This window comes from Vigna unguiculata, chromosome 5 (assembly GCF_037176805.1).
Source record: "Vigna unguiculata cultivar grain cowpea cultivar isolate G323 ecotype 2 chromosome 5, ASM3717680v1, whole genome shotgun sequence".
NCBI classification, from domain to species: domain Eukaryota; kingdom Viridiplantae; phylum Streptophyta; class Magnoliopsida; order Fabales; family Fabaceae; genus Vigna; species Vigna unguiculata.
Window position 1 is genome coordinate 39,981,435 of NC_140796.1, and position 144,179 is coordinate 40,125,613.

General features: G+C 36.1%; 4 protein-coding genes, 1 long non-coding RNA gene and 1 pseudogene across 9 annotated transcripts; 1 reads left to right on the forward strand and 5 right to left on the reverse strand.

The window, feature by feature from the left end:
• Window positions 1-63,271: 63,271 nt before the first annotated feature.
• Window positions 63,272-66,465, forward strand: LOC114186126 (uncharacterized). Of its 4 annotated transcripts, none has more exons than XR_014994892.1 (3): window positions 63,272-63,339; window positions 63,457-63,555; window positions 63,628-66,465. It is a non-coding gene; the product is annotated as an uncharacterized LOC114186126 (long non-coding RNA). The 4 variants fall into 4 exon arrangements; XR_014994893.1 differs by lacking the exon at window positions 63,272-63,339 and having other exon boundaries at window positions 63,353-63,555; window positions 63,628-63,786; window positions 64,669-66,465; XR_003604971.2 differs by lacking the exon at window positions 63,272-63,339 and having other exon boundaries at window positions 63,357-63,555; window positions 63,628-66,032; window positions 66,219-66,465.
• Window positions 66,466-75,786: 9,321 nt separating this feature from the next.
• On the reverse strand, window positions 75,787-76,623 carry LOC146886428 (uncharacterized; annotated as a pseudogene).
• Window positions 76,624-85,661: 9,038 nt separating this feature from the next.
• Window positions 85,662-89,668, reverse strand: LOC114183483 (protein SRG1-like). The gene is made up of 4 exons (XM_028070512.2): window positions 89,284-89,668; window positions 88,708-88,955; window positions 88,165-88,489; window positions 85,662-86,001 (listed from the first exon to the last, which is right to left on the reverse strand). The coding sequence occupies exons 1-4, from the start codon at window positions 89,542-89,544 to the stop codon at window positions 85,759-85,761; spliced, it is 1,077 nt and encodes a 358-aa protein (XP_027926313.1). The 5' UTR covers window positions 89,545-89,668; the 3' UTR covers window positions 85,662-85,758.
• Window positions 89,669-104,825: 15,157 nt separating this feature from the next.
• LOC114183736 (Nucleoporin autopeptidase) lies at window positions 104,826-113,866 on the reverse strand. Of its 2 annotated transcripts, none has more exons than XM_028070859.2 (13): window positions 113,710-113,866; window positions 113,431-113,602; window positions 112,863-113,162; window positions 111,935-112,618; window positions 111,592-111,819; window positions 110,905-111,497; window positions 110,487-110,574; window positions 110,333-110,393; window positions 106,881-107,019; window positions 106,617-106,733; window positions 106,331-106,505; window positions 105,861-105,926; window positions 104,826-105,750 (listed from the first exon to the last, which is right to left on the reverse strand). In XM_028070859.2, exons 2-13 carry the CDS (start codon window positions 113,444-113,446, stop codon window positions 105,062-105,064), a joined length of 3,156 nt encoding a protein of 1,051 aa, XP_027926660.2. In that variant the 5' UTR covers window positions 113,447-113,602; window positions 113,710-113,866; the 3' UTR covers window positions 104,826-105,061. The 2 variants fall into 2 exon arrangements, with proteins under 2 accessions (XP_027926660.2, XP_027926659.2); XM_028070858.2 differs by having other exon boundaries at window positions 110,487-110,577.
• Window positions 113,867-133,343: 19,477 nt separating this feature from the next.
• LOC146886429 (uncharacterized) lies at window positions 133,344-136,037 on the reverse strand. Its single transcript, XM_085673443.1, has one exon. The coding sequence runs from the start codon at window positions 136,035-136,037 to the stop codon at window positions 133,344-133,346; it is 2,694 nt and encodes an 897-aa protein (XP_085529569.1).
• Window positions 136,038-140,786: 4,749 nt separating this feature from the next.
• LOC146886430 (uncharacterized) lies at window positions 140,787-143,480 on the reverse strand. The gene has a single exon (XM_085673444.1). The coding sequence runs from the start codon at window positions 143,478-143,480 to the stop codon at window positions 140,787-140,789; it is 2,694 nt and encodes an 897-aa protein (XP_085529570.1).
• Between the last annotated feature and the right edge of the window lie 699 nt (window positions 143,481-144,179).

The window sequence follows — 144,179 nt, forward strand, 5'->3', positions numbered from 1 at the left end:
TGCTTGTGTTTTCTTAAATTTTTGTTGTTTGAGATTTTGTGTTTTTACATGTTGAAACCATTAAAAAGCTGTCAGTTTAGCTTAAGCGAGGGATTTTAGCTTAAGCGCGATCAGTCTCGCTTAAGCGAGAATTTCTAGCTTAAGCGAGACCAGTCTAGCTTAAGCGAGAATTTCTAGCTTAAGCAAGACTAGTCTAGCTTAAGCGAGATCAGTCTAGCTTAAGCGAGAATTGCTACAGAACTTTAATTCCTTACTTTAACTTGAACTTGTGGATTGATTCAATTACTTTTAAAAGCATGAATTGGGCGAATGGGTTTGAGTAGAATGGTTTATGGTCTGTGATTGATAAGTTTAACATGACCTTGGCATGTGACTTGTCTGAGATTGTTGGTAATCAAAGTGGCATGGTGTCGGTATGAATTACACTTCTATATTCATGAATTGGGAAGGATGATTTGGAATGGATTCAACATGGAACATGTATGAGGATGGATTATAAAGGTTGGCATGAGATTTATAAGCATGATAAATATTACTATTTGTTTGAATATGTATAGTATGTGGTCGGTACGTAATTTCTTGGAATCTCTAGGTGAGATTTTAGGGTCGTGCTTAAGTGGTCGGGACGTAATTCCATGGCCCCTGTTAGTGGGTGTCCATGGTGGTGCCCCATCTATATAATTTGGTAAGGATTCAAGGTAAGGATTGCATCCTGAGACTCTAAGGAGTCAGTTAGTCTCACTTAGAGCGGACTGACTCTTGTGGTGAGAGTAGCAGGAGACCTGAAACTCATTAAGGGCTAACCTTGTGTGTGGGGGATTGATTCATTGTAACACTTGTAACACATAGCTCGGGGGTGAGCAGAGGTATCGACCACAAGTGCAAGCATCCGCTGAATCCGACCAGGTTATATATATCCGGATGAGTTGAGTCGAGTCTTAGTGTATTGATTGGAAGGTCATAACATGCTTGGATGATGTATACATATTGGACTGTGAAAGTATATCTGATTGCATGATAAAATCTTTTTGGCTCTAGCTTACCCTTGCTTGTTTGATTGCCTTGTATGTTGTTCTTCTACCTTTCCGATGATCATCAATTTATTGATGGGAGCAGATGCGAGAGGTACTCGAGGTCAACAGGGAAGAGATGATTCCGCTGCATAGTCTACCTGGGCTGGACTTCATGTTTTATTTGGGCTTTTCTTTAGGGCTAAGGCACGTGTATTGTATTACCTCTAGGGCTTTATTTCGAATACCGGCTATCTCTTACTCCTTTTGGGTTGTAGGCTTTGTAGTGAGCTTTAGTATTTCCTTTTAAGTACCTTGGATAACTGTAAGGAGTGACTTTATACTCCGCAACTTGGCTCTTTATATTATACGGTGTAAGATTTCATTTAATTATGTTATTACTTAAATGGGATGTTACATTAATGGTATCAGAGCAGTTCGTCCTTAGGATGACCTGAGGTTGTGGGTTTGTCATGCCTCGCGGGCGTGAGTAGTCATGTCTAGTCGAGTGTGTTAGTAAAACCAAAAGCTTTAAGAACAGAAAAACGCCTTGATAAATTAATGAGGGTGCACACTCACGACTAGATTAAGGGTTGTTTTTCCTTTCTTAATTCTATTGGTTAGGGAAAGAAGGGTGACAGACAAAAGGGTTTGGTTATTTGTAGATGATGGAGTGTTGCTTCGTATGTTCTAGTTTGTTTTGTTATGCCTCTGTACTCTGTGTCTGGTGTCTATAGAAATGAGGGAATGCAGATCCAATGTCAACTTGGCCTGCTTTCCTTTACAAGTGTTGGATGAGGTCTCTAAGACACTTCTTGCCTCAAAGATAGGAAGTTGATGTGTGATGTATACCGTTGAGCAAGGAAAGCTAAGTTTGGTTAATAGTTTGAGAAAAGATGTTGGAGTTTAGCAACGATTGGACTAAGGGAGCTTCAAGGACAAGTTTGAGATCAAATACCGCAAGTTTTCCAAAATGAGTTGAATCTAGAGGTTAAAACATATGGGAGATATCAGTGCATGCAAGTGTAACAACATTTGAGGAAAATCAACCTGGTTCTACATTCTGGCAATACCAGAATTCAGAGTTCTACAGATACATATGATGTTAAGAGAAGTGTCATTAGATATGGTCATATGGCCATATCTAGTGTTTTCTTGGATTGGTGGAAGAGAAGCAATTGGCAATATCCTGGGTTGTAGAAAATAATGAAATTGCTTGGTATCGAGCAAATTGAGAAAGATAAAGACCATGGTGGTGTAAAAAGACAACAAATCTCTAGTTGGAGGCTAAGATGGAGTAGAGCTTATGGATCAGTCAAGTGAGATGATGTTTCCTAAGTATAGGGAAAAATAATATGTGGATAAAAATGAAGTGGCATAAAGGTTTCGTACTAGGTTGGATAGTCAGAAGGAGATAATTTGGTCTTTGGAGTTGATAGAAGGATGTTTCAAGAAAAAGTAATTCACATGAGCAGAATAATTGACCTTGGGCTGAGACCAAGAAACCTAAGTGTTGGATCTTGTAGGAATGGCAAGAACTAGTGGGGGCAAATTACAACTACCACATTATGCTTGATCATTTGCATTTTAATAGGAACAAAAGAGAAGGAAACTTAAAGAAATCAAAAGAAGATTATGAAACTCAAGGAAACACAATGGAAATTAACTTTAAAGAACTTGCCAAGAACTAATTAACAAGTATGAACTCAAATGCGAAAATTAAAAGCACACAAAACACACTAGAAACGAAAATGAAACTTAGGTGATTAAGCAAGCACAAGGAAAATTCCCACTAGACATTAAGATAACAAATGTTATCTAGATGTGAAGGTTCATTTTCAAGGCTCTAAGGGAGAAGAGAAGGTGTATTTATGAACCAAAAATAGCAGCAAAATAGCAGCAAAACACACACTGTAAACACACAAAATAGAAAGCTAAACAAAGGAATTTAAGACATAATTGAACTACACATTACTCTAGAAAAAACATATGGATGAGAAAATTAAAATGACTCAAATAGATGAAATAGAAAATGAACAAGACTCAAACGAAAATGTAAAAGGCACACAAATTCACCAAGGCACAATGGCCGAATGGTTCCAAAGGAACAATGATAAGAACCATATAACCAATGAGGTGAAAAGAAGGAAAACAACAAGATAATCAAATGAAGTAATGAACAACACAGAAATTGAAAGAAAAACCACAAGGAAGATGAACTTATCTCTTGACATCAAGCTTGATCAACCAAGGATCTAGATACCACATGATGAGTCCATCTTCAAGAGTAAGGAAGCCAAGGAGAAGCCATGTGGAATTGATGAGGTTTCCATGGAGAAGGATGAAGGTGCGGAAGCTAGAAGATGAGAGGAGAAGTGATGCGAAAATGGTGTTTGGAGAAGCTCTCAAGTGAGGTTGGGCCAACACTCAAGGAAAGGGGCTAGAGGAAACCAAGAAGGAGAACTCTAGCCTAACTTGATTCACAAAAAGAAAGGAGTGTGGAGTCATCTCAACAGAGTTTCTCTACTATATTCATGAATGAAAATACAAGGGTCCTAAGCTCTTTATTTATAGTAGAAAAGGAGAGCCAAGTGGTCTAGAAAAATGGAGGAAAAAAGGATCTATAAATGTGGTATTTAGAGCCAAAAAGAGAGCATGAGGCAAGTGTGACTTGCCACCTAAGCAAGTCACAAGGAACTTGCTTCTAGGCGCATAAGAGAAGCTTGGTGACCCAGCTTTGAGCACGAAGGATCGAGATCCTCTTGAAATGCGCTCTCCCTCTTGTTGGGCCAATTTCAAGCCCAACTCTTCTTTGGTACAATTCTCTTTAAGGCCCAAAAACCCTCCAAGGCCCAATACATGGCCCAAAAAAAACCTTATTCTACAAAGCCCAAAATACAAGGCCAAAAATAAACCCTATTCTAATATTTACAAACAAAGAGTCTAGGCTAGGTCTTCACATCTTCACTGGCCCATGTAAAGTTCATCTTGGGCATTGTGTGTGCATTGGATGCCCATTCCTCTTGTATCCTCCTAGCCATTCCTCTTGTTGTAGTTCCCTTGGTTAGTGGCATTTCATCAACAATCAAGTAGTTAGATATAGTTTCTTAATAAACCTTATGATGACTTGGGAAACAACTATAGAAGGAAAAAACCTGCACATGATATTGTCCCTACCACACATCACACTCAAGTATGTGGCCACCAGCAATCCTCTGGGCCGCATACTCTGTGTTGGATATTGTCCCAACCACACCCAGGTGTGAAACCACCAGCAATCCTCTAGGCCGCATACTCTGTACTAGATACTCTCCTCCTCCAGTATGCGACCACCAGCAATCCTCTGGGCCGCATACCCTTTGCTAGATATTCTCTCCTCTAGTATGTGGCCACCAACAATTCTCTAGGCCGCATACCATATGCTAGATACCCCTTTTTCCAGTGTGTGACCACCAGCAATCCTCTTGGCCGCATACTCAGGGCTGAACACTATCCTCTACAGTACACAACCATCAACAATCCCCCTTAGACTACCTACCTTGCACTAAAGAGCCCAAAATGCAAGCAACCTAAATCCAACTAACTACTTAGATGGTCAAGACAATCGAGAAGTGCCCAACCATTGAGATCCTCATGACCGTATACTGAATAACGCCCACTCAGAATCCCCCCTCATGAGTATGCGGTACCCAGCAATAGTAGCCCACCAACGCCTACCGTTAACTCTTAAATGACCTCTTGGTAATTTCTCCCTTTACCACTGGACCCAAATGTAGCTAGAAAAAGGAATATTGGGCCAGAAATTCCATTTCAGGTAGGACCCACAAGTAAAAAGGTATAAATAGCACATTGTTCTATGCATTGATTACGCATTAAAATATTCTCTGAAACCCTGACACCATCAGTGCTGACTTAGGCATCAAAGTGTCTTTTGCAGGTCGCCCTGCACCGTCCTCAAAATCCCATCAAAGTAAGAGAAGATTCGCCAGCGATCAGATACTAAAGCTCTCCAGTAGATTTATGGATTACAGTTCGGTCCCGTAAGAAAAAATATGAACAAAAGTCATGCAAAATAGGGCAAGGTAAAAAAGTCATGCAAACTAAATTATTTTTTAAGATGGTAGAATGTATTATTACCCTTTCTCATAACGTTCAATCATCGGTCGTTCATGGAGAGGAGGGTCAAAATTAGCCTCTGCATCAGTAGGATTTGAAGTGCCAACAATATTTGGAGAGGAGACTCATGATGGAAAACGTATGGCAGTAGTAGATGGTGAGGAAGAAGGTTGTGTTACCACAACATGGGTGGTGTGGGTACCATAACAGGATGTGTTGTGGGTACTAAAGTTGGGCGTGGTGTGGGTACCATAATAGGGGGTGGCGTGGGTAACATAACAGGAGATGGTGTTGGCTCTATAATAGGTACGGATGGGGATGGTAATGGCGTGGGTACAAGAGCTGGGGAGGGGGACTGTAAGGGTGCGCTATATGTGTCAGGAAAAGTGGGTGGAGTGGATGTGGATGGTTTTGCAGGAGGAACTTTTATTAGATAGCGTGGTCTTTTTGGTGCCCTTTTTGGTTTAGGTTTTGCCATCTCTTTCCCCTTACTAGGATTAGGTGGACCATTAAATCACATTGTAAACTACGTCAAAGCATATATATTAGAATAATTAAATGATGAAACTTACTTATAAATATTAATGTCAAATTAAAAGTACAAATATTAAAAATTTAAAGGTCAAATTACAAGTACACAACAATGATAAGTGTGAAGTACAAATATTTAAAATTAATCATCATCACTGCCATCATTCATGTCATCATAATTGTTATCATCATCATCATTATCTTCTTCTTCTTCTTTTTCTCATCCTCCTCCTCCTCCTCCTCTTCCTCCTCGTCTTTCTTCTTCTTCTTCTTCTTCTTTTTTTATTTCTTATTTTTCTTCATCTTGTCCTTTTAATTCTTCAGGATCACCACCAAGGTCATGCAATGTAGATACACCTTCAACTTCAATTATTTCATGGTCATGTGACATTTCATCTTTTGTTATGGTGTAATTTGCATTTGGCTTCTGCAACTTCCCATTGCCTTGTGACTTCAAATACAAGTCTTTGTGCCAACAATATAAAGTTATATCTCTTCTTGCTTTGTCATTATCTTTTGTCCTTCCACTAACATTCATCACCGTGTTGAAGATGTTGTCAAAGAAATTTTTTTCTATATGCATGGCATCAAGATTATGTCTTAGCAAGTTATCTTTCCAATATGGAAGATCCCAACAGATGCTTATTTTAGTCCAATTATGTCACTCTCCTTACCCATCCATCCTTGTGACAGCACTTTCAGTCTGTTTGGAAAATATTTTTACTCTTCTCCAAAGTTGTGATGGAGTTAACCTTGGAGGTGGCCCATCCATTTCAACTTCCCCTTTGCGAAATGCCCTAGTGTTTCTCCTAAATGGATGGTCACTGGGCAAGAATCGACGGTGACGGTCAAACCAACAACTTTTCCGACCATAATTCAATGTGAATGACTTAGTGTGCTCCATGCAATGTGAACAGGCTAATCTACCATGTGTGCTCCAACCGGATAATATTCATGTGTAGGGAAGTCATTAATAGTCCACATCAAAGTTGCCCTCATTAGGAAATTTTGCTTCCTTGAAACATCATACGTCCAAATTCCACTCCATAGCTTATTCAAATCATCAATCAAAAGGCTCTAGATAAACATCTATAGATGCCTTTGGATTAGATGGACATGGTATTAGACATATCAAAAACATATAAGGCTTAGTCATACACATCTCTGGTGGAAGATTGTAAAGAGTAAGAATCATAGGCCATTAAGAATAGGGTGATGACGATGCCTGAATGTATGGATTAAATCCATCTGAACATAGACCAAGTTTAACATTATGTGGATCACTGGTGAAGGATGGATGCTTTCAATCAAAGTGCTTCCAAGCTTGCCCATCAGATGGATGACATAGCATGCCTTGTGTTTTGTTTTCATCATGTCATGTCATATGTTGTGTTGTTTACGTTAAAGCAAACATTCTTTGTAGTCTTGGAGTTATAGGCAAGTAGAACATGAATTTCAATGGAATTGGTTTTTTTTGCCTCTGTCCTGGATGGATTGTGCGGTATTGAGGTTGCCCACAAAATTTGCATTGGAGCAAAAATGCATCATTGTTTCCACTATCATTGTCATAGAAAAACATACAATCATTCACACAACAATCAGTCTTTTTAAACTTCAATCCGAACTTTGAAACTAATCTCTTTGGTTCATAATAATTGTTGGGCAAAGAATTATTTGGTGGTGTTAGATCTAAAATGAGTTTTGCAATGTTGTCCAATGCTTGGTTGGGATATTGCAGTTAGATTTGAAGGACAAAAGTCTAATGCATACTAACAATTTTGACCCTATTACCCCTTTAAATACAGGTTCATTTGCCTATGCTAATAAATTGTAAAACCTCTAAGTTAACTCATTTGGAGACTCTTCTTGTAACACCTCATTTAAATAATGACGTTAATTGAATGAAATGCCATACATATAATATGAGGAGCAAAGTCATGGAATATAAACCCTACTCCTTACAGTTGGCCAAAAGGAAAACAAGAAATGAACTAAGGCACACCACGATACTAGTAACAAAGTATAATAATAGATTGACAGTATTTCAAAAGCCCAATGACAAGACGATACATGGGTCGTAGCCTTAAAAGAAACTCCGATGAACGGAATCCAAGAGCATTACTCAACATCCCTTGCATATACATAGCTTGATTCATGTTAGAGGTATGATCAACCGTTCTTGAACTAGGAAAACATCTTTCATGTTCACCTGAAAGAATAGAGGCCATTTTTTCACCGTGAAATGTCCAAATCCAGTAATCTAGCATGAATCCTTTTTTGTATAGATGAACTTTAACTTCCTCATTTTTCAAAATATGAGTACATTCGCACTTGATGGAGGGACATCTAATCCCTCTCTCAAGAGTATAATATTTATATTGTCGAGCAGTCTGGATAAACTGTTCAACACCTATTACAAAAGTTTCCTTCAACATTCTCCTACCATTGTAACAATGATCATAAACCCAATGACGGTCGTTGGGATCTTTAGCCATGTTTTGTGGCAATGCAAACAAGTACAATGTTACTTTTGTGAAGAGTGACCAAATTCCTCAATATCCTAATTGGAAGAACCTAAGTCAAACTATGATTAGAAATTTCCATTTCGTATCTTACAAAGCTTAAATGGTAAGATGTGAACAATTCACTGAAATTTTTAGTAAGTTACTATCACATGCCAAGTACAAGATGTGACAAATGCACAAAATTTATGAGCAACATGAATTCTACCTATACCTCTTGATGTTTAACCACACCAAATCACACCACATCCAATCTTAGATGAACTTGCAAAAGGGGCACCTGAAACATGTTTGATGTGAATCATTACCTAGTAATATTCAATGACCATATTATAACTTTCATCTAAATAGATTAATGGATATATCCCCTACTAACTGTATACTGAAATAGAAAATATGAAAGAAAATAGCAAAAGGAATCATAAAAATAGGTTTCAGAGTTATATCAGATTTATAATACAATCAGATTCTTAATCATCTAAGTTAATGAAAAACTATAAAAGCAACCAATTATATTGAAGTAATTCTGTTGTGATATAGTAATTTAATGAAGTTCATTTCTTAGGTGCTAAACATAATATAGTTAGATATAGTGCCTAATGAATCGGTGAAATTTTTTGTCTGGTTGACTAAGACCTAGAGAATAGTTTGTGTAGGTTAAGTTATGCTATTCTCTTTTCTTTTATGGAAAATCAATGTTCAACTCTAAAAGTGAAAAAATATGGGTGTAATGTGGAAGCAAAGCGAAAGCTCCTCTACTTTTTGCCATATAAAGTTGTTGTTGTGACAACTAAAAAAGCAATAAATATTTAACATTTGGCCAACTTCTTCTTCTCCTGTATAAGGTGAAGAAAAACTAAAATAAAAAACTTAGGGTTTTACCTTGTGTATACATAATACTATGCTACTAACACATGTTTTATTTAAAACACTATGTGGACATTAATTTGAATAAATGCACATGCTACCAAATGTACAATTATGGGGGAAACACTTTCTATAGCCTACACCTTATATACCCTATGTATTCTATTAGTTCATATCCCCTATACAAATGTTTCTCGCCCACCATTGAGACATTAAAAAAGAATCTTTATGCAAAATACTTGCAAATTGGCTTAGGCTACAACTGATTATTATATATATTAGAGATTTTATGCTTAGTTCATAAATATTTTTGCAAGAAATAGTTTCAGTGTATTTGTTAGTAAGAAAACCTTTTCAATGAAATGCTTTGTTTGGATAGAGAAATTAAAAAGCATTTAAAATGCATGCACTTTTATGAAGTATTTCAATTAGCTAAATTAGAAGAAATTCAAATACCTTAAAAAAATGGTGGAATTTGAAATTCTTCTCACTCAATCTCACACTCTAGACTTAACCCCAAACGAACACGTCAAATCCAACAACCATGACAGGTTAGGCTGGCCAAACGACCCAGACGGATCAAATTGCCCTACACAAACAGGTTGAGTAAGCTTGACGACCAAGACGGGTCGAGCGTGCCCGATGACCCAAACGGGTCAAGCAGGACTGATGACCCAAACGGGTAAAGCGGGCCTGACGACCTAGATGGCCCAAATGGATTAGGTGGGCCCAACGACCCAGAAGGGTTAGGCAGGCCTAACGATCCAGACAAGTCGGTTGGGCCCGACGACCTAGACAGACGGGGGTGACTTGATGATACATATGGGTCAGGCAAGCTTGACAATTCAAACAGGTCGGTCAAGCCTGATAACCCACACAACCCAAGTAGGCCCGACGACCACAATGTGTCGGGTTAGCCCAACGGCCTAAACGAACCAAACTGACCCTACGACATAAACAGGTCAGCAGGTCCGATGGCCCAAGCAAGACGGGCGAGCCCGGTGACTCACATGTGTTTGGCGGGCCAGACGAGCTAGAGGTGTCGGGCGGGCCTGACGACCTAGACGTATTGGGCTGAGAGAATGTAGATGTTATCATAGGTTGTTATTGTTGTAGGGCTGATATGGAGCAATGTGTCAAGTTCATATGCTATTATAACAATAAATATCTCACCACCTAAAACTCAATATACATGCTAATGTAAGGTGCCATGCAAGAACCGTACCAATCCTAAGAATCAAATTACTAATTTATTGAAGTAATTTTGTTGTCCTACAGTAATTTAATGAAGTTCATTGTTTTAGGTGGAAAAGCTTGTTTTGAGGAACACACAAGCTAGTACATGATAAAAAAGAGAGTTTAAATGTAATAAACTCAACAATATTTTGATCAAGAACATGAAAATTGCTAAATGTGACTACATGAACCTAAGAAAAAACCCAAAACTTAGTAGAAACAGGACATAAAGCTAGCAAATCATAAAATAGCAACTAAAAACCAATTAAACTGATTCCTACAAGTTTTAAACAACTAACTAAGACTAGCAAAAGAGAAAAGTAACAAAAACTATACAAATTTCAAATTTTCACCTAAACAAACCTAAGAATCTATCCTACACTACCTTAAGAAATGAAAATTGTATTGATCACTTTTATGTACAAGTATAGAGGCTATCCAAATAGATTTAAAGAGATTAAAACAAACTAAGAAAGTACACAAGTTCATATTCTATCACAACTAAAAATCTTACCACTTAAAGCCCAATATACATGCTCATCTAAGGTGAAATGCAAGAACTGCACCAATAATAATCAAAATGCTAATTTATTCAAGTAATTTTGTTCTGATATAGTAAATAAGTAATGAAATGAAAAATTAGATTTAAGTTGATAGATTCTGGTCTCCCTAATGTAAACAATAAAGCTCAAGGAGGAACACTCCTTCTAGAAATTAGGTTTTAGTTGAAAGACATGAAGCATAATGAATGTAAATAAGCAAGGAAATGAAAAATTAGATTTAAATTGATAGATTCTGGCTTCCCTAGTTTAAACAACTCTCTCTAGCTTGTATCAAATTTGAATGGTTAGTCTATGTGGTCAAGTCTATTATGTGGCTTTGAGAGCAATGATCCTTACCACATTGAACCAACAACTATATATGGGGTCAAGTCAAACTTAGGAAGTGTTGACAACATCAACAATCATTATCTTTTTTCTGACTTGGGAGTAAGCATTGCTTTTATATTATTGTACTACTCTTAGTAAGTGGTCTTGTTTTATTATGAGGCATATTCTGTGCTAGTCTTTGTGCACCTGTAATTCTTTCAAATAGAATTATTTAGAGCTATCATGTTTTAGTTTCAACTAGAGCTTCAAGTAAAGGGTTCAAAATTCCTTATTAGGTTGTAACCCACTTTGTTTGCCTCTTTGTTCATCTCTCTATCATTTCATCTAATCTCTACTAAAATAATGTATTAACGTATGCAAGTAGTCTAACATGATTGACCAATATAGGATTTTTAGTTCTATTTTTTTTTCTATTTTTTAAGTTCTTTGTGGTGGGAGTGATATAGATATGAGAGTCTAATATTGAAGAACTGTAGAATGTTTTAATGGATACCACTTTTGTAGTGGGTTTTTGATTTGGTTATCTTTTTTTGCCAAAATTAAGGGAAAATGAAAGTTCATGTCACATATGGTCCCCATAAATAAGACGTGATTCTGGTCCCTGTTTCAATTTGCATTGTTTATCAAGCCAATTTCACCACTCCTTTTAGTAATTGGTAGTGCTCAGATTTTGTACCAATTCTTATTGTGTCCTACAACTAACTTAGTTTCACCACTCCTTTAACTCAATTATCAACACTATTAGACCCCATTTAGCCACCAGGTTTCAATAAACTCAGTTTTAAATTGTTAATAAATGAATTTTAGATTTACCTTGGTGAATGAGAAGCAAATCCACAAGTGTGATTGCTACATTTTTAATATTTTGATTAATTTGTAAACACTAGCAACTTTGTACTTTATGCATGTGAGGACCGAGCCTAATCAGCAACCACAATCATGATGATGGATACGCATTTGTTTCCCATATAATCTAACTTTGGCATTTAGAAAATATTCAACCACAATCATGTAAATTTTGGCCTAACTAGTTAATTAGCATAACTTAATAGAGAGATTCAATCTACGGACGATATCCTTTGGTAAATCACAAATATATATACCGATGGTATTACAGACGACCTTCCGACGACCATACAATCACAACTTCAGTGAATGACGTTATCGACAAAAATGTCTGTTGGTAATTTTGACCAAAACAATCCGTTGGTAAGTTCGTCAAAAACTAAAGTATTATCGACAAAAAAATATCTGTCAGTTTATATTTGTCGGGAAATACTGTATTTCCTGTAGTGCTTGGATTAGAATTTTGGTTCTTATCAAATATTGAATTATTTATGGTGAATCTTCCTTAACCTATCAATTTGTTAGATTGTGGCGTCTCCAACTCTAGTTTTTATCAAAGATGACAACTCTAGTTCTCCTTCTTTGTCCTATTCCACGTTCAAATTCAGAAGTAATCCTCCATTTTGTTGGATAGGATCGTATCATCTAGCTCTCGTATGAATTTCCTCTTCTATCTTATTTTTTCTACCATATAAAAAGAACCCAATTTTTTTAATGTTTGTATTATGTGCTTTGTTTTGAAATTTTGTTTGTGATGAGATGCCTCTAGCTAGGGACCTACAACAAAAGCAATGGATAGGAAAATACAAGATAAATGAGCCTCAAGGGCATATGTAAGGCTTAAGATCAACTTCACATAGGCCAAGTAAGATGTGAAGACATAGTCTAGGACTTTTTGTTTGTAAATATTATAATAGGGTTTAATTTGGCCCTTGTATTTTGGGCCTAGTAGAATAGGGTTTTCTTTGGCCTATGTATTGGGCCTTGGACGATTTTTAGGCCTTAAAGGTGAATTGGACCAAAGGAGAGTTAGGCTTAGATTTGGGCAACAAAAAGGAGAGCGCATTTCTAAAGGATCTAGATCCTTCTTGCATAAAGCTTGGTCACCAAGCTTCTCCTAGGCACCTTGTTGTATGCTCCATGTGACTTGCTTACGTGGCAAGTCACACTTTGCTCATGCTCCCTTTTTGGCTCCAAAAACCATATTCTAGATCCTTTTTTCCCTCAATTTTTTCTAGATCACATAACTCTCGTTTTCTCCTATAAATAAAGAGCTTAAGACCCTTGTAAATTCATTCATGAATATAGTAGAGAAACTCTGTTGAGATGACTTCAGACTCCTCTTTTTCTGAATCAACTTAGACTAGAGTTTCCCTTAGTAGCTTCCTCTGGCCTCCTTCCTTGAGTGTTGTTATGTTCTTCGTTTATAATTGTGCATTTCTGCATTTGATCCGTGGAAATAATCTTTTTTTTGTTTTTTTGTTAAGTATATTTCCAACTAACTTTTTACTTTGATTTTGCATGAGTTTTTAGTTTAAAGGGCAATTTGTTTAGTTTTATTTGATTGTGTGTTGAATTACAAAATTTAAATGAAAATAAAAAATAGTGGATCTAAGTCAAAAGGAAACAAATATATATATTGAAAGAAAGGAGAAATAAGAAGTAAGGATCTAAGTGAAAAAAAAATTGAAGAGTTCAACACAAATTTTTGCTGCATTTTTTTTTTGTTTATTGATATATTGAATTGTAATTAGTGTTTTTCTTAGACTATATGCATTGTCTCATTTAAATCTTTTTGGTAGTCCTATTATTTTGTAATTTTGGTGTTTTGTGTCTTTAAAAATTCCTTGAAATTTTGTCTACAGTTTTTGTATTTTCATTGACCTGTTAAGTTAAGATTTAGATCTCACTACATTTTTCACATTATTTTTTCACTCTTTGCTTAAGCTACTAGGGTCTTTGCCATGTCCTAAAGGAAATTTGAGTGGTAAAAGGGAAGATAGTAAATTCGAGAAAAAGCCTATAAGTGTGACACACAAGTGAGATTTGAGTGAAACACTTAGAAAAGTTGTGAGGTCCTAAAATTATTTATTGTTTGATGTGACCCCAATAAGACTTATAGCATTGGGCCAACGCTTATGCCCATTCTTTTTAATTTCTTTTATTTTTCTTTATTTTTAATTAAATAAATTTGTTCTAATTGGTTTGTTTTTGTAAATACAGCCAATGACATAGTTGGCATTGGGCTTGCAGCCCAATTTGTATCCATGCTTCCAGCACACCAATTTTTGCTACAGTGACATCATGCCTAGTTGGCCCATTCTACTCACGCATGATCTGATGTCCATCCGCACACCTCCTGGAAGCCAACACTTGATCTTCTTCGTAGCATCATCTTTATTGGGCCGAGTCCAATTCTTCAACACGCATCCAATTTCTTCCACAATTATGCGTCTTTCATTTCTCTCTAAATCACGCTGCCCGCACCAAATGCTTTCAGCAACCCCCTCTGTCTTGCAGCCAAGTTACCAGCTGTTATGCAACTCATAATTCTTCAAACAACATACTTGGGCCTGAAATGTGAAGCCCAGTTCATTCACGCAAACGTGCAAGCCATGTGAAGCCCGCGTTCCACCTCTCCTCTGCAAGCTGTCCAAAACACGCATCTCACACCTTCAGCTAGAGTTCTAAATCACCATCAATAACTGAATCTTAGCCTAGGGTGTTTCATTCTTCTCTCTCGCCGTTAGGAACTTGTTAGATGACGTTCCTTTCTTTTATGTTTTCTCCGGTTGTCTCTCTTCTATAAAGAGGCAAGCCATTGTTTGTAAACATTTAGCTTTGATGAATGAGAATATTTGGTAGAGATCACTCTCGTCGTTCATCAGCTCACCATAAACCCTAGGTTAGGTCGTTATCTACTCGGGTTGTCCCAAACCAGTGATAAACCAGATCTAACCGAGCATCATCTTCTTTTCGCTGCGTTTCCCTTGCTCTCTGCGAGATTCAATCGGTGGAACGCCGATTGTGAGAGCTTTTCCGGTGAACACCGCGACGGAGGAGCCTCATCAAGTGGTACTCAGAGCCACTCCTGCTGGACCGCGATGAGATAAGCTTCTTCTTTATCTCTGTAATTTTTTTTTATCTGTTTGTTCCGTCTTGTTAACAATATGCTTGAGTTTCGAGTTTGATTTTGTTTGCTTATCTGTGTTGCATCTGTGCTGGAATTATTTGTCACTGAAATTGATTCAAATATGGTTGTTCTGAATATTCTTGAATCAATATTGCTGATCTTATGTACTAAGCTTCCTAACCTGTCGTTCAAATGCATGTCTGAAGTTTCATTTTGTTTTCTTACTTAGCTTTAATTGTTTTCAAATATCAGTTTTGTTTTAGGTTTTTGTGTAGTTATTTTACATGTTCATTGATTCCATAGAGTTGTCCCTAAATTTTTGTGTGTGTTGTTAATTGTTTTTGCATCAGTTGTGCTGAGTATGTTTAGTTTCCAATGTTTTGTGGAGTTCTTTAATTGCTAATAGATCAATAGCAATTTTCTGCAGTGTATTTTTCACTGTTTTAGTTTAATTCGTGTTGCTGATGTCTTCTTGTTGCTTTCCAATGTTGTTCATGATTTAACTGTTGTTGTTCTTTCCTGTTGAGTTTTTGTTTTTTTGAATTATCATTGTTCGATGTTTTGTATTCCTTTTTGCTGTCCAATTGCATCAGTGCTTTGCGATTCACTTTGCATATGTTGATGTTCTACACTTTGAGTTTTGCTGGCCAAGGATTGTTGTGACCAAAGCCTTTTATGCATATTCCATCACAACGAAATTTGATTCATATCAACATTTATGTGTGGAGCTGTAGGCTTGGTCACGTGAATGCATAGGCTAAATCTTGTTGATGCTCTTTTAAACTATCACATTATTTGTGTCCAACTGGTGTAATATCATTGTGTTGCAATTTGAATTGAAGAATCCATGTGATATAACTGAACCTGCAGTATTCTAAGTTGTCTTTTAGTTGAAAACAAAAATTGAATCTGTTGTTGTGTTCCTTTGTTCTGTGACAGAACCATTTATGTTCGTGCTCCATATGTTGCTTTGGCCATAACTGGTTTATGAATCAGCCTCTCTGTACTTGCATCAGTTGCATTTTTGTGTGCATCAGTACCTTGTTTCATTCCAGTGTTGATCAGTGATTTTATGATGCATTGTCTGAGGTTTTACTTGCAGATTATCCATATTTGTGTGCAGTTCAATGCATGTTTTGATTCCAATTGTCTGTCTGGTATCCTTACTTGTTGTCTTGATGCAGTGCTCATTTTGGCCATATTAATTGTCTTCAGTCAGCGTCAACTTGTACCTGTTCTACTAAATTGTTCTTTGAGCATGGTGTTTTCCTTGTTTGCATAAAGCTGGGTTGGTTGATAACTGATTTATGGTCCTGGTTCTGCATTGTCCGAGTGTTGCTGTCTTATGTGTTTTTCATCATTTTTTTCTTTTTTGAGCTCATTTGAACTCTGTCATGTTCACTTGCTCACTGATTTGGTATTGGCAATTGATACTGTTGTGTGCTGTTGGTTAAGTACTTTGCGAGCTGACACGAAAAGAGAAAGAAACCAGTGAAAGGAAAACGAAATAGGATAAAAAAAACAAAAAAAATTACATGATAAGTAATTTTGGTTTGCAAAGTGATGTTTTGCTAAAGTGCTTTGAGTAAACAGCGTGCAACACCATCACATTTTTTTGCTACTTTCTTTTTCAATGTCATTTGCACATGCTCTTGATTCAACTTATTTTGAGTCTTTGTTTGATTTTCGTTTTGTTCATCTTGTTCTAGACATCTTCTTTAGGTTCCTTTTGTGTGCCTTCTTTATTGCTTAGTTTGTTTTCTTGCTTGTCTTTATTGGCTATCCTTGAGTTTGTCTATTAAATCTTTCAATTGATGTTGTCCCATTCTTTGATTTGAGCCTTTTATTGTTTTTTTGAATTTTTTTCCTCTCACGCATCTTGATTTGCTCTTGATTTTATGTTGGATCCTGCATACTCACTATTTTTGGTAGCCTTGTAGGTGATACCTTTTCTGCAAGGTGCAACTATGGTGAGGAAAACCAAATTGAGTGGCCACCGAGAGGAAAAAGGAGTGAGTTGGGACCTTCAAGGAGGAGTGCACACACTTGAGGGTGACACATTTTGAAGGCTGGACGAGAGAGAGAGACACATAGATTAGTATAGCTTTCTTTTATTTTGTGTTTTGTTGTTTTCATATCACGGCATTTGTGTATTATTTCTTTTTCAGTTTGCTGTTTTCCTTTCATTTGGCTTAGGTGGGAAAATGCTTTAGAGCAATCCCATCCTTAGCAAGTTTGTAATAGTTTAAGCGTTTAGTGTGAGGTTCAAGGGGTTCCAAAGGCCACTTATATCTTAACTTAGGTTTTTCGTCTAGTTTATGTTTTCAGTTTTTACTATTTCAGTCTTTATGTTTTCAGCTTTTATTCTCTGTGTTTTAATGTCCAGGTTCTGTTTTGCGTGCTTTGTATGCTTGTATTTCTGTTTTAGGTCCCGTGATATCTAGGTGCCATCTATTTAACACCTAGTTGACCTTCTTTTGGTCTTTAAGTTTTCACTCTCTTCACACACTTTGTCAAATTGTTTTTCACACAATCTGTTTTCATTTGAATTTTTCTTGAGAATTTTTGTAAAAGAATTTTAGAGATCTCTGGCTAGGAAAGGCTTGGTTCCTAAGCTTGTCCATGTGACTCACCTCCCTTTCTTGGGAGTATCTCTAGAACTCTTTTCCACTATCTCTTTAGAAATTCATCAACTTTGTGAACAATTGTTTTGTCAAAAGTGTTCTAAAATGAGTCTTTCTTCTTCTAGCTTTATGCATGTAGTTAGGCATAATAGTGTGCATTTAGGTAGGCATGATAGTAGTCATGAGTTGCATCAAACTATTCATAGTGACATTCCATTCTTTAAGGAATATAGGACCAATATCATTTAAAGATTGGATGTGGGATACTGAGAAGTTGGTGCAACTTTTGTTTAGTAAATATAGTCATATAGATATTCTTAGGCATGTTACATCTAGGTTTGTAGGACGTGCATTTAATTGGTGGCAGAGAGGCAATATCTAGTGAAAAAGGGAAGAACATAATGCATCAATACATTTTATGAATTAAAAACATGCATGTGGAAACATTTCATACCCCATTCATTTAGGATCACTAAAGCACAACAAGCTAGGATAAAAGACTTCATTGAAATTGGGGATGCATTCATCCAAAACATTGCTAATCTAGACTAGAAAAAGATTTTAAGCACAATTTAGACTTGCTCTTGAATGAACAAAGAAAGAGAGAAAAATACAAGAGAGAGCAAGCTAAACATCAAAAGCTTCGAGAGTTTGAAAAGAAGAGTGAAAAACAAACGTTTGAGAAGCTTTGTGCTAAAAGAGAACAAGAGGAGAAAGAGATAAAAGAGATAAAAGAGAAGAAACAAAGAGAGGAAGAAGAAAAGGTTAAAAGAGGAGATTCTAAGAAAAGTCAAAGAAGAGAATGAGAGAAAAGAGTTTGAAGAAAGAGAGAAAATAAAAAAAGAGAGTAATCTTGAAATACAATTACAAGTGGTAGAGTTAAATATCATTTCAAATGCCAAAAGAGAACTCATTGTTAAGGATTTGGTGTTCAATCTTTCACTAATCCCTTCAATTAAGTTCCAATTTTCAAAGGAAGTTCTTACATCTTTAAACTCTATTCACTTTGTCATTAAATCTTTTGTTTTGTTTTCCTCTCAAACATTTTGTTCTCAATATCATTCCCTTATTTCATCCTCCTCAACATCTTGTGTAAAAACCCACTTTGACTCTAAAATTCTTTTCAAAAATCATCTTAGTCAAAGTGTAAAACATTCTTTTTGTGAACTGGGCCTAATACCAACTTTTTCAAAATTTATAAGCCCATTTTCACATAGTCCCAACTCAATTTTACTGCATTATGATTTTAATTCACTTTTATTTGATGACTATTGCAGATTTGTTTTTGATCCTAGTGGTACTATAATTTTGGTTGTTGTAGGCCTTTAATTACCCTCTAGATCTGATGACAGATCATCTTCAAGAGGGAGGGGATGATGTGATCCCAATAAGGCTTATAGCATTGGGCCAACGCTCATGCGTATTCTTTTTAATTCCTTTTATTTTTCTTTATTTTTAATTAAATAAATTTGTTCTAATTGGTTTGTTTTTCTAAATGCAGCCAATGACATATTTGGCATTCGGCCTGCGGCCCAATTTGTATCCATGCTTCCAGCACACCAATTTTTGCTACTGTTACATCATGCCTAGTTGGCCCATTCTACTCACGCATGATCTGATGTCCATCCGCACACCTCCTGGAAGCCAACACTTGATCTTCTTCGTAGCATCATCTTTATTGGGCCGAGCCCAATTCTTCAACACGCATCCAATTTCTTCCACAATTATGCGTCTTTCATTTCTCTCTAAATCACGCTGCCCGCACCAAATGCTTTCAGCAACCCCCTCTGTCTTGCAGCCAAGTTATCAGCTGTCACGCAACTCATCATTCTTCAAACAACATACTTGGGCCTGAAATGTGAAGCCCAGTTCATTCACGCAAACGTGCAGGCCATTTTCTCTCCTCATACATTGATAGGGTTTCTTCGTCTCGTGCGTGCCAACCTTCAACATCCTAATAGGGTTTTCTTTGTGTCAACCCGCGTTCCACCTCTCCTCTGCTAGCTGTCCAAAACACGCATCTCATACCTTCAGCTAGAGTTCTAAATCACCGTCAATAACTGAATCTTAGCCTAGGGTGTTTCATTCTTCTCTCTCGCCGTTAGGAAATTGTTAGACGGCGTTCCTTTCTTTTATGTTTTCTCTAGTTGTCTCTCTTCTCTAAAGAGGTAAGCCATTGTTTGTAAACATTTAGCTTTGATGAATGAGAATATTCAGTAGAGATCACTCCCGCCGTTCATCAGCTCACGATAAACCCTAGGTTAGGTCGTTATCTACTCGGGTTGTCCCAAACCAGTGATAAACCGGATCTAACCGAGCATCATCTTCATTCCGCTGCGTTTCCCTCGCTCTCTGCGAGATTCAATCGATGGAACGCCGATTGGGAGAGCTTTTTCGGCGAACACCGCGACGGAGGAGCCTCATCATTGTTACTAATATTTTCTTGTAGGACATGGCTTCTTCATCGAATAGTGATCATGCATCACCTAAGACTCCAACAATCTTGGTTGGACATGCACTACAAAAAGTCATGTAAGTTGTGACATTTATTTTTTTATATAACGTCGTTTTTAAATGTTGTTAATTATTTACGCTGTGACATTTTTTGAAATTCTCGTAATTCCTAACACCACAATACATAAAGTGATGTTTGAAAGAGGTAATAAATGGAAGTTAAATATGACGTTATTTACCTACTAGAAAACAAATTCAATGAAAACAATGACACTTAAAAATGTCATAATTCACATTATATTATAACATTTATAAATGCCATTATTAGAAATAATTCTTTAATAAAATACTTTTTTATTTATTATTATCCACCTATATTTATAATTTCATAATTCAATAATATTTTTTTTATTATCCATGTATATTTATAATTCCATAATTCAATATAGTTTTTCCTTAATAATGACAGTTAAATTATATAAAAAAATTATAAAACTCTAAATATAAAAGATGACCATATACAAATAAAAAGGAACAAAAGAACAAATCTCATTGATTGTTCAACAATTTCAAAGTGCCCAAATATTCAAATATCCAAACAAAAATAAAACAATATTTAAATTCATTATCAAATTATAATACAATTCTACATTTAAATTGATTCTAAATTGTTTTCCTTCCACCATTTAATCGTTCTACATAATCTGGAGACCTTCTACATAATTTGGAGACATTCAACTTACAAATGACTGAAATGCAACAACACACTCAATTGCAGTTTGAAAGGCTCCTAAAGTGTAATGAAGATGTGAGAGGTCTATAGAAGAAGAACTTGAAAAAAAGTCATTGCAATTCAAAGGAGCTATGACAAGGTCAAATAGCAAACCCTTAGAAGAACAAATCCTCTCGAGGCTAATGACACTCCATGAAGATTGGGATTCAAAGGACATGAAGATCATCTTTTGGAGCACAATTACACAATAATTTTAGGCAATTAAAAGTATTTATAATTTTATTTTATTTTGTAAAATAGTTTGTAACTATCGCTAGGCGAGATGATTCACTAGGTGAATAGTCTAAGTCTACTTTTAAAATTTCAAGTTATTTTTGGGCTCAAAGTCTTTAGGCTTTCTTTTAGGGTTTCTTGGATGTCTTAAACATTTGTGGCTATATATAGGGGCACCAAATACATATATAGACACCTTGGATGGTCATTATATGAAATCTATTTTTTAGAGGATTATCTTAGTTTATGGATTAGAACTCTAGTTCTTATTAAAGATTGAATTATTTATGGTGAATCTTCCTTGGTTTATTAATCTATTAGATTGTGGTATCTCCAACTCTAGTTCTTCTCAAAGACGACAATCTTTACAAGGAATCTTCATTTACTTATCAATCTACTAGATTGAGGCGACCACATCTCTGTCTTATTTCGCGTTCTTCTCTAATATATTTTCTTTGTGTCTCGTGAGAGTTCAAATTTTGAAACGATCATACTTTTTCCTAAATATGATCATATTAGTTTAGGGTGTAAAGGATTTAAGCAATAAAAAAACTTAATTAATATATTTGAAAATAAATGTATATTTCCTTAAACTATGAGAAATATATTTTTTTTCTTTATATAAATAAATTAATGATAAAATAAGATAATCTCATTTTCATAATTGATATAGTCTTATAAAATTTTTATATAAATATTTAGTATATATAGGTTTAATTACTCTTTTGGTCTTTTTTTTGTCCAAAAAAGTCAAGTTGGTCCTCCAATTTTTTTAGTCTCAATTTGGTCCTGATTTTTGAAAAAAATGATGTAATTTGGTCCTAATTTCAATTTTGATGAAAAATTCTTGATCCTTTTTATGAAATTTAACAAAATGGACCAAATTGTCTAAATTTTTCAAAAATTAGGACCAAATTAATACTAAAAGAAATTGAATGACCGACTTGATATTTTTTTACAAAAACAAAGATCAAATGAGAAATTAAACATAATATATAATATGTATTAAACTATAAATTCTAGTGTACAATTAAAAAAATAAAATTTTCTTTTCGAAATACTCTTTTTCTTGACCTCCCTTGATTCAAATTTATGGCTCCACATTTAAATTTTAGCATGGGTGATTATTGGAATTATTTTATCTCATTAGCTTGTATCTTATTCTAGCTAATTTGTTTTAGAACAATTAATTTTATATTTTAAGATTTTGTGGGAAGGATAACATTTGAGTTAAAAAGACAACGAAAATGTAATTATTTATTTTTAATAAAAGAATTGAAATATTTTATAGTAAAAGATCTTATTTGTATAAGGTTATTTTACTAATGTTATGAGCCAGAAGTTGACTGTGATTATTTTGTGATTATCGTAACTAAAGTTTTTTTTATTAATATAGACTGATATTATTTTTCAATTAACATAGTGAGTATTTTCTTGGTAGTGGTTTTTTTAATTACTTTTGAGCACATTTTTTTCTCAATTGATGTTAACTAAGATTATTTTAAGTTGATATTAGTCACATTTATTCTAACTCTTTGTTAACGTAAGCTTTGATTCTTATTAATTAAAGTAAATTAGAGATGTTTCAACTAATGACAATACTATTTTCAAATTAATGTTTATGACTAGAGATGACCACGAGACAGGTAGGGTACGGGTACCTTACTTGCTGGATAAATATTTGTCCCGTATCTGTGTTCATATCCGTACGGGTATTCATTATGTGGGTACCCACATATTTTTTTTAATATCCACAGATATTCACGGGTATCCGCGAGTATTTACAAAAGAAAATTTTAATATTTAATAAAAAAATTTAACCATAAATTCAAATAAAAATACAATGCATAACCTTTATCAATTTCAAAGAAAGTGAAAATAACTCATTTAAATAGTGTTGAATGACAATTTACAAATAAAGGAAGATTTTTTAAAACCAATTGATGAAAAATAACTCATTCAAAATCAATATGTTAATGTTTTAATAATTTTTTTAATTTATATTAGAATATAGCGGGTACGAGTATCCATGGGTACAAATAATATGATACCCGTACCCGTCCTGTTAACATGTGGATATAAAAAATACCCATACTCCTTACCTACGGATATTCATTTTTAATATCCATTTCCTACACGTTGCGAGTTTTATCCGCGGATACAAATTTTTTTGTCGTTCTTACTACCAACATTAGTAAGATTGTTTTTGTCTATGTAAGTTAAAAAAGATTTAATCGATATGAATAGTCGACATTACCAAGATTATCTATTCAATTATTAGCACTAAAAAGATTTTTAAATTAATGTTACTCGGTTTTCCTATCAATAATGATAGAGTTATTTCATTTTAGACATTACCTATATTTTTTTTATTGAATTTTGTCGTAGTAATTTTTTGATAGACTTTTATAAAGATTTGTTCCTATACTACACCTAGGCGACCTAACAAAACCGTTCAAACTTTTCATCCTTTGCCGTTATGTTCCCATCGGTAAAGGCTGGGGGACTGGTGTACTACACCTAGGCGGCCTAACACAACTATACGGTAAAATCAGCCTACATAAAGCCCTACAAGCATGCAAGTAGTTATCAAATGAATCAAGCGGACAAGCATAAGCGGCCCAAGCCGCCTACTTTAGAAGATGAAACGAGACCTGTCGACCCTTACAGACTCAAAGCATTATAAGATAGGCCTCTAAGGCTAACAATGATCGAACTAAGGGGCCTGGGCTAGGCCCATGCCCACCTATGGCCCAAACAAGGGCCTAACCCATGACGTGGCCATACATAATTAATAAACTATAAATACGCGTGGACCCCAGCAATTAAAGGTACGCATTCATTAATCCCTTAATCATGAGATTTGACTTTCTGAGAATCGTTTGGCTTACTTAATCGTCAAAGTCCTCTCCGCAGGTATCCCCTCATAGGTCAAAGTCGTGATACCAACAAATGACTTACACAAGCCGAGGAGAAGCCAACTAGAGAGGTTGCGGATTGAGGTAAGGTGATATTTGTGTCTAACTTCTCTTACTTGTTCTCCGTAGGAACAATTGGCGCCCATCGTGGGGCATGAAGTAACACCTTACGATTCAACCCGCACACTGTCAACGATGGTTTCTACTCATAGCAGAGCTAGAGTCGTGAAGCAACCTGAAACAGGTCCTACAGCGCCTGCTAGCATCGCCCCATACTTGGCCGCCATCCTTGAAGGCCAAGCCATGATGCAATAAGAGCTCGCTGATTTGAGAAAGCACAGTGCCGATGAGATTGAGGCACTCAGGAAAGAAAACTCACGGGTGAGGAGGAAGATCGAGGCTGACCCCACTTAGAAGGGGAAAGTCAAGGAACCGTCAGAAGCCCCCAAGTCTCCAGCTTACCAGCCTAGTGAGGAAGAAAGCGAGTACAATTTTACACCACTCAGCAGACACCCATCATCTCTACCTATCACACACACTTCCATCCCATCCTCTTGGGACACACCACAACACCTACCACCGTTGCCCCCCTTCCCACTACCCATATCCCACCTCACAACTTCACCACTACTTTTCCTACCCTCGTCCACCACCCCATTCCTTTCATTGATTCCATCACCAACATCCGCATGGAAGAGATGTAGAACCTTCACACAAAGTTCTGCAATGATTACACTCCCTCCACTGCTGCCTTCGATAAACCACCCTCACGGCCTGACTCCAGACCTAAAGAACCCAGACAACCACGCTTCACCAGGTACGTGTCGCTAAGTGTCCCCAGATCTCGCCTTCTTGACGAAGCCCTCCATGCTGACCTCATCCCACCACCTCGTAAAACATCGAACCCTCCCAATGCGGACATGACCAAGTACTACCGCTACCACAGAAACAATGGCCATACCACAAACGAATGCAAGGCACTCCAAGAAAAAATAGAAGAATTTGTTCGTGTCGGCCATTTCCGTTGCTTCATCCACAGAGACGAACGCCCACATCCATCATGATTCGATCACATATATCCCCCCCGTAGTTCTTATCACGACCGCCGCCTCACCCAACCAACTAGCCATGACCCACAACCTACCCGCACTAATGTCACCTCATCTGATCCCCCACTACGCGACACGATTAACACCATCTCTGGAGGCATTGCTAGCGGCGGATCCACCTCTTCAGCTAGAAAGAAACATCTTCGCCAACTCCATTCCATTAACCACATAACCCACTCTCACCACAAACGCCGAATACCTCCCATTATCTTTACAGACGGTGATTTCCATGGCGTCGACCACGAGCAGGACAACCCCATGGTCATTGTAGTCGAACTCGAGAACTACGCGGTCAAAAAGGTCATCATCGACCAAGGCAGCTCGGTTGACATCCTATACTGGACAACATACCAGAAACTCCAGCTTCCTACCAATGCCATTATCCCCTATGATGAGCCTATCTACGGCTTCTCCGGGGAGAAGGTCTCCACTTGTGGGTACATAGACCTCCACACTATTTTTCGCGATGGCATACAAACAAAAAGAATCCTCACTTGTTTCCTTGTCGTCGACGCGCCTACATCATACAATGTTCTCCTCGGTCAACCATCCCTCAACACTCTTAGCGATGTCGTCTCTACGCCACACTTAGCCATGAAATTCTCCTTTCTGTCTAGTGACATCGTTACAATCCATGGCGATCAACGGCTCGCACAAGAATGTTACATGGCTAGCCGACATCCACAACTACCCATCCTGCAAACAAACAACATTGAACGCCCACTCGACTCTGACATAACCTTATCTGGCGATGACTTGGACCCTAAAGTAGGACGCGACACACGTCTCGAACCAGTCGATGACATTGTACCCTTGGAATTCCTTAATGGTCGCACCTCAAGATGGGCACCGGCCTCCAACAAGAATAGAGTGATATCCTGACACCCACCCTCATAAACAACACCGACTTCTTTGACTAGTCAGCCGCCAACTTACCCAGTGTTGGCCCTTTAGTCGCGGTCCACAAGCTCTCCATTTATAAGGAAGCTAGATATGTCTCGCAGAAGAAACGAAAGGTCGGAGAAGAACGTCGGCTGGCAACAAAAGTCGAAGCTGACAAATTACTTAACGTAGGCTTCATCGAAGAGGCCCAGTACACTACCTGACTTTCTAACGTGGTTTTGGTCAAAAAAGCAAATGGCAAATGACGAACGTGTGTCGATTATACGAACCTCAATAAAGCCTGCCCCAGAGACGCTTATCCCCTACCCAACATTGACTGGCTAGTTGACGTTGTAGTCGGTAACAAGGTCCTCAGTTTTTTAGATGCATACTCCAGATACAACCAGCAAGAGCAACTACTTTTTCATCATCGATGATGCTAACTACTTTTTCAAGGTCTTGCCTTTCGGCCTGAAAAACGCAAGAGCAACTTATCAACGATTGATGGAGAAAGTCTTCAGCCATATAATGGGCAAGTGTGTCGAAGTATACGTCGACAACATGGTTATCAAATCCCTAAGTCATCACTAGCATGCGTAGCACTTATGCACAGTATTCTCTGTACTACGACAGTACAACCTCAGACTCAACCCTAAAAAGTGCATTTTCAAGGTCGATCGTGGTAAATTCCTTGGCTTCATGCTAATAAAACACGACATCAAAGCAAACCCCGAAAAGTGTAATGCCATCACTAAGATGCAAAGCCCCAACAATATCAAAGAAGTACAACGCCTCATTGGTCGCTTAACCGCCATCTCCCGCTTCCTACCCAAATTAGCCGACCAAACCCAGCCCATCATTCAACTCCTCAAGAAATCTACGAAGTTCTCCTCGAATGACGAATGTGAGCAAGTCTTCCAAAACATCAAAACCTCTCTTACATCTCCACCTATCCTCCATTAGTCGGATACTCGTCACCCCCTCCTCATCTACATTACTGCAACAGATCATATTGTAAGCGCCACGTTAGTTCAGGACATCACTTACAAGATCCAGAAACTAGATACCAAATGGTGGAAAAGCTGGAACTTTCCCTAGTACATGCAACACGACGCCTGTGCCCCTACATCCAAAACCACAACATCATCGTCAAAACCGATTATCCCACTTAGAGTATACTCCAGAAGTCGGACCTCGCTGGCCGCATGACGTCTTGGGTCGTGGAACTATCTGAGTTTAACATTCATTACGAACCACACGATCCCATCAAAGCTCAATGCCTTCTCGACTTCGTCAACGACCTATAACACACCTAGAAGAAGACCAGTGGACACTTTATGTAGCTGGTTCTTCAAACCCAAAGGGTGCATGAGCCGGTATTGTCCTTGAAGGCCCCAACGACATCCTCATCGAAAGATCTCTCCACTTCGCCTTTAAAACCTCCAACAATCAAGCTGAATACAAAGCCATCCTAGCCGGATTATCCCTCGCACGCAAAGTTGGCGTGAAAACACTCATGTGCAAGATCGATTCCAAACTCACTATAGGCCATCTAAACGAAGAATTCCAAATCAAGGACCCTACCCTCCCGTAATGTCATCTAATATGCTTTTGATCGTCTATGCGTCGAACACATCCCAAAAGTTAAAATGTCAGGGTCGACATCCTATCTAAGCTAGCCAATACTAAGATAAAAAGTCGGCATAGATCCCTCTTACGACAGACATTATACGCACCACCTACGATAAACATTTGCCTAAACCTGGACCCGAACCACACTGAAAACTAGACAACTCCCTACATCCAATATCTCAAAATCGGTAACCCCCCACCTGATGCTGACAAGAGCTGGTTGGCTAAAGCCGCAAGGTATACGATGATAAGGGACGACTTATACAAGCGTGGATATGGTCAGCCACTCCTCAAATGCGTCACAACCGAGAAAGCTCAGTATGTAATTAGAGAACTGCATGAAGGCATATGCGGATATCACTTTGGCGTGCGAACCATTACCACCAGAATACTCAAAGCTGGCTAATTTCGGCCAACCATGGAGGCGGATTGCCACACCTTTGTCAAAAAATGCATACCATGCTAGAAGCATTGCAACCTCATCCATCAAAAGACAGAACAACTCCACTCCATACTTTCCCCATGGCCCTTTGCAAAGTGGGGAATGGACATCCTCGGCCCTTTTCCCCGGGAAAAGGCCAAGTGAAATTTTTAATAATCACCATCGTTTACTTCACCAAATGAATACAAGCCAAATCGTTAGCCACCATCACAACTCAACAAGTCCAGCAGTTTGTCTAGAAAGATATCATATGCCGCTATGGCGTGCCATATACGATCATAACCGATAATGGCCGAATATTCATAGACAAAGAGCTCGCTAAGTTTTTTACACCGGCCTCGGCATCAAACATGTAACTAGCTCTGTAGAACATCCACAGACCAATGGCCAAGCTGAAGCTGCCAACAAAGTTATACTAGTGGAATTGCGAAAAAGATTGGATAGCGCCAAGGACTGGTGGGCGGAAGATTTATTGGAAGTGTTGTGGGCCTACAGATGTACCCCCCAATCCGCAACAAACGATTTCTTTTTATCTGATCAATATTAGTCAAAAACTCTCTAGTGGTTGTGAAAGGCGGTTCAGAGGAAGTTGAAACCATTAGGGAGTTGAAACCATCAGAAGAATTGTTTCCCATGCTTAAAACTTTTTTTTTTTTAATTTTTAATTTTTAATTTTTAATATTTGAATTTAACTAAAAAACATATAATTAATTTTTTAATAATATTTTTTTACTCTAAAATACAAAATCCTTATTTTACTTAACTTTTAAAAACATAAATTAAAGAAACATTTCTTAATCTATTTATTGTTTAAGACAATTTATTTTTATCCTTTTTAATTAACACTTATTTTTTGAATTTTTATTTTTATTTTTATTTTTGGAAACAATTTTATTTATCTGGACAAAATTGAGTGTTGGCAGCAGTTATAACACCGCAACCCTGGGGATGATGTTTGTGGTTGACTATACGACGTCTTCTTCTGTCTATCCACAAAAGTAGTCTTCTGCGTCCTCACGACCCAACTAGCATGCTCTACTCGAATTGGAAATTTTATGATCCACAACGGCATTAGAAACCTGCGCAGCTCGTGCTTCAGACCCCCCTCCCCCCTTACACTTTTTGCAATGCCACTCCTCCATAATAGCTTGCGAGTAAAATCTTGCCAAGTACTCAAAGCGATCCACACAAGCCTGCACGGATCAATTACCCTACTATAAGGTGAGGAACTCAGCTTCCAAGGCATGCTTGGCTGAATCTGGAAAATACTTTTCTAGAAATCTGGTTTTGAAAGTAGTCCAACTCACCTCCTCTTGTCGGGTTTGCATCTGTTGCTGCATCCCTGTCCACCAATACTCTGCGTCGCCAACCAACAAAAAGGTGGTGACAGTAAACTATTGTGCCTCTATGCAACCTAACACTCTGAATATCTTCTTACATTCCTTAAGCCAGGCATCGACTTCATCAGGAGTAGCTTTGTCGTTGAACTTCGATAGCTTATGCTTTAGGACATCTTCCATCGTCACCAGTCTAGTTGGTGGAACCATGGTTCTTGATTTCACTACAACAAGCTGCATAACGTCAACCATTTTTACAACAACTTAAGTTACTACTAACAACACAATAGAAGCATAGAATAACAACAATCCTCAGTCACTATGCGATAAGCTCACTCCCCACAATCTTAAAAATCATTGAAAAAACAGCTCTGATACCAATTGTAATGTCCTAGCTGGAAATTACTTATTTAAAATTAAAAATAATAAAAATAATAATAAATTTGATTAATTATTAAAGTACTTTCCCAAAACGTGGGAAAGTTAAAACTTTATTTCAACGTGCCAATTATAAAAATCCATACGGCGTTTAATTATTACAAATATAAACTATTTATAATATCCATTACAAAATAGTCCATAAACATCAATAGGTAAAACTCCCACTCTGAGTCTAAGCATCCACGTGCTCACCTGTATCAACATCTACTTTCATCTAACAAGTTACATTATCATTGCTAAACACACACATATAAGTTGAGCTCTAAAAAAATAAAAATTACGACACAAACTGATATAGCATTTCAAAACCATGACCCATGTTAACACCTAAACCTAAATCCTTAACTTTCGATCTTTGCTGCCACGAGTGTCTACTCACCCCTCCGACTACAGGCAACCACCTAATAGTCCACATGTGGAAATGATCTTGTCATGGCCACAATCTGCAACACCAAGTGGAGTTCCCCAATACTACCTAATTGTTCGTATTTGTCCCAAGACTACCAAACTCATAGAATAACACCGAGGAGGGCAATCTTCCGGAACTTATCCATACGAGCCACGATCTTGCATAGTCCACTGGACTTCCAAAACCATACCAGTAGCGCAATACTATTGGATTTTGGCACTTTGGAATAGGTTCTAATGAATTTCAAACATGCATCACACAATTCGTATTATCAAACAACTCATCCAGTCATAATCATATGATTGAATCACAATTCATACATCAAATTACCATCATTTCGCAATTAGAACGTGCATTTTCTCAATATGTATTCACCATAAATTGGTTCTCTTACCAAAATAAAGCATACTTCACAAAAATTTGCTACAAACATTCACAACAGGCACTACATGACAGTAAATAACAAGCAATAAACCACCTCACAGCTATGGCAAAACATGACATTTACATTCATATAATTCCAGTTTCTAACACTCCACCTCTTTCCTCAATTATCTTACCTTTTCATATGTTATGCTCATTTACTCAATTAAATCGTATTTTTATGCATGTAAGATTACATACAACCCCCGGAACACTCCACTCGAATAGAAACTAAGAGCCTCTCAACATTGATATGTCGCTTGGCAACATATACCGTACCGTCAGGCGGTTCATACAGATTTTGGGTTCTTCCCAGATTTTCCAGCACCCATTATCACTCTGAATCCCCTACTTCCAAATGTAGGCAAGTGTTTTGACATATTTTTAAAAATTATCAACTTATTCATTTTGATTTTAATAAAATTAGTATTCTTTGTGTACCACAGAACACAAAGCATATATCAGATTCATATCACATCATCCCCAATCCCAACATCAAACATAATCCCCAATCGTACAAAGCTTCATGCAATTTCCACCAAATAACAATTATAGATAATAATTCATCATGCCAATCATATACATACATATAGAAATCCAATCCAAGCATCACCATGCCACTTGAACAAAAAAAACCAGAAGAAATTGGGCAAGCCAGTTCTTGTCGCCTAGTGGTCAGCACGTAGCCGCCAGACAGTGCATAGAAAAACCTAGAAAAAATGGTTTCTAGAGTATGAATCGCCTGGCGGGCCTTAACTGCCGCCACGCGGTTTTTGGAAAATTCCAGAACCGGGAAGAACTTCAGACGAAAAATAGTAGGAAATTGCACCCCAATCATCAAGCTTCACACGCAATCATATAGTTCAAAAAGAAAGCACAAAGTGGAACTCTGCTAACTTGGTATTGTGCTCCAATTGCCAAAACTTCTGCTCTCTTTTCTCTCTCTCTCTCTCTCTGTCTCCCAACAAACACGAAATTGCTTTTTAACAAATTAGTTTTTATAAAAACTATACAAAAGATTTAGTGAAATAAAATAAAAAATATGAGAGATAAAGATAAAAATATAAATGAGTTCTTATAAAAACTATACAAAAGATTTAGTCAAATAAAATAAAAATATGAGAGATAAAGATAAAAAGATACATTAGTTCTTATAAAAACTATACAAAAGATTTAGTCAAATAAAATAAAAAATAGGTTAATTCCACGATTATTCCAAAATAGGATTCATCATTGGTTTCCTAAAGATTATTGTTATTGATTTCTTGTTTAAGACTTCAAATTAATCAATGTAACTTCTCAATTAAATTGTTGGCGTTCTTACTTTTAACCAAAGTAACTTCTCAATCAAAAGCAATAACTTTGTAGATTAATCATAGTAAATTTAACCAAAGTAAACTTCTCAATTAAATATTACTAATCCTAATCATGTCCATTCTTTTACCTCTTATATCTAGGAAAAAGCTAATTAAGCAAAGTAACTTCTTGATTAATTCTAATCTAAGTTTTCACCTTTAATCAAAGCAACTTCTCAATTATTAGAAAAAAATCATGCAATCATATGAAAGTTTCTAAAATTAATCAAAGTAACATCTCAATTAAAATTTAAAAACCCTTGGACTCATATGATTGTTATGTTATGTAGATTTAACACCGTGCTAACTTGCTACAATGTAAAAATCATTACTTTTACTAAATTAAGAACCAAACGACATAGATGAAAATAAATCTCAACAAGAATTAAAAGAACAAACAAATTTATTCAAACCTCATAATCCAATTAAGAATTTACAATCGAACTAACCCTTGAAGCTTAGCCTTCCATGGAATGCAAAATAAAATAAAAATAAAAGAAGAATAGAGAGATGAAAAGCGAAATTAGGTCACCTTAAGGGTTCCTAAACTCCACAGTCCCGAGCTTGTTTCTTTTTACTTCCCCCTTGGACTCTTTATATAGGCTTTCATTGGGCTTGGACTTTATCTTTTCTATTGCTGAAATATTTTATCTTTTGATTGGACTTTGGAAGATTTTCTCTATTGATATTTTGAGATATATGAAAGATAATTAATTAAAAATCTTTTAATTAATTATTTAGCAACTTAATTTCTATCTAATTTCCAACTCCGCCCTTGTAGTTTGACTATTTAACCAGCATTGACCAGAATTTGAAATGTTTGACAAGATTTGACTAGTTTGACTCGTTGACTATGCAATGGCAAACTGACACGTGGCAGATCTTCTCTTTCTCTCTCCAGAATTAGGGTTTCTTCTCCTACCTCCATTAGGGTTTCGTCCTTCACCATGGTTTCAACCGCATGGACATTTTCTGCTTCGTTTCTAGTTCAAATGCGTGACTCTTGGAACAATGCAGAAACACTGTTCTAGTGGTCGTCATCAATGGCTGACAATGGTTTGAATGTGGCTATCTTAAACTGGTGCATGATTCACATTCCTGGCGTAGAGATCTATGTTGCAATAACTGGTTCACATGTTGCTTTGTTCCCACGAGGAAATGTGGCGCAACATGTGTGTGATGAGCTCTCGTTTGTAAACGTCAATGGTACAGGTGGTTCCGTTAGTTGAACGTTATTGATGACACTATAGTGGAGGTTTTGGTTCGTTCACGCTGCTGTGGAAATGATGGTGTCGCGAGCGCGTAGTGGCTATGGCAGCGGTGATTTTAATCCCCTTTCCGACGAGGCATAGATGTTATGATGGTAACATCCAACGGAGAATATCTGCACTGGCTGGCATCGCGATTGACTGTTGGCTCCTTGTAGGTGTGTGATGGTTGCAAGGATTTTAGGTTGAACGCTGTTATGGTGGCTGACATCAATGACTGACGGTGGTGGGCTACACACCAGCGAGAATCTGATTGTGTCACAATCTGCTAGGGTTTGTGAGGTGAAGATTAGATGACGTGGCAATATGTTATTGGCTCATATTCTTTAGTGGAGCTTAAGCCCACATGGCTTGTGCTGGTTGGCCAATATTAAAAGTTGAGGATTGCCACATGGTAGCATATGAGTGCATTTAGTTTATGAGAGAAAAAAAAGGGGTCAAAATAAACAAAGGTAGGGGTGTAGAAGTAGGTTTTGTGAGACCCATTTGGAAAGAAGGGAGTGTATAAGTAATGTATGGGGTGCAAAAGTGATTTCCCACCTTGAATAAGCTCAATTTTAACTTCTGCTACATAAAAAAACATTAAAATATTCAAGAAATAATTTATGCAACTAAAAGTAACTTTTTAAGACATTTTTATCACAAGCTCAAACAACCTAATTATCAGAATTATCATTTAAACCACTCTTTAAGCACACAAGTCCAATTAAATACCCAAAATTAAATATTAAATGAGGGTAAAAATACGCACTCATTATACCCCACACTTATCCTTTTGCACTCCTGGGCAAAATTTATCAATTTCAAAACTTTATTTTGAGGTATTTTACTTCATATTTACACTGTATGAAAGGAATGAACATCATTGGAAACAAATCAATCTTCTCGAAATCAAGTTGTTATGCACATACAACCGAAAGGATTCAATTTTTCACACATGAGTTAATCTTTTGAGTTCACAAGATAATCAAACATGAAAGAGAGAACTCAAGTTAAATGTATATATTCTCACCGAAATTCGCTCAAGTGTTTTGGCTTGTGTTTTCACTCAAAATATCCATGCAAGTAAGCACTCCTAATACTTAACAAGACTCTATTATTCACAGCTTTTAGAAAACATGCAATCAAAGATCATGAGAACTTTTTACAGGTTATAATGGGGCCAAGGCAAAGGTAGGAATAAATTTAGGATTCTTGGGTTTTTGAAATAGTAATGTATAAAGAATAATGGAGCATAATTTCAAAAACAACTCTTTTCATTTATTGCTTTGTTGCTCTCTCTTTTAAGAAAGCAATTATTTTTTTCATTTCAACACTTTTTCATCAACATTTTTTCCTTTTGCCATTTTTATTAATTAGTGGATGAGGTACATACCCACACACTTTATTCCTCAATCAATCCTAGCTTAATCCACTAGCTCCTTCTTTCTATGTGAGGTAAAATATGGTCTTTTTCTTTTCAAGGTTATGTAATAGGCTTAAAACAAGAAAAAGAGATTTAAAAGCTCAAAGGGGCTACGAATGGATTAATATCAAGGTGAGTTTATTTGGCCAAGTAGCTAAAAAAAGAAATGCCTCAATCATATCAAATCATGCATATTCACCTTATATGCACAACAAAAGAATCAAGCTAAACATTTGAGTATAAACAAAACATGAGCAAGTCACTCAAGAAAAATAGGAATTGCACATGGCAGTCCACCCTTTACATTAAGGCTCAAGACTCACAAGGTCAAACTCTTTCACAAAAGATTTGATCAAGCAATTCTCAAATCAACTCAATTAGCAAATCATAAAAATAAACCACTCATATCAATATGACTTTTAATTTTCCAGAATTATGATCATCTCAATTACTCCATCAAATCCTCAAAATTCAATGTTAGTATGTTTTATTGAAAGCATGGAAATATTTTTGGTTCATTTCTTGATAGACCTATTGTTTAAAAGTTTGACTTAGTAAAAATTTAATACTTTCACAATTTTCTCAAAAATAAATCACATTTTTTTTTAAATGAAAAAAATAAAAAATAGAAAGAAAAGAAAAAAAATCATATTTACAGTTTGATGTAATAAGTCTAACTATTATACAATTATTTCTTTAATAAACTAGTTTACCCTCTTTTATTTGTTGTTTATATGTGTTGTGTTCTTCTTTTGGAATGATCACCTTATTGGTGTGAGCACATTGAGATACAAGTTTAGAGGAACCTCTTGATGTTGAGGACCTAGTTGTTTGGGCGAAAAGCGACTTTAGATCATTTTAGGTATAGTACTGTAATAGGATCCTAATATAGTAGCTTAGGAATGTATATAAGTGATATTACTATAGTCTTTTCTTGTAAGATACTACTAATTTACGATATACATTGGTTTATCTATCTTCTGAATATTCTTAATGAAAGGTTTTATTTTAGTAGTATTAAGCTATTAAAATGAGATGTTACATTTACAGTATCAAAACAATTTGTCCTTAAGATGGTTTGAAGGTTATGGGTTTGTCATGTCTTGCATGTATTAGAGTTCAAGTTTAGTAGGGGGTTTTTACGAAAATGGAAGTATTAAGAACAAAAAATATCTGCATAGAGTGATGAGGGTGTACACTATATCAACTATATCAAAGAGTTAGGTTTATTGTAGGGTGAGTTAGAGTTGTAGATTGAGTTTTGTCTTCTATACTATTTCTTGTTAGGTTTGTGTCTTTGTGGTTTGTGTTTAGTGTTTATAGTGGTAGAGGAATACATATTCTAGGTCAACTTAACATGTTCACCTTTACAAGGGTTGGGTAAGGCCTTTGACACAATCTCTTGCCTCGAAGATATGAAGTTATAATAGATTGTATATCGATGGATGAGGAAAACTATGTTTTGGTTTAGTTGGTTGTGAATTGATGTTGGAAGTTTAGAAGCAACGCTTTGTACTAAGGGAGTTGCAATCAAGTTCTGAGATTGTATACCAGAAGTTTACAAGAGGATTTAAGTCCATATGTTATAATAAGAGGTGATATCATTGTGTGCTCGTGTAGCAAGGTTTGAGAAATCAACTTGGTTCTACATCTTGACAATGTTTGAGTTCTTAGGTAGAAAGTTATGGAAGGTTTGCGGTTAAAGGTAACAACAGAAGGGACCATGAAGTGTATAAGAAATACAAATTTCTAGTAGGAGGTTAATATGAAGTAAAGCTTTGAAGATTAGTCAAGCAGGGTGATGTTTTCTCAGTAAAGGGGAAAAAAAGTCATGTGATGAAAAGGAAGAATATTAGGGTTTTATACCAGATCAATATCAGTAAAATGTAGTTAGATATTTTCTTCCAATAACATCAATCCCAGTTAAGAGTAGAAGGGATGTTTTAAGAAAGATGGCTCACACGAAAGAAAGGTTTGACCTTAGACATGAGGTAGAGGGTTTCAAATACTAGAAGGAGAGGCACATCTTTAAAGTTTTTTCTTGTGGGGAAAGGCAAGTTAGTAATGCTAGAGCACAATCAAAGACAAAAGGAAAGAAAAGTCTTGAGTAACTAAAAGGGTGTCTACGATAGATGGTGTTGAGGTGGTTACCACAGATTATCTAACCCAAATATATAGGTTACAAAGGTGGTGCTTGGATTAAGGGTTTTGGTTTCGCTTGGGGTCGTATATCCTTGGTGTCGCTAATATGGTATATGACTCATGATTTCCTGCAAGAGGGAATTGGTATTGAGATGGTGGTTTTGCTACGGATGCGGCTAAGTGACGATTGCTTGGGTGTGTGGTAGGTATCTTAGTGATCAAAGGATTCAAATTTAAAGTCAATTTGAATTGTTCTTTTCAAGGTTAGAAAATAATATCAAGGGTAAATTAGTGGCTTTCCCAATCTCATTCCCATGGGATGTGATGCCCAATGAAGTATATTCTTTGATTCGGAAAGATAAGTCAATGGTTACATATCAAGTGTGGATCAAGTTGAAAGGTGACAGAAAAGTCTCATGTGAACCAAAGTTGTTTGACAAAGGAGAGTGAATAATAGATGCAAAGGATCTTAGTTGTTGAAGAGTTTCTAGAAGTGTTTTGAAGTAGGTACTAGAATTTCCACCTAGGAGTTTTGGGGTTCACTATTGCATTGGTGTCTAAATCAGAACCAGTGCCAATAGTTCCTAATTGGATGGTTCCTGCTAAAGTTTTAAAGTAAAAGAAGCAGGTGAAAGATTTTTTAAAGATGTAGTGGTTTAGACTTAGTGTAATCGCCAAAATCATTGTAAGTTTTATGGATCTTGAAGGAGAGGTAGTAGTATGTCCAACCGTTCAAGAATAAGTGTGGGCTAAGGGAAGAATGACTATTAGGTTATATGACTTTTAAGAGTGGAGGCAATATTGACGAAATTGAATGTGAATGCTATAAAAAGGGAAGTATAAAGGATTTTCCAGGTTTTATAGAATTTTTGAGGGAGATTTCGTAAAAGTGATTATTTCCTTGTCACAACAGACACGAAAAGATAATCCTTTTGAGTAAACAAATAAGTGAGTTTGTGTATGGATCAGAGTAGCGCAACGAAATGGTGGTAAGTAATGCTTATCAATGGTAGTAGGTACATGAGAAAATGTATCTTTCTCATAACCTGATGGTTGATGCAGTAGAAAGTTCTTTAAAACAACAAAGGTGTTGTCTTTATAACGATTAGTTAAAAGTGTTCACTGAGCATCCAAAGTTGGAAGTGTGGAGTTACACAGAGGAAGTTGGACAAGAGAAATAAGAGATGAATGAAGTATGGTTTCAAGTTGGAGTGTCAACCTAGAAGTGAGAAAGTGAGAGTAGATGCTTAACCTGATAAGGTAATTCAAATCCTTGGTTTGACGAGGTAAGAGTAAAAGTGTGTGGAGAAGTATAAGTGTCTGAGTTGGGAAGAGAAGGTATAAGGAGATTTCATTAGTTTAGTCATCTAACTAGACCTAGTGAGTTTCTCAAAATGGTTAAGAAAAAGGAAAAAAATTAGACAATCACTAGTACAGGAAGGGCTTTTGGCCCCGGTTGTTTTTGATATTCTGCCTCGGTTCCAGAACCGAGGCATATTAGGGTGAGGCCAAAAGGGATGGCTTTTGGCCTCGGGTGTGAACCGAAGCCATAAAGTTACTCTTTTGCCTCGGTTCTAATGTGAACTGAAGCCATTGTATCAAAAAAATTTTAATTAATTAAAAGCTCGCGACGACACATATGGAGCTCTTGAAGCAACAGTGGTCGTGGTAGCGTCCACAGTGGAGGCGTTCTCGTCGTGGTAGCGCGTTCGTGGTGGGGCTCGTGGCTCATGCACAACAGTAGTTATCAGTGGTGGTTTGTGGATCTACAGGGGTCGCGACAATGTATGCAGATCTAGTTTTTTGATTTGTAGGTTTCGCTATCGTCGATCTGGTTTGCGCAACCACTGATGGTGTTGTGTGAATGCGGGAGAGCTCACGATGGTAATGGCACTTCTTCTCTTGCGATGTCTCTTTGTTACAGTGCAATGGTGTGTTTTGAACCCTAAATTTGTGAACCCCAAAGCAACATAAACATACCAAAACGCAAAATAAAAAAATGCAAAAGGAAACCCATTTTTTGACTCACCGGCAACGAGAGGCGACAATGCAATCGGCGACAGTGGATGGCACGACGGAGGCGGCGATGCGCGACGGCAGCTAGTCGGCGATGGAGCTAGACAGTGGTGGTGGCAAAGAGTGCAAAGGGTTCGCGCAAAGAGAATTGTGAGAGATGATGAATAGTGGAAAGGGTTCACGAATTGGAAATTATAACAGGCTTTATGGCCTCGGTTCAATTAATAACCGAGGCCTAAAGTACTTACTGCCTCGGTCCAATAATAACCGAGGCCAAAACATCTTACGTTGGTGGCATTTTTGAAATTTGGTTACTGGGTTGCCTAATAGGCTTCAGTTCATTTGTAACCGAGGCATAAAACTACTTACTGCACCGGTTCTTAGGAGACTCGAGGCAAAAAAGTTCGACAAAATTGCAAAAATGCCACCGCCTCCTTATAGGCTTCGGTTCCGCTATAACCGAAGCCTATAAGGCGAGTTAAAAACTCAAATCTGCACTAGTGAATCCTAGTTTGAGATGTATCATAGAGTTGTTAGGAATCAAACCAATGATTTCAAGTTGAGAAAATATGTGATTTTAAGGTTTTGTGGAAGGATGGTTACAAGTTAGCGGATTAGAAATGAAGCTAGAATGCCAGGATAAGTTTGGTTGTTGCAATAGTTGGAAGTTATAGTTTGGAAGTGGGTTAAAATTGTTATGAACTTTGTTACCAATTGGCCAAAGTCAATAAATCAAGTAAGATGTTATAAGGGTAGTTATGATTAAGGGTGATTAAGAATGTTAACGTGTGGCAATACGTCAAAAGTCGTGTGTGATCAAGTCAGTGGAGTAATGCATCAAGGATAGAATCTGATGGTGTGAGGTGATAAATAACATGGTTTAGATTGAGACCTGACACTATCTTCAGATTTTAGTAAAAACCTATAAGAGGTAGTGGAAAGCATAAAGAAGGTGAATCGGTATATTAGATACAAACTGGTTGGGCAAGCCTAAATGATCATTCAAATTTTAATTTGAGGATGAGAAATTGTTTTTGGAATAATGGTTAGACCAATCTACACTATTAAACACGATATCACTTAGCGTGGAGACAAGGTTTCCATTTAGTTAAGGTATTGGAGTCGTTAAGTCAAACCAATCTAGGTGGTTGTTGTAATAGAAAATGAAGAAGCATAGTTTTCTTTTTACCTAATGATCGAATTTTCGAGGACAAAATTTTTTCTTGTAGGGGAGAAAGTTAAACCTAAAAAATGGTTTTTAGAAGTGATATTGGTTTAGAAAAAGTGAGACTCAATTATATTAATATTAACAGGTTAGGCTAAATATGTTTTTGATCCCTTAAGTTTCAGTTAAAATTTGAATTGGTTCCTCTTAGAAACTTTGGACCAATTTAGTCCCCTGACTTTAGAAATGCATGAATTTAATTTTTTTAATCACATTTTATTAATTTTATTTTACATTTCAAATGCGTGTCATGATAGCATTTTAACTAACTATGAACTGAAAATGTGTTAAACGATGTAAGCATCTCAAATGTTATGATGAAATGTATTTAGAACGTCAAATAAATTTAACAAAATTTCGTTAAAATGACTAAACTCATGCATTTCTAAAGATAGAGGACTAAATTGGGTCCGAGTTTCAAAAAGTGACTAATCTCAATTTTCACTGAAAGTTGAGGGACCAAAAACATATTTAACCCTAAAAAGTTTTAGGATAAATAGAATTGTTATAAACAAGTTTCATTATTTTAAAACACATTATCTCTTTAGAAACCACTTTTCTAGAGTTCGCTGACTTCTTTCTAAGGGTTCTCCTCCTCCGTTCACCTTATTCATGTTTGATCTTGAATTGGAAAAAGTTTGGATCTATGTTTTGAGTGATTGAGTATCAGTTTTGAACTCCCTAAAACCATTTGGAATCAAAAACTAAAAGGAAAGTTGCCAAATTAGTCAAGTACACAAGATCAATTTCCCCAAAATTATCGTTTTCGATACACTGTGGGACGCCATAACATTGTTGTCGAGCGCTAGGCCACTAACTTGGTGTTGTCAGCTGTCACTTTTGGTGCCCAATTACAAGTCAATTAGAGCATCAAACACTAATCTAAAATCAACCTTTTAAGTTTGTGAATTAAAGTTTGTTCACAAGAAAACATACTTAAAAAATATGCCGGTGACATTTTTGTAAATAAAGCCAATTGTTTAAGTTTGTTAAATAAATCAACATTTCATTGCAGCCTCATCTCTAGCATCCAACTACTATATATCTCACTCCATAGCTCATCTCCAACATCTAACTTGTAACATCCTTACCAGATATTACGGATTTAAATAATAAAATAAAATAAGAAATTAAAATCTCATTAATTATAAATCCATTTCCCAAATCGCAGGAAATTTCAAACAATTTATTTCATAATAAAGATAACTCTAAATTCAAATTTCTCAAAATTCAATAAAATATCAAAACAATCTCAATAGTTTACAACTTTATTCCCAAACCATAAATGATGAAAACTCAATAAAATTGTTCCTATGAGTTTTCCCCGCTCCGCTGCTAAGCCTCACCAGATCCACCTCCAACATCATTAGCCTCCGTGTACTGCATACACGATCATTGCCAAACACAAGCAGATAGGGTGACCTAACAAAACAAACATATATATATATATATATATATATATATATATATATCACGCAATCACACCAAAAGAATTCCTTCCTTTGATTTCATACCACATGACCACAACCAGGTTAATCGTGTTCTACGTCTTCTAGTGAGTACCTCAAGATGTCTTGCTGCCATACCTATCAACCACAACCGATAGAGCACATGCGGGAAACCATGCTACGGATCACACACTGTAACGCCAGGTGTAGTTCCCAAATACGAGCATAGTTTGCACGTCCCAAGACTACCAAACTCGTCAGCTAACTACTGAGGAGGGCAATCTATCTGGACCCATTCGTACTGGCCACAACCAGCACACTCACACTGGCCACACTCGCCAACCCGAGCTCAACTCAAGAGTTCCTCGTTTTCATCCGCCATCCCCAACTCAACTCGAGGGATGCCATTCCAAGCCACAACTCAAGGAATGTCACATGCTTAACCCCTATCCCGAGCTCAACTCAAGGGATACGTTCTGAGCCAGAACTCAAGGAACACCAGCAAGCCAACCTTTAAGATATCCTAGAAGCATTGTAGACCACGCACATCAACGTAAGCACAACCAAAATCTATTGCGGCAAAATTGCCTAGCGTTGCTCACAAGGCGCCAAGCACTGCCCGCTTCCAGACTGCCTGGCGGGGGACACGTACTACCAGGCGCAAAGCGCCTCTGTGCCTACTGATTTGCAGCTCTCGCCTAGCGAAACCACCTTCATCGCTAGGCGTGACTCACACCAGACCCCACTGTTTCGTGGCTATCGCCTGGCGATCCAAACACCACCGTCAGGCGCCACACCAGTAACACCACTCTTACTGATTTTGCACACTTTTATCCAAGTTCCACCACTTTAGTCTTGTGCTATCAAGAATCAAAATTGTTGAATCCTCTTAAACATATATGTACACCCTTATACATTAACCACCATCATTTGAAACCTACAAAAATAGGATATCACTCAATTCCCTTTTTGAATCGCCAATCTAGTTTATCAATATAGGATTGCTTAGGTTCGACTTTTCCAAGACTCAACATGTCACTATAGTCTCATACCTTTTATGCTCTGCTGTTTACCCAATTAGTAACTCAGTTTCCATCAATTTGCATATGACTTAAGAATTGCACCTAACCATGTTTATACCATTCTTCCAAATTGGCAAATCCAATTAACCTCACAATCTCAACTTTGCTCTAGCAACACCTTATTATGACTAATACCACAGTGGGTTAGATCATTGATTCACTACTCATTCAGCAAAAATCCTAATCTACTGTAATGACATTCCCTTCCCATTCAAATAATAGAATTCACCTCTAGTTTCTACATATCATCATCCATTCTTTCATCAAATTACTAATGCCAACTCGACATATAGCACGAACTTGCTCCCTCAAAGTCTAGAACCATTAGTAACCGTCGCAACCTCGTGAAGATCCAGCCCTCTGAGATGGCGCCTGGCGGCAAGTAGTTCTAGGAAATTCCTAGAATTTCAGCAGCTGTAAGGACCCTCTTTCATTTCCCCAAGACTTTTCTCTATATTCCTTAGCTGTTTCGCACTCGAACACAATAACTGTGACACAATATTCAACTTTAACTATCTCCACCAACAATTCAAGTGCAACTAACAACCCTTAGTCTCAATTTATCAAAAACCCTCAAATTTCAACCCTAAAAGAGTGTTCATGTCAATTTTTATCGAATTTAAATTCCAATTACAAGTGATACATCAATGTAACACTTCTAATCACTTATAATCACTTGGAACTTCTCTTTTTCCCAATCAGAATGAACCCAGAAATCCCAAAACACCAAAACTGAGCCAATTCGACTCGCGTCGCTTGGCGGATACTCATCATCGCTAGGTAGTTCATTAAGAAAAATCCAGAACTGGGTTACAGGCTTGTGTCGCCTAGCGGTACAAGGCTTCACTGGCGGTTCCTCGTGGAACCCAAAAAATACACCAGAAAAGCATGAGTTGCCTGGCGGCTATGAATAGCCCGCCAGGCGGTTTTTGGGAATTTCCCAGAAATAAGAAATTCAACATACAGTAGGGTTCATGGATAATTATCATACATTTTATCATGCAATTCATGCTTACACATACAAATTAACGCGTAAAATTCCCCTAACTTGGAACTCCTTGCTTAAACTTGATTAATCTTTGCTTCTCCCTTGCTTCCAATAGCTTGCTTTAATTCTCTCCAATTGTGTCTTTATACTTCACTCACAACCCAATCTCGCTCTGAATTCTCTCTCAAATTGTTGCAGAATAATGGCAGGCTCAAAAGTCTCTCCTTCTCTCTCTCAAAAAGTCACCTAATGGTGTGTTAATTAAGCTTAATTACTCTAAAACGAAATTGACATTAAGAAGGAGGTGTAATTGCTATTCAAGGTCACTTATGGGTTGTTTTTCCAACCTCCCTTAGCTGCCCATTCAGCAAGGGTTTTCTCAACCCTTTCATTGTCATGCCAAAAAAACAAAATTGACAAAAAGAAATCCTAATTTGGTTCTACCAAGGCCAAACCCATAACCATGCCAATGCCAAATCAATGTACCACTATTCAACCAATTCATGTTTCATGATAATTCTTATAATTCTATAATTATATTACCACTCAACATGATCAAGCATAATTATAAAAAAATAATTATAAATTAAATAGATCATAAATGGCATACATAAGACTTAAATCCAAGTCCTCTCACACAATAAAGTACTCTCAACCATTTAAGCTACTACTTTTCCACATCACATCAATCAATATTAAATGTCATAAAGGCTCCCACTACCCGTATTTATTAATTAAAAATTTATTTAATTAATTAAATTCCACGGGTCTTACACAACTTGTCCTCCAACGTTCTAGTTGAAACGACCTCTTCCCTCGAGGACATGTAGTGGTGGCCTGGTCCATCAGTGGTGTCTTTTAGTGAATAAGTGTTCCAATGTCCTTCCATCATTCTAGTGGCGTTCTAGAGTTCTTCTAACGGCATTCTGATGGCAACAACAATGTTCCTATGTGGTGGTTGAAGAAGGAGGCGCGTCCAAGAATTTGTGGCATTAGGCTTATTCTCACAACAAAATAAAAGAGAGGAGAAACGCCATTGCTATTAGCAATGACATTGGTGGTGATCGTCATGACCGATGTCAGATATGACCTAAGGAGGTTGCGAAACAGTGGCGCCGACATGGAAGGGCAAATGACCTTCGAATGTGCAATTGAGACAAACTCTAGACCAAAGCAAATGTATCCACTACATCAAGAAAAAACTTTGTGTTCAATGAAGAAGAAGAATAATAAAAAAGAGGAAAGAGGAAGGAAAGAGTAACATAAATCTAGGATTTATTTCATTTAAAGATTTAAAATTTAGTTTTCTTCGTAAATAACATACTTAAATATGTTGGTTAATAACTAGGGATGACAAATAAACCCATCCCTGTCGGATTTGTCTGAACCCGTCCCTGTTTTGACAAAGAATCCTTGCATTGACTGGGTATAAGTATGGGTATGGGGAATCCTCAACTTTTTCAAGTGGGTGTGAGGATGGATATAGGTATGTACATATTCGCCCCATCCCCGTCCCTATACCCGCCATAATATCCGTCTCCGCCATATCCCATCCCCATTTAAATTATTAAAATGTTCACAATTAATTAAGTAACTTTATATATATATATATATATATATATATATATATATATATATATTACTACACACTTTCTATTTTTTATTTCTTCTAATTGTTTGGTTTGTCATTAAATTCATTCTCACATCTTCAATATATTTTTAAGACTCTCAATTTAAGTGTTTAATAACATACACATTTCATTTACTAGGTAATATAAAAATTTATCTTTTATTCTCTATTATTATTAATTTTTGTTTCATTTGAAGAACTCTTTTGTTTCATTAAAATAATTTTCGTCATTTCTCAATCATTGACTATGTTGATATTTGAAAAGCTTTCTTAGACTACTAAGGTATTTTTTATCTTATCATACCCTTAATTATACATTTGTTTTCCTTTGTGCAATTTAATTGAATAGTCTCTCAAATTGTTTCTAAGACACACATTTGATCATTTTTTAATATTTTTTTATGTTTTGTTTATTTTTATCATGTAGAATACTATTTTGATATATTTTATACAATTATTTCTTTTTTTAGCTCATTATCAATCATACTCTGTAATTTTGTCATTATAATTGTATAAATAAATTTTATTTGCTATAATATAAAAATTCAATGTAATTGTCATGAATTTGTTTTATCACCATCAAACATATATTGAAGTTCAAAAAATACAAGATCTATGTAATATTTTATTATTATTAGTTTAATATTTGTTCTTTGCGTGATGTTGATCAAGTTATGTATTATAACTTTTAATAGTGTATATAAAACATATTCATTAGAATTTACAAAATGGAAGTAAATAGAAATTTAAAATATATTTTAATTTGAATATTTGTTTTCTTTTTAAATTTTTTTTAAAATATTTTTAAATTTTATCAACTAGGTTTCATTAATGTTTGCAAATTTCATAAATTTTTTGGTTATGATGAAATTTTATTTTGGTATTCTAACATGAAATGTATGCAATTATAATTTGTTTCTAAATTTGATATCGAAGAAACAACCCTCTTCATTTACCGTAAATTTGTATTATTTAATAAAAAATAATTAATTAATATTGAAATAGTAAGAAAATGGGTAAGGGTATGGATACAAGAATATAGTCGTTAGCCGATGGGAATGAGGATGAGACAAAAGTATGATACCCATTGAGTTTGAATATGAGAATGAGGATGATTTTTTTTATAAGGATGGGTATGTGATAGCGAAATTCGTCCCCACCCCGTCCCTTTACCATCCTTATTAATAACAAACTTAAATTTTGACTCTATTGAGTCTAAGTTTGTTCTAAAACAAACTTAAAAGATCCAAAATAACAAACATAAAAAAGTCTATTTTGTAGTAGTGAAATTGTACTGTACCTAGGCGGCCAAAATCATTCACACTTTTCATCCTTTGTCGCTATGTCTCCACCGACAAAGGCTGGAGGACTAGTGTACTGCACCTAGGCGCCAAAACCATTCACATTTTTCATCCTTTGCCGCTATGTCTCCACCGACAAAGGCTGGAGGATTGGTGTACTGCACCTAGACAACTTAACACAACTATACGGTAAAACCTGCCTACATAAAACCCCACAAGCACGTAAGCATTTATCAAATGCATCAAGCGGACAACCATAAGCGGCCCAAGCCGCCTACTTCAGAAGACAAACCAAAACTTGTCGACCCTTACAAACTTAAAGCATTACAAGCAAGGCCCCTAAGGCTAACAATGATCGAACTAAGGGGCATGGGCTAGGCCTAGGCCCACCTGCGGCCCACCTACGACCCAACCAAGGGCCTAGCCCATGACGTGACCATACATAATTAATAAACTACAAATACGCGTAGACCCCAACAATTAAAGGTACGCATTCATTAACCCCGACAATTAAAGGTACACATTCATTAATCCCTTAATCACAAGATTTGACTTTTTGAGAATTGTTTGGCTGACTTGAGCGTTGGAGTCTTCTCCGCAGGTAACCCCTCTTGGATCTAAACCAGTCCAAGTCGTGATACCAGCAGATGGCATGCGCGAGCCGTGGAGAAACCAACTAGAGAGATTGTAGATTAAGGTAAGGTGATGTTTGTGTTTGACTTCTCTTATTTATTCTCCGCAGGAACATAAATAAGCTCACAAACTAAAATGTGAATCTAATTAAGAAGCACATTCATTTGGTTTCACAAATGTTGTAGTATAATTTTTTTGTTAGTTAATATATTAGAGAAGCAAAAGCAAGGTGAGTTAATTTTATTCCATCATTTACTTCTCAATTTGTTCCATGCTAAGCGAATAGTAAAAGCATAATTGAACCAATAATTTATCCTATATAATCATAAAATCCATTAATAGCCAACACCATCACCAAGTTGCAACATGATTGTCATGAGAGGATTTTGAATTCTCAATCATTTCTTTTTTAACTTTATCTACGGATTTAACATTGTTATACATGTTCTTTTTTTTCCCAGTGGCCTCTATATGTGGATAAGTCTTCTTTATCATCACATTTTTCCACGTTATCCTTTTATGTTAAACAAGTTTTGGCACGGGTGGTTTTGTGTGTGTGTTTTTTTTATTATTTGAATTAAAAAATTAATATAAGTAAAGGATAGTTAAAATAATATATTTAAATAATTATTTAAAAATATTATAATTAAAATATAATATTAAATAAACAATTTAACAATATACAAAATATTAAATAATTAATTACATTTCTTTGTAATAAAATAATTAAAAATAAATAATATTATTTTAATATTCATTTCTTTATGTTAAATAATGAATTATAAAAGTAGAATTAATAATATTAATACAATAACAATAACGAATTATACTAAGAATAATGTTATTATTATTAATAATAATACAAATACTACATATTATAACAATAATAATAATTAATATTATATTTAAGTAAATAATTTATACACATTACAGAAAAAAGTATTTATTTCTGACGATTAAAATTATAAGTTTTAACGTTCAAAAATCATTATAAATGAATTTTCTGACAATTTAAAAAACCGTGAAAATTAGTCAAAAATAGTTTTTGACAACAAAAAAATTCATCCGCTAGTATTGGTATCAAAAAAGAAAAAAAAAATTATTGACGGTTAAAAATCGCTACAAAATTTACTTTTATTTTATGATATTTTATTATATTTTGACGGTTAAAAATCGCTAGAAAATATATTCTATTTTGACGGTTAAAAACCGTCACAAAATATATAATATTTTGGCGATTAAAAAGCGTTACAAAATATTTCATAATTTGACGATTAAAAACTATCAAAAAATATATCATATTTTCACAATTAAAAACAAAAAAAATGATTAAAATATTTTTTAAATGTTTGAATATTCTAAAAGTATTTAGTAATTGTTTTTCATTCATATGTTAACCAATATTTCAATTATTTATTTTATTCAAAATTGTTTTTTATTTACTTATGTATTACATAAAATATTCAACTTATTATTTTTTATTTACTTATTTATTAAATTATTAAATATATGTGAAAGTCTTTCCACATGGTTAAGGTCAATGGAAGAAGTTTGGATATCATACTTTTTAGAAATATTCACATGCCTAATCAAAAGGATTATTTTCTCTTTTCTCCATAAAAAAAGCAATCAAGATTTTTCTTTAACTCTATCCGTAACTACACCAAATAGCATTACAAAATTCCATATACTTTTAGTTAGTAAGCAATGAAATAGTATGTTGCAATACCGATTACAAAGTATAAAGTGCAGAATGAAGGATTGAGAAGATCCTAACATATATAAGATGTATGTCAAATTAATCTAATTAAGTCTTGCAATATCATAACATATACATCAAACTCCTCGCAGTGTTGGCACTTCTTAGCCACTCTCTTCATCTTATGAAATTTAAAATTAAAATCATATCATGTTAGCTTTAAAAAATATACACAAGATATTAAATTATACACAAAATATAAAGCACTTACAATTACATTACTCGCATTACCAAACATGACACCTAACTCATGAGGAATATGCCCTTCCTTCATTTGGATGTATGCAACCATAAAACTTTTTAATGTCTTCAAATTTTCTTCAGAAGTTGTTAACTTTTCCCTTAGACTAATAACTTCTTCTTTCAATTGAGAACTTTCAGCTGAACCAGAATTTGAGAAAGTGTGCCATTCATTACTAAATCTGGTTGTGGATTGAAATGCAACACTATGAAGATCTCATAGTCCTAAGCTATGAAAAAAGATGTAACAATCACGCAAAAATCACTCACTCTGAATGCATTTCTCAACTTTATAGCTTACCATCACAATATTATAATAGAAATAAATTTAATTGAAGAACTTGATTTTAATGTAAAAATGCAATGTATATTATAGAGTATGATATATAGCAACAAATATTAGATTATAGAAATAGTTGGGCTAGAGATTGGAATATTACTCTAATGAGATTGTAATCTAGCCCATACTCTCTAACATGTCTTCTAAACACTTCGTTTGGACCATATAAATGCACATCAATGTGTTTACTATGTTTATGTTTTCACTGCTCAAGTTAAACATGGAATATTAAAGGATACACTAAGAGAAAGACACAACAACTTGGGGACCGTTTCATGACAAACTTTTCTATTGTTACTCCTTTATTGTTCACACAACTTCATTGTTAATTTATTATCATTTTAGCTAGCTCCTAGCTTCTCTACTATCACCCATCCAACAACAAAATCTTCAAAAACCAATTATATAAAAGGACATGTATACAATATAGGGAGGATTTGTTATTGTACAAGTGGTGAATTAGTGTATAAGTTATTGTTTTGATTTACTTAGCAGGTTATTACTCAAAAATTCAAATCCTTTTGTATCATTAAGTTGATATTGTTGATTAATGTATAATGTTTTCCTTTGTATTACTTCTAATGTTCATTTTCTAAATTCATTCAAAATCTTCACCCCAAAACTAAGTGCAACAAAGGAACTTAGATTTTCCTTAATGTCATAGTATAATTCTATTATTCTAAGGTTGTTTTTCTACGCTCTAGTTAACTACACTAACTAATGTTTTTTTGACAACAACCTTATTGCTGCAGAATGCTTGTTTTGGAGTGACAGAATTACCCAAAGTTTATATCTTAATCGTAAATAATTCCCAATCATAGAATACATATGAAAAATCAGAATATTGTTGTAAAAGTATATAAAAATCAAAGTGAAAACATATTGCAAAAATATACGAATTTATAAATATTTTAATTATACTTACCGCAATAGACCTTGCCTCTTCATTGACATAAGACCCATATCTTTTCTTATGAGCCCCAATATACGACTCTCCTCTACCCACAACACGTCCAAGGTTTACTTCCTAATGCATATGAGCATATAACAAGAACAATAAAACATTTCATGAATTTTAATTAAAATCAACAATGAAAAAATTATTACCATCTCATGTTGTTTTGAATACAAAAAAGCTTTGCGCCACCAATATGAGGAATTTTTTGTGCTTTTCTAACTTCAAGATTTCTGTTACATAATTTTTGAGACAAGTTATTAATTAAAAGAAAAGACAAAAAAATAGTTATTCATAACAATCATTTGTGAAAACTACCAGTCACAACCAAAATCGTGACGAGATGACGAACCAAAAAATAAAATATTAAAAAAAATATGTTTGGAGTCTCCACCGTAGTTATTATAGGAAACTATGGAAAACCATTAAAAAAGGATCAAGGTCTACGAAAACAGAGTTTGGTACGGGAGTTGCTTACGCGTAGGGAAGGTGCTAGCACCCTACAACGTCTGTCTTAAGACGGTACCTTTAATTAAAATACAAATATGGATGTGGCTTTTTTAAAAGTTTATTTTTCCAAAATAATAAAAAGATACAATTCAAAGGAAACAAAAAAGATTTTTTTCTTTTGGCCCGACAAGGATTGATACTTGCTCTTGCGTATCTCCATTCATAATGAAGAATCAGGGTGTCGCAACCAAGATCGCATCGGGACGACGAAAATAATTTAAAAAATATAACGGAGTCGTCACCATAGTTTATTATGGAAAACTATAGAGAAGCGTTAAAAAAGAATAGTCTTTGAAACCAAATTTGAGTTCAGGAGTCGGTTACACGTGGGGAAGGTATTAGTACCCCCACAACGCCCGTATTAAGTCGTTTCCCTCTTTAATTAAGTATGCAAGATAAAATTGATGTTTAAAATATTTGTTTTTCCCCAAAAATCAAACAAAATAAAAACACATACAAAATAATAAAGATTAAAAACAAAATTATTTTTTTATTTTTTGGGCCCGACGAGGATTCTACCTCGCTCCTACATATTTCCATTTGGAAAATCAGGGATAACGTAGTTCTTTATAAAAAAAGGGTTATTTGATATTATTATTATTTTCTAAATTTTAGATTTTTTTATATTAAGAAAATTCGAGATTACACATGATAAAAGATTTAGTTATCAAACAAAGATGAGACTTGACATGATATTCAAAAAATAATTTTTATAATTCTTATTTATTATTATTATTATTTAAAATAAAATTAAAAGCCTATGAATGAGTGTTTTGATTATCAACCAAGTCCGAGATTTGATATGGTATTCAATATTTATATAAAAGAAATAATAATTTTTAATTTTTTTTATTTATTATTATTTTTTAAAAGAGAATTAAAGCCTACGAAAAAAACCAAAAAACTTTTCTAATTACCAAGATAATGACATCCCAAATGAAAGGAAAGAGAAGGGTTGAGCATATCAATGATGAACCCAAACCCAAGATCACCTAACGTTCGAACCCCAAACACATTTAGTCATACAACAGGTCAATCGATCATACATTTGATATTATGAGAGAGTCTAAGCAGTATATGAATAACATTAGGAGTAAAGAGAATTTACCTTTCAAGGTCACGAATAGAGCAAAACTGACTTAAAGGATAGTAAGATGACCCCGTTTTGCATTGTGTGCTCTAGTAATAAAAAGAGAGGTTTTTCGAATTTTTTTTTGTCTGTTGCATTAGAGAGGTTTTGTGCTTATATAGACATCTTAGGATACCACTGAAATCCTAGTCTTTAATTATAATGAAATATATGAGGAAGAGATTGGTCCCGATGAAACATATTATAGAAATTATAGAAATTAAATGGTTGCATAATATCTAGTGTATTGATTATAATTATTAACAAAATATTGTGTGTATTACTAATATAATATATTTTCCGGAACATGAAGATCCTGATCAAATTATAATTGATTCTAATTATTACCAGGAATATTTTCTTCCAATTATTAAAATCGTACCATTCTCTAAAAAGTATCATTATTGTGAATATTTGCTTTTAATTATTAAAATAATATCTTTTCTCACTAAAAAAAAATCAATGAGACACATCTCATAAGCATAAATTCAAGATATTTATTCTAATTATTATAAAGCATATTGCTCATTTTCTAGTAGGAGTGCAAATAGCAAACAATCGGAGAGAAAGTATGTACAAAACATACTTTTTATTTTATTTTATTTTATTATATATATTTTATTTTTTATTTTTTATTTTTTTAACAAAACAAATACATTTATCTGGACGAAATTGGGTGTTGACACAGGGTCACGTAGTTCTTATGAAAAAACTTTGAGGAAAAATATTTTAAAATAACTTGATTGTTTTTTTAGTGAAAACGTTGATATTTTAAATTTTCAAAAATATATTGAATAAAACAAAAAAAAAACATTAAATACGAGACTGATGCAAATGATCACTTAAAAAAAATCTTATTATTATTATTTTTGTTTAAAAACAAAACAATATATACTAAGTTAATGCGAACGATCATTATAGTATTTCTTTTTAAAAGCAAATTTTAATTATCTACTTAGAAACGAAAGTGATTATAAAAATTAGTTATAATATGGACCATTTTAAAAGCTATTAATATGATAAGGAAAAACATGGAAAAGCTAACGTTCAACACCAAAATCCACATCAATGTATGATTATTTTTTTCAAATATATGAACGATATGCAAATATACTTAAAAACGGGACCCACCTATTTATCATTATTTTTATTGAATTAGTAAGTACAACTAAACCTACGCCACTTTTTCGAAACTGCCATTAGGCTTTGAATCCCATCAAGCTTTTAGATTTAAAGGGTTTTAAATAATAAAACAAATGATTAAATGATTATAGGCTTGGAAAAACCATGTATGCACTAACAGCTGCTGTAAAAACATCAAAGACCAAAATCAATCATTCTCAACGCAGATAAATTTTAATACAATTTGACCGATACTCTTCCCGGAAGGATCGTACCAAACCATATTTGCCACAAAAACCAATGTCTCGGTGAAGCTGGCAGCAAGTTGGGGTGGTTGAATGAGTAATTTCGGAAGTGAGGGAGTGGATTTTTGGTGCTTAAGATTATGGAAAAGAACTCAAGAGAAAGATGAACTGTGTGTTTTGGGTTTTTTAAGAGAGGTATCTCAAGGTAAGAATTTTTTTTTATTCTTTTTACTTGATGGGTTTATATACACAACCATTTAAATCTAAAGTAATCTGATAAAAAGGTTCGTCTTAATTACAACGAATTATTAAAGGCAAGAATTGGTCTTAATATTATCACATTATGGGAATCAACTCACATAAAAATCAAAGCACAAAATCAAACATGATCAGGAAAAATTAATTATAATTAGAAAAAAAAAGATATTCTTGAGAAACATATTACTATTTTCCTCATCTGGAAAAAAGGTGTCACAAAATCAGAGCACAAAATCAATTATCCTTAGGAAAAATGATTATAAATATTAGAACAGACTATGCTTCTAAACATTGGAATTTCATCATTAACTTCTTGATTTGCAGTAGAAATGACAAAGCATAGAGTGAAGGTGAGAATATTAAATTTTGGACTACTATTAGTTGCAAGAAAAAGCGATGTGGGTGTATAGAATATTTTGGGCTAAAATAGAAACAAAGCCTCAAAAAGAAAATACATAAAAGATTAAAATAGACTTTTTTTTTCTTTTTATTTAATTATTATTATTTTAAAAAAACAAATTATTATTATTTATTTAGCTAGATGAAATTGGGTGTTGACACTACATTAGACTTTGTACTTAGATGATATTCAACAAATGAAGACCACTAATCTTTTTGAATACCATCAGGTACATTGGCAATTAATTATTCTCTTGATAATGAACTATCATAAACATAGTTCCACAAATTCATCTTTTCATTTCTATACTTATTTGACATGCAAAGGAAAAAACAACATTCAACAGACCTTTCTGATGCTTGGAAATGAAATAAATTCTAAGAAAGAAAAAAAGTTAGTATATAATATTGTACAAAAAAGAAGAAATGATGGATCTACACACATGATAAGCAATAACAACTAAAATGAAAAAAGAACAAATGTCAATCTCCATTCTAATCGGTGCAAATTGTTTCAAGGAAATTCTAATTGGTAAAATGCATAGAAGAACTAAAATCAATTTAAAGAATATGTACCTTTAAAATGTTAAAACAATCATCCTTGTATGACTTTGGAACCTTTGGCCAATTATCAAAGTTAATGGGAACATTGTTTGAATCTGTAGAAATACGACTTTTGTAACCTTGGTCAACTATCAAAGTTAATGGGAACATTGTTTGAATCTGTAGCAATACAACTTTTGTAACCTTTGCCTAACTATCAAAGTTAATGGCATGATATTGTTTAAAACATGCCATCTCATGGAGTTTACTATTTTTGGAGACATGAATAATCTTTTTAACCTTGGTTTCAAGGGAAAGTAACATAATACCTTTACTGGTAGTTTCTTTTTTCCACAATTATCCAAATTTTCATCTTTTCCACAGTACAACATGCATTTTTTTGGGCAAACATCTATCTTGGTATAATTGAGACCAAGTTTGTAAATCACCTTCTTTGCCTCATAAAATGAAGTACGAAATTTTCCATTTTCAAATGCGTCTGTTAATAACTCTAAAATCATCGTCATAGCCTTGTTAGTCATACCACACAAACATTTTATATGATACAACCTTAATAGAAAAAACAACTTTGAGTACTTTTGACATCTTCATACAACTCTTGGTTACAATCTCTAAGCAACTCAACATATTCTTCATTTGGCATGGTTTCTAAATATTCAAAAGGTCCTTCATATGCATCCTAATCCAAAGCATCATTTTTATTCATCCTAAATACTTCATTTATCATATCTATCATTGGATATTCATTTTGTGATGGCATATTTACTACATTTGATTGCATTGTGTCATATGTTTCTCCATGCCAAATCCAAACTTTGTAATTTTTTGGAAACTGTTTGCAAATTAGTGGTCATTTATTATGGTGACATCTAAGGTAGGGACACATTCTTGTACCATTGACAGATCGATATTCAAATGCAAAGTCTAGAAACTTATTTAACCCGTCTAGATATTCAGTTTTATTTCGTGGCATATCAATCCATGACTTATCCATTAGTAAATCTGTCTAGCCGAGTTCAAGGAGAAAAAACTAGTTGTAAACAATTGGATATAAATGAGGGACTCAATGAGATTGAAAGTTGCAAAGATACTACTATTATCGAATGAACTAGATACTTATAAATAGAGAAAGCTAAGAAAAAATATATACAGTGTAAGGTCGTGGAAGAGAAAGCTGGAGCTTGGTTTGTCTCAAAATTTATCATTAAATAAGAAGGTACTAAATGATACCAAAAACTTTTAGTAAAATAAGTTAGGAATATAAAAAATAGTGTGTTTTGTTTGTTTTACCTAAGTTGTTCTGTAGTAAAAAAGTGTATAATAAATAAATATGTGTTATTAAGTAGCTATACTATTCTCTGATTTGATGAAAACAAATTTGGACTACTATAGAAAAGGCTCGGTAGTAGAGATAATGTTATAAGCATCATACATTTTGCGGACTGTTCTAAACTTCTAAAAGGGTAAAACCAAGATATATTACAAATGACATTTCATCTAAAATTTCTCGTACTAAATCTACTTTTTGATCAGTGCAACTATTCACAAATAGACCGATAAATTAGGATGCAAGAAAAGAAAGACACTATACACTTACCCACAAGTGACAACAGTATTAGGAAGCATGCACCCAATTGAACTACTCTGCGGCTTCCCATTTTAGTGACGACAATGGTATGAACAATTTTTTTTAAGGTGGTAGACCCTGTTCCAGTTCCCCAAAGACCAGCTAAGACACTAGAAAGACCCTCCAGTCCAATTACTCGACTAAGAATTCTAGGAGTTGGAGGACGAGATGCTACCAATAAAGAAGATGCATGATATGAACCCGATATAGAATTTAAAACAAAATGAATATCATCAACAACACGCACCAGTGCAGTAAGGGCTTTTTGCCCCGGTTATTTTCCTCATTTTGTCTCAGGTCTGGAACCGAGACATATTGGGGTGAGGCCAAAAGGTACCCTTTTGGCCTCAGTTGTTACCCGAAGCCATAGAGTCCCTTTTATGCCTCGGTTCTAAATGAACCGGAGCCATAGGGTTCCTTTTCTGCCTCAGGTCCACGAGAATCGAAGCCATATGGTAAAACTATTTTTTTTTAATTAAATTTTTCGCGGCACAACACGCTCCTCTATTCATCATCATCAATCATTTTCTCTTTGTTCATCATCATCAATCGTTTTCTCTTTGTCCTCCCTTCTCACAACATAATCAGGATGATTACCATTCATTTCTTCAGCTGCCGCAAACCAATTCCTCTAGTTATCACCACCTTCCCGCAACACTCTCATTCATAGAACCACCACCTCAACATCACAACACCATTCCAACCTACAAACAGAACATACAAGCAAAACACCAGAATCACAACTCCATCCCTGCAATACAACATCACACCGGATCAGAACCCCCGTCCCTACACAAAGATCTCGCGTTTCATCTTTCCCAATCGTTCACACCCAAGAACAAATCAGAAATAGAGAAATAGAGAAGAAAGAAAATCGCCGGAGACGAAGCCATCGACGAACCACCACTGGCGCTGCGATCAACGAAGCACTATCACAGCGATGAATGCGAACCATTGTCGTAGTGATGAACGCGAACCACCACTTCAAGCCATCATCGGAGCCGCTGCGACGAACGACGAGAAGACAGGAAGAGCTCACCAGGAACCACGAACGCGAGAACAATTTCTTCGTCTCAGCGATGACGATCTAGATTCGCGATTGGGGCTCGCGATTTGGGTCCTCAGGTTCAATCAGGTCCAATGACAGTGCAGTCGCACGACCTCTGTTGCGGTGACGGTGGCTTTCTACAGCGGCGGAGATCTCGACGGTGGTTCCTCTAGTGGAGCGCGATGGCGATCTCGCGAAAGGTGCTGCCATGGTGGATCACGTCACCGCGTTGCAGATCTGGTGTCCTGTTTTCGAGTCGTAGTGGTGGCCGGTGTTGTCGCTAGGGTTCATCACCGGTCAGAATGGGTGCGGCATAGATGGGTGATGATGTTTGCTTTGTTCATGCGTGAGGTGAAAGGGAGAGGGGATCCAGCAGACTAGCAAGACGCGGAGAGAGATGGAGAAGATGCAACGGCGTGCGAGGAAGAAGTATAAGGGTTCGCGTTTTTGTGCCCTAATTAAACTATATGGCCTCGGTTCAATTAATAACCGAGGCATATAGTCCTATTTGGCTCCGGTTCAATGCCACCCGAGGCCAAAGACGTAATGGCTAGTGGCATTTGAAATTTCTAACCACATTTTTTGCTTCGGGTCTATTCAACCGAAACATATAAGCACCTTTTGGCATCAGGTTTTTTTTGAACCGAAGTCTATAACCCCTTTTGGCTTCGGATTTTTCTTGAACCGAGGCATAAAAGTTGTCTGGAATTGCAAAAATGTCACCGTGCCGTTATATGCTTCGGTTCCTTGCCAACCAAGACCTATAAGACAAGGTAAAAATGCAATTTTGCACTAATGTCGAGGTGATTATGCAATCTTGCATAAAGAAAAAAAATCATGAATCCAATTTTGATATATTAGATTGATAAATACTATTTTTACTTATCCTGGAAGCATCTTCAAAATAAATAAAATCCCATAATGGCATTTGTAGTGTTGAAATTTTACTTTAGTGATTATACAATTAGTGACATCAATGCTTTGATTTCCTAAACTGAGGCAGAATCCGTGCGGCATTACCCATACAAATGGTATCTACTTAAACATTTGTTAGGGAAAAAAGTTACAAATGTCACCAGTTGAAAACAACATACAAGATGGTAACCCTTGGTTTTAACTTTAGTGATCATATAAACTCTATGACAACCTTCAGTCTCTTGAGTACCTTTTGATGTCAAGGGTTAAAATAAAAATTAAATGATACAACTAATGAATTGGATATTATATTCAAGTTTCCTACATCAGCACAATCAAGCCGTCATATATTGAACACATAGCTTGGTTAGGTAAAATTATTATTCCTATTAGAGCTTGCATTATGCAAGAACGAGAACAACTTTTCACATATAATATTGCTAGCACATTAAGAAGAATGCAAGAGTATCATCACATTAAGAGTCTAGATAAATAAATATAGTTCAGGAAACAAAAGGAAAAAGTGAATAAGATTTTTTCAGAGTTTAATTCGAAGATTTTAGTTCATTTTTTGATTCGTAGCAGAGTTAAGTATTTAGAAGAAGATGCCATAATAATATTTGGTTGGAACTGAGTTATCTCCTTTCAAAGATATCTACTATTCTTGTGTATATAAAAAGGAAACACTCTTTTAACAAGAGTATCTATTCGTTAAGAACTAATACTAATGTTTGAAGAAACCACTAATTATTCGAGTCTAAATTTCTTACTATTGAGGAATCACCATATAATTTGTTATTGTGATGTTGAAGTGACTTTAATATTATATATAACTTCATTAATAAGAAAAATCATCCTCATGAGGTCTAAGGCTGCCCGAGTGGCATCATTACCATAAACAATAAAAAGAATCCCTAACATCTTCCTAATTGCAAAAACAAGTTCTCTAGAATCCCATATTCTATTTTCCATTAAAACCACAATCAAATTCCAAATCTAATCCAAATGCCAAACAAATGATGCATTCAATTTTGTTAAATTGGGTATCTGAATATTCTAAAAAATAGATGAAAAGATGAAAGTGCTCTCTGTATTAAAAATGAGAAATATACGACTATATAAAGTCGTTACATCAAAACAAATAACTGCACAAATTTGCACATATCACATTTAGATGCTTAAATGTGATCCCTAATATCACGGGATGTGTGATTTATTCCTCCTAATTAATAGGAGTATCAAAGCAACAAAATAACAAACAAATAGAACAATAAATTAGAAATAAATATGTGATGAGTACGTATTTTTGTCCTCATTTAATGTTTAATTCTGGGTATTTAATTGATTTTTTGTGCTTAAAGATTGATTTAATTGGGATTTCCTATAATTGGGTTTATTGAGCATGAGATACAAAAACATGTTAAAAATAGCATTTTAGTTGCATAAATGTTCTTTGGATATTTTGAGGTGTGTTAGTGCAGTTATAGCTAAGTTGAGCTCATGGAGGTGTGGAAATCAATTGCTTAAAGCTTCATGACACCTTAAAGATAAATCCAAGAACAAGAAATTATCAAAATCACAAAAATCCAAGCTAAGCATTGCATGAAGACGATAAGAAAAGCTTGAAAAAGTGAAGTTTGGCTAAACCAAGAAGAGAGGAACAAAAAAATTGGACCTTGTGGTTTTCTATATCTTTATGATAGAAGATAATTTGGGAAAAATATATCTTTAGATATTTTATTTGATATTTTTAAATAATTATCTTATTCAATTATATCATAAAATATTAAAAGATAATAATTACCAAATCTTTTTAAATATGACAAGATCTTCTTGAATCTTTTTAGTTCCACAACAAATATATCTTGAAGATATTCACTACAAGAAAATGCCTCATTAGTAACTAATTTTAGTGACCAAAAGTTGTTAGTCACTATAGTGACCAATTTAGATACCAATCTACAAAACTAAAAATTATTGGTTACTAAAATAGTCACTATTATAAATAAAAAATTATAATTGATCACTAATTAATTAGAGACCAATTTAGTAACTAAGTCATTTTGGTAGTCAAAATCTAGGTAGCTAATTTTTAGTGACCAATTTTCTTTGGTAACCAAAACCATGGTAGCTAATTTTAAAAACCAACTTAGTGACCAATGATAATTTTTTATTCATATTAGTAATTATTTTAGTAACCAATATTTTTTTACTTTGTAAATTGGTATCTAAATTAGTCATTATAGTAACTAACAACTTTTGTCAATAAAATTGGTTACTAATGAAGCATTTTCTTGTAGTGATTGGATTATTTAAAAAATAATTTAAGAAGATTGAAAATGGTTGATTTGAAAAATTAATACAAATACTAATTGGTGATAATTTATCATATATCTTTAATTAATTAATTAATTAATTTAATTATATTACATATTGATATTATCAACCAATTATATTTGTCAAATAGTCTATATCTCTCCAAATATTTTAAAATATTTATCTTTATTTTTTTTTAAATATATTTAAGAGGTTTTAGCAACCGAAAAGCCTAGTCCAAGTCCTATATAACGAGACCAAGGGAGAAGCAGAAATGACAAGCTCAGGACTTCGGAGTTTAGGAACCCTTAGGAGGGCCTAATTTCATTTCCTTTCTCTCTCTAGTCTTCTTCTATTTTTATTTTGCATTCATGGAGTTCTAGACTTCTTGGGTTGATTCCATTGTAATTTCTTAATTGGATTCTAAGGTTAGATCAATTAATTTGTTTGTTCTTTTGATTCTTGTTGAGATTTATTTTCATATATGTCTTTTGGTTCTTAATTTAGTAAAAGTAATGATTTTTACATTGTAGCAAGTTACCACGGTGTTAAATCTACATAACATAACAATCGTATGAGTCCAAGGGTTTTTAAATTTTAATAGAGGAGTTACTTTGATTAATTTTAGAAACTTTCATATGATTGAATGAGTTTTTGCTAATAATTAAAAAGTTACTTTGATTAGAGGTGAAAACTTAGATTAGAATTAATTAAGAAGTTACTTTGGTTAATTAGCTTTTTACTAGATATAAGAGGTATAAGAATGGACATGATTAGGATTAGTAATATTTAATTGAGAAGTTACTTTGGTTAAATTTACTATGATTAATCTACAAAGTTCTTGCTTTTGATTGAGAAGTTACTTTGGTTTAAAGTAAGGACGCCAACAAATTAATTGAGAAGTTACATTGATTAATTTGAAGTCTTAAACAAGAAATCAATAACAATAATCTTTAAGAAACCAATGATGAATCCTATTTTGAAAAAGCAGTGGAATCGATCGATTTTTCTTTACTATTGTTTCTATCTTATTTTATCTTTTTTATCTTTATCTCTCATATTTTTATTATTTTATTTGACTAACTCTTTTGTATAGATTTTATAAGAAATAACTTGTTAAAAATCAATTTTGTGTTTGTTGGGAGATGACTTTAGGTTACTTTACCCTTTCTATTTTGTTGACTACTATCTTAGCAATACTGACGTTACTATAGTTTAGTAATATTAATTTGATCGCGTCAACGACAGAATTATCAGTCTACAACCTAACATTCCCTCCTTTAAACTAATGCTTCTATATTGGTTACTCTAAGCATAATTCATAATCTCTCAAATTGTTCCAGCTTTAAAGGTTTCATCATGATATCAACAAGTTGGTCTTGTGAGTGACAAAAACTGTGTTGAACGACCCCGATATTAACCAAGTCTCGAAGAAAATGGAATCTCACATCAATGTGTTTACTTTTTCCATGGAACACAGTATGCTTAGAAAGTTGTATATTATTATTATACATAATTTCAATTCCAGTCTCATCTTTAACTCCAATCTTATGAAGTATCCTTCCTAACCAAAAACATTGGCAAGCACCTAGGGCTACTGCAATGTATTCAGCCTCAGTTGTAGACAATGCAAACATAGTCTGTTTCTTAGATGCCCACGATACTGCACATGTTCCCATCATGAACACAAAACCCGAAGTGCTCCTTCAATCATTCAAATCTCCAACATAATCGTTGTCAGTAAAGGCTAGTAGTGTTAGGCTATCAATTCCCTTTTTATACTAGATGCCAAAATTGATTGTGCCTTTGACATACCTTAAGACTCTTTTTGCAGCAAGCCAATGTGTTGTAGTAGGACTGGTCATGAATCTGCTTATTAAGCTCACTGTATACATCAAATCAGGCCTTGTAATCGTTAAATACATCAAATTCCCAAGTAATTGTTTAAAGAGTGTTTCCTCAACTTTCTCTCCTTCTTTATTTATTAATAACCTCGTTCCTGTCACCATAGGATTTTTCACAACATTACAATCCAACATTCCAAATCTCGATAATACCTCTTGTGCATATCTTCTTTGACATATAAATACGCCATTCGGACTCTACTTGACTTCAATGCCAAGGAAATGGCTCATCATACCCAAATCAGTCATATCAAAATGCAACATCATAGAATGCTTAAACTCATCACACATGCTTCTATCATTGCCCGTGAATATTAAATCATCAACATAAAGACTGACTATTATTATTTTACCTCCTTTTGACTTAGTGAACAATGTGTGTTCACTAGAACACCTTTCAAATTTTTCTTGTGCAAAATAGGCTTCAATCTTGTTGTACCATGATCGTGGTGCTTGTTTGAGATCATATGTCAACACCCAATTTCGTCCAGGTGAATAAATTTGTTTTCTAAAAAATATATACCAATCTATGAATAAAAAATAACTTTCTTTGTTTACTTTTTAATATCTATTTAATTGCTCACGTTGTCACTACAAAAACATGTATTTTAGTTGGGATTTTTTAAAGGAGGTTATAATAACCTCCGATAAGACCTAGAGGTTTTCTAAACCCCTTAATGAACCGCCGTAAATTTCTAGTTCTCCCCATTCTCTTTCCCTCTTTTGCATTTATTTCTTATATTCCTACTCATTTTCATTTTCAATGTTGGCAAAACCTAACATTTTTTAATCTTCCTCTTTTAGAACTCCGGAAAAATAATTTCACTCTACGATGCTCACGACTCTTTGTAATCAATTCCACACTTTTTCGATTGAGAATCTTTGAATTGCAACATTCAATTGGTAAATAGTTTCCTCTGCCTTTCTGATTTCTCAAATATTCACGTCCTAAATCTCAGCGGAATTTTTGTTTAGGTGTATTTGGAGGTTCTACGGTGTTTGTGTCGCGAGTTCACGACTGCTGCTCCAGTGAAGTTGTCGTGGTTCGAAGCTACTTCGAATGTCCACAACGTGTTTCATGTTCACACCTTTAAGTGTTCGCAGCTACTTCGTAGCTTCGTCGTTGCTTCGAAGGTACGCGACTACTTTAATGATTCACGATTGCTTCAATTTCACGGGTGTAGCTTTCCCTTCCAGAATCACGGTTTATCTCTGTTTTCTCTCCCTTGTATAATTGTAGTTTTGTTTTTGTATTTGTGCTAACATTGATTTATCTCTTCCAAAATCATTCACCATTCTGTTTTTATATTTGTACTAACACTGATTTTTATCTGTTTTGAGGTTTGATAAAGTTTTCAGTAACTTTGGAATGGAGTACTGATTGGTTCAAAGGTGTAAAACTAGAACCTCAGTTTTAGATGGCGTTTTTGTTCAATGCACCATCCAAAAATATTTTACCATAAGCGAATCAAAATGCCTTGTTGTTTCTCCCTAAGCCACCTTTCAAGTTTTCTCAACTATGTCAATCATCAGTCTTTTTATCTGTTCAGTTTGTTCTTAAGTGCTTTGATAAATTGCCAAGTCTCTTAGAATATCATGTTGGATGACAAAACGGTTATTTTAGTACTAATTGTCTTTGTCACTTGTATTTTTCCAAATAAATTAGCAGAAGTTAGGTTCTCTCACAAGAAAAATAAATAAATGCTCTCAAATTAGTTCATACCAAGAAATGCAGAGTTACATAATGCAAGAGGTTTAAAGTCTCAAGTTAATTGGTAACTTTGGATAATTGGTAAGGAATCAACTTTTCTATTCATGAGCTAAGAAGCTATTGAAATATTTGGTGTATAAAGTATATATAGGATAAATATTAATCTTAGTATTATAATCCTATAAAAAATATTAAGTTCTTTAGAGCATTTCATTCACTTTACATCTAAAATTTGTATACTTTTCCATTTGCCTTTGTAGACATATATCATTTGTTATAACTTTCACATTGCCAATTGTATACAGTTTCAGAATGCTCTTAATGGCGATCCAAAAGATTCACTAGAAAATTTTATTCTCTATGTTCATCTTTTGCTCCTGGAGTTATGAATCCTCACTCTAGATTCATACAACATTGGAACAAGGTTCTTGCCGATTTTTTTGCTTGGTTGCAATTTTTGTGAATCCATTATTTTCTTTTTACTTTATGTTTGGCAGGTAGGAGTTATATATTTGTTTTCCTTTTATTCAGTCACACAAATTTCATAAGTTCTAATGACATATCTTTCCCTACAATAGTAAAAATTAAATTTTCATTTCTTTGGTGTAGAATCATAATTGTGTAGTATGAACTCGAAATTGACAAAAACACTTATTATAGTTAGAAGCATGAATGACTTCATATATTTCCTTCACATTATTCTCCAGGTAACTTCCCAATAACCATCTTTTTAGAAGTCCCATTTCTTTAACTTTTTTCATATCTAGATATTCATAGAATAAAAGTTCTTATTTGGGTCCCCTTCATGCCACTGCTTCCAAAATTTATTTATCATTATTCTTATAATTCTAATAGATTATAAATCCAAAATTACTTTCCATTTATTAATTATTTAGTACTAAAAAAATTATAAACCCTTTCTCCTTCTCCCTTATCACCACTTATAGTTACCTTTTACAGTTCTGAAACATGAGGTTTGATCTAAATGGTGTAGGTGTAGCTAATTATTATATAACTTAATGAGTTGGCTATTATATTGTTATTTGTATCATTCCAACAGTTGAAAGTTATTGTTAATTGATTTATCAATGTCTACTAGTGATTGTGGTGGATTATTATTCATAAGTATATTTCATTCACCATTATTTCAAATGAAACCAAAGATTCCCAACAAAGGTTTGCTATTAGACACAAATCAAAACACCCAATGGAGTTTGGCTCATGTAACATGCGTTACTTTTTTTTCCTTTTCTTTCTTTTTATTCACTCCTTCACTCAACATAACATTTTAAAGTTACTTGAATTAAGTTTCAAATTTATAAACACATGAATTAATTAACCTTTAATTGATCCTTCAAATAATATCTAATAATATAATTTAACCCATAAGTAGTGTAGTAATCAACTTTATATATCTATTATTGGGAGTTGTTGTTGATCACTATGGTAGAAGCATGTAATGTTTACAGGGATTGTGATGGTGAACGTATATATGTCAATGGATTGGTGCTTTCTTTAAGTTATTTGTTCAACTTCCTATAATTCTCAATGCTTACTTGATTTTAGTGTCATTTTCAATATACTATTTGGCCTTAGCACTAGTTTTTGGATGGCTGTTACTACGAGATTTCTTCTTGGAAGATTAAATGGTATGCTTGGACCAGTGAAGGTATCATATTTTTAACTTTCATATATTTCATTCTCAATCTAGTTTAAACTTTCGGTTATATATTTATGTTTGCTAACTACTTTATTTAATAAAATATGCCATTGAAATCTACTTCAATTGTATTTTCCATTTTTCTTTCTTTTGGGTGTTCAAGAATTGTTGGTTGCTTTGTACTTCTTTGTGAAGGGTCGAAGATTATGCGAGTAAAGTTAAACTACGCGTGGCAGTGGAAGAATTCAAAGTTGGCTTATGTACATCTTGCGCTCAATGTTCATCTTCATCTTGACTTTATCTAAAGTGCTAGTCAAGCTTGGTAGAAGACAAGATGTGTACTTGAATTTGCTAGTTTTTCTTAACTTAATATTATACTTGAATTTGAATTTTAATGTGCGTATTTGTTATACTTTTTTATAAATTTAGTTATCTATTTTTATATTTAACTTTTTAATTAGATGAGTATTATATCTATTTTTGTATAATTAATTATAGATAAACAAATATTGAACAACTTTGTTATAACAATTATATGCATTCAAAAAGTGTAACAAATAATATTATGGAAATTTGATAAATAAGTAAAAACATCAATAAATATTGAAGAGGGACTTTTAGTATTATTATACAATATAAAGGATTAAAAATGCAGACAAATAGTAGAGGTTTGTTAAATGTAGATAAATATCCAGGGTTTCAAGATTGTAGATAAATACTAGGGGTTTTAAGATTACAGATAAATATCAGGGGTTTCAAAACTGCCAGAAATTATCAGGGGTTTCAAAATTGCAGGTACATACCAGGGGTTTCAAAACTGTCAGTAATTACCATGGGTTTCAAAACTGTCAGTAATTACTAGGGTTTTCCAAACAGCCAGTAAGTGTTGATTTACCAGGGGTTAGTCAAAATCGCTGCTAATCCGTTAACGACGTTGGTTTTTCTAGGAGAAAACCAAATCGCGGGTAATTCCTTTAGTAGGGGTTAAAACCCCAGAAATGCCAAAAATAACCTCTGGTAAAAATTATTTTTCTTGTAGAGTGTTGTGACATCACATCCACTTTTAAATAACTTTAAAAAAATATGAAAAATTATAAAAGATTAAAATGATAAAAAAAATCAAAGATTAAAAAAATATTTTCATTGTTGATCCGGTAGCTCGCGTCGCATGACACCAATAATAAAATAATACTAAAAATTTGAATGAAAATGTTTTCACATTTATTAAAAAAAAATTAAATCATTTTTCAAGTAGTTTTCCAAATAGTTTTTCATAAAGAACTACGTAACACTGATTCTACATTCACATGGAGATACGTAGGTACGAGGATTAATCCTTGTCGGGCCCAAAAAACCAAAAAAATTATTTTTGTTTCTTTTGTACATCCTTTTATTGTTACTTTTGGACTGTTGGGGAAAATTAAATATTTTGAAAAACCATATAACTTTTGCACATTTAATTAAAGGTATCGTCTTAGGATGGACGTTGTGGGGTGCTAATACCTTCCCTACGCGTAACCGACTCCCGGACCCAAAATCTGGTTTTCCGCAGACCTTGTTTTATCTTCTTTTTTTTTTGTTTTTCCATAGTTTCCTATAATAACTATGGTGGCGACTCCAAACTCTGTTTTTTTTTTACAAATTTTAATTTTTGGTTCGCCGTCCCGTCGCGATTTTGGTTGTGACAAATGGCGACTCCACTGGGACCCTTGAGAGCTAGACCATTTAATTGGATGTGCAAAATTGATATGGTTTTTCTTAATATTTCTTCTTTATCTTTTTTTATCTTTATGGGTACGTGTATTTTTATCTCTTTTTATATTTAGAATAATCGTATGTGTATTTTCTTCTTTATTTTGGTATTTGGAATAATTGTCAAGTGTGGGTTTGGGTATACATTATATTCTTCCTTCACACACAGACATTTTGTTCATTACATGAGTGAGGTCCTATACCCGGGTCTGAGTTGCTTAGAATTAGAGAGGATTGTGTAGCGGTGTCACAGTGGATGTACTTCTCAAGTGGTCATTGTGAGAACCCCAACTAGAGTTTGTTTGCTTCATTGGTACTCTCACTTCTTGTTGTTTACCAACTGTCGTGAGAAATGCCATGAAGTGGGTCATAGCTCTAGTGACCTTGATATTTAGGTATTAAGGAACTATCCTTGTGAGAACATATATTTTCCCTTAGAACTTTAAGCAACAAACCTATGTTAAATTAAGGCACTAAAGGGAGACTGCTTGCATCCTTTACCCTCACCTTTCATTGTATATAATAATAAATTCATCTCAATCACACCATCATTAGCCATAAACATATATTTCATTAGCATATCATGTGAATAAGTGTCCTGCAAGGCACAAACATGCATTGCATTCCATTTTGTGGTCATCCATGGTACATAGTTGCAACATATAACATGCATATGCATAATTTAAACAAGACAAAAAAAATGCACTAAAATAAATTCAAATTGTTTCTGATTTTGCTTGTCACCAATTTCTAGGAATATTTCTAAATAATAAAACATTCTTTGGTCAAATCAATGGATTAAATAATAAAATTTGTTTGTTATCATGTCTTTTGAAGTATCATATAGTCTTGCATACATGAAATTGCTCAAATCCATCTTCCTTTCCATCTTTATTCCACCATAAACCTTGTTTTCATTTACATGGAGGATTATCATAAAGGGGACACATACCTTAAAAAGGATTACCATAAATTCTCTGAACACAAAAAAATGAAGAAAATCAATTAGACTGAAAATTTTGAAGCACAGTCTAGGCAAAAATAAGAAAATAAATGAAAAAAAAAAAACAAAACAAGGGACCTCCTATCATGTGAACTGAATTATTTTCCTCTAAATTAAAGTTTTTGTTGAGAAAAATAACCATGATTTGAAATGATGTGTGGTCATGTTTCTTTATAAAAAAAAAAGTAATTATCCTTTACTACCCATTTTGAGCCTTCCAATTTTTTTTCTTCAATTTACCCTAAACAAGGGTCAGCCTCACACTAAGGGTTGACATAATGTTTGTTTCATCCGAATGGTAGTTCACCAATACGAAAATATAAAAAAAAAAAAGATATGGTCATATCAAGAAAACAAAAGAAAAAGGCAAGTAAAAGGTGAACAAGAAGAAGTCAAACAAATTTTGAATAAAACATTATTCAAAGATCCTTGTTTATAACAATCCTCACATCACTTTTTGGGCCTTTACTATCATTTACATCCATACCCCTAGCCTTGCCCATGATACAAGCCTAATAAAGTCCATACAAATCAAAGATTGGTTGTTATCTTTCGAAAGTTTTAATTTAGAGGAAAATTTTTATTTGCTAACAAGTTTGTTCTAAAAAAATTATAAAAAAAAGATTAAAAAAGTGTATTCAAAGATTTGCTTTTAAACACTGGGGCAGTTTATGTTTGATTGACATGTTTCCAAAGCTCCAAAACCAGCACAGGCAATCATGCAATCTGGTTAAATTTGGGTTGTCCCCTTTCAATTTATTCTTCATGAAACTCCATCTTTGCTCCTACAATATCCTCGCTTTAAGCTTAAACCTTGACACCCCTTAAAATAGTCCATCTTTATCAATTCCAAACCCAAACTAGGGCAGTCACTTTATTAGTAATTCATATATTCCCATCATTCATTCTGAATTTGGGGCATTTATTTACATCAAAGATTGTGATCACATTACGGGCAACTTGTGAAGACCTCATCACTTTTCCACCTCCTCAACTGGGAAAAACCAAACATGCCTTTGCACCCTAAGACCATCCTAGGCTTTCACACTGAGGGGAAAATTTTTGAAGTCCCCATAATTTTCTTCATACCATCAATAATTGAGGAAAGCTCAAACACATTTTGTGCCCCAAAACCAATTCAAATTGGGGCAACTCCCTAGTTAATCTTCATCACCTCATCCAAACCTTTTCAAGTCCTTGGCAATTTCATGCATGTCATTCAAATAGTGTTTCAAAAAGAAATGATTAAAAGAGTGTTTGTTAGTAAACTGATTAGACCAAAGAAATGATTCCATGAATTCAAAATAATAATGAAACAGGAATCAATTCGATTTTGTTTTCAAAAAAATTCAAAAGAAAAATTCATACATCAGACCAAGTCATGCATACATGACTCATTCATCTTTTCGAATAAAATAGTTTCCACCTTTATAATCAAAACCCTTTTCACTCATATGAATGACTATTGAATCATTTCGTTCTAGAAGGAAGAAAATTAAAAAAAAAAATACACAATTTTTTTCTATGATATTTCTCAAATTTATGGTCCTCTTCATTCATATGAATGACCAATATACCCTAAGTCCAGTTTCCACACTGGCCCTCAAGCCTAGTTTCCACACTGACCCTCAAGCCCAATTTCACACTGGCCTCCAAGCCTAGTTTCCACACTAGCCCCCAAGCCCAGTTTTCACACTAACCTCAAGTCAGTTTCCACACTGGCCCCCAAGCCTGGTTTCCATATTGGCCCCTAAATCTAGTTTTGTCTGGCCTTACAGTTTTTTTTCTAGCCTCTAAGCCTAGTTTTCCTTGCTCTCAAATTAAAGGAAAAATAAAAAATGAAAAAAAAACAAATTCCACCCATGCATCCACGCATCCATGTATGCATCACCATATAGGTTCAAAAAGAAAATCATAACATGTCATGCATCATCAAATCATCCATCATACTCCACAAAATCATTTAAAATCATTTAAAAGAAAAAGTCAACAATGATAATTTTTTGTGTAAGTCTCACCAATGTTAGACATTCACGCGATGTTTGTCGACACTTCAAAGCAAAATTTAGGTTCTCCTTTTATACATCAAAACCCTCTTCAAGGCAATGGTCATTGATTTCTTATGTCACATCGAGGCCCTCTACGAGGCAACGGTCATCAATGTCTTTACAACAAGACCCTCTGCGAGGCAATGGTCATTGATTTCTTATGTCACATCGAGGCCCTCTATGAGGCAATGGTCATCGATCTCCTTACATCAAGACCCTATGCGAGGCAATGGTCATTGATTTCTTATGTCACATCGAGGCCCTCTGTGAGGCAATGGTCATCAATCTCTTTGCATGAAGACCCTCTGCGAGGCAATGGTCATCGTTTCCTTTACATCAAGGCCCTCTGCAAGGCAATGGTCATCGATCTCTTTACATCAAGACCTTTTGCGTGACAATGGTCATTGATTTCTTTGTCAGATTGGGACCCTCTATGTGGAAATGGTCATTGAATCTTTAGATATAGACCCTCTCCTCGGGATTGGTCTAATCTCTTTTTCAAAAAGTCAAAGTTATAAAAATATTTTTTTTAGGATTGGGGCCCTCTACATGGTAATGGTTCCCGAATCCTTTGCATATAGACCCTCTCCTCGGGATTGGTCTAATTTGGTTTTTTTCAAAAAAAAAACAAAAAGAATTAGTGTGTCAAATCGAGACCCTTTACCTAGTAAGTTCAAGTTTGTCTTCAAATTTGTCTTATTTTGAAACCCAAACGAAATTAATGTTTTTATCTTTACTTATCTTTTATTACGATAATATGAAAAGTCAAATTTTCATATTATCTAGTAAAATCTAAGTAAAGAGGGGTAGCTGTCAACAACCAATTTCGTCCAAGTGAATAAATTTATTTTCAAAAAAAATATAAAAAAAATAAATAAAGTTTTTTAGTTAATGGAAAATAAAAAAAATGTGAAACAAAATTTTCTTTAAAGACTAAGGAAGAACCTCTTTTGTTGTCACACTCCTCTTCATGAGTCCAACAACTCAACATATCTTCTACCACCTTTATTCTGATAGAGAAATTAGTGATATCATTCTAATAATTAAAATAATATCTCTTCATATAATTAGAATAAATATTACTAATCTTGATTGATTTTGTACTCTAATTTGCTGCGATTTGATCCCCATAATTTGCTGTTATCATGATCAATTTTTTCCTTATATTGTTCATTACAATTAAGGTTGAGATTGTATTGATATTGCAAGGTGTGGTATAAATACGCACTCTGTCATGACAAAAAAAAAAGATATCCTCTACACTTCTCTAATTCTTTCTCATCACTACTCCCACATACACATCTCCTCTTTCATATCTCTTTCAAAAAATAAAAAAACATATTGAAGGAGGTAAAAAAAAGAAGATTCTCTATACTCTCTCTTTCTCTCTCATTACCACCCACACAAACGCATATCATCTTTATCTCTCTTGAAAAAAAACACAAAAATATTATAAAAGGAGGCAAGAAAAAAGGAAAGGCAGAAGGTACGTCATTGTTAGTTTCTTTTTCTTTTGATTTATTTTTTTTTTAATTTTCATTATTTTGTTTAAATCATAAAAAAAATTTCCTATTTCTTTTGTGTCTGTTCGACCGCTCGCATTGCATGACACCCATTTTAGACTTTTGTTCTTTTTTTTTTCTAAAAAATATATACCAATCAATGAATAAAAAATAGCTTTCTTTGTTTACTTTTTAATATCTATCTGGTTGCTCACGTTGGAGTGACATCCACATCCACTTTTAAATAACTTTAAAATAATATGAAAAATTATAAAAGATAAAAAAATCAAATATGAAAAAAAATTATTTTCATTGTCGGTCCTACCGCTCGTGTCGCATGACACCAATAATAAAATAATACTAAAAATTTGAATGAAAAGGTTTTCAAAATTATTAAAAAATAAATAAATCATTTTTTAAGTAGTTTTCCAAATAGTTTTTCATAAAGAACTAGGTAACCCTGATTCTTCATTCACGTGGAGATACGTAGGAGCGAAAAATAATCCTTGTCGGGCCAAAAAAAACCAAAAAAAAAAAATTTTGTTTCTTTTGTACATCCTTTTATTGTTACTTTTGGACTTTTGGGGAAAATTAAATATTTTGAAAAATCACATAACTTTTGCACATTTAATTAAAGGTACTGTCTTAGGATAAACGTTGTGGGGTACTAATACCTTCCCCACGCGTAACCAACTCCCCGACCCAAAATCTGGTTTTCTGCAGACCTTGTTTTATTTATTTTTTTGTTTTTTCCATAGTTTTCTATAATAACTATGGTGGCGACTCCAAACTCTGTTTTTGTTTACAAATTTTAATTTTTGGTTTGCCGTTCTGTCGCGATTTCGAGTTCGACACCATACAATACTTTCTTCAACCGATAAACCTTATCTTCTTCTCCCTTTTTATGAAATCCTTCGGGCTGTCAAACATACACAGCTTCCTTGAGTTCCCCATGTAGAAAGGAACTCTTCACATCAAGCTGAAATGATGTCCAGGTAAATTGAACAGTTGTGGCCAATATTACTCGTACCGTGTCAAGTCGAGCAACTGCTGCAAAGACTTTGGTATAATCAATCCTATGCCTCTGTGCATATCCTTTTGCTACAAACCTTGCTTTGTATTTCTCCACTTGGCCATTAGCATCCAATTTTGTTTTAAACACCCACTTAACTCCAATTGGTGTGACTCCATTTGGTAATATTGTGAGTTCCCATGTGTGATTCCTTTCTATTGCTTCCATTTCACTCATCATTGCCTCTCTCCAATGTTTACTCTTTACAACATCCTTGAGAGTGACTGAATCACTGTCAATCATCATCAATAATGCATTTAAGCAATCTTCTTCGGAAATACATGCCCAGTTTCATAATCTTCCAACCATCTTGATGCTCTCCTTACACGTGCACCCCTCCCTGGAGATATATCAGATGATTTTCCATCTACATTGTCTCTTGTGTTGTCTTCCTCTTCATCCTCATTGGCCACTGTTTCAGTTTCTTGATCAATCACTCTTGCCGGATCATCTGCATGTTCATAACGTAGTTTTTGTTGCTGAATTTTTTTATTGACATCAAGCTGAAATGATGTCCAGGTAAATTGAACAATTGTGGCCAATATTACTCGTACCGTGTCAAGTCGAGCAACTGCTGCAAAGACTTTGGTATAATCAATCCCATGCCTCTGTGCATATCCTTTTGCTATAAACCTTGCTTTGTATTTCTCCACTTGGCCATTAGCATCCAATTTTGTTTTAAACACCCACTTAACTCCAATTGGTGTGACTCCATTTGGTAATATTGTGAGTTCCCATGTGTGATTCCTTTCTATTGCTTCCATTTCACTCATCATTGCCTCTCTCCAATGTTTACTCTTTACAACATCCTTGAGAGTGACTGAATCACTGTCAATCATCATCAATAATGCATTTAAGCAATCTTCTTCGGAAATACATGCCTAGTTTCATAATATTCCAACCATCTTGGTGCTCTCCTTACACGTGCACCCCTCCCTGGAGATATATCAGATGATTTGCCATCTACATTGTCTCTTGTGTTGTCTTCCTCTTCATCCTCATTGGCCATTGTTTCAGTTTCTTGATCAATCACTCTTGCCGGATCATCTGCATGTTCATAACGTAGTTTTTGTTGCTGAATTTTTTATTGGATCCAGTCCCAACTTTTCTCTTCTTCAAATACCACATCTCTACTGATGATAATTGATTTTGAAATTGGATCATACAATTTCCAGGCCTTTCATTCATCACTGACTCCTAAAAAGATACATGTTTTGCTTTTGTCATCTAGTTTAATTCTCTTCTGATTTGGAACATGGGCATGCGCAAGGCAACCAAAGATTTTAAAGTACTCCACCATAGGTTTCTCACCGCTCCAAGCCTCCTCTAGAGTCTTGCTTTCTACAGTTGTAGTTGGACTTCTATTCTAAATGTGCACACACCATTTCACAGCATATGGCCAAAACATCTTGGGAACCTGTTTTCCATGCAACATAGCTCGAACAACATCCAAAATAGTCCTGTTTTTCCTTTCCGCCACACCGTTTTGTTGAGGATTGTAAGAGGTGGTCAACTGTCTTCATATACCTTCTGAGTAGCAGAACTCCTCAAATTCATTTGAAAGAAATTCCCCTCCTCTATCTATTCTGAGACATGATATGTCTGTCCCTACCTCCTTCTCTACGCGAGCTTTAAACTTTTTAAACATTGCAAGTGCTTCTGATTTTTCATGTAAAAAATACACCCAGGTTTTACGACTAAAATCATCAATGAAACTCAAGATATACCTCTTACCACTATATGAAGGTGGCTTGATAGGACCACAAATGTTGGAATGAATCAACTGAAGTTGTTTGGATGCTCTCCATGTACTCGCGCTAGGAAAAGAACTTTTGGTCTGTTTCCCAGTTAAACATGTGTTACATGTTTTTACTGGAAATTCCAATGTTGGTAGTCCAACGACCATCTCCTTACAAACCAATGTATTTAATGCTTTGTAATTAAGATGTCCGAACCGGCAATGCCATAAGTGTGCCTCTCTTGTTGATACACTTTCTGTTTGTAAACATACATACTATTTTGGAACAATAGAGGATGTCAAATAGAACATTCTATTTCCACTCATGTTAGTTTCCATAATCAATCCTTTCTGCGAATGAAATACTTTGCATGTACCATCCAAAATCAGAATGGTCAAACCTTTCTCTTGTAGTTGGCCTATACTTAGCAAATTATTTTTCAGATCCAGAATATAATATATATCAGTTAAAACTTGAGACATACCATTAATTTGCATTCTGATATTACCCTTAGCTGCCACTTTCATGTGTGTATCATTCCCAAGCTTCACCGTTCTGCAATGCTCTTCCCCTAGACTTAGAAACCACTCTTTATGGCCAGTCATGTGATTGCTACAGCCGAAATCAAAATACCATCAATCTTCTATTTATTGTTGTAAGTCCTCATAAGCCATCAGTAAAATCTCGTCTTCTTCATCTACCTCTGTATAATTTGCCTTCTTCTCCAAATTTGGACACTCATATTGAAAATGCCCCAATTTGTGACACTTGAAACATTCAACAGTGGATTTGTTGAAGAATTGTCTTCCTCTCCCTCTGTTGTGACCACCTCTGAATGCACCACGACCCCTGCCTTTGTTAGGTCGATCATCTTGAGTGTTCCTTTTGCTAGGAATTTCGTCATGGGTTGCTTTCAGCACTTGCTCCTCCTCATGTAGCCCTTGCATCCTCTGCTTATGTACTAGGAGACTTCCATGCAACTCATCAATGGTTAAGATGCTAATATCATTGGATTCTTCAATCGCGCAGACTACATAATTGAATTTTGGGGTGAAAGAGCACAAGATTTTACTGATCATTGTGCTTTTCTCCATCATCTCTCCATTTGATTTCATTTTACTAACCATAGTCATGGTGCGTCCGAGAAAGCTATCCACCTTTTCTCCATCTTTCATGGTGAGCAGTTCAAATTCTCTTCGTAACGCTTGGAGTTGTGCCCGTTTGACCCTTGTAGAACCTTGATACTTCTACTTCATGGAATTCCATAATGCCTTGGACGTTTCTTTGTCAAGAATGGTATCGAGAATTTCTCTATCAATAGTTTGAAAGTGAAAACTTTTTACTCTCAAATCTTGGAGTTTAGCCTCGTTAAAAGCTTTCTTTTGTGTCTCACCGTTGGGTCCCCTGCTCATCACAGGCGTTGGTATTCCATCCTCCAGCAAACTCCATAGCTCCTTGCTCCGAAGTAAGGTTTCCATTGTCATGGACCAAAAGTCGTAATGGCCATCAAACTTTTGAATTGAGGGTTGCATGAACTGCTCTACCATTTTGATTCTCTCTTTTAGGTTATCAGGCCCCTTTCGGAGCTCTGATACTAATTATTAAATTGGGCATATGAATATTCTAAAAAATAGATGAAAAGATGAAAGTGCTCTCTGTATTAAAAATGAGAAATATACGACTATATAAAGCCGCTACATCAAAACAAATAACTGAACAGATTTGCGCAGATCACATTTACATGCCTAGATATGATCCCTAATATCAGGGGACGTGTGATTTATTCCTCCTAATTAATAGGAGTATCAAAGCAACAAAATAACAAACAAACAGAACAATAAATCAGAAATAAATCTGCAACCTAACAAATTTTATATTATTTGTGGACTTTTTGCAATCAAAATAGCAAAAGTTTCATTTATTATTTTTTCAACTTTTTTCAAACTAACAGTTTAATATTCATATGCCAGGTTATATATACTTACTACATGTTTGTGACAGTAGCAAAGTTTCCACGTTCTACCTTATTACGTGGTTCTAGGTAGTCTTTGCATTAAACATGAATGTATAAAGAAAACTCAAGAATTAAAAAAAAACAATGAAGCCTACAAAATAAGAATTAGTATTTTTCTATTCAACCACCATTCCTATAACAGCAAACAATCGAAATAGATGGCTAAACACTCAACAGCATAAAGTAAGCAAACAATGTGATTCACTAACTACGATAATGCATTGAACCCGATTATCATAATCAATAACTTTCGAGATTAGGGTTTTCATTACAAAACGAGGGATCAATGAAATTAGAAGTTGCAAATAATAAATTAAGAATGCTCTAAAATAGGTCACATAACACATATTAACTTCAGAAACATAAGAAATCTCACATGCTTTGAAATTTGATGGCTTCAATATGTTGAAAAACTTCCAAACTCACATTGAGAATCTGCTATGCATGAAAATGCATTAGAGCAATCTGACCACTACACAGAAGAAGAGACAGCGTGTGAGAAGGAGACCAAATGAAGACCAAAAAACATAAAAACATAAGTTGAAGACACAATGTCGTGAAAGAAGTACTAACGTAAGAGAAAGAGAGCCACAATTGAAAAACATTAAAATATTGAAACTATAATCGTAAATAGTTTAAAATATTAAACAATACAATATTTTCTAACGGTTAAAATATTCTGACAGAAACTATAATTTTTTTTTTACCTACTAGATAAGCCACAACCTAAGCCTAAGCCACAACAACCTAACTCAAGCAACAACATTAGTGTTGATGCTGGTGGATCAGACAATGTGGAAAGCACCAATGAAGTTACTACAACCTCACAAGAAAAGGATAACAATACTGAAATTAGTGCATTTGAGGAAACTGAAGATGATCCCCTCATTGGGAAATTTAAAAATGTGAGGCGAGAAGGAAGTGAACAACCTTCCAACAATGAGGAGGCATCAGAATAGAAGGAAGCAAAATAAGAGAAGAAGAAGGTTTTGATAAGTTCTTTGACTTTGAGAAAGCATCTGAATCAATTGATTCAAAAGAGCAGTGAATAGCCACCCCCACCATCAACCAAAATAGAAATATTTTTAAAATTTATGCCTTTTAAATTTTACACTTTAATTTTAGCTTTATTGTTTTAAATTTTATTCTAGATTTAGTTGTTTGATAATTAAGTATGCATGTCTTAGGTAATCTAGTTTAGGTTGTAAATACATTTTGGACATGGTTAAATTAGGAACAAAGCAAGAAAAAGAAAAACACACTCTGAAAATGTTTTGAAAAATTGAGAATGCAAGGAAAGGAAAGAAGGAAGAACCATGAATGCTTAATAGAAATTGATGCAATGTAGGTCAGTTCTTAATTAAAGGTTGACACAGGGAAGTGAATCCAACCTTGTGAGATGAGTGAGCCAAACACTTTATGTGAAAATAAAAGAAAACATTTAATGACTAAGTCACAAGTTTTGTGTCTAATTTCTTATTGCTAAGCATGATCGGCTTAGAAAGGATCAAGGCAAAGTTTCTTGTTGAAAATTTTGTATAAACTAGGACCAAACAACCACCCTACATGATTTTTGAATGAAAAATACCATTTTAAACCTTGGCCTGAAACACACACCCTGAGCTTAGAATGTAGGTAATCCAAACCTTCTTACTGATGAGAAGGATGCAATAAATGTGTGTGTGCCATGAAGACAATGGTGGGTTGTGTGATGTATAAAGGAATAAATTTAGGGTATGTTGAAAGCATACATAAGAATACAAAGGAAAATGAAAATTGCAGCAAAAATGAAATTGAATTTGGACACCTCGAATCAAAAAAGATAAAGGAGAATAAGTCAATTAAGAGTGTACCTAAAAGGAATGAAAAGAATTGAAAGAAAAATAGGTTGTAGTAGAAGAGAAAAACAAAAGAAAAATATGGCTAGAATAGGCTAGACTCATACCACTTACACATTATTGTTTTCCTTTTTAGTAGTGAGTCTTGCTCTTTTTGTAAAACAAAGTTCTTTGATAGCCCAACCACGTTACAAGCCTAAAAGACATTAGTGATATTTTCCAATCATATGTACATAACAATTAGGAATGAAAATACAAATCCAAGTGGACAATTGCAAATTGTGCTAAGAGAGCAAACACTTTGAACACTTGGGAGGATGCAATTCTACACTTAAAATAGAAAACGCATTGAGAGACTCTATCTTTGATCTTTAGCTATGATAACTGAACTACGTGTAACGTTCCGTCAGGATATTACGGATTTAATTAAATAAAATAGATAAAGCAATAATTACATCACAATTAATAATACTTTATTTCCCATAAAGCGCGAGAAATTTAAAACTTCATTACTTCCAAATAAAATTCCAAAATTCATAGTCTATAAAACTGAAAATGATATAAAGACCTTTCATAAGAGTTTACAATTTATTTCCAAACATAAAATATATCTATAGCTCCCATGCTATCCCCACTTCGTAGCTAAGTCTCACCAAGACCACCTGCATCAACATCATCTGCTCACGTGTACCGCGTACACGATCATCGCCAAATACAAGCAGATAGGGTGAGCTTAACAGATAAAACAGATACCAATATATATGCACATATACAACACATTCATCCCAAATGAATTCCATCCCTTTTAATTCATACCACCTGGCCACAACCAGGTTATTCGTGTTATACATCTTCCAGTGATTACTTCGAGGTGACTTGTTGTCATACCTATCGGCCACAACCGATAGAGCACGTGCGGAAAACCATGTTATGGATCATACACCATAATGCCAGGTGGAGTTCCCAAATACGAACATAGTTCGCAATGTCCCAAGACTACCAAACTTATTAGTCGACTACTGAGGAGGGCAATCTATCTGGACCCATCTGTACTGGCCACAACCAGCACACTCACACCGGCAACACTCACCAATCCGAGCCATAACTCAAGAGTTTCGCGTGTTCATCCACCATCCCAAGCCACAACTCAAGAGATGCTATTCCGAGCCACAACTCAAGGAATACCACATGCTTTAACCCCTATCCCGAGCCACAACTTAAGGGATACGTTCCGAGTCACAGCTCAAGGAACACCAGCAATCCCACCTTTCAAGCATCACCGCAAGCCTTGTAGATCACGCCCACAGAATCAAGAACATCAATACTGCAGTAAAATCGCCTAGCGGGGGGCATGTACCGCCAGGTGCTGCGTGCTTCCAGACCACCTAGAGGGTGTGATGGGTCGAACGTTTGTTCTCATTAAATAATTATATTCTGGGAGTTTAATATTATTATTATATATATGTTTTTAGCTTAAAAAGTGTATTTAGTGGCATACTTTATTATTAGACCTCCTTGAGCATTATGATTCAACTGTAATTTAATTTAGGTTTTTAAGAGTGTAAATGGTGAATCTTTTAATTCATAATTTAAGTCCCACAATCATAATTTTGGAGAGGAATAGTTCATGTACTGAATGCACCCCCAATTCTCATGTTCACACCCCTTTTTTTCAATTGGAATATCTATTTCTAAAAAAACATTTTTAGAGCTAACTGCACTCCCTATTTTAAGGTTTACACCCCCTTCTGAATTTAACATTCAAGTTCTGTTATGCACCCCTCCTTTTTACTAAACTGCACCCCTAATGTCACTTTAGTCCACCAGATTTCGCCACGTGGCAATCCTCCACTTACTAAGTTAACCAATGACAGATTGCCACATCATCAATCCTCCACTAACTCAAATCACCAATCAATGTTTGCCACGTCATCATCTCTTTCCCAACACAAACCCTAACCCTAATCCCTCCTTCTCTCTCTTCCGCACCAACCCACTCCGCAACCGTCACACTCTACAACCGCCACACTCCGTAGTCGTCGTCCTCCATGGCCGCCCGTCCACGTCCAATTATCGTTGCAGCTCGTCGAACGTAGACCCCGTCGCACCGTCGCCAGAAACCACAACCACCGTCACGCTGCCAGCAGCTCGAACCTACATCTCTCGCGCCAGCCACCATCTTCTCGCAAGAATCGTCATGCTCGACGTGGCCGCCACTCGAAACCACCACCTCTGCACCTGCACTTTCCACCATTGCAGCACCACTCGCTGCAATTCGCCTCGTCCCCTTGCGCCACCACCGTCGCGATCTCGTCGTCAACAACAGCCCCGTCGTCACTCGCACATCGAACCACCATTGCGCACCAAGACAACCCACGCTCTACAACACCATTACGACGCCGTTGCAACTCATCGGAGTTCGCGAGCGTCATCTTCTTCGTGCATCCCGCAGACACCACCGAGACCTGTAGTCGTGAGTCTTTCACGTGACCACCACCGTGTCTCTAGAACATGAACCCAACTCCATTTTTCCGCAACAGCGGTGGAATCAACCCCTTCGGCGTTTCTGCTACCACCGCGGCAACCCCCGTAACCTTCGCGCAATCACTCATGGCAATCAAACCCTAATGGAGAGACGTCCCTGACACGTGGAAGTCTCTCAATGGACTTTCAAAAAGTCAAGACTGGTCAACCAGTCAACTCTGGCAAGGTCGGTCAACAATGGCCAAATTGTCTATTTTACGCTATTTTTGGCAGGTGGTTCTTCTACAAGAACCCTAAATGGCCTTGCAAGGAAAAGATAGTCTAGCGGCAGTTCACCACCAACCAGACTAATTCTGGAAATTTCCTAGAATCACAAACTTTTAAAAATGGAATATACAATTCATACAAAATCATATCATACTTAGCATGCCAATCAGACTTAAAGTAGTCAACACATGAAATTACCTTATTTAGCATGCCAATTACATTTAAAATAAGGCTAGCGTGTAAGGTACTCTAATTATCATACCAATTAGAATTAAACCTAAACTTAACGCGTAAAGCTCCCCTAACCTGGATTCCTTTGCTAAAAAAAAAGGAGATTATTGGGAGTTCCTCTTTGATCACTCTCCAATTTTGTATTCCTTTGAGTGTGACACAAAGACAAGCACAAAAACCTTCTTCTCACCCAAAATTTGTCTTTTAATGATACCTTAATGGTAGATTAATGCACTAAAACGAAAATTTCCATTAACTAGAGTTTAATTACCATTAAAGGTCCATTTAGTGGCTGTTTTCCGACCTCCCTTGGCTGCCCATTGTCAACTAGGGTTTTTCTACCCTTTCACCTTCATGCTAAACTAATTTTAGCAAAAAGAAATTAAATTTGTATCTATCAAGGATACCCACATCAATGTTAATTCAATGCATAACCATCAAACCAATTCATATTTCTTGATATTTAATATAATTCTATGATTATATTATCACCCAACATGATCAAGCATATTATTAAAAATAATAATAAATTAAATAACATACAAATGGCATACTTATGACTCGAACCTAAGTCCTCTCACACAACTAAGTACTCTCAACCATTTAAGCTAATACTTTTCAACATCATATAAATCAATAATTAATACTTTAAAAGCTCCCACTACCCGCATTTATTTATTAATTATTTATTTAATTATTTAATTTTCACGGGTCTTACACTACATTTGTGTCTAACTGATTTCATTGGTTCCAATTCAAGTACTTGATTGTATTTCTCTTAGATTTTCATAAGTGTGGATGATAAATTCCTAGACCAACCATGATCAACTCTTTTGAAACCATTCTGTAGAATTGTTTAAGTTTTTCTTGGGGACAAGCAAAGAGCTAAAGTTGAGGCATGTTGATAAGTGTCTTGTATTAGTTAAATTGCATATCATTCAGACACTTATCTTGCATTAAATCAATGCAAAAATCGTTATAATTGTCCTAATTGCATATAAATACAAAATGAGGAGAGTTTAAATCATAAAAAGTGGAATTTAATATATTTATGTTGTTTTTTCTAGTAAAATGAAGGAAAATGAGAAGTTGATGCTAAGACACAAAAGTTGCAACTTAGCCAGAAAGATGAACTAAGAAAAGTTAAAATTGAAGCCTGTGGTTGAGTAGCGATATTGACGTTGAGTCACATTTTAAGAAAATTTCACTACAAGGAAACCTTAAGCTCCAGACTTGAAGCTGAGCATCAAAAGAAAACCTCCTTGAAAGGGAAACCTCCATTGCTGATCACCAAAGTGGTTGCCCAAGCTTGAAAGGAAATTCACTCATGAAGGAATCATCCATGGCTAATCTTCAAGAATGGAAGCTAGAGCATCACTTGATTTTCTATAAATACAAGACATGTCTCTGAGATTCATATGTTGATTTTGTAAATGAATTTTAAAGAGAGAAACTCCCTAGTTAATGTTAGATCTTATTGTTTATCTTTGTAAAGCTATGGAAGGAGGAAAGCTATTGCATGTTCTTATTGTATTCATCATCATGAACAGCTAACTTCTTCCTAGTTGAGATTGAATGTAACATCTAAACTCTTTCTATATTGCACTTGCTTATTATATATTTGTTGTGTTCTTATTTTATGTGTTAGTTACTTGATTTGTATTTATTGCTTTGGTGACTTGGCTAAGACATCTAATCTAGTGTTTAGATCCAATCAAGTCTCCTAATGCTTGTCATATACCACACATGGATATGCAGATTTAGTTGGTTTAAAGAGTCTTGTTCACAATGCAAGGGTTCCTCCACCTGGATAGGGACATCTTTTGTTTGACACCCTTAGGTTCTAACTCTTAGACATGAGGTTAGATCAACAAGTAAAGCGTACTTCCAAGAACACTAAAATAAAGAATATAATTTATAGATAATTAAGGGCAGCACAATTGAGTTAAGAGGCCAAGATCAATTCCAACGCCTTAAAAACCATCATCTCTCTCAAACTTAGTTTTAATTTATTTTTAACAGTACCAAACCAAACCTTTGATTATTGTTTCATTGCTAAACTTGGGTTAGATTATAGATTACTAATTTAGTTACCAAATCCATGTGGATACGACCTTGTTGTACTACAATTGACCCAATGCACTTGCTGGAAAAGATACACCCTCAACTAGGTAGCAACAATGATGAAATGCACGTTTTCACAATGAAGTTATAAATTGAACTTTATGTTTGAGTTATTGATTTGAGTTTTGATATTTTGTAGTATGCATAGTTTTGAGATCAATGTGTTTTATGAATGCCTCTTTGAGAGTGAATTGGGTTACTTGACATTGGTTGAGCAAGAAACACAATTTTTATTGAAATGTTTAAACAATGAGAATTAGCTCAAGGAGTGTCAAATTAAACTAATCAAACTCAAAAGGGGAAGTAAATATTTTCCAATAGCGTTAGGCGCCACTAATAGCGTTGGGCACCACTAAGATAGTGACATTTCTTAGTTGGTTGTTGCTGAGCGAGGGTTCTTCTTGTTGGGCGACACCAAAGTCAGAGAGCTCATTGACTTGGTGTCGTTGCACACCAATTAGTAGCATTGGGCACCAAAAAATCAATTTAAATCTTGGGAGCTCCATCTCGCTAGGTGACCACTAGGCTCGCTGGGTGCCACATAGTAGGTGTTTGGCGCTACTCTTCTTAGGACTCCTCTTTTTAAGTGGCACAAGGCGACAAAAAGGGGCGCTAGGTGGTGGCTTGGTGAATTTAAATTTGTTTTCTAAATGTCACAATGGTTTGTTTGAAGTATATATGTGTGTGGATGTTTATGTATTGATGCTATGAATATATGAAATTTGTTAAGCTATGGTTTGTGAAGATGAATGGGCTTTTCAAGGGAAAAATCATGTGAAGCTTAATCTTTAAGGTGTGCATTAAAGTAGGGACTAAGAAAGGAAGTTATCTTGATACTTTACTAGTATTCAAACTCACATAGGAGAATGGACTAGCCAGGGATTGAGAGTGGCAAGAGGTCCCGGTCTAAGGAATTATTAGAAGTCTTAGTGACTTGTTTAGGATTAAGCTGGGTGGAGAATATCAATCACAAGTGCTAAAAATTCCTTGTAGTCCAACATTAATGCATTTTATTCAGATGATTGAATCTAGAAGAGATTCTTTCTATGTGACGTGTTTTAATACTATATGATAATTCTTGTGTACATTAGCTTACCTTCTTCTTGTTATTGGTCTGCTTTGTGTTTTGCGTTCTTCCTTTGCAATGCACATCTTTATTGGTGTGAGCAGATGAGGATGCAGGAGTCGAGCTACCTATAGTGGAGAGGATGGTACAATTGTGTAGTTCTAGGACTATATTACGATTGTTTAGCACCTTTTTGAAAAACTCTGTTTATGTCATTTGTTAAAAGTTTATTATTTTGTAAACGTGTCTTAAGCTTATTATATTTAGTGGTTAAGATATTGTAATACTATGCTCTAGTTTTTGATCATATGTCTTTGTTTTTCCGCTTTTGTGCTCTTTCATCTAAAGATGTAGGGTATTAATTGAGATGTTACAAACTCAAGTTTGATGACATTTAAAACATTTTAAGAAACATGTGAATAGTAAAACTGATATAAGTAATAAAGACACCAAAATAATTAATCTATCAAATACCCAATTTAAAATAAAACTATTAAATGCTCAAAATATTGAAGTCATTATTTTATTGGTTTCTTCATTTTCTTGAAGAAGGCTACACCATTTTTTGTTTGTTCTTAGTTGTAGAAAAGTAATGTTATAGTCGCAAGGTATCTAAGTAAGACTTTCCATCGAGTTTACGAGCAAAAAGGTTGGCCAAAAACTCCTTCAGTTCAGTTTTTTGGAAGCGTGGTGGTGTTTTTTCAGTGATCAAGCTTGGTGCAGGAGCTAACACACCATCATGTTTTGGAGTGTGGAATGTGGCAATTGAAATTCTTTCTCTTGCAGAGTTCACTACTGCACGATGCTCAACACTTCTGTATATTCCATTACTTATAATCTGTCACGTAAAATATGCAACCAAATCCAAAATCAACCACCATAGATCTTTGATCACACCAGAAATCATACTCAATCTAAATTATCTACACAAAAATATGTTGATACACACTTTTATTGTACAAAGAATACATTATCATGCTATGTTTTAGATAATAAAAAATATCATGCTATATTACCAAATCTCTCACCAATACTACATATAGATCACACTCAACAAATCCAACAATTAAAACATCAAATTAGATTTTGAACACTAATGTCAATAATTAGTCAATAAAAATATGACGATATATTAGATTCGATTTAGACACTATAAGAAAATTTTTAAATGATGGACTAATTTTAGTGACAACAAAATATAGTTGAAGACAAATTTAGAGACAAATTTTTTAATTAGAGTCCAATTTAGATGTTAATTTCTTTAATAGCAAAAAAATCTTGATAGTTAATATTAATAACTAATTTAGAAACCAATTGATAATCAAAACTATTTTAATTATAATTTCGAGACCAATTATAATTTTTTGAAACTATTTTAATTGTTAATAACTTTTAGTTTATAGATTGGTATCTAGATTGATTATTATAATGATTAATTATTTTTGTCATTAAAATTAATTATTATTTAAAATTTTTCATTGAAGTGAAATGTGACATAAATGATTATTTTAAAAAAATATATAAAAGTCTAAAGTTAATTTTAAAATAATAGATGTCAAACAACCAATTCAGTCAACTTTAAGTTCATACTAATTATTTTTGTTTCTCTTTAAATAAGAAAATTTATGTGTATTAGTATATTTTATCGTTGACTTCATCAATAATAACCAAAATAAATATTAAAATTAAATAAGATTAATATCAAATTAATGATTATTTAGTTGAAATAAATTAAAAAAAATATTTAAAAATAATTAAAGTTAGAATTGATTTATATGATAATAATAATTATTTATTTTTAATATTTATATTTATTTAAATTAGTATCAAATAAACACAAACTATTTCATTTATTTTATTATGTATTTAAATTAGCATTGATTAAGCCAACTGTACTATAATATATTTGTAATATTTATTTAATTATTTAAGTTAATTAAAATTTTATTTATATGATAAGAATATGTGTCTCCATAACATATAATAGATTATTCTTAATTCAAAAGTCTAAATTTAAAAAAAAATAAAATAAACAAAATGTATTAATGAATTTTCTTAATTAAAAAATAATTTAAAAATTAATAATGAATTAATATTGATTTAGTAGACATTACTTAAAGTTGATATTCAAAAGTGAATATCAATAACACAAATTAGGGGTATTAAAGCAATTCTGACCTATTAGGACCGACCAATGAGCCTGTTAAGAAAAGGACGAACTGAATTAGAGTTTTTAATCCGCTAGTCCATTTTTGTCTGATCCACCTAATCCGTCAATATAACAAGTCAAAAGTGGGTCAGTTCACCCCTATTCGGCTGACCCAATTTTATTTTTATTCTTTTATTTTTTATTTTTAAAAATTAAAAATTATTTAAAAAATTATTTTTTAATATTATATCTTTGTATAAATATAAATATACAATACTATTATAATTTAAATCATTGACACTTACAAATTAAGTTTCAATTATTAGTTATAATAGAATAATTTAACATGTAAATATATAATTATTTTAATTTATCCAACTAAATATATTAATTGATCAATTAAAAACTTAAAAAATATTTATAGGATTAAATATTTATTTATAAGTATATATATATATATATATAAACAAATTTTATAAATAAAAATTTTAAACAAAATTACTAGATATTTAAAAAATTTAAAAAAAAATAAAAAAAATTATAATTTCTAACCTATTTTTTAGTGATGGATTAGTCCAGCGTAACTCATTTTTGATAGGACGGGACGAATTAAAACTTGTTAAACTAACTCGTTTTGTCATCTCTAACATAGATATGAGTTTATTGACCTGCTATCCTCGATGTTTACTGACATTAAACTTTTTATCAACAGTAGCTATTTCTTAAGCAAATACTTAATAACCTTCCAAACCAATCATTATTTATGTTATTTTAGTGACTTTCTAACTTAGTAATCAAACGAGTATATATAATAAATCTAAGAAATGAAAGCAATAAGAGTGAATATATTACCTCCAACATGTCACCTATGTTGACAATGAAGGCATTAGGTAAGGGTTTGACCAGAATCCACATGCCATCTTTTCTTACCTGCAACCCTTCAACTTCACTCACTTGTAGAAGGATAGTCAGCCCAACCCCATCTGAATGAGGTGTCAGCCCAATAACCTTTTCTGCTTCGGGACATGCTGGATAATAGTTCATCCTCATAGATTGCATCCCATTTTCAAATAACTCTCTCATCTCTCTTTCTTCCATCTTCAGAGATTTTCCCATTTCTTCAACAATCATCTTCGCTAGATTTTGAAGTTCCTCTGAGTAAACTTCTAAACTCTCCCTGCATCACAGATAGCTTGGCATGAAACCCCTTCAAAAATCTATGCTCAATAAATCTTGATCAGAAAATCGATCCTTTTAATAGTCAAAATTTTGGTAAAAGATCAAATTCATTGTAATATATTTTTTATAATTATTTAGAAATAATTACGTAAACTAAAATAGAGGTAATAAATATTAAATATGTAATCACACAAAATAAAGTAGGTGGAAGAGAACCTGAAGGAAGGAGGGAGTTGAGGAAATAAGTGAGGCATTCTCAATTGTTTTGGAAGAACAGTCATAAAGAAAAGGTCAGCCCAATCAAGCTTTTGATATTCACTCACAACAAAAGCTTGTCCAAAACCTTCCATATGTTCTGGACTCTGCCAAAACCTTTTCTTCTCTGACATTGGAAGGTTGAAGAACTCCTTAATCTCCACCTTCACTTTCTCCACCAAGGAAGGGCTAACTCCATGGTTTATCAGCTACAAGCATATTAGCATTTAACAACTAAATCAATTCATAAATCAAAAAGTTTAATTTATCAGTACATCTCCATTAACATTTTTCTCAGTGTTTCTGTCATTAGAATTAGAGTTTTACTGGTAAACTATGCTGTTTGTTGTTATTTTTTAAAGCTTTCGATTTCAATTAAACAGAAAAAATTTTCCAACACCCTTTATCAAGTTTTATCTTATAGTTTAAGCCTCCTTTTGTGATATCTAATACATATCTAGAAAGTCCAGAATCAAACAGAAATATGTTACAGTTATATCAAAATTGAAGACAAAAAAGGGAGAAAATTGAAGAAACCTGGAAGAATCCCCATTCCTTGCAAGCAAAGTGAAGCTTATCCAATTCTGAAGTTCCAGATTCTTGAGAAAGCAATCTGTGCATGTCAATAACTGGAATCTCAAGGGTACCAACATTAGGTTGTTGAGAAATATGCACCACTTGTTGTTGATGTTGAGGTTGAATGTATCTTTGTGGAACAGTAGCCAAATTTTGTTTGGCCAACTCTTGAACTGATGGTACCAAAAGTGAAGTACCTGATGGGTTCTTGGTCTCTGCCATGGCTTGAATCAGTGTCCTATTTCTTGCCAATTTTATAAGGGTTGATGAAAGTTAGAGATATGAATTTAGGAAAAGAATAGGGTCTTAAGTTTAAAACTTGGTAATCGATGATTTTGGAAATATGAATCTAATAATTGCAGACTCTCTGACAGAAAAGAACCAAACGTGCTCGGATTTCCACAATCACTGTGTATATTTTTGTTTTTGGTAAAATGTCATGTTGTTCAATAGTAATGGAATTGTTTTTATTTATAATGATAAACATACATTTTCATCTTGTTTATATTTATTAGACACTTGATTTTTCTTTCAATCTTTTCTCTCTTATTACTGGTTCTTTTAGGAGGTTAATTTTGGTGAAACATTTATCTTTTGGTGTACATGAATAACATTGTGATAGGTGTATGGTTGAAAATAATCTTTATGAATAGTATTAGTTACTAGAAAATAAAATACTTTCACCAAATTTTTTATATTCAATGGCATTTTTCAAATTATAATCATTACATAACGTGTTTTTTTTTTGTTGTTATAATTAGGTTAGGAATTTGTAATTGGGTCTCAATGGAAACACATTCAATAAAGATTGAAATAATGAAGCTTGGTTCCAGAAGCATGGAAAACATGTACCCAATTTGGTGTTCGAGAGCAAGTCATACACGCAAGGAAACATAGGCCAACTTGTATGGTGCCCCCACCCAATGCTAGAGGAATTTTCTACATCTTCAATTTGAGTTTTAAAATATAATTAAGTATATCATATATTATTTAAATAAGGTATAATTTAATATTATTTTTTATTTTAAAATTAATTATATTTTGGAAACAATTTTTTCGCTAAGTATTTATGGAATGTTAAGACAGTATATTACTTTTTATTTGATTTATTCTTTTAATAAAATAAATAAATTAAAAATAATCTGCTCAGATATTCAAAAATGATGATACTAAAATATTGTATATAATTTTACAAGTTATAAATAATTTCATGTGAAAAAAAGAAGTAACAGTTGATAAATTGAAAAAAGAAGTACTACATAGTTTAAAATAATATTTTTTTATTTATTATTGTTATAATAGATTATGACTATTATTTTAAAAATCCTTATATATTAATATTTACACAGAAAGATAATTGTCTTCTATCTTTGTTTAACAAATTTTATTATAACCTTGTTCTTGCACCGCTTGTATTTGTCTATAGAATAACTCTGCATTGAACTTTGACAAACCCATACATGCTTCGAGTGTAATATACTTTTTCGGTGCAGTCTACAACCTAGCTACCCAGACTTTCCTGTACTATTCACTAACTTATGCTTAAATGAACAGTGTCCTTAAATTGACAATCCCAACACCGATTTATTAAAGGATGTGTATGTTATCACACTATACCATTTCTTTTTATAGCCCAATTTCGTTTTAAGTTCTTTTTGTGTGCATATGGATATTTGGTAAGTGCTGTGTCAGAACCTAGTAACATGTTTTTTCCCTTTCATCAAGAGTTAGATATAAAAAAATTCGTACTCGTGAGTATTTGTGAATAAAATCTACAATAAGTAAGAAATAATAATAAAAATGGATATCCGTTGTTCGTGGGTATAGGTATTTTTGATACCCGCATATTAACGGGGCAGGTACGGGTATTATAGTATCCATATCCGTGGATATTCGTACCCATTAAACTTTAATTCACAAAAATATTTTGATCATCTTTATCCTAACCATGTCTTCAAATTGAAAAAGGCCTTATATGGTTTGAAACAAAAGGTTAAGTAATTTTATTTTATCAAAAGGTTATGCTAGAGGTGCAGTGGATAAAACACTCTTCATTAGAAAACATGAAAGTGATGTTATACTTGTTCAAGTGTAAGTTGATGATATCATCTTTGGTTCAAATAACAACACATTGTGTGAAGAGTTTGTTGCTGCTATGCAGGGAGAATTTTGAGATGTCCATGATGGGTGAGCTTACCTACTTTCTAGGGCTGCAAGTCAAGCAACTCAAGCATGGAACATTTTTAGGCCAAATATTGTTTTGACTTTAACTTGTTGAAAGATTTCAAAATGGAGGATTGCAAGGAAGTTGCTAGTCCAATTGCAACAACTTGCCTTATGGATGCAAATGAGGTTGGCCAACCAGTGGATTCAACCAAATATAGAAGGTTGATTGGGTCTTTACTCTATCTTACAGTAAGTAGGCCAAATATCCAGTTTGATGTATGCTTATGTGCTAGGTTTCAAGGAAATCCAAAGGAGTCACACCTAAAAGTTGCAAAAAGGATTTTAAAGTACCTAAAAGGAACAACCAATGTTGGTATCCATATGATTCTAACATAACTCTTAGTGGTTTTTCAAATTTTGACTATGCAGGGTGCAAATTAGATAGAAAAAGCACAAGTAGCACTTGCCATCTACTTGGCTCAAGTTTAATCTCATGGAATAGCAAAAAGAAAGCTTGAGTGGCACTCTCCACTACTGAAGCTAAATATATAGTTGTTGGACATGGTTATGCACAATCATATGGTTGAAGCATCAATTTTTGGACTATGATGTAAAGCTAAGTAAGGTACCCTTGTATTGTGATAATACTAGTGTCATCAACTTAACCAAGAATCCAATACAACATTCTAAAACCAAACATATAGAGATTAGATATCATTTCATTCGAGATCATGTTCAAAATGGAGATTGTGAAATTCAATTTGTTAAAATTGAAAATTAATTGGCTGATTTGTTTACAAAACCATTGGCTAGAGATAGATTTAACAAGCTAAGAACTTAATTAGGCATATTAGACATGAAGAATGTGGTCTGATGTGTTTTTGGCATGTTAATCTTATGTATTCATGAATTGGTTTCATTAAAATCAGCTATTGTGTTCAAAAATTGAAAATTGTCAAATTTAGCTTGTTGATTTTTCATTTTAGTTTGTTGATTTCACTTAAATCTGTCTCTGTTTGCAAAAATTTTGATCTGTCATAGCTTTCAGTCTGTTAATTCTATAAATCAGTGTGTTGATTTCACTTAAGTTGCAATTGTATGCATAAAATTTGATCTGTTATGAAGTTTAAATTGTTGTTTCCACAATTCAATATGTTAATTTCATTAAAACTGAATCTGGAAAAATAAAGTTCAATTTCATGAGTTTCGAACGATTGATTGTCGAAATCAGTCTGTTAATTTCACTTAACCAGATTATGTTTTTAATCTCTTATACTTTAATGCTATTTTAATCGACTGAATTATAAATTCAACCTGTTGATTTTACTTAAATTGCAAATTTGCTAACGAATTGAATTGCAAAGCTAACAGTCAAAGAAAGCATCTCTTGTCAGGTACTTTCTGCTCCTAATAGTTATTTCATCAACTATGTGTTGCTTTTTCTGATTTGTTTGAACAAAAAGCATGTGTAGTTTATAATTCCAATGTGCATGTAGCTCACATGACTTGAACTGATTGATTCACTCATAAAAACTCATTGGAAACATCATGAATGCGTGAGATACTGTAATCAGCTGCATTAATCTAGCTTGGGTAACCTAAAACGAATTAATTTGGTAAATCTACAACATTTAATCAACTGTTTCTAAAAATCAGCTTGTTAAATTATAAATATTTCCACTTGAATTGTTGCATTTACATAATACATCTCTTAGTGTGAACACCCAATTTCTTCCCGGTGAATAAATTTATTTTCAAAAAAATAAAAATAAATTTTTTTTAGTTAATGGAAAAAAATTGAAACGAAATTTTCTTCAAAGATTTTCAAACTTAAAATTTTAGAAAAAAAAAACAAAAGAAAAAAAGAGAGATGAAAAAAAGAAATAAAAAGGAAAAAAAGGAAGAGCCTATTTTGCTATCGCACTCCTCTTTATGAGCCCAACAACTCAACATATCTTCTACCTCTGTTTTGATAGAGAAATTGGTGATATGATTCCAATAATTAAAAACAATATCTCTTCATATAATTAGAATCAATATTACTAATTGGGATTGATTTATGTGCTTTGATTTGTTAACGATTAGAATAAATATTACTGATCTTGATTGATTTTGTGCTCTAATTTGCTATGATTTTATCCTCATAATGTGCTGCTATCATGACCAATTCCTTCCTTATATTGTTCATTACAATTAAGGCTGAGATTGCATTGATATTGCAATGTATGAGTATAAATACGCACTCTACGAATCGGAAAAAAAAAAGAAAAAGAAAAAGAGATATTCTCTATACTTCTCTAATTTTTTTCCATCACCACTCCCACACACACCTCCTTTTTTATCTCTCTTTAAAAAAACATATTGAAGGAGGTAGAAAAAAAGAGAAGAAAACATTCTCTACACTCTCACTTTCTCTCATTACCACCCATATAGACACCTCTCATTTTTATCTCTATTGGAAAAACTAACACAAAAATATTAGAAAAGGGAGCAAGAAAAAATAAAGCAGAAAAGGTGAGGAGATATTGAAAATTTGTAAAGGTACGTCACTCTCAGTTCTTTCATCTTTTGATTTAATTTTTCCAATTTTCATTTTTTTAATCATAAAAAAAATATGTTTCCCCTTTCTTTAGTGTCGGCCCAGCTGCACGCGTCGCATGACATCCAATTTAACTTTTGTTTTTTTCATAAACATATATATAGATTATCTAAAAATAAAAAAAATAGCTTTCTTTATTTACTTTTTGATATTTATCTTGTTGCTCACGACATCCACATCCACTTTTAAATAACTTTAAAAAATATTAAAAATTTGTAAATGATCAAAAAAAATGAAAAACATAAAAGGTAAAAAAAGCTAAAAACTAAAAACTTGTAAATGGAGATACGTAGGAGCGAGATTTAATCATTGTCGGGCCCAAAAAAGCTAAAAAATATTTTTTTTGTAAATTTATTTATTATTATTTTTGGGAAAAATAAATATTTTGAAAAACCAAATAACCTTTTGACATTTAATTAAAGGTACCGTCATTAGACGGACATTGTGGGGTGCTAATACCTTCCCCATGTGTAACCGACTCTCGGACCCAAAATTTAGTTTTTCACATACCTTGTTTTATATTTTTTTGGTTTTTCCTTTGTTTTCTAAAATAAACTATGGTGGCGACTCCAAACTCTGTTTTTTTTTTACAAATTTTATTTTTGGTTCTCTGTCCCGTCGCAATTTCGGTTGCAACAGATGGAAACTCCATTGGGAAGCTAGAGAGTCAGACTATTTATTTGGATGTGCAAAATTTATATGGTTTTTCTTCATATTTTTTCTTTCTCACTTTTTTTCTTTTTAGGTATCTGTATTTTTATCTCTTTATATTTAGAATAATTGTATGTGTATATTCTTCTTTATTTTGGTATTTGGAATTGTTAGGTGGTTTGAGTTTGGGTATACATTGTATTCTCCCTTCACACACACATTTTGTTCATTACATGAGTGGGACCCTTTACTTGGATCTGAGTTGTTTAGAATTAGAGGGGATTGTGTAGCAGTGTCACAGTGGATGTACTTACGAAGTGGTCATCGTGAGAACCCCAGTTAGAGTTTGTTTTCTTCATTGGTACTCCCACTTCTTGTTGTTTACCAATTGTCGTGGGAAATGCCATGAAATGGGCTATAGCTCTAGTGACCTTGATCTTTAGGTATTAGGGAACTATCCTTGTGATCACATATACTTTTCCATATAACTTTATCGAGTCTATGTTAAATTAAGGCACAAAAGGGAGACTATTTGTGTCATTTACCCTCACATTTCCTTGTATATAATAATAAATTTATCACAATCACAACATTATAAAAAAAGAGGGAAAATGTCTCCTTAGGCATAAGCATACATTTTATTGGCAATATCATATGAATAAATGTCCAATGAGGCACAATCATGCATTGCATTCTCATTTTGTGGTCATTCACGGTACCCTATCAAGAGCTTCAAATACATAGCATGCATATACATATTTAAGAAAAACAAAAAAAATTCTACATTGCAATAAATTCAATTTGTTTCCCATTTTGCTTATCACTAAATTCTTGAAATCTTTCTTATGAAAAATGATAAAATAATAAAACATTCTTTGGTCAAATCAATAGATTGAATAAAGAAATAAAATTCTTTTGCTATCATTTCTTTTGAAGTACCCATCTAATCTTGCATGCATGAAATTGCTCAAATCTATTTCCCTATCCATCTCTCTTCCACTATAAACCTTGTTTTCATTTTCATGGAGGATCATCATAAAGGGGACACATACCTTAAAATGATTTCAAAAAACTCTCTGAACACAAAAAAAAAACAAAAAAGGAAGAAAAGTTCGCTAGGCAAAAAATAAGACAAAAAAAAGTGAAAAAAAAAAGAAAAAAAGGGACATCTTGTTACATGAACTAAATTATTTTCCTTTGAATTAAAGTTTTTGTTGAGAAAAATAACCATAATTTGAAATGATGTGTGTGATGTTTCTTTATCAAAAAAAAAAATAAAAGTAATTATCCTTTGCTACCCAATTTGAGTCTTCCAAAAAATTTCTTTCAAATTACCCTAAACAAGGGTGACCCTCACACTAGGGGTTGACATAATGTTTGCATTTGTTTCATCCGAATGACAATTCACCAATACAAAAATATAAAAAAAGAGAAAAAAAATGGTTATATCAAGAAAAGAAAAGAAAAAGAGAAGCAAAAGTTGAACAAGAAGAAGTCAAACAAATTCTGAATGAAACATTATTCAAAGATCCTTGTTTGAAACAACCCTCACATCACTTATTTAGGCCTTTACTACCATTTACTTCCATACCCCTAGCCTTGGCCACGATACAAGCCTAATAAAGTCCACATAGATCAAAGATTGATTGTTATATTACGAAGGTTTTAATTTAAAGAAAAAATGTTATTTGCTAACAGGTTTGTTCTAAAAAAAATTATAAAAAAAAAAGAATTGAAAAAGTGTGTTTAGAGATTTTCTTTTAAACATTGGGGCAGTTTATGTTTGGTTGACATGTTTTCAAAGCTTCAAAATTAGCATGGGCAATCAAACAAATAAGTTAAATTTGGGTTGTCCCCTTTCAATTCATTCTTCATGAAATTCCATTTTTGCTTATACGGTATCCTCCACTCTAATCCTAAACCTTGACCAACCTTAACATAGTCCATCTTTATAAATCTCACACCCAAACTGGGGTAGTCACTTTGTTTGTAATTAATGTATTCTCATCATTCAATATGAATTGGGACATTTATTTACATCAAAGATTGTGATCAGTTTAAGGGCAACTTCTAAAGACCTCATCATTTTTCAGTCTACTCAATAGGAAAAAGCCAAACACGTTTTTGCACCCTAAGACCACCCTAGGCTCTCACACTAGGGGCAAATTTTTAAAGTCCCCATCATTTCCTTCATACCATCAATAACTAGGGAAAGCTCAAACGCATTTTGTGCTTGAGACCAATTCAAATTGGGGCAACTACCTAGTTAATCTTCATCACCTCATCCAAGCCTTTCTAAACCCTTGACAATTTCATGGATGTCATTCAAATAGTGTTTCAAAAGAAATGATTAAGAAAAAGTGTTTGTTAATAAACTAATTAGACCAAAGAAATGATTTGGAAAAGTAAGGAAAAAAAATTCAAAGTAGAATGATTCCATGAATTCGAAATAACAATGAAATGAAAATTAATTCGAATTTGTCTTCAAAAAAATGCAAAAGAAAAATTCATACATTCCATGCATCATAACAAGTCATTCATACATGCATTGAGTACATCAACTTTAGAAATAAGCAACTACATGGTCAACTCAAACTTCTTGAGAGTCCACACCCAAGCCCAGCTTCGTACTAACTCCTAAACCTAGCTTTGTCTAGCTTTCAAGCCCAGTTATATATGACCACCTCAAGCCTAGCTTTGTCTAGCCCCTAAGCCTAGCTTTGTCTAGCCCACAAGCCTAGTTTTATCTAGCCACCCCAAGCCTATCTTTGTCTATCCCTCAAGCCTAGCTTTGTCTAGCTCCCGAGCCTAGCTTTGTCTAACCTCCAAGCCTAGTTTATCTGGCCACCCTAAGCCCATTTTTATCTAACCCCTCAAGTCCAGTTTCCACAATAGTCTTCAAGCCCAGTTTTCACCCTAATCCCCAAGCCCAGTTTTCACCCTAGTCCCCAAGCCTAGTTTTCAAACTAGCCTTCAAAGCCCAGTTTCCACATTGGCTCCTAAGCCTAGTTTCCATACTAGTCCCCAAGCTCAGTTTCCCAACTAGCCCCCAAACTCCATTTTTGTCTGGCCTCAAGTCTAGTTTTTTTTCTAGCCTCTAAGCCTTGTTTTCCTTGCTCTCAAATTAAAAATAAAGTAAAAAAAGCAAATTCCACTCATGCATCCATGCATCCATGTAAGCATATCATATAGTTTCAAAAATAAAATCATAACATGTCATGTATCATCAAATCATGTCGTCCATCATACTCCACAAAATCATTGGATATCATTTCCAAAACAAAATAAAGAAATTTGAAAAAATAGTCAGCAATGACATTTTTTTGTGTAAGTCTCACAAATGTTAAGCATTCACGTGGTGTTTGTCGACACTTCAACAAAAAAATTCAAGTTCTCCTTTTATACATCAGGACTCTCTACGAGGTAATGATCATTGATTCTCTTATGTTTACATCATGACCCTCTATAAGACAATGGTCATTGATTTCCTTATGTTTGCATCAAGACCCTCTGTAAGACAATGGTCATTGATTTCCTTATGTTACATCAAGACCCTCTACGAGGCAATGGTCATTGATTTCCTTATGTTTACATCAAGACCCTCTGTGAGGCAATGGTCATTGATTTCCTTATGTTTACATCAAGACCCTCTGTGAGGCAATGGTCATTGATTTCCTTCTATTTACATCAAGACCCTTTGTGAAGCAATGGTCATGGATTTTCTCATCACCGAGGCCCTGTGCGAGACAATGGTCATCGATTTCTTTACATCAAGACCCTTTGTAAGGCACTGGTCATTGATTTCTTTACATCAAGTCCCTTTGCGAGGCATTGGTCATTGATTTATTTACATCAAGGCCCTCTGTGCGACAATGGTCATTGATTTCTTTGTCACATCGAGGCCCTCTAACATGCAATGGTCATCAATTTCTTTACATCAAGACCCTCTGTGAGGCACTGGTCATTGATTTCTTTACATCAAGGCCCTCTGCGCGGCAATGGTCATTGATTTATTTGTCACATCAAGGTCCTATGCGATGCAATGGTCATCGATTTCTTTACATCAAGGCCCTTTACGAGGCAATGGTCATTGATTTAGTTCCTTTCAATATAGACCTTCTCCTCGAGATTGGTCTAATATGTTTTTTCAAAAAGTTGGAAAAGAAAATAATAAAACAAAGTGATTTTGTTAGATCGTGACCCTCTACATAGTATTGGTCACTGAATCTTTTGGATATACACCCTCTCCTCGGGATTGATCTAGTCTTTTCTCAAAAAGTCAAAAAAAGAAAAATTTCGGATCGGAACCCTTTTACATGGTAATGGTCTCCGAATCTTTTGAATAGACCATCTCCACGAGATTGGTCTAATTTGGTTTTTTTAAAAAGTAAAAAAAAAATTAAAAAAAAATTAGTGTGTCAAATCGAGACTTAAAATAATATCGATTTGGATTATTATGGATTGAATCTCAAAATTTGGATTTTATGACCATCCTTCATTCAACTTTCTACATATGTATCTAAGAAAATGTTAGTATAATGAAGTTACTCAATTGACCATTCCAATTCATTGACATATGTCCCAAATGGATGGTTTTTCCATCTTTTCCATTTATTTGAAGCTTTTCTTATTAACATGGCTGACACACAATTACTCTTCTTATTCTCCAAGAAAAACTATTTTAATTATTTTTCTTCCACAAACCTCCTCTTTCTCTTCCTCATTCTTCTTCTTCTTAATTACTATTCTTTTCTTCCACAAATGTTCTTCTTCTTTTGAAAATCATTGCTTTGATACAAAATGTAACATGACGGTCAAATATTACTAATTTTAATAAATAAAATAGAAAAAATATAAATAAATCTCATTTATTATACTGTCTTTTCCCAAAATGCGAAAAATTAAAACCATTTATTACATCACCATTGCTCAAAATTTGTAAAGTTCAATAACTATTACAAAACTCAATGTCTAGTAAAACATTGTTTACAAAATCATAAAAAAAAATCCATGTGATAATAAAACTCTGTAAAAGCTTTTCCCAGCTTGTCGCTCTTTGATATTATGCCTCACCCGAACCACCTGTAAATCATCTGCTACGTGTAACGGATTACATGATCATCACCAAACACAAGCAGATAAGGTGAGCTAACAAGTAACACATATAATAACATAATTCAACTATAGGCACACACACATCAAAGGAACTCTATCCTTTGATTCCACACGACATGACCACCACCATGTTATCCATGTTCTACCTCTTTAGATGAATACCTCAAGATGCCCTTGCTGCCACACTTACAAGCCACAACTTGTAGAACACGTGTGGGAAACCTGCTACGGACTACACTTTGTAACCCTAGGTGGAGTTCCCGATACGAACCATAGTTCGTAATGTCCCAAGACTACCAAACTCGTCGGCCAACGTGAACAGCTTGATCAGCAGGTGATCTTAGGCTATTTTGGTATGTCCGAATGATAAACTTATGACCAATCAAATAGTGTCAGAATTTAGTCATAGCTTCGGTAATAGCAAAAATTCCTTTGCATATGCGGACTGATTTTGCATTTGTGCACTCAACCTTTTTGAAAAATACGCAATAGAATGGTTCATTTGGCTCAAGACAGCACCGATAGCAATCCCTGAAACATCATTTTCTAGGTTGAATGGTTGTGAAAAATCTAGTAATGCTAAAACTAGAGCTTGTGTGATGGCTCGTTTGACCATGTTGAAAGCTTTATCGACTTTAACTCCCCATATAAAGTTATCTTTCTTAAGGAGCTCAGTCAGGGGTGTAACTATCATGGCATAAGATTTGATAAACTTCCTATAATATCTAGTTAGTCCAAGGAATCTTCTCAACTGTTTTATAGTAACTGGAATTGGCCATTGTAACATCGCTTGTACCTTATCGCTATCCATTGTTACTCCTTGCCCGGAAATTGTATGTCCGAGGTAATCCACTTGCTATAATCCAAATAAAAATTTGGATAATTTGGCATATAATTGATGTTGTTGTAGCAATTGAAGAACAAGCTCCAAATGTGATAGGTGTTCTGTCCAAGTATGAATATAGACCAATATGTCATCAAAAAAGACCAAAACAAATTTTCTAAGGTAATCTTTGAAAACATTATTCATGAGGCTTTGAAAGGTGGCAAGGGCATCAGAAAGCCCAAATGGCATTACCAACCATTCATAATGACCTTGGTAAGTGCGAAAAGTCGTTTTCTGTATGTCCCCATCGACAACCAAGTTTTGATGATAGTTGGATCTCAAGTCATGTTTGGAAATATATCAAAGCCATATAACTCATCAATGAGTTCATTACAATGGGAATTGGAAAGTTGTCCTTGATAGTGATGGCGTTCAGGGCTTTATAATCAGTACAGAATATCCATGTTCCATCCTTTTTCATAACCAAGATAATGGGTGAAGAAAATGGACTCGTGCTAGGCATGATAATTCCAGAAGCAAGCATTTCTTGGACCATTGTTTCAATCTGCTATTTTTTACTATGTGGATATTGGTAAGGCTTGACCTTCACGGGAGGCGCATCCTTGAGCAGTGGAATGGCATGATTATGAGTTCTAGAAGGAGGTAAAGTAGTTGGAACATTAAAGATACTTCGATAGTTATTCAGTAGTAACACCAATTCAGGTGCCATGTTTTGAGGTAATTTCAAAAACTTCAGCTATAGCATGAGTATTATTCATTCTCTTCAAATGGTGAAATTGAGCCGGCCTCGGTAATTGGGGCCTTTCACCATGTAATGTCACGTATTGGTTATCCTTGTAATATTTCAAAGTAAGTTTGCTATAATCTAATATATGTGGACCCATAGTGGCAAGCCATGTGGTGCCCAAAACCAAATCAGCACCCGCAATCGGAAGCAGATATACTAGTAAGTGGAGGTAGTGGCCTTGAGTCATTACCTCTAGCTGCTTCACCAAACCTTCAATAACTAACAAATGCCCATTCCCAACTAAGACTTGAAAATTTGGAGCCGGTTCAATTGGTAGTTTCCAAAAATTAGCAATGCGAGGATGTAAAAAGTTATTGGAACTACCACTATCAAGTAAGATATGTATTGTCACGCCATTAATTGTACCATGGAACCTTATAGCTCCGAGACCCGAGGAACCCTTAAGTGCATTGTAAAAGAGATGGTAGTCTAATAGCAAAGTCCCGATGCTTCTTCATTCACAATAGGAGAATCTAGTGTGCACTCATCAATATCATCATCCATTTGTAATAGTAAATAAGTCATGGTAGAAAACCTATAAAAAGACGTGAACTTCTCATCACAAGTGTAATAGAGACCTTTCTCTTTGTATCTCAGCTAGTGATATTTTTTTTTTACAATTCCAGGTTTTGGGCCATTAGAATTGGACTTAGTAGGAATAGGAAGTAAGGGAAGTAGGCTTGCAGATTTAATTAACTATGAAGAGGTTAGGTTTCTATAATTCGGTTGGCTTTTCAAGAATTTAACTTTGAGGACAAGGTTTATCTTAAAGGGGAAGGTAATGTAACAAATGTGGCAACGAGAGGCACTAAAGGAGGACAAAATGAGGCTTTAATAAGGTGAAAACGTGGCAACATTAGGAGGAATGAGATGTAGCACCAGGATGAAAATAAATAATTCCAAGCTAGCTGATTTTGTGTGGGCCCGACAGTGAATTAAATAGTTCTAAGCATGTGAAAGGCAGGGAATGAGTGATGTTGTTATTCCCTAACTATATATATGTGTATATATATATATATATATATATATATGTGTGTGTGTGTGTGTGTGTGTTTGTATTTAATAATTTTAATATCAATTTCATGTTATATATATTTTGTGCGGAACCATATTACACCATATGCCTACATTTTACTTTAATAACGACCCATGTATACGCATTTCAGTTTATTTTAACATTAAGTGTTTACATGTACATGTGTGTGTCTATTTAAAAATTTTAACATCAATTTCATGTTATATTTAATTTATACAGGACCATATTACACAATATATCTATATTTTACTTGAATACCGACTCATGGATAGACATTTTATTTTAATATAATATACATGTTTATATTTATATCTACATATGTTTATATTTAAAAATTTTAACATCAATTTTATGTTTTATATATTTTGTACGAGAACATATAACACCATATGCCTACATTTTACATTAATAATTACCCTTACACATTTATTTCATTTTAATATAACATACAAGTGTTTATATCTACATGTATTTCTATTCAAAAATTTTAACATTAATTTTATGTTGTATTTAATTTATACGGGACCATATTACACAATATGCTTACATTTTACTTTAACAATAACTCGTACATATTTAATTTTAATATAATAATAATATTATTATTAATACTAATATTAATATTATTATTACAAATTATTATAGTTAATTAAATCAGTAATATATTTAAATTATAAAGTTATCATTATATATAATTAAACCAATAATAATAATCATCATTCACATCATTGATTTATATATAATAAAAACAAAATATATTTTAAAAAATTACAAAATATAAAACGAAAAAAATACAACACATTCATATGCACGGTAAAGAGAGACACGTTAATGCATATCTACATACTTTTGATTCACAGAATATAATTCAATACTTTTATTTTTTAAGTGTTTCTTATTCAAGTTAATTTGTTCTTTGAGGATCTACAATTAAAAATATAAGAGTGATTTGAACTTTTATACTATGATGTGTGATTTTATTGTGTCATTCTTTTCAATCACTAAGCAAATTATTAGATGAAAATCATACAATATTATTTAAAACTTTTAATTCCATAAAATTGTATAGTGTTACTTTATTTTATTAAAAAAAAAAACTGGAAACTCATCTTTTTAATCCTAAAATTATCTTGTAGCTCACCAAGTATTCATAAAAAAATATTTACGTATCTACATATTCTCAGATAGCTACAAATATTTTAATTTCTTTTAATTTTAAGTAAAATTTTTTAAAAATCAGTCTTAAAAATATAAACTTAGATAAAAATTAATTTTTAAGTAAAATTTAAATCAAATTACTCAATAAAATATTAATATAAATAATTTAATTTTTCTGAAAAATGAACTTAAATGATTGTACCAAAACATAAATTTAAAAAAATTAATATTTTACAAAATAACTTCACTATCATATATCTAAATAATATATATATATATATATATATATATATATATATATATATAAAGTCAAATATTAAATAATGAAATTCTTTCATGGTTAATATGTTTTTTATTAATAATTTTATTTTAATCACTTAAATTTAAAAAGAAAATCAAATAAAACTAATTAATAATTATTAACGGATAAACGCATTTGCGACTAAGATATTATGCCCTTATCCATCTTATTAGTAATTAAATAATCGATTAAATACACATAACAATCAATTATTCACGGATATCTATATCTATATATATATATATATATATATATATATATATATATATATATATATATTACACATTTTATCTTACCTTGTATTATGGATTGAATTGTGATATATTGAACCGATTTATTATTTTTTAAATAAAATATTTTTAATAAATTTCCTAATTAAATAAGTAATTTTCTGCCTATTCTAATAATGCTTCTTGAATAAGTGATTCTCAAAATTGAAACAAATTTTAGTAATGTGTTTGTGTCGATAGTATTAAGAATATTAATTAATCAATTATACATTACATTTGATTATTAACATTATTTATAATCAATTATAATCACAACTTTTACTTGCATAAATTTATTGAATAAATCAAATGTTCCAATATAAAAATCAGCTATTTCTATAAAAATATTTGAGGAATGTTTGGGACTTAGCAAAACACTTTTTTCCGTTATCTTAAATGATACAAAAAATAGTATAAACCTTTTTATTAGAAAAAGCACTGTCTCAAACACCCTTTATAAAGAAATTGACTAAGGTCCAGTCCTGAAATAAACATTACATTCGTGAAAGATTCCAAATACTTAGCAAATGAGATGAAAATGAAACTTCACCATGATGAAAAAAACAAACAGAACTTAAAAATAACCATAACATGTATGGGAATCAAAATTGAAGTGCGTGAAAAAATGATGCTGGAAAACCCACATTTGAACATCCCCAACCAACCGTAAAACAAGATACGAAGCAAATGAACGATGGCCCAAGCTATATCCATCTAACCACAACACAGTGACAATTTACAGGAAAAGCAAAATACATTTCAAAGCAGAACTTAGGCTCTGAAACTATCAAATGTGTATTGAAGCAACCATTAGTTGAGATCTTCATGATTTATCCAAGTGTTTACATCTTCTTCGAGCAGCTTGTAGACGCTGAAATGGTTAACCCTGATCTTCCACTCTCCTTTAGTGGGATCATATGATACAAATTCAGCACCTTGGTCCTCAGCCTTTCTCTTGAGCATCTCCTTGTATTTCTCAATCTTTGGTCCTTCCGTGTACTGATGTCCAGTTTTTTTGTCAAAGCATTTGATGTTGAGTAGTGTGACCTCAGCAGGCTTATTCAGACCTTGTCCAACAGGAGGTTTCTTTGAATCATCCATGTATACAATCACCTCCCTATTGTTAAACTGGATCAGGGACTCCAAATCAAGCCCTCTTACATCCGTTTCACCCAAGAATCTGATGCTGCCATAGCCTTGCCTTCCAACCACGAAATCTTTCACATGACTACAGAATCCTGGTTCGGCTCTTTCCTTCGCCGCCAGTTCATGTATCCTAGGCAGTGTATAGTAATCAGATCGCCGCAGTTTTGGCATTAGTGCCTCAACGTCAGCCCCGTGCTCATATACAATAGCAGCCTCGCCAGCTCTGTGACCACTCAGTGTCTTGTACATGTCTGCCTTTTGTGAAGAATGATCTTCATTGTTCCCGTTCGACATTGGCTTTGACGCTGAATGCTGACCTTGCTCCTTCACAACCCCGTTTTCTACACCAATCTCTGCAATAATTTACATAAATTATGGCACAGAAATTAAAAAGCACAAAAACGGGACAAGCGTTATATTATATAAATACATTAAATACTGCAAATTCATTAGGAGTACGTACTATCTTTATCTTTATCCTGTGAGCTGGTTCTATGAGGTGTTACACTTGCCTCTTTAGAGATATTCCCTGAAAATGGCATTTGAAAAAAAAACATGGGCACTTCGTCAGCACATTTTATGGCAAGGTTTTTCAATTAAAAAACATATCTATCTAAAAAATAAGATAATTAGATTAGATAAGTTCATTTAAGAAGTCTGAGTAGCTTTAGGAAACACACACACATATATATAAAATACTGCTGTGCAAGCTTATAAAGTGATTTATCTACAGTTGTAGTATTCAGACATTATTCATCCATAGGGTTTTCAAAACAAAATTGAATACTCTATTCCATCATAGTAAACACTGGTACACAAATCTATGGTCGGAAAACATTATAATCAACGTACTGAACGAATACTCTCTACTCTCCTACAATTCAATTAAGGGAAAGATAGAACACTAAATACAAACAATAAAAAGGATATTACCGTTCTCATTTCCGGGTATGGATCTATCCTTAAAAGTTATTGCCTTCTCAGAAGCCTTTGCCGGCCACTGCTCCATGGGACTAATGATCAACGCCCTTGGATTTTCCCTAGGAATGAACAGAGCATCAGCCTTGGGTGTCGTTGTAGTATCCTCATCATCACTAAAGAATGGAACCTGCAAGAGAGTAGAGAAGTTAAGACATAACATATTCAACTCTCCATTAAAGATTATCTCACTAGACACCTAGATTGAATGAAAAAGAAAAAAACAGCTAAAAATACTAACCCTAGGACCATCATTCTTAGAATGATATTTCCTGACAGGAAGCCTTATTCGTCTTTGTGAGAGATGCCGAGATGTTAATAAAGATGATATTCTAACAGGAGCAGGCTTGTCTAGTGCCTGAAATGAGGTGACATTGAACTCATTACCTTTCATTAAAACTCAATTGTTGACCACAGTTTGGATGGTCAAAAAATTCAATAAATATAGCCTTAAATTAGCATAAAATAAAAAATATCGAAAGTTAAAACAAGAAAGTGATATTACAGGCATGCTAGAGATTCCATATTGAATTGAAGGAGTGGTTCCAACTCGACCAATTGACATCTGGGGCATTGCAGGAAGTGTTCCAAATGGATTTGTATTCGGAACTGCTTGTACAGCCACAGCATTCTGGGTAGAAGACCTGCCAAACATAAAAACAAAAAATAATGAGAACACCAACTACAATATCCGCACACATTCAAAAGACATTTCATATTAAAACAAATAGGCTTCAATAACAATACACACGATAATCCTAGATACATATAAAAGGAGTATCTTTAGTAACAGATATTTGGGAAATACAGCTCCTACAATTTCAGGAGGATTAAAGTTACAGGCAATTCTATCTTTCCATTTGTGTCCTTGAATCTATAGTGCCGATTTACATAGAGCCAATACTTGACTAAAATACGACTAATGGTGCTTTACAAGACATTCTAACATAAAATCACGTAATATGCAAATTCTTGGAGCATGACCACAACAGAGGGAATACAACATGAGGATTAAGGGAAAAATTTGTTACTATAATTTTTGTTATAATGCTATAGCCAAAAAATGCTATAGCCAGATAGCAGATTGTAGAATGGCCGCTATTCTATTTTGTTTTTAAAAATATACTTTATAATATTTAATGTTCTTACTTCTTATTACTCCCTCCTACCTAATTAAAAGACATTGTTTTGACATTTTATTGTCTCTCTCAGAAAAACTTTGTTCTAACTTTCTATTGGATTAATTATCCTTTTACCGTTGTCTATAAATAATAAATAATGTCAATTGTCCATTTCTCGATTTAGAGAAAATAATACTCTATTCATATGTTGTCACTATTCTCTCTCTATGATTAATAGACAGTCCCAATACTATTAAGGGTATAGGAAAAATATTTCAAAATACAGACAAATTAATCGGAATTAACTAAAATATCCAACTTACTTCATATTCCCAATTGCTTATCAATTAGAGTATTATCTATTAGCTTAAAATTCTATTTAATTATTACATTTTTCAATTTAAATGCATCTGGTTGTGTATATTTATGTCTAATCAGTATTAATGTGATATATATCCGAGAACAATTAGCCGATCTAGATTTGAGAATTATTATGGATTATTCGTTGACAGAATGGAAAGAATTAGGAAAAGAGGGATCCCCGGACAATGAAAACAATGGGAAGATCGAAAAGTTGGAAGAAGAAAGAATTTTTTGGTTCGGCGTATAGAATTAGCTAAGCATTTTATACGAACAAATATAGAACCAGAATGGATGGTTTTATGTCTCTTACCGGTTCTTCCTTCCGAATTGAGACCGATTATTCAAATAGATGGAGGCAAACTAATGAGCTCAGATATTTTGAATTGGTATAATATACAATAATTTTCTATATTTTCTATAATATTATAGATTATAATAATATAAAACACTATTAATAAAAAAACAGTAAAAGTTTCCTTCTCAGTTGCAGGACTGTTTGGACAGGAGTGACTTGATTTGGGGTCCAGGCCTAACACCCTTCTTACCCGAAAACCCTAGGACTTTTGCTTCTCAGTCATAATCCCCTCTCACCAAAGAAAAAAGTAGCTTTATTCTATCATTAGCTGTCACCCACTCAAAAAACAAAAATAAAGAGGCAAACTAGCTGCTTTCTCCCATCGGCCACCACCTCCACCTCTCTCTCAACTAAGTTACAGAACAGAGTTTGCCCACTCACAGCGCACAAGCTGCACAGACTGTATAGTGAAGGCACAGGTAGCAGAGGCTGTCTAGTGCCAGCACAAACAACAGAGAGCAGCCATTAAGCCCACAAATTGTCACACTTTTACACAATTGTTAAAGTTTCTCCAGCCAAAATGACCACGAACAATTGATAACGGTTACAAAACTGGAAGGGTGTTGTGCTGACAGTCATTTCCTTTACGGTTTTGATAATTTTTCAAACTGAGTCATTTCCTCCTTTCAACATAATAATTACAGTTTTATTCCAATGTGATCCTTCATAAAAACTCACTAATCTAAACTATTTCATTACTAGACACAAACCAATTAGGTGGAAGAGAATATTGCTAAGCAACCACTTATTTATCGCAAGCTACAAACCAATTAATTGAGAGAGCAACTCCTAAGACTGCTTTCGTGGTCAGGATATGGTATACATAGGATACAAGGATAAGAAGAATATAAACATTAATCATATCTAATATTTGGTGTGCATCACGGTAAAAGTTGGATAATAATATTGTCTTAATGGTGGTATGATGATGGTGAAAATGATGGTATAGTGATGACAATTATAATAATAAGATGGTAACAATGATGATGGTGGTGGTAACGATAATGAGGTCACAACAACAAAAAGTCAAAACAAGATGATAGTGGCATGGCAATGGTAAGAACAATAGAGAAAATGGTGACATTTGTTATGGCGACTTGGGCAGGTATGGTGATGGTGACAGTGTATAGTTATGATGGAGATGACATGGTGATGGAGAAAATAGAAATACTGATGACAAGAAATATAATGATTATAAGAATGGTGGAGGAAATGGTAGAAGTTGTAACATAAGTTTTAACATTAACAAAATTGGTGGAACTGGCACATGATGGTGGTGGTGGTTGTGACAAAGATGATGATAATGATGATGGTGAAGACAATGTACATGAAGTGGTAGAGGCAACAACAATGAAAGTAATGGTGAGAGTTGTGGTGATGACAAGGACAACAAGGCCAACAAGAACAGTGGCAACAAAGATAATTATGATGATAGTGGTTGTAATGAAGGTTGAGTTGAGTGAAAATAAGAGGAACGGCAAATATCCCATCTTGTTACTTTCTAACTCAACTTCCCCTCAAGATAAATAATGCACTATACTAATAGGATAAGATAGAGAATAAGATCAGGAAATCCTGTTGATGCGCCAAACAATTGATCACAACAGGATAAAATTGTTATCTTACTTATTATATCACAGCAGGATAAAATAGTTATCTTAATATATCCGACCACCAAACAGGTTGTTAGTGTCTTATGTATTCATAAAACATGTAACGTTGGGTGAGGTCATAGAAAGATGTAATTATTGTCAATTTAATTGTGCAACAATCACAAAAGAATGAAATAGAGAAGAATGTAGGAACATTTCAGCAAGAATTTCCTATTCACTAACTAATTTATTGTTTTCTTAATATGTGCTAAATGGACAAATAAAATGAAATGGAGAATGATTTGGGCAAAATATTTTTTCTTAAATTCATGTCCGGATATTTAGGTCATATATCTTGTATATTTCAGAATTTCATTCATGGATCCATGACACATCAATGTTTGTGTGATATTAATTTTGTGGATACTTTATATTTCAAAACTCAAAAGAGACAGCCCGTTGGTCACCTCCAAAGGGTAAAAACAACTTGAACTAAATACAAGACTTTAAACTAATTATAACTTACGGAAGTCCAAAATTATTCTGACCAAATAGGCCTGGAGTGCCACCGAAGCTGCTTGCACCCCCTAATAAAACAGTCATTCAAAACATTAATCCTCCAATCATTGCATTAAACAAACAAACAGTAGTATAAACATATGATAATATAATAAACTGACCAGGTTGTGTCTGGCCAAAGTTGCTAAAGCCAAAAGCGCCACTCAACTGTGCAGGTTGTGCAGGTTGAAAAGGTGTTGAAATGGATGGCTGCTGGTATGAAATTCAAATAACAAAAGTATTAGAAATTCAAAATGCAGTACACACTGGAGCATTTGGCATCTCACATACGGAAATCGTGCCTAATGGATAACGCTTCATCGTTGTTTTGTACTACTACTACTCATCATTTATATACAATATTTACAGAAATACTAATAAAATACTTACATAACTGGATTAGAATAATGTTCATTACGTTTGTAAAGTATAAAGCTCAAATATGACTCCAGTTTATCTTGGCTCATGAACAGTGATTTTAAATAAAAAAATTGTATGCAAAAACATTATTGATCACCAAATGCAAATAAAATTACGTACCGCTGTTTGACCAAAACCGGTCAGATTATTAGAAGTGAGTGATGCACTTGACGAGAAAATACTTCCAACAAGACCAGAAGAAGGTGAATTAAACAAGCTTGATTGACTAAAAGGTGTAGTCTGCCCAAAGGGGGACGTATTCTGTCCAAAAGCAGAACCTGTCTGTGCAATTGGAGGGGCTGCAGAACTAAATAATGGGGATGACTGTGTATTGCCAAAAATACTTGAGCCAAATGGTGAAGAGGTCTGAGCAGGAGCAGTATTAAACAGGGATGGAGATTGCCCAAAGCTGGGAGTTGAAGAAGAGTTAGCTCCAAATGGAGATGGGGATGAGCCAAAAATAGAGGGTGCTGCTGCTGATGTTGAAGAACCAAAAGCTGATGAACTGAAGGCAGGAGCGGCAGAAGTTCCAAATCCAGAAGAAAAGGGGGAACTCTTTGGCGCAAATGGGTTAGAATTAGGTGTTGTGGAAGAAAAAGGATTGGCCGATGATTGACCACCAAACACTGGTGAAGGAGAAAAGGCATTTGTTTGTGTTGTAGACGAACTGAAGCCTGCCAAACCAGTAGACTGACCAGAGGGAAGTGGTCCACCTAGATTATATAACTCATTAAGTCAAAATCATCATCTGCAATGAAAGCCAGAAGAATAATAAAAATGTTTACAATATTAAAAAAAAGAAAAAACCTTTGTCTCCCAATTGATAGTCCTCCCATCTTAGTTCCTCATGACTTTTGTCTTTGTAAGCAGCCATGGCAGATATGGATTCCAATTTTGCAGTCTGTCCAGATGTACCACTATCTGCTTCAATTGTTGCCGTGTAACTAGTTACTCTACTTCCACCCCGTTGCTGACCTCCAAAACCTGGCTGTCCAATACCAGTATTTCCAAAGGTCGATGATGGAGTTTGAGACCCTGCAAGAGAATATTTGGAGATTACTTTCAACTACATTTGCACAAGATACTATAGTTCCTAATATCTTTAAAATAGAAATATAACAGTCAAAATTCTAATGGTTCTTGAACTCACCAAATGCTGAACTCTGACCTCCAAAGGGTGATGCAGTACTACCAAATGGACTGCTGCTACCAAATGCTGAAGAAGACTGACCAAAAGCCTGAGTGGATCCAAAACTAAATGCAGGCGCACTAGAGGCCCCAAAAGCAGGAGTACTAGAGGCCCCAAATGGAGTGCTTGAACTACCAAATGCAGACGTGCTTGATGAACCAAACATAGGGTTACTTGAAGCCCCAAAGGCTCCTCCACCACCAAATACGGGAGCACTTGATACCCCAAATGCACCTCCTGTGCTACCAAAAGTTGGGCTAGAGGTGGAACCAAATGCAGGCGTGCTAGTTGCACCGAATGCAGGGCTGCTTGTAGCACCAAAAGCAGGGGTGCTAGTTGCACCAAATGCTGGAGTGCTTGAAGCACCAAATGCTGGAGTGCTTGAAGCACCAAATGCAGGAGTGCTTGAAGCACCAAATGCTGGAGTGCTGGTTGCACCAAATGCAGGGGTGCTTGTAGCACCAAATGCAGGAGTGCTTGTAGCACCAAATGCAGGCTGAGATGATCCTCCAAAAGGTGTTGAGGAACCAAATATGCTGCTTCCAAAACCCGGCTGTGATTGCTGTGTGGCACCAAATGGACTTGTTTGAGTAGGAGTAGATCCAAAACCTCCAAAAGCAGGCTTCTGACCAAAAACAGATGAACCTAAAACCAAGAAAATCAATTCTCAGATTGAACCACAAAACTGTCCCAATAACATTGTGAAGAAAAAAAAAACGAAGACAGCAGCTAAATGATACTAAAGAACTCAGGAATTCAATGAACAACCTGATAAAAACATTTGATGTAATATTCAGCTTTCAGAAAGAAATAAATTAAGACAATCTAATGAACAAACAACAAAAACAACCCGTAAACAAAATGAAAAAAGAATTCCATGCACTCATACCACCAAATGACGATGATGAGCTACCAAAAGCAGGAGTTGAGGAAGACCCAAAAGCGGGCACGGAGCTACCGAAAGCAGGTGACGATGAAGCCCCAAAAGCTGTATTGGAAGCAAAAGGAGAAGACTGTTGTGCCGCACCAAATACCCCAGTTGAAGTACCTCCGAACATGGAACTTCCAGTTTGCGAACCAAATGGACTCGTACTACCAAACGGCTTAGGGGCAAATGGATTGGTACTTGAATTGGTCTGTCCAAAAACTGATTGAGAGCCGAAAGGGCTCGACGAAGACTGCCCAAAAGCTGTCGAAAGAATAACTCCAAACTATCAACGGTTGACGAAAGTAATCAATAAGCAAACAAATACCATCCCCCACCCTTCACGCACACTTACCACCAATCAACAAATACAACACAGAACAATAATAATAATAATAATAATAACAACAACAACATAAACGATAAAATAATCATTCCCCAAAGCTACCACAACACTCGCAGAAACACACAATTATCCTAACACCAAGCACGCAAGAACATTACGAATTAACGCAGAGGAGGCAATACTTACGGTTCGAACCAAACATCGTTAGAAGCAAGGTAGTAACAACCGCGATCTGAATCGAAGAATGTCACGCCTTGGCGATTGTGCTACCTATCCACGAGTTAGATCACGAGCGAGCAGGATCTTCGTTTAGAGGAATCGTGAAAAATCACGACATGACGCTATTTCGCGAGTCGCTCTGCGAAAGAAAGAAGAAGAAAAACATGGTCAGGTTCAAGAATCTTCTTTGCTAAGGGCACACAAACCCTAATTCGGCCAGAAATAGGAATATTCGAAGTTACGAACCCTCTCTCTGTTGGACGGAAAATGGAAGAACGAGGAGGAGGGGACTGATGATCGGAGAAGAAGCAAGGGTTTTTCTTTCGTTTTTTTTGGTGATAAGTTAGCGGGTGATGAGAAGAAACGAGAGAGTTTTTGGATGAAAAAAGTTATGGGCCTGCATCTAAATAGGCCCAATTTCGAAAGCCGCGTAGCTTAAAAATTCCGCTTAATAGAAAACAAAAATATTGCTTGATTGGATTACTGACTATTTGAGGGATATATATATATATATATATATATATATTATTCTCCAGTGAAGTCATTTGTTATATAATAATAGTAATGACAATGATTATTAAATGTTCATTTTTAAAATTGTAATAAATTCTCCTTGTTTTGGTGATAAGTTAGCGGGTGATGAGAAGAAACGAGAGAGTTTTTGGATGAAAAAAGTGATGGGCCTGCATCTAAATAGGCCCAATTGCGAAAGCCGCGTAGCTTAAAAATTCCGCTTAATAGAAACAAAAATATTGCTGGATTGGATTACTGACTGTTTGAGGGATATATATATATATATATATATATATATATATATATATATATATATATATATATATATACTCCAGTGAAGTCATGTTTATATAATAATAGTAATGACATAATGATTATTAAATGCTCACTTTTAAAATTGTAATAAATTCTCCATTTTTTTAGGTCAAAGAGTATTTAGTCGAATTTTTTAACAAAAAGTAGATAATTGTTTGTCGTATTTTTTCTCCTTAAGACTTATTTTATTACTGTAATAAAATTTTAATTATTATGTTGTAATACTTTTTAAATAAATGAAAGCTTCTAATCCTCTTCAGGCTTAAAATCCCAATTTTCGTAAACTTTATTCCGTTTGATCCTCATCTTTTAAAATGATCATAATTTTTTGTAAATTGTGGTCAATTTGATCCTTTCTACAGATGTTATTTAAATCACTTAGGGATGGTGAACAATAATTATCATGTATCACTTCTTGGGTTTTTTAATATTTTTAAAGTTTCTTTTTGATGTTTTTTATAATTTTAAAAAAGTTGTTCATATGTCAAGTTAACATTGTGACATGTGGTAGTGTTAGTACCACGTGTCAAGCCAGTGTCAGTGCCACGTGTCAAGTTAGTGTCATTGTCACGTGTCACGACTATCCCGTGACTTATATTCAATTCGGTCCTAATTTCGTTAATTTTGTTCAATTAAGTCCTAATTTTCGTTATTTTTGTTCAAATCAGTCTCAATTTTGTCCCTCTCCAAATTGACCAAATTTAATCTTTATATAAATGTTATACTGAAGTTTTTATTTTTATTAAAATTTAAATTTGCACTAAATATATCTTTCATTATTTTTAAACCATCCATAATTATATTATTGGAAAAAAATTATTAGATTTATGTTTGATGTTTGCTACTTGTAAAAGATAGGTTTAGAGTTGATTTTTAAATAATGAAGAATTTTCCTACTAAGTTTAAAAGTAATGAAAACTTTCCTTCTAATTTTAAAAATAATTAAGAATTTTCCTTATCATTTAAAAAATAATATAGAATTTTCCTCTAATTTTAAAAATAATAAAGAACTTTCCTTCTAATTTTAAAAATAATTAAGAATTTTCCTTTTCATTTAAAAAATAATGAAGAATTTTCTTCTAATTTTAAAAACAATGAAGAAGTATTTTCTCTAATTTTAAACTAACTACATGTAACACCCAATTTATTTAATAAAGCTAAATAAAGGACATGTCACGCTGAATAATATAAGAAGCGAGAATAAAAGAGTATGACGTCACTCATACAAATATCCCAAACTTAAAGGACGAATAAAAGCGGCACACCATGATGCCAAGTACCAAGTAAAGCAAGAGAGTGATAAAGACTTAAACCAATCTAAAGAGAAAACAATTTATGAGCCTTAGTCCTAAATGAAAAGCCCAAAGACAAAAGCCAATCCAAAGACTAAGCAATGGAACCATCACCTCCCTGTTGACCATGAGTGTTCCTCGCATCTGCTCACATCAACAAGTTGATGATCATCGCAAAAGAGAGTATCACAACAGAACACACAACAATAAAAGTAGGGTAAGCTAGAGCATAAAATAATTTCATCAAGCAATCTAATACGCTTTCACAGTCATCAATACACAAAACACTCAAACATGCTATGACTCTTAAACCAATACACTAAGACTCGACTCGACTCATCTGGATACATACAATCTGGTCGGATTCAGCGGATGCTTGCACTTGTGGTGGATACCTCTGTTCACTCCCGAGCTGCTCACCCCCGAGCTATGTGTTACAAGTGTTACAATGAATCAATTCCCTCACACACAAGGTTAGCCCTTAATGAGTTTCAGGCCTCCTACTACTCTCACCACAAGAGTTAGTCCGCTCTAAGTGAGACTAATTGACTCCTTAGAGTGTCAGGATGCAACCTTACCTTGAATCCTTACCAAACCATATAGATGGGGCACTACCATAAACACCCACTAACAGGGGCCATGGAAATACGTCCCGACCACTGAAGCGCGACCCTAAAAGTCTCATCTAGAGGCTCCAAGGAATTACACACTGACACGGACCAATCATCACCAAACCAATACTTTTTAACATGCACAGGTATATACATACATACATATATATATATATATATATATATATATATATATATATATATATATGTATATGTATATATATATATATATATATATATCATGACAACCTTCACAATTTCATTCTCACTTGTATTTCATATTGAATCCATCCCACTCATCCTTCACAAATTACAAATGTAGGAGTGTATTTCATACCAGCACCATGCCACATTCATTGATCCACATTCCCTCATATCTCATGTCAAAGCCATACCAAATCCATCGTTTCAAATTCCATGAATCACCTCATATTAAAACTCGTGAATCATAATTCCCTCTCACTCATACAAGGTCACTCAATTCATACAATTCATACCCAAGGTAAAGCATAATAAGCCAAACATACCATTAAGGCCCCAACAACATAAAAGGTACAGTTGTATAAAGAAATCATGTGTCAGTCTCGCTCAAGCCACAGGGTCTCGCTTAGGCGAGACTGTCATTAAGGAAACCATGTGAGGCTCGCGGATTCTCGTTTAAGCGAGTCGCTACTCGCTTGGCGAGCATGTCCCTCGCCCAAAAGAAAGGCTTCCTCGCTTGAGCTACGCCTACAGCAACAAACCTCAAACCCCCACGCGTCCTCGCTTAGCCGAGCCTCTCTCACTTGAGCGAGATGGTGTCTCGCTCAAACGAAAGCTCTCCGCTTGAGCGAGAGCTCGAGCTCGAGTATGGGTCTGTCTCTGCAAGTCTCGCTTGGGCGAGGCCTGGTTGCCTGGGCGAGATCGTCAGGTCTCGTCACTAATCACCCTGCACAGTATCCAACCACACCCCAAACAGTAGCATACATGCATTTAATATTTTGCAAAGGCACCATACCCGTACAAAGCATAAAACAATGGCAAAACATGTAAGAAACAGACTTGAATGAAAATCCCTAGCTTCCCTTACCTAGAATGAGCTAGTCTTAAGACCTCGACACCGAACAACGAAACACCATAACCCTAAGAGAAGATTACGGAGCTGGAAAAGTGAACAGGGGGTGTTTAATACCGAAGCTCTAACACTACTCACAGGAACATGACCAGAGATGGAAAAGTGTGGGTTGGGAATACTTACGTGAGCCAAAACGGTCAAGCTGAACGTGAGACTGGTCACACTGTGGAACCCTAATAGAGGCGGTAGCAGCAGCTCAAGGAATGTGAGGGATCTATTTTTACGAAAAGTGAACACAAGTTAAGGTTTGGGTACTTTAGGTCAGAAATCGAATTGGGCCAACCCCCTTAGGCCCATAAGATTGGACAACCTATAAAATAAAAGGGCAGAAACAATTGGGCCTTACATTCCCTCCAAGAACAAAAATTTTCGACCTCGAAAATGGCAACTTACCAGGTAAACAGATGTGGGTGTGATTTCCTCATATCCTCCTCCAACTCCCAAGTAGAGTCACCTGTCCTCCGATCCCAGATGACTTTGACTAGACTGATTGATTTTCCTCGGCGTTCCTCTACTTTGTTGTCTTCTAACGCCACAGGTGGTACCTCCATAGTGAGATCTTCTCTGATCTGCACATCCTTTGCTTCCAACACATGAGACGAGTCAAAACGTATTTCCTCAATTGTGATACGTGAAATACCGGATGGAGATTTGTCAACTAGGGAGGTAAAGTTATCTCATAAGCCACCGGCCCAATCTTCCTCGTGATCTAGTAGGGACCAAGAAACTTGGGCGAAAGCTTCATTGAGCGGAGAGCCCTTTCCACGCCCGTGGTTTGGGTCACCCTCAAGAACACATGATCCCCAGCCGCAAACACTAAAGGTCTCCTCCTACGGTTAGCATAAGCCTTCTGCCTACTCTGAGAAGCCTGCATTATGTTCCTCACCATTTTGACTTTCTCGGTAGTTTGTTCTAATAACTCTGGTCCAACAAGCGCTACCTCCCCATCCTGATACCAACAGAGGGGAGTCCTACACCTCCTGCCATAAAGAGCCTCGTACGGTGCCATGCAATTGCTCGCATGAAAGTTGTTGTTGTAGGTAAATTCGATCAAGGGCAATACCTCATCCCAAGCACCCAAATGGTCTAATATGCATGTTCTCAACAAATCCTCTAATGACTGAATTGTCCTCTCAGACTGGCAATCGGTCTGAGGGTGATAAGCTGAACTCATGGTGAGCTTGCTACCCATAGCACTCTGTAGCATCTGCCAAAATCGAGACGTGATTCGCGGGTCTCTGTCGGAAATTATGCTCGAAGGCACCCCATGAAGCCTTACTATCTCCTTAATGTACAACTGGGCCAACTTGGCCATTGACATCCTCAAGTTCATCGCCAAGAAGTGAGCACTCTTGGTCAATCGATCCACTATCACCCAGATGGTGTCATGCCCTCTATAAGTTCATGGCAAATGGGTCACAAAGTCCATTGAGATGCTGTCCCATTTCCACACTAGAATCTCCAAGGGTCGTAAGATCCCACCCGGTCTCTGGTGCTTCACTTTCGCCTTCTGACACATCAGACAGGCGAATACAAATTGTGCCACATCTTTCTTCATTCCTTGCCACCAGAAGTTTTCCTTGAGATCCTGGTACATCTTAGTCATGCCAAGATGTAGACTAAGACGACTCTTATGCCCCTCCTCAAGGATCAACCGTTTTACCTCGGCATCATCAAGTATACATACTCTGCCCTGGAACCTCAGTATGTCATCATCACCAAAAGCAAAGTCTCTAGCCCCATCCGACCCAAGTTGTTCTCTGACCCTGTTCAAACTGGCATCCCATAACTACCTCTCTTTGATTGAGTCCAAGAAGTCACTAGATATTACACCTAATGGACTCGACTCCAATTCCACCTGCAGCTTCATGTCTCTGAACTTTTCTAGCAGTTCCACCTCCTTTATCGTGAGATGTGTCGTATGTACAGTTTTCCTATTCAAGGCATTTGCTACCACATTTGCCTTCCCTGGATGATATAGCAGTTCAAAATCATAGTCCTTCAGGAACTCCATCCATCTCCTTTGTCTCATGTTCAGCTCCTTCTGATCAAACAGATACTTGAGACTCTTATGATCGCTGAACACACGAAACTAAGCACCATAGAAGTAATGCCTCCAAATCTTCAAAGCAAACACTATGGCTGCCAATTCCAAGTCATGAGTGGGGTAGTTTCTCTCATGAATCTTAAGTTGCCTTGAAGCATACGTCATTGCCTTCTTCTCTTGCATTAGCACACAGCCGAGCCCAAGGTGAGAGGCATCACAATAAACATCAAAGGGTTTTCCAACATCAGGAATCACCAATATAGGAGCACTGATCAACCTTCTCTTTAGCTCCTGAAAGCTCTCCTCACACTTGTCCGTCCAAGTGAAAGGTTGGTCCTTCCAAGTAAGCAGTGTCAGAGGCGCCACTATCTTGGAGAATCCCTTTATAAATCTCCTATAGTAGCCCACTAAACCCACAAAGCTCCTGATCTCTGTGGCTGACTTGGGACTCTTCCGCTGTACCACAGCTTCGACCTTGACTAGGTCCATTACAATCCCCTGAGCGGATATCACATGGCCCAGAAATTGTACCTCATCCATCCAAAATTCACACTTGGACAACTTAGCATACAACTACTTCTCCTTTAGAACACCAAACACCAACCTCAGGTGTTCTGCATGCTCCTCTTGAGTCTTGGAATATATGAGGATATCATCTATGAAGACTACGACGAACTTATCCAAGAATGGCCAGAAGATTCTGTTCATGTAGTCCATAAACACCGCCGGAGCGTTGGTCACACCAAAAGGCATAACCACATACTCGTAGTGGCCACATCTGGACCTGCAGGTCGTCTTATGTACATCATCAGCCTTCACCAAGATCTAATGGTATCCCGGCCGCAAATCTATCTTCGAGAATACTGATGACCTATGCAGCTGGTCCATCAAGTCATCAATCCTCGAAAGGGGGTACTTATTCTTAATCGTCATCTTATTCAGCTGTCTATGATCCACACACAAGCGTGAGCTCCCATCTTTCTTCTTCACCAACAACAATGGTTCTCCCCACAGCGAAGTACTGGGTCGAATGAACTATTTTCCTAATAGTTCCTTAATCTAATTCTTGAGTTCTACCAATTCCGTCAGAGCCATGCGATATAGGACCATCAACACCGGACCAGTTCCGGGTACTAAGTCAATAGAGAACTCCACCTCTCTATTAGGAGGCAACCCTGACACCTCATCTGGAAACACGTCTTCAAATTCATGTACTACTGGTATGATAAACTTCATCTCCTCTCTCTTCACCTCTAGATGGATGAATATCATAAAGCACTAGGCACCCTTCTATATCTCTCTCATGACTCCTTGAGACGACAAAAACTCAGGTTCCTCTAAGTTGGGAAACAACAACCTCTTCTCCTGGCAGTCTATAAGGATGCGATTGGTAGAGAGTCAATCCATTCCTAGGATCACTTCCAAATCTTGGAGAGGCAGACATATCAGATTCCCCTTATATCTGCGTCCTTCCACCTCCATTTGACACCTAGCGCACAAGGATGACGTCCTGACCTAACTCGATGCCGGAGTAGATACCACAAGTTCACACTACAGCTCACACACCGGCAGACCCAACTTTTTCACACAAGCGTCTGACACAAAGGAGTGTGTCGCTCTAGAATCATATAACACACAACATTTCATCCCATCTATCAAACAAAAACCCATCACAAGGTTACCTGAACCTGTAGCTTCTGCTCCTGTCATGGCATAAACTCGACCTGTCGCCTGAGGCCTATTGCCTTTATCTCTCCGCTCATGCTGGTGAGAAGCCTGAATTGGAGGGCGTGCTGTAAGACCCGAGAAATATAAATAATTAATTAAATAATTATTTATTAAATGCGGGTAATAGGAGTGTTGCATGTCATGACGGGTTTTGGGAAAGTATGGTAACATGATAATCATACTTTAAATGTAATGGAATTGCGAAGGCATGCAGAATAAGTATATAACTTTCATTGTGTCTTTTGTGGGGTATATGAATTGTAAGCTTGCAAAAGGGTTGGGAAAATGAGAAGGGGAAAATAAAGTATGTGTTGGAATTGATTTAAGAGGTATGTATATATGAATTATAAAAGAGAGGAATGTGTGCTTATACTTGAAAGATGCATATGTGTTGTGATGTTGTAATTTGTAATATATGAATGTGTATGTTGATTTCTGGATGTTTGAGAATTAAATGGTTGAACTTTAGGAAAGTAATTAGAGTACCTAAAACCAGTAGTGTCACATTACTGGTGTAGCGCCTAGCGGTGTAGACTGAACCGCCAGGCGATAGTATGAAATAGGAATGTTCTGTAAGTTGTGGCACCCGACGGTGATGTGGAGCTGGTAGGCGATCTGTACTGCCATTTCGCCTAATGGCGCTTAGGCTACGTTAGGCGATGATGTAGTGGCAGGGTGCATTGTGATATGTTTTGCATGGTTTGTTGTGTTGGTCCTGGTCTGGGATATGCTTGATGTTGTCATGAGCGGGTAGGTTCATGATTGGTGATGAACACGTGGTGATATGAGCAGGGAGGTTCATATCCTATTACTCTCGTGTGGGGATACGAGCGAGGCAGGTTCGTATGTTCCGTGCTCACACTTGAGAGATGCTACGTGCGGAGAGATACGTAGCTGGTGGATCACATGTGTTAAACTACGGGCGGGTAGGTCCGTAGAGTTGGACTATGAGCGGGGAGGTTCGTAGAGTTGGACCATGAGCAGGCAGGTTCGTGGAAGCATTGGAATCCCTAATACCAGCTTAAGTATGTACCTTATGTAGCGTAGTGTGCTTGTTTTCGTTATCATGTTGTGATGTGAGACTTGGATAAGGGGATGTTGTGTCATGAGCGGGTAGGTTCATGGATGGTGGTGAACACGTGATGATATGAACAGGGAGGTTCATATCCTATTACTCTCGTGTGAGGATACGAGGATGTATGTTCGTATGTTTCGTGCTCACACTTGAGAGATGCTGCATGCGGGGAGGTACGTAGCTGGTGGATCACATGTGTTGGACTACGGATGGGTAGGCCCGTAGAGCAGCACTACGAGTGAGGAGGTTCGTAGTGCAGGACTACGAACGGGGAGGTTCGTAGTGCAGGACTACGAACGGGGAGGTTCGTAGAGGTAGGACCACGAGCGGGCAGGTTCGTGTGAGAATCATAAACCCTAAATCTGAAACTAACTATTTTGTGTGTTGTGAAGGTTGAAAAGCCTTGGGGATTAAGGTCTTGGCTAAGAATTAGCTAAAATAAAACAGATGGGTGTATCTTGTTTTTTTTATTAACTTTTATGTTAACTGTTTATGAGCTCACCCTTTCTGTTTGTGTTTGGCGATGATTGAGTAATGCATTACACGGGAGCAGATGATGTTGCAGGTGGTACTGGTGAGGCATAGAATTGGAGAGAGGGTTAGTTGGGAAAAGCTTTTACTGGCGTTTTTTCAATATTGTTTTTATGAACTTTGTAAACAGTGTTTTACTGATTTATGAATTTGGATATTATATCGGAGTTTCATAAATTATGGATTTTTGGATAACTTTCGATTAATAAATGTTTTAAAATTTCCCGCATTTTTGGGAAGCGAAGTATAATAAATGAAGTTTTCATCATATATCTTTTTTTTATTACTTAAATTAGTAATATCCGACCGGGATGTTACATTTGGTATCAGAGCAGTGGTTTTCAAATGATTTTTGGGCCTTGGGGAGTGAGCTTGTTGTATTTTGGTTGCGAAACCTTGTAGGAATGGGTTTGCAATTTATCAGTCATACTATTGATTGCGAACTGCGTAGAGTTGTAAAACTGGATGCATTAAGAACAGAAAAAAATCTTGGTAAAGTGATGAGGGTGCACACTCATGACTATATTAGAGATAGTTTCCTTCTTAATTCTAAAGGTTTTGGTGAAAAAGAAGGAAGTTATTGGTAGAGTTTCTCGCTTATACCTTTTCTTGTTATGTTTGAACTTCTGTGGTATGTGTTTGTTATTTGTGATGGCAAAGGAATGCAGATTCAAGGTTAAACTTGACCTGCTTTCCTTGCAGGGGTTAGAGTAGGTCCTTTGAGGTAGTCTTTTGACCGAAGATACGAATATGCAGAAGGTTGTGTATCAGTGTACAAATGAAATTAAGTTTTGGATTTGTAGGCGAAGAGCACTAGAGGAGTTTAGAAACATCGCGTTAAACTGAGGGCAAGAATAGGTTCTTGGAACGAATACCATAAGTTTTGCGAGAAGAATCAAATTCAAAGGTTAGAATTAGGAGAGGTGTTCAATGCATGCTTGTGCAGCAAAGTTGAGAAGTCAAATTGGTACTACATCCTAACATGGGTCTGAGGTCAGAGTGGAAAGTAGTGAAACTTATGAGGCTAAGGCTAAACCAAGAGAGTAGAGACAAGGAAGTGAGAATCTTAAGCGGAAGGTAAAGTTGAGGTAGAGCTCGAAAGAATAGGTCAAACATGCAATGTTTTAAGAAGAGGGGAAAACCAATCACGTAGTAAGAATACTGTATGTTCAAGATTTTATGCCGGTCAACCTCCATGAGAGGTAGTTAAATCTTCTCGGCAATAACCACAATTAAATAAGGAGTAGAATGGATGTCCTAAATAAGGTGGCTCACAAGAGAGAAAGATTTGACTTGGGACATGAGATGAACGGTTTCAAGTATCGAAAGAAGAAGTACTTCGTTAAGTTGTTCTTATAGGAATGAGGCAGTTGGTAATGTCATGGCACAAAGGAGGATGCAAGGAAAAGAGAAAAGTATTGTGTAGCTAAAGGAGTGTCTCTACTAATTGGTGTTGGATCGGTTAAATTAAATAATTAAAAGGATACAAGGTATAAAAGTGGTGTTTGGGGTATGCGTTTTGGTTTTAATCAAGATCATTGTCATTATGAGACTTAGGTTTTGCTTGTTTGCAATAGGGAGTTAGTAGTGAGATGTTGGTTCACTCTACAGTTGCGACTAAGTGCAGAATACTTATGTTTGGTGGTGTCTCGGGATGATCGAAGAATCCATACTCAAGGTTAATTGGAATTGACTCTTTTGTGAGACTGGGACATCAACACAAGAGTGGATAGGTTATTTTCCAATCTCATTTCGGAACGATGTGGTACTCAACAAGGTGATGTTCGTGATCCAAAGAGATAAACTGATGACGGTGTATCAATTGTAGATGGATAAAAAAAGGTAAGGACAGAATGTCATGTGAACTAGAGTTACTTAGCAAAGACAAGACAAGAATAGACGTAGAGCATCTCAATGGTGGAAGAGTCCTAGACTCGTTTTCAAGTAGATACTAGAATTTTACTTTGGAGTGGTGAAGTTCTTTATTACATTAATACCTGAGGAAGTGCTGGTGTGAATAGTTCTAATCGGATGGTTTCGCAAGGAATGGGAAGAAAGAGAAGTAGGGGAATAGGTATTGAAGACTAGATGGCAAAGACTCAGTGTAAACACTATAATGATTGCAAGTCTTACACTTGTGTTAGAGGAGGACGACGTCTAGGTACGTGAGGATCTAATAGTGGGAGTTAGATCAGTGAGAATCTTGGATTCTCAAGTCAAGCCACTCAGAAGGAAAGAGATTCGTACTGTGAAAGTCCTTTTGGACGAGGTAACCCAGAAGCTGACTTGAGAGATAGAAGATCTCACAAGGAAATCCTATCCGCACTTGCTCCCTGGTAAGCTCAATTTTCGAGGACGAAAATCTTTATAGATGGAGGGAATGTAAGACCCGAGAAATTTAAATAATTAATTAAATAGTTATTTATTAAATGCGGGTAATAGGAACCTTTAAGGCATTTAATGTGGAGTACTATGATGTGGAAAAGTACTAGTTTAAGTGGTTAAGAGTACTTTGATTATGTGAGAGGACAGTTCAAGTCCTATGTATGCCATTTGTATGTTATTTTAACTTGTGTATTATTTTAATGTATATTTGAGTGTGAGATGTGATAATGTAATCCTAAAATTTTAGGAATTATTAAGACACATGATTGGTTAAATTGGTTGAGCACTTGACTTGACAATTGAGTGGTTGTGGGTTCAAACCTTGCTAAGAACAAAACTAAATTCCTTTTTGACTAAGTTTCTCTTTTTGCATGGTAATAAAGAGGCATAGAAACCCTAGCTGCAAAAGTGGCACAACCAAGAAAGGAAGAGAACAACCATAATTGGCTTTGAATAGCAATTAACCATAGGATTAATATTAATTTTCGTTTTTGGATCATTAACAGTCATTAAAGAGTAATTAAGAGTTAGTGAAATTGGGGAGAGTGAGGGAAAACGCGGCTGCAGTTGAGAGTAATGGCAAGAGAGGATTGTAGAAGAGTCATTGGCAACCAAGAAAGGAAGAGAACAACCATAATTGGCTTTGAATAGCAATTAACCATAGGATTAATATTAATTTTCGTTTTTGGATCATTAACAGTCATTAAAGAGTAATTAAGAGTTAGTGAAATTGGGGAGAGTGAGGGAAAACGCGGCTGCAGTTGAGAGTAATGGCAAGAGAGGATTGTAGAAGAGTCATTGGCATTTTGGGAGAGGTAGAGTTGAGTGTTGTGTGAAGAAGAAAAGGGAAACTCTTGGACATTATAAGGACAAGGGCTAGAGGACCAATTAGAGCGCGAATTCCAGGTAAGGGGAGCTATTTTGGGTATTCTGTAATGTGTATGAAAGAAGGTGCCTTGCCATAATATGATTGGATGGATTTTCCCTTGCTTTTGCACTGTTTTTTCGTAATTTTCTGGTTTTGTTATGAACCGCCTGGCGGACCATGTATTTCCGCCAGGCGGCATGAAGCTGTTCTTGGTTGTTTATGTTGTTTGGCACAAGAGTCATCGCGACTTTTGGAAATTTGTTGGTGTGCATTGTATGTGACTATTATGTGTTGTAATCGGAATGGAATTGGAAGTTGTATGAAATAAATTGCAAACCTAAACACTTGAGCTGGGAGTATGGAGTCTAAAATCAAAGGGAATCAAAATTGTAGGGGTTGGAATAAGGTTCGCAGGTGCGGGGAGGATTTCTGGGTTCCTAGAACAGCAGGAACCGCCTGGCGGCAACCTATTGGCCGCCAGGCGCCATACCAGTGAGGCGTAGTGCTCTGATTCACGAAAAATGCTATTTTTCGTACTTTTCGTGGAACAGGAACCGCCCGACGCTAGTTTCATGCCGCCAGGCGCCATCGATTTTTCTAGTCTGTGCAGTTTTCGTAAACCTACATTTCCTGCTTCGTTAACCGTCCGATTTAGGTGAAATATTTGAAGGTGTTTCACAACATGTTGTTCTTCACTTTGAACGGTGGAGATTTGAATTGGATGCCTGAAGAGGGAGATATACGTCACTCATGATTGGTTGTTGAATTCCCTAATAGTATGATTACTAATGGATGATTAAGTGTGATCAAGTGTTGGTATGGCCTTGATTGGTGAATGTATATATATAAATATATAGATGCATGATTGATGAGTATGTTTTTGGTAGTGCTTGCTGAGACATGTTAAATATATGAACCTATATATGTTAGCTCGAATGTAAGATGTTATAAGTGTGGGAATAAGGCCACTATTAATGATATCACTATGACCGAGTGTTGCATGATCATGACGGGTTTTGGGAAAGTATGGGAACATGATAATCATACTTTAAATGTAATGGAATTGTGAAGGCATGCAGAATAAGTATATAACTTTCATTGTGTCTTTTGTGGGGTATGTGAATTGTAAGCATGCAAAAGAGTTGGGAAAATGAGAAGGGGAAAATAAAGTATGCGTTGGAATTGATTTAAGAGGTAAGTATATATGAATTATAAAAGAGAGGAATATGTGCTTATACTTGAAAGATGCATATGTGTTGTGATGTTGTAATTTGTATTATATGAATGTGTATGATGATTTCTGGATGTTTGAGAATTAAATGGTTGAATTCTAGGAAATGAATTAGAGTACCTAAAACCAGTAGTGTCACATTATTGGTGTAATGTCTAGCGATGTAGACTGAACTGCCATGCGATAGTATGAAACAGGAATGTCCTGTAAGTTGTGGCGCTCGACGATGATGTGGAGCCGCCAAGTGGTCTGTACTTCCATTTTGCCTAGCGGCGCTTAGGCTGCGCTAGGCGATGGTGTAGTGGCAGGGTGCATTGTGATATGTTTTGCATGGTTTGTTGTGTTGGTCCTGGTCTGGGATATGCTTGTTGTTGTCATGAGGGGGTAGGTTCATGATTGGTGATGAACACGTGATGATATGAGCATGGAGGTTCATATCATATTACTCTCGTGTGGGGATACGAGCGAGGTAGGTTCGTATGTTCCGTGCTCACACTTGAGAGATGCTGCGTGCGGGAGGTACGTAGTTGGTGGATCACGTGTGTTAGACTACGGGCGGGTAGGTCCGTAGAGTTAGACTACAAGCGGGGAGGTTCGTAGAGTTGGACCACGAGGGGGCAGGTTCATGGAAGCATTGGAATCCCTAAGACCAGCTTGAGTATGTACCTTATGTAGCGTAGTGTGCTTTTCTTGTTTTCGTTATCATGCTGTGATGTGAGACTTGGATCAGGGGATGTTGTGCCATGAGCGGGTAGGTTCATGGATAGTGGTGAACACGTGATGATATGAGCGGGGAGGTTCATATCCTATTACTCTCGTGTGGGGATACAAGCGAGGTAGGTTCGTATGTTCCGTGCTCACACTTGAGAGATGCTGCGTGCGGAGAGGTATGTAACTGGTGGATCACGTGTGTTGGACTACGAGCGGGTAGGTCCGTAGAGCAGGACTACGAGCGGGGAGGTTCGTAGAGCAGGACTACGAGTGGGGAGGTTCGTAGAGGCAGGACCACGAGCGGTCAGGTTCGTGTGAGCATCAAAAACCCTAAATCTGAGACTAACTATTTTGTATGTTGTGAAGGTTGAACAGCCTGGGGGATTAAGGTCTTGGCCAAGAATTAACTAGAATAAAACAGATGGGTGTATCTTGTTTTTTTTATTAACTTTTATGTTAACTGTTTATGAGCTCACCCTTTCTGCTTGTGTTTGGCGATGATCGTGTAATGCGTTACACGGGAGCAGATGATGTTTCAGGTGGTGCTGGTGAGGCATAGAATCAGAGAGAGGGTTAGCTAGGAAAACCTTTTACTGACATTTTATCAATATTGTTTTTATGAACTTTGTTAACAGTGTTTTACTGATTTGTGAATTTGGATACTATATCGGAGTTTCATAAATTATGGATTTTTGGATAACTTTCAATTAATAAATGTTTTAAAATTTCCCGCGTTTTTGGGAAGCGAAGTATAATAAATGAGGTTTTCATCATATATCTTTTTTTTATTACTTAAATTAGTAATATCCGACCTGGATGTTACACGTGCTGCTGCCCTAGCAAGGGTGGGACAATCCTTCCAAAAGTGGCCCTCCTTGTAACATCCCTAGGGATTATTACTTAAAAATAAATATTAAAATAAATAAGTACTTTAATAGCCATCTCGATAAAAATCCCAACGCGGGAAAAATTTCAATTTATTAAGATAGCGCGCCAAAACTCATAAATAAATTCATAAAAGGTTACAAGTTCCCAAAATTTGCATTTAAAATATAAATTACAATTTATCAAAACCCTAGCACTACTCCCATGCTAGCCCTCACTCCGCCATCTGAGCATCCTCAGCACCACCTGTATCAACATCTGCTCCCGCGTAACGAATTACACGATCATCGCCACACACAAACAGAAAGGGTGAGCTGAGAAAATAAAATAACAAGAATGTAAACACAAGATAGATCATTTACCCATCTTAATCATTATCTATAAATCTTGGCCAAGACCCTAACCCCAAGACTTAACAGTCTTCAATTCATACAATTGGTTAGCCTTGGACTCGGGAATCTGATGCTCACACGAACCTGCCCGCTCGTGGTCCTGCCTCTACGAACCTCCCCGCTCGTAGTCCTGCTCTACGGACCTACCCGTCCGTAGTCCAACACATGTGATCCACCAGCCCCCGTACCTCCCCGCACGTGACATCTCTCAACGTGAGCACGGAACATACGAACCTCCCCGCTCGTATCCCCACGTGAGAGTAACTTGATATGAACCTCCCCGCTCATATCATCACATGTCACACCATCCATGAACCTACCCGCTCATGGCACAGCATCTCCCGATCCAAGCAAAGCATCATTGTCAGTCAAACAACACACCAGGAAGCAAAGAACAACAGCGTCTCCGCCTGGCTCGGCCCACACGTCGCCAGGCGAAAATGCTCCAGACCGCCTGGCGCCAGCGCCTCCCCAAACCCACTGTTTTCTCGTTACCGCCTGGCAGAGCACACCGTGCCGCCAGGCGCCCAACAATACAGAGACCCCTGACGCTAGTCTCACCGCCTGGCGCACCTACCCGTGCCGCCATGGGCCGTATCAGTAGCAGAACCCCTCTGGTTTTTAAAGTCTCAATCAATCTAATTTACTACGTGACTCGATTCCAAGTACCCAAATAAAGACCCCTCTATAGAATACTCTTTATGGTTAGTCTACCACTATCACAAGTATCAAGCACCCAACCGTACCCTGTCCAAACCATCGATTCAAGTCTTCACAATACCAGAGCATTAACCTCTTAAACAACTTCATTCATATCTACGAACACAGTCAACAGTTCAATATCTTCACTCACGCTATCAAGCATCCTACACTGTCATAACCAAAACTCTGCTGCCATTACTCTTAGAGTACTTCCCCCATACTTTCTCATGCATAATCATATCCATCCATATTTCCTCCAGTACCTATAACATTAATCCCAAACAATTTACAACATGACTAATTTTCATCCCATAGTGCATATATCCTCAATTATTACCTAATATCAGTAAGTCATATCCGGTACCTATCCAGTCACACGTAAACAAATACTATGCTTTCCCTACAGGATCTCTTACTACAATTTTCCCTTCTCCCTTTCTACCTTTGATAACCCATCCAACATCATAAACTACTCTCCTCACAGTTGATTATCATAGTACTTCGTCCCTTTTCGAATTATCGTAAACCTCACACACTCCAAATCCTCCCTCAGTTTCTATTTCCAAAAAGCTCGCAGCACTGCCCCTGACCACGCTATCGCCTGGCGGCGTTTTGCTTGCCGCCAGGCGGAGCATCAGTACCTGCACAAACCAGGCTTGTTCATACCTGCTACAGCGTCCACCCTCTTTCTAGTACTCATTCCCGTCACTTACATTCTCTGAGATATAACGATTTCAATCAATTTCAGACCCACAAGTTCTCCAATAAAAGTTATACAAATCAATTTCAGAATCCATAATGGTTCTCATACATACATTCACAAAATCACGAAAATAGAACGCGAACAGTGTCGCGTCGCCTGGCAGAAATTCATAGCCGCCAGGCAGATCATACCAAAACAAGAACAACACAGCAAACCTGATGTGCCGCCTGGTGGTAGGGAATGAACCGCCAGGCGGTTTCTGGAAAAATCCAGAAACCTCAATACAACAGTGCAGAAATGACGCAGTGATCATGCTATGAGTCAAGGCATCGCGCAATTATTCAATTACAATCAAAAAGGCAAGAAAACAACTCCCCTAACCTGGAATTCGCGCTCCAAATTGAGATTCCCACTCTCCTTGCACACCATTTCCCTTTGCTAAAAGAACCACTCTGATTCTTCTCTCGCGGCCCTCCTTCACGCACCAGAATCGTTCTTTCTCACTCTCAGAGCTATTTGCACCTCTCACAGACTGATTTTCTCCTCTCCTTCTCTCTTCTCTCTCACTCTTAATGTACCCTAATTATTCTCTATTTTACTAAAACGAAATTTATTAAAAGAAATATGGTTAAGGCCATTCAATGGCTATCACCCATAAATTTTCAGCTTCCCCCCACATTACCTCTCTAGTATCTGCTAGGTTTTCCAATCCTTTCATATTCATGCTCAAAGGAAATTTAGCAAAAAGAAAACTATTTAGTTCTCAACAAGGTTTGAACCCACACTCATGCATACACCAAACCAAGGCCAAACCACTCAACCAACACATGTTTCTTGATGACTCCCACAATTTTAAGGATTTATCATCATCCATACGCATTCAATATATACACACAAAAAAATGCATAATTTAAATAACACCCAAGTGGCACAGATAGGACTCGAATCCAAGTCCTCACACACAATAAAGTACTCTCAACCACTTGAGCTAGTACTTTTCCATGTCATAGTTCTCCACATTTATTACTTTGAATATTCCCATTACCCGTCCTAATTAAATAATTAATTAAATAACTATTTAATTTTCCCAGGTCTTACATTACACCCACCTTTTAAGATTTTCGTCCTCGAAAATAAGACTTACTAGGAAATAGATGCGGGTAGGATTGCTTCATGCGATCCTCCATCTCCCAAGTCATCTCCTGGGTAGTCTCATCCCACAGCACCTTCACAGTCTTAATTTCCTTCCCCCTTAGCTGTTTCACCTGTGAATCTAGAATTCGTACTGGCCCAGTGTTTACCGTCAAATCCTCCCGAATCTGAATATCGTCTGACTCCAGTACGTGCGACGGGTCTGCAACATATTTCCTCAACTGAGATACGTGGAACACATTATGCAGATTCGTCAGGTGTGGTGGTAGGGCGATCTCATAAGCTGCAACTCCAATTCTCCTCAGAATCTGATAAGGCCCAACAAACCTCGGGGTTAACTTCTGCGATTTGATGGCCCTCCCAATACCAGCTGTCGGCGTTACCCTGAGGAATACATGATCCCCAGCCTCGAACTCTAGAGGTCGTCTCCTCTTGTCTGCATAGGACTTTTGTCTGCTCTGTGTAGCCCTCATTCTCTCCTGGATTGCCCTAACCTTCTCAGAGGTTTGCTGTAAAAACTCGGGACCCAACACCAATGATTCTCCATCCTGGTTCCAACACAGTGGCGTCCTACACCGCCGCCCATACAACGCCTCATATGGAGCCATACCGATGCTGGTGTGATAACTGTTGTTGTATGTGAACTCCACTAAGGGAAGCATCTCACTCCAACTACCCATATGATCTAATACGCAAGCCCTCAACAGATCCTCCAAGGACTGAATGGTACGCTCTGACTGCCCATCAGTCTGAGGATGATATGCAGAACTCATCCTCAACTGAGTCCCCAACGCGGCCTGTAATGACTGCCAAAAACGAGAGGTGAATCTCGGATCTCTATCTGACACTATACTGGCCGGCACACCGTGCAACCGGACCACTTCCCTTACGTATAACTCAGCCAATCTGTCCATTGACCACTTCTGATTGATAGCAAGGAAGTGAGCACACTTCGTCAACCTATCCACTATTACCCAGATTGAGTCGTGCCCCTTCACAGACTTCGGCAAGTGAGTGACGAAGTCCATGGCAACACTGTCCCATTTCCACTGAGGAATGTCCAACGACTCAAGTGTATCCCCTGGTCGCTGATGTTCAATCTTGGCCTTCTGACATACCAAGCACGATGCCACAAAGTCTGCAATGTCAGTCTTCATCCCGTTCCACCAGAAGGACTGTTTCAAGTCGTGATACATCTTAGTCATACCTGGATGTATGCTAAGACGACTTTTATGGCCCTCCTCTAGAATTTGTTTCCTCAACCTCCAATCTCCAGGCACACAGACTCGATCTCTGAACCTCAGGATACCATCTGTCCCAATCCGGTAGTCTTTCCCCTTCTCAGTCCCTATCCAACTCGCAAATTGCTGTAACTCAGCATCATCCTTCTGTTGGTCTCGGATAACTCCCAATACATCACTAGTCAATGTAAGCACCCCACATTTGATGCAATCATCACTCAGTTGCATACCCAGATTCATATCCCTGAGCTTCTCGATTAGCTCCAGCTCTTTCACCATCATAGCTGAAATGTGCATCTGTTTCCGACTCAAGGCATCCGCAACCACATTAGCTTTACCAGGGTGGTAAAGCAACTCGAAATCGTAATCCTTGAGATATTCCATCTAACGCCGTTGTCTCATATTTAGCTCCTTTTGATCAAACAGATATTTCAGGCTTTTATGATCACTAAATACCTGAAATTGGGAGCCATACAAATAGTGTCTCCATGTTTTAAGAGCGAACACTACAGCAACCAACTCCAGATCGTGGGTAGGGTAGTTTTTCTCGTGCACCTTCAACTGTCTAGAGGCATAAGCTACCGGCCTCTTCTCCTGCATTAGTACACAACCCAAACCCTGGTAGGATGCATCGCAGTATACCTCAAACATCTTACTGGTATCTGGGATAATTAAAATCGGAGCGGTAGTCAACCTCCTTTTCATCTCTTCAAAGCATTCGTCGCATTTATCAGTCCATGAGAAGGGTTGATCCTTCCTAGTGAGTTGAGTTAATGGACTCACCATCTTAGAAAACCCTTCCACAAACCTCCTGTAATATCCAGCCAATCCCAAGAAGCTTCTGACTTCTGTTACAATTTGAGGTCTCTCCCATTTCAACACCGTTTCAATCTTACTCGGGTCCACTAATATACCACGTGAAGAAATTACGTGCCCTAGAAACTGCACTTCGTCCAACCAAAATTCACATTTGGACAGTTTACCGTACAGTTGGTGTTCTCTCAATATTTCCAGCACGATTCTCAGATGGTCTGCATGCTCCTCCCTAGTCTGAGAGTAGATGAGAATATCGTCTATAAATACTACCACAAATTTGTCCAGGTATGGTCTGAAGATGCGGTTCATATAATCCATGAAGACATCTGGGGCGTTTGTCACTCCAAAAGGCATCACGACATATTCGTAATGTCCATATCTCGATCTAAAGGCTGTCTTCTGGACATCCTCCGGCTTGACTAAGATCTGATGATAGCCAGACCTCAAGTCAATCTTGGAGAATACTCCTGCCCCTCTGAGCTGATCAAGCAAATCATCGATTCTAGGCAGTGGGTACTTGTTCTTTATCGTCAACTTGTTCAACTGACGATAATCAACGCACAGCCGAGAACTACCGTCTTTCTTCTTCACTAATAACACTGGGGCTCCCCATGGTGAAGCGCTGGGTCGGATGAATTTCTTCTCTAGCAGGTCTTCTATCTGATTCTTCAACTTTGCTAATTCAGCCGGTGTCATTCTATAAGGCGCTGCCGACACTGGGCCCGCTCCAGGGATTAGATCAATTGAGAAATCTATATCCCGACTGGGTGGCAACTCGGGTATCTCGTCTGGAAATACATCGGCATATTCGTCCACCACCGGTATCTTACTGATCTGCTCTTCTGTACTCATTTTCTTTTCTTGGGCCACTATCACAAAACACGTCGACCCTCTCTTCATCTCTTTCACTGCCTCTCCAGACGTTACCAACTCTATCCCTTCTGTTTCTGGGAACACAATTCTGCGCCGTCCACAATCAAGCACCACATGGTTGATAGACAGCCAGTCCATTCCCAGTATGACCTCCAATCCCTCCAAGGGCAAACAAACTAGATTCACCTTGAAGCGTCTGCCCTCCACCTCCATCAAGCATCCAACACAGGCTACGTTTGTTGAAACCTGTCCAGATGCGGGTGTCGAGACTATCAACTCGCATCCAAGGTCACGAGTGGACAACCCCAATTTCTTCACACAATCATGGGATATGAAGGAGTGTGAAGCTCCTGAATCAAACAACACTAACACACTGTTACCATAAAGTAAACACTGGTCCAGAATCAGGTTACCTGACCGGGTGGCCTCTGTGCTAGTCATGGCAAAAACCCGGCCTGCGGCTCTCGGCCTGTCGGAAGAAGATGGCTGAGGTCGTGATGCTGGTGCAGTCTTCCTATTAGGACATCTATCGGCAAAGTGTCCTGGCTGATCACAGGCATAGCACTTACGAGTGCCTATGCCACTGCCTCCGCTGCGGGTGGGTCTAGTACAATTTCGCTGCAGATGTTCACCCCTGCAGTTATAGCACCTCGGTTTCCATGAAGACGCGGCTGGTCTACTGTAGGGCTTCTTCTGGACTCTGCCTTCAGCACTGTTCCTCTGGGTACGGTTAACAAGGCTGGGTCCTTTCTCCAGCTGCTCCACACTCTTGGCTTGCTCCACCAAGATAAGAAACTCTCGCACCCTCAATGGCACGATGAAACGCCTCAGTTCATGCTTGAGGCCGCCCTCAAACTTTCTACAGCGCCACTCCTCCGTCACTGTCTGGGAGTAGAATCTCGAGAGATACTCAAATCTCTCCACGTAGTCCTGCACATACAAGTTTCCCTGCTGCAGGGTGAGAAACTCTGCCTCGCGCTCATGTTTAGCGCTGTCAGGAAAATATTTCTCCAGGAACCTCGTCCTGAAGTTGGCCCAAGTCACATTTTCAGCTCTATTTATCATCTGTTGCTGCATACTCATCCACCAATACTCAGCTTCAGTTACTAATAGGAAGGTGGCAAAATTTAGCTTCTGCGCCTCTGTGCACTCTATCACCCTGAATATCTTCTCGCACTCTTGGAGCCACGCATCCGCCTCATCCGGGGTGGCTTTCCCAGTGAATTTAGCCGGTTTGTGACGCATGAAGTCCTCCATGGTCACTGGTCTGACAGGTGGAATCATAGCCCGCGGGGGCGCTGCCACGGGCTGCATAGCATCCACCATCCTGTGGATTGCGTTAGCAATCTCATCAGCTCCGGCAGTGTTTCTACGCCTCCTGTTTGCCATTGCCTGTGCACGCCACATATTTCAGCTGTTAAAATCAAACAGCTAAAGATTAAATCATGCTCTATTAATTCTAGCAACTAACACACATCAGTCAATTTCACACACAAACGTCAGCTCACTCCCCAGTTTGCCCCAAAAGCATCAAAACGTTTGCTCTGATACCAAATGTAACATCCCTAGGGATTATTACTTAAAAATAAATATTAAAATAAATAAGTACTTTAATAGCCATCTCGATAAAAATCCCAACGCGGGAAAAATTTCAATTTATTAAGATAGCGCGCCAAAACTCATAAATAAATTCATAAAAGGTTACAAGTTCCCAAAATTTGCATTTAAAATATAAATTACAATTTATCAAAACCCTAGCACTACTCCCATGCTAGCCCTCACTCCGCCATCTGAGCATCCTCAGCACCACCTGTATCAACATCTGCTCCCGTGTAACGAATTACACGATCATCGCCACACACAAACAGAAAGGGTGAGCTGAGAAAATAAAATAACAAGAATGTAAACACAAGATAGATCATTTACCCATCTTAATCATTATCTATAAATCTTGGCCAAGACCCTAACCCCAAGACTTAACAGTCTTCAATTCATACAATTGGTTAGCCTTGGACTCGGGAATCTGATGCTCACACGAACCTGCCCGCTCGTGGTCCTGCCTCTACGAACCTCCCCGCTCGTAGTCCTGCTCTACGGACCTACCCGTCCGTAGTCCAACACATGTGATCCACCAGCCCCCGTACCTCCCCGCACGTGACATCTCTCAACGTGAGCACGGAACATACGAACCTCCCCGCTCGTATCCCCACGTGAGAGTAACTTGATATGAACCTCCCCGCTCATATCATCACATGTCACACCATCCATGAACCTACCCGCTCATGGCACAGCATCTCCCGATCCAAGCAAAGCATCATTGTCAGTCAAACAACACACCAGGAAGCAAAGAACAACAGCGTCTCCGCCTGGCTCGGCCCACACGTCGCCAGGCGAAAATGCTCCAGACCGCCTGGCGCCAGCGCCTCCCCAAACCCACTGTTTTCTCGTTACCGCCTGGCAGAGCACACCGTGCCGCCAGGCGCCCAACAATACAGAGACCCCTGACGCTAGTCTCACCGCCTGGCGCACCTACCCGTGCCGCCATGGGCCGTATCAGTAGCAGAACCCCTCTGGTTTTTAAAGTCTCAATCAATCTAATTTACTACGTGACTCGATTCCAAGTACCCAAATAAAGACCCCTCTATAGAATACTCTTTATGGTTAGTCTACCACTATCACAAGTATCAAGCACCCAACCGTACCCTGTCCAAACCATCGATTCAAGTCTTCACAATACCGGAGCATTAACCTCTTAAACAACTTCATTCATATCTACGAACACAGTCAACAGTTCAATATCTTCACTCACGCTATCAAGCATCCTACACTGTCATAACCAAAACTCTGCTGCCATTACTCTTAGAGTACTTCCCCCATACTTTCTCATGCATAATCATATCCATCCATATTTCCTCCAGTACCTATAACATTAATCCCAAACAATTTACAACATGACTAATTTTCATCCCATAGTGCATATATCCTCAATTATTACCTAATATCAGTAAGTCATATCCGGTACCTATCCAGTCACACGTAAACAAATACTATGCTTTCCCTACAGGATCTCTTACTACAATTTTCCCTTCTCCCTTTCTACCTTTGATAACCCATCCAACATCATAAACTACTCTCCTCACAGTTGATTATCATAGTACTTCGTCCCTTTTCGAATTATCGTAAACCTCACACACTCCAAATCCTCCCTCAGTTTCTATTTCCAAAAAGCTCGCAGCACTGCCCCTGACCACGCTATCGCCTGGCGGCGTTTTGCTTGCCGCCAGGCGGAGCATCAGTACCTGCACAAACCAGGCTTGTTCATACCTGCTACAGCGTCCACCCTCTTTCTAGTACTCATTCCCGTCACTTACATTCTCTGAGATATAACGATTTCAATCAATTTCAGACCCACAAGTTCTCCAATAAAAGTTATACAAATCAATTTCAGAATCCATAATGGTTCTCATACATACATTCACAAAATCACGAAAATAGAACGCGAACAGTGTCGCGTCGCCTGGCAGAAATTCATAGCCGCCAGGCAGATCATACCAAAACAAGAACAACACAGCAAACCTGATGTGCCGCCTGGTGGTAGGGAATGAACCGCCAGGCGGTTTCTGGAAAAATCCAGAAACCTCAATACAACAGTGCAGAAATGATGCAGTGATCATGCTATGAGTCAAGGCATCGCGCAATTATTCAATTACAATCAAAAAGGCAAGAAAACAACTCCCCTAACCTGGAATTCGCGCTCCAAATTGAGATTCCCACTCTCCTTGCACACCATTTCCCTTTGCTAAAAGAACCACTCTGATTCTTCTCTCGCGGCCCTCCTTCACGCACCAGAATCGTTCTTTCTCACTCTCAGAGCTATTTGCACCTCTCACAGACTGATTTTCTCCTCTCCTTCTCTCTTCTCTCTCACTCTTAATGTACCCTAATTATTCTCTATTTTACTAAAACGAAATTTATTAAAAGAAATATGGTTAAGGCCATTCAATGGCTATCACCCATAAATTTTCAGCTTCCCCCCACATTACCTCTCTAGTATCTGCTAGGTTTTCCAATCCTTTCATATTCATGCTCAAAGGAAATTTAGCAAAAAGAAAACTATTTAGTTCTCAACAAGGTTTGAACCCACACTCATGCATACACCAAACCAAGGCCAAACCACTCAACCAACACATGTTTCTTGATGACTCCCACAATTTTAAGGATTTATCATCATCCATACGCATTCAATATATACACACAAAAAAATGCATAATTTAAATAACACCCAAGTGGCACAGATAGGACTCGAATCCAAGTCCTCACACACAATAAAGTACTCTCAACCACTTGAGCTAGTACTTTTCCATGTCATAGTTCTCCACATTTATTACTTTGAATATTCCCATTACCCGTCCTAATTAAATAATTAATTAAATAACTATTTAATTTTCCCAGGTCTTACATTACACCCACCTTTTAAGATTTTCGTCCTCGAAAATAAGACTTACTAGGAAATAGATGCGGGTAGGATTGCTTCATGCGATCCTCCATCTCCCAAGTCATCTCCTGGGTAGTCTCATCCCACAGCACCTTCACAGTCTTAATTTCCTTCCCCCTTAGCTGTTTCACCTGTGAATCTAGAATTCGTACTGGCCCAGTGTTTACCGTCAAATCCTCCCGAATCTGAATATCGTCTGACTCCAGTACGTGCGACGGGTCTGCAACATATTTCCTCAACTGAGATACGTGGAACACATTATGCAGATTCGTCAGGTGTGGTGGTAGGGCGATCTCATAAGCTGCAACTCCAATTCTCCTCAGAATCTGATAAGGCCCAACAAACCTCGGGGTTAACTTCTGCGATTTGATGGCCCTCCCAATACCAGCTGTCGGCGTTACCCTGAGGAATACATGATCCCCAGCCTCGAACTCTAGAGGTCGTCTCCTCTTGTCTGCATAGGACTTTTGTCTGCTCTGTGTAGCCCTCATTCTCTCCTGGATTGCCCTAACCTTCTCAGAGGTTTGCTGTAAAAACTCGGGACCCAACACCAATGATTCTCCATCCTGGTTCCAACACAGTGGCGTCCTACACCGCCGCCCATACAACGCCTCATATGGAGCCATACCGATGCTGGTGTGATAACTGTTGTTGTATGTGAACTCCACTAAGGGAAGCATCTCACTCCAACTACCCATATGATCTAATACGCAAGCCCTCAACAGATCCTCCAAGGACTGAATGGTACGCTCCGACTGCCCATCAGTCTGAGGATGATATGCAGAACTCATCCTCAACTGAGTCCCCAACGCGGCCTGTAATGACTGCCAAAAACGAGAGGTGAATCTCGGATCTCTATCTGACACTATACTGGCCGGCACACCGTGCAACCGGACCACTTCCCTTACGTATAACTCAGCCAATCTGTCCATTGACCACTTCTGATTGATAGCAAGGAAGTGAGCACACTTCGTCAACCTATCCACTATTACCCAGATTGAGTCGTGCCCCTTCACAGACTTCGGCAAGTGAGTGACGAAGTCCATGGCAACACTGTCCCATTTCCACTGAGGAATGTCCAACGACTCAAGTGTATCCCCTGGTCGCTGATGTTCAATCTTGGCCTTCTGACATACCAAGCACGATGCCACAAAGTCTGCAATGTCAGTCTTCATCCCGTTCCACCAGAAGGACTGTTTCAAGTCGTGATACATCTTAGTCATACCTGGATGTATGCTAAGACGACTTTTATGGCCCTCCTCTAGAATTTGTTTCCTCAACCTCCAATCTCCAGGCACACAGACTCGATCTCTGAACCTCAGGATACCATCTGTCCCAATCCGGTAGTCTTTCCCCTTCTCAGTCCCTATCCAACTCGCAAATTGCTGTAACTCAGCATCATCCTTCTGTTGGTCTCGGATAACTCCCAATACATCACTAGTCAATGTAAGCACCCCACATTTGATGCAATCATCACTCAGTTGCATACCCAGATTCATATCCCTGAGCTTCTCGATTAGCTCCAGCTCTTTCACCATCATAGCTGAAATGTGCATCTGTTTCCGACTCAAGGCATCCGCAACCACATTAGCTTTACCAGGGTGGTAAAGCAACTCGAAATCGTAATCCTTGAGATATTCCATCTAACGCCGCTGTCTCATATTTAGCTCCTTTTGATCAAACAGATATTTCAGGCTTTTATGATCACTAAATACCTGAAATTGGGAGCCATACAAATAGTGTCTCCATGTTTTAAGAGCGAACACTACAGCAGCCAACTCCAGATCGTGGGTAGGGTAGTTTTTCTCGTGCACCTTCAACTGTCTAGAGGCATAAGCTACCGGCCTCTTCTCCTGCATTAGTACACAACCCAAACCCTGGTAGGATGCATCGCAGTATACCTCAAACATCTTACTGGTATCTGGGATAATTAAAATCGGAGCGGTAGTCAACCTCCTTTTCATCTCTTCAAAGCATTCGTCGCATTTATCAGTCCATGAGAAGGGTTGATCCTTCCTAGTGAGTTGAGTTAATGGACTCACCATCTTAGAAAACCCTTCCACAAACCTCCTGTAATATCCAGCCAATCCCAAGAAGCTTCTGACTTCTGTTACAATTTGAGGTCTCTCCCATTTCAACACCGTTTCAATCTTACTCGGGTCCACTAATATACCACGTGAAGAAATTACGTGCCCTAGAAACTGCACTTCGTCCAACCAAAATTCACATTTGGACAGTTTACCGTACAGTTGGTGTTCTCTCAATATTTCCAGCACGATTCTCAGATGGTCTGCATGCTCCTCCCTAGTCTGAGAGTAGATGAGAATATCGTCTATAAATACTACCACAAATTTGTCCAGGTATGGTCTGAAGATGCGGTTCATATAATCCATGAAGACATCTGGGGCGTTTGTCACTCCAAAAGGCATCACGACATATTCGTAATGTCCATATCTCGATCTAAAGGCTGTCTTCTGGACATCCTCCGGCTTGACTAAGATCTGATGATAGCCAGACCTCAAGTCAATCTTGGAGAATACTCCTGCCCCTCTGAGCTGATCAAGCAAATCATCGATTCTAGGCAGTGGGTACTTGTTCTTTATCGTCAACTTGTTCAACTGACGATAATCAACGCACAGCCGAGAACTACCGTCTTTCTTCTTCACTAATAACACTGGGGCTCCCCATGGTGAAGCGCTGGGTCGGATGAATTTCTTCTCTAGCAGGTCTTCTATCTGATTCTTCAACTTTGCTAATTCAGCCGGTGCCATTCTATAAGGCGCTGCCGACACTGGGCCCGCTCCAGGGATTAGATCAATTGAGAAATCTATATCCCGACTGGGTGGCAACTCGGGTATCTCGTCTGGAAATACATCGGCATATTCGTCCACCACCGGTATCTTACTGATCTGCTCTTCTGTACTCATTTTCTTTTCTTGGGCCACTATCACAAAACACGTCGACCCTCTCTTCATCTCTTTCACTGCCTCTCCAGACGTTACCAACTCTATCCCTTCTGTTTCTGGGAACACAATTCTGCGCCGTCCACAATCAAGCACCACATGGTTGATAGACAGCCAGTCCATTCCCAGTATGACCTCCAATCCCTCCAAGGGCAAACAAACTAGATTCACCTTGAAGCGTCTGCCCTCCACCTCCATCAAGCATCCAACACAGGCTACGTTTGTTGAAACCTGTCCAGATGCGGGTGTCGAGACTATCAACTCGCATCCAAGGTCACGAGTGGACAACCCCAATTTCTTCACACAATCATGGGATATGAAGGAGTGTGAAGCTCCTGAATCAAACAACACTAACACACTGTTACCATAAAGTAAACACTGGTCCAGAATCAGGTTACCTGACCGGGTGGCCTCTGTGCTAGTCATGGCAAAAACCCGGCCTGCGGCTCTCGGCCTGTCGGAAGAAGATGGCTGAGGTCGTGATGCTGGTGCAGTCTTCCTATTAGGACATCTATCGGCAAAGTGTCCTGGCTGATCACAGGCATAGCACTTACGAGTGCCTATGCCACTGCCTCCGCTGCGGGTGGGTCTAGTACAATTTCGCTGCAGATGTTCACCCCTGCAGTTATAGCACCTCGGTTTCCATGAAGACGCGGCTGGTCTACTGTAGGGCTTCTTCTGGACTCTGCCTTCAGCACTGTTCCTCTGGGTACGGTTAACAAGGCTGGGTCCTTTCTCCAGCTGCTCCACACTCTTGGCTTGCTCCACCAAGATAAGAAACTCTCGCACCCTCAATGGCACGATGAAACGCCTCAGTTCATGCTTGAGGCCGCCCTCAAACTTTCTACAGCGCCACTCCTCCGTCACTGTCTGGGAGTAGAATCTCGAGAGATACTCAAATCTCTCCACGTAGTCCTGCACATACAAGTTTCCCTGCTGCAGGGTGAGAAACTCTGCCTCGCGCTCATGTTTAGCGCTGTCAGGAAAATATTTCTCCAGGAACCTCGTCCTGAAGTTGGCCCAAGTCACATTTTCAGCTCTATTTATCATCTGTTGCTGCATACTCATCCACCAATACTCAGCTTCAGTTACTAATAGGAAGGTGGCAAAATTTAGCTTCTGCGCCTCTGTGCACTCTATCACCCTGAATATCTTCTCGCACTCTTGGAGCCACGCATCCGCCTCATCCGGGGTGGCTTTCCCAGTGAATTTAGCCGGTTTGTGACGCATGAAGTCCTCCATGGTCACTGGTCTGACAGGTGGAATCATAGCCCGCGGGGGCGCTGCCACGGGCTGCATAGCATCCACCATCCTGTGGATTGCGTTAGCAATCTCATCAGCTCCGGCAGTGTTTCTACGCCTCCTGTTTGCCATTGCCTGTGCACGCCACATATTTCAGCTGTTAAAATCAAACAGCTAAAGATTAAATCATGCTCTATTAATTCTAGCAACTAACACACATCAGTCAATTTCACACACAAACGTCAGCTCACTCCCCAGTTTGCCCCAAAAGCATCAAAACGTTTGCTCTGATACCAAATGTAACATCCCTAGGGATTATTACTTAAAAATAAATATTAAAATAAATAAGTACTTTAATAGCCATCTCGATAAAAATCCCAACGCGGGAAAAATTTCAATTTATTAAGATAGCGCGCCAAAACTCATAAATAAATTCATAAAAGGTTACAAGTTCCCAAAATTTGCATTTAAAATATAAATTACAATTTATCAAAACCCTAGCACTACTCCCATGCTAGCCCTCACTCCGCCATCTGAGCATCCTCAGCACCACCTGTATCAACATCTGCTCCCGTGTAACGAATTACACGATCATCGCCACACACAAACAGAAAGGGTGAGCTGAGAAAATAAAATAACAAGAATGTAAACACAAGATAGATCATTTACCCATCTTAATCATTATCTATAAATCTTGGCCAAGACCCTAACCCCAAGACTTAACAGTCTTCAATTCATACAATTGGTTAGCCTTGGACTCGGGAATCTGATGCTCACACGAACCTGCCCGCTCGTGGTCCTGCCTCTACGAACCTCCCCGCTCGTAGTCCT

Bases quoted from the DNA above. Each gene is read 5' to 3' on its own strand.
- LOC114183483 (XM_028070512.2), bottom strand. From the start codon at position 89,544: ATGGCAGAGACCAAGAACCCATCAGGTACTTCACTTTTGGTACCATCA. The intron at 88,956-89,283 runs GTTTCTTCAATT...ATATGCTTGTAG, and splicing joins AGGAATGGGGATTCTTCCAG to CTGATAAACCATGGAGTTAG. The intron at 88,490-88,707 runs GTTCTCTTCCAC...TCTGTGATGCAG, and splicing joins CAACTCCCTCCTTCCTTCAG to GGAGAGTTTAGAAGTTTACT.
- LOC114183736 (XM_028070858.2), bottom strand. The intron at 111,498-111,591 runs GTTTTTTCTTTT...TATATAATCTAG, and splicing joins CTATCAATTGGGAGACAAAG to GTGGACCACTTCCCTCTGGT. The intron at 106,506-106,616 runs GTTAGTATTTTT...ACTCTCTTGCAG, and splicing joins CTAAGAATGATGGTCCTAGG to GTTCCATTCTTTAGTGATGA.
- LOC146886429 (XM_085673443.1), bottom strand. From the start codon at position 136,037: ATGGCAAACAGGAGGCGTAGAAACACTGCCGGAGCTGATGAGATTGCT.
- LOC146886430 (XM_085673444.1), bottom strand. From the start codon at position 143,480: ATGGCAAACAGGAGGCGTAGAAACACTGCCGGAGCTGATGAGATTGCT.